Source organism: Centropristis striata, chromosome 8, assembly GCF_030273125.1.
Source record: "Centropristis striata isolate RG_2023a ecotype Rhode Island chromosome 8, C.striata_1.0, whole genome shotgun sequence".
Classification (NCBI taxonomy): Eukaryota; Metazoa; Chordata; class Actinopteri; order Perciformes; family Serranidae; genus Centropristis; species Centropristis striata.
In genome coordinates this window covers 14,567,692-14,711,870 of record NC_081524.1, presented here as the reverse complement: position 1 = coordinate 14,711,870, position 144,179 = coordinate 14,567,692, and the positions used below count along the sequence as shown (strand labels likewise).

Here is a 144,179-nt window from a genome sequence, read left to right as displayed (position 1 = left end):
TTTTTTTTTCACCTTTATTTATTCAGGGAAGGCCAATTGAGAGCAAGCTCTCATTTCCAATGGCGCCATGATTACAGTACAAATACAATTTTAACACATTACACTACATATCCATAATATATAATCAACAGAGGCACAATAAATTCAATGAGTACATACACATTCAGAAATCATAAGAATGAAGAATTGAAGAATTAATAAGAATGTCTTTAAAATGATTAAAAGGAATCAGTGTATCCAACTGAGGCTGTGACAGTAAATTATTCCATTTAAAAGGAGCGAAATAAACAAAAGCGAATTTCCCAACCTCCGTTTTAATAGCAGGGATATTTAGAGCCAGTGGTTATATGAACGAGTTGCAAAGGTAAAAGATCTGAAGCTCACTAGGCTCGATAAGTAGAATGGTAGTTTTTTCAGTAGTGCCTTATAAATAAACAATATACAGTGTTGCTCCCTTCTTAGAGCCAGGGAAGTCCAACCTACATTGTGATAGAGATGCAGTGATGGGTCATGAACCCATCGCCAGTAATAAATCTAATAACAGAATGATAAATTGTATCAAGTGGTTTTAGGAACTGAGACTGACTGAGTCTAACTCTCTTTCTCCACTGCAGGAGTGTCAGGATTCATCGCAGATGAGACAATTTCTAATTTCTAACTGTCAACTTTCTTTGTCTCTGTCCACAGTTATGCTGAAAGTCTGGCCAGCACACGGATCCTGAAACACAGCGTGGAGTCCAGTAGAGGGAGCTGTGGGGAGAACCTGGCGTGGGCCTCCTATGACCAATCAGGTACTGTATGCACATACTTATACTATTAATGAAGCTGAATGATTTTGTGTATATGCCCTCGCTGTGCTCCCCTGAGATACACATCACTCCATACATACAGTAGTTTAGTCTACGAGGCTTAAAGTAGACTGTCCTACACTGAAAATGAACAGCTGGGATCTATTTCCCCTCCACTTTGCACTGTGTTTGAGAGCTCAGACACCATGACTCACTGAAGAAATATGTCAATGCAGGACGGTGTGATTCATAAAACATCTCCTACAGTCAGTGCTGCATCGGGTGACAAAAAGCGCGGCGCTGTAAATAACATGTGCCCCAAACAGATTTGTAGCTCCAGGGAGCATTCTTCTTAAATTGCTGCCATTCTGATCAATATATACCACACAAGACTGATTTGATTGTCCTTGAAGTTGAGGTTGCATTTTTCCTGTGTGTGTGCAGGGAAGGATGTTGCAGACCGCTGGTACGATGAAGTGAAACAGTACAACTTCAACCGTCCTGGATTCTCCTCTGGCACTGGTGAGCTTCACACCTCAGAGTGTCTGTTCATTTCTCACACTTCTTTTTATATATCAGTCGGTGTCAAACCTTCTCTGACCTTCACTACAATAACAACAAATTGGGCAAATTGACTGTTTTCATCCATCCATCCATTTTCCTCCAATTATCCGGGGCCGGGTCACGGGGTCAGCAGGCTAAGCAGGGCAGCTGAGTCTGTGTATCATTTTAAAAAACTTTTAAAAACCCACTTGTACAGGCTGGCATTTGTGCAATGATTTCTAACGTCTTACACATATTTTAATTTTGTATCCTATTATTTTTGCTTGTTCACTGTTTTTGATGATGTTCTGTTATTTTTGTTTTAACTGTTGTATTGCCTCCGTGATAATGTACTTTGTAAAGCACCTTGTAACCCTGGTTTTGAAAGGTGCTATAGAAATATAGTAATAAATAAATTAAATAAATTCCAGACGTCCCTCTCCCCAACCACAACGTCCAGGATAATAAGTAATCATTATAATATGTTTAATGTTAATATACAGTATATAACAATTAAATCCTAATTTAGGAAAACAAAATAGAAAAAAAAGTTGATGCATTGATTATTATTAATTGACTATATGTATAGTTTTTTTATTGAAAGAAGATATATATACACATTGACACTCAAAAAATAAAATAGTCATGGTCATTTTTTTTAAATTAAAAATATATAAATAAATGAATTAAATTAATAATAATAGTATTTGAGGTATCATTCAGGTGCTTGTCAGTTTATTTTTTAATTTCACAAATTAATTTCGGCCTGATCAATTTCCAGGAATTCAATAAATGTGTCCAATATTTCCATGAATTTATTTGAATGTCCTTTAGCCACATATGTTATTTCTCATTTTTGGAAATAAATGCCATGTTATGTAAAAGCTGATGTAAAAAACAGATAAGTAAACATCTTTGGGTTTTGGACTGTTGATTGTTAAAACAAGCCATCTGAATATCTCAACTTGTGATTTGCAATGTGATTTTAAACTTTTTTTTCTGACAGTAAATATCCATGAGATCAATTAGTCAAGGAAGAAATGAGCAACTAAATCAGTACAGTAAAATATAATTTATAGAAGCCCTGGAATAATAAAAACTCTTCTCATCACATTGAACAGAACAGCAAAATGAAATTCCAAAAGTCAACTCCTCAGTTTAACCTGAATGTGCAGACATGAATTTAAAAATCTGTATATGTCAAACTAAAATGTACATGTTAACTCTCAAATCAAATCAAATCAACTTTATTTATAGAGCCCTTTAAGACAGCATTAGCTGATACAAAGTGCTGTACATGGCAGGACAGACCAACAATAAAAACAATAAAAAACAAAGAACAAGCAAAAACAACTAAAACAAAGCGAGTCTCATGCTGGGTAAAACAAAAAACAGTAAATAAAAGTGGATTTTAAAATAAATCTCAATTTTAAAATTAATCTTAATTTTAAAAAGCCACAAAGAACAAATAAAAACCAAAAATAAAACAGAGCAAAGGCTCATGTTGAGTTAAAAGCCTGTGAATAAAAATGGGTTTTAAGATTCCTTTGAACTCGGACACATTGTATCAAACACTTCTCTTCTTGTGTGTGTTTTTATGTCTTCTTGTCTAATTTTATTTTATTAATGCATTCATGTCAATATATAAAAAAAAGTAAAACAAAGCAAGTCTCATGCTGGGTAAAAACAAAAAACAGTAAATAAAAATGGGTTTTAAAATTAATCTTAATTTTAAAAAGCCACAAAGAACAAAAAAAAACAAAAAATAAAACAGAGCAAAGGCTCATGTCGAGTTAAAAGCCAGTGAATAAAAATGGGTTTTAAGATTCCTTTGAACTCTGACACATTGTATCAAACACTTCTCTTCTTGTGTGCTTTTATGTCTTCTTGTCTAATTTTATTTTATTAATGCATTCATGTCAATATATCTATTTCTTGCTGTGTCACTTTCTGTTTCCTCGCTGTCAGTTTCTCTTTCTCAGTGTCATGTTTACCCAGGCATGGCCAAGGTTGTTGCTATTCCCCTGCTGATGTCACACCTCAGTCAGTGTTTGAGTGTCTGAGTCAGAGGCCAGCCATGGGGAAACTGAGGGGGAATCACAGTCCTCTGTATCATTCCTCAGCCCACATGTCATCTCCAGTCTGGCCTAATTCCTCTAGATGGTTTCCCATAGCCTCTGACTTTACTGTGCATGAATCCGTTTCACTTAATCACCTGTAAAGCAGATCACTCCTCGGAGCTTATTACAGTGATTCACACTGATTCACATAAAGTTGTAGCCTGGGTATACCCAGACTACCTTGCGCGTTCGATTTCATTTCGAACTACCAAAGGGTCTGGAAACCAGAGAGGTTTCTTAGCCCTGTCTTAGGGATCCAATCACAGAGCGGGGAGGGACGGCAAGACGATGACGCGTACTACTCGGCAGACGGAAGCTTGTAGTTTTCTTACGGATCCAACATGGCTGCTGCAGACGCGAAACTCTCTTTAGCTGTAGATGGTGTTTTAAATAGTTTAGAGCGAAAGTTGAAAGGCGAAAGGTCTCTCGGCGGCTCCGCTGTCCCCCGGCTCGTAGCCAGATCACCGGCGTTACGGTAGCTGGGCTAATAGCGGTAGCGTTACGCTACCGTCACGGTAGCGGGGCTATTAGCCGCTAGCCGCTAACGGCGGTGATCTGGCTACGAGCCGGGGGACAGCAGAGCCCCCAGAGACCCGCAGCAGCTTGTTTATTGCCCATAAAATCAGTGGATGTGTGTGGCTGAATGACATGAGGGGGAATAAAGCGTGAAAATAAATAATCTTGCAGAAAGCGAGAACTGGAGAAGCAAAGCAGCAGCAACACTCTCTCACAGACACACACACAACAAACATCCATTTCTGTTGCTCTACTACGTCATCTGGTATAACTGATCTGATTGGCTAAGAGCTACCTACAGACGCTTTGATAGACATTCTAAGCGTCCAATAAACAGCTCCGGAGGATCGTAAACCACACCTCCTCTACGGAGAAATGATGAAATGGTTTCCAGACTAGATCTCATTTGAGATTAGTCTGGTGTTAGCCAGGCTATTGACTCACACTGATTCACATAAAGTTGCCCAATAGAGGAGGAAAGGAATAAAGTGTACATGGAGTTCTGGGGCCGATGAGCGAGAGAGGACTTAAGATTCCTTCGTCAGTAAATATTTAGAGGAACTGCACTCAACTTCAGCCATGTCCTAACAGCCCCCCCACCCCCTCCTGCTTTTTCTGCCTTTAATTTCCTGTTTCTCATTTCTCTTAACACCATAGGTCATTTCACAGCAATGGTGTGGAAGAGCAGTAATAAGCTGGGTGTGGGTAAGGCCACTGCATCAGACGGCTCTTCCTTCGTGGTGGCCAGATACTTCCCCGCTGGGAATATCACTAACCAGGGACACTTTGAGAACAACGTCCTCCCAGCCAAAACCTCCACCTAATGATGTCTAGATCCACAACACTTGACTCAAGCCCAAAGGCAGTTATTCCTTGTTTCCAGGAGAGTCTGAAGTGATCTGTCTGCACTGCTATGAAGAATACTCAGGAGAACACCACTCCTTGCCAAGTACAGATACAAATTACTGCGATCTTGTACAGTATGGATTTTAAAAGATGAAATGCACTCTGGTTTACAGTCCTCTGTTTGTCATTTGAAAAGGTACCTGTGTATGATAGAGTTTAGAATGAAAGGAGCACTACTGTTTGACATTGCTAACAAAACATTTAGTGAGCATTTTGCTTTTTTTAATCTTGATTTTCATGTTCATTTGCATTTCCTGTGACAGTATTTCATGAATTAATGCCAATACTATCAAATTTTGACACACTGATATGCATCATAGTTTCACAATTGCATTTGGGTGGTTGACGTGACGCTCAATTTTTGTGTTCCCAGTGACAAATATTACTAAAATTTTATAATATTTCATTAAAATTAATGTTTTAATATGCAGTTCATTCTTCTACATCTAATCCATCTGCAAACAATGAGTATCGTTCTTCAACTATGCAAATATTCTGTTTTGAACATGACATTTGTCCATCGGTGCAACTGTCTTAGGTAGCATTACTTATCTTAAAACAACTGTAATTTAATGAAAAATTCATCTAAATACATTAAAATACTTGAATGCATGTCATACGAGTGTTTACTTAATGAATCTAGAGGATATAAGTGTTAAGGTCCCTATGTAGAGTTATTATGACACATTACATTTTGTCCTCCTGGAGCAACGCCATGATGTAGATATAAAACAGGCATTAATGTGACCACCCCATTACTGAGAGGGGTCCTTCCAGAACCAGGAAGGACAGAAGAATCTCTGGACACAAGATCACTTCTGGCTCAAATATTTTCATAATATTACTATTTCCGTACAGTGTTGGAACTGGTCGTCTTAAGGTAGTCCTTTGGTACAACGCAGTTTAAGTATTGATCTGAATATTTTTGTCAATTTACATTGATTGATCATTGAAAATAATGTAAATTGATAAAAAAAAATATTCATAACTAATATGCCTTGGGCTTATCCATCTTATCTGTCCAACATTCTCTGAATTAAATAATGACATTCTTTATTTTGTTGCACCGGTGGACACATTTTAGGACTACCACACCAAAAGTTAATAATATGCTAAATATATGAAGAATTAGAAATGGACACATTCAGTTTTGAATTATTCACATATAAGGGAATATAATTGTATGTCATTTGACATATATTTTTTAATTATTCGTTTTTTCACTTTGAATTTGAGTTCACGTCAACCACCCATTTGAGTGAGAATGGGAATGAAGTCAGTCAAAGGCTTTATGCATTTACACGTGGAGCCGTTCCTTGTCATTTGAAAGGGGATGACTCAACATGTATGGTATGAGTTGTGTTATTGCCAACACTTGTCAGAGCCGGAGCCTGCAGCCTCGGGTTTGTGTTTTGTACTCTAATCAGTTTTGTACAATAAAGTTGATCGATTGTTAGAAACGCATGTGGCATCTGTCTGTGCATGCTTGTGTCATCTGTATTGTGTGACATTATAAGAGAGTGAGAGACAGAACAAAATGAGAGTTTAATTTCCTCTGTCACTGTGCTGGCAAAGTGTAAATATAAGCATGATTCATATAGGAACATGTTAGACAGTGTAAGCAGTTGTATACATAAAAACTTTTTTTTCCAAAGTTGGTATTAAAGGTCTGAATAATTGTAAGACTTGCATAAATCTTCTGGGACCAAAAACTATTTAGCAGTGCAGTATTCCTTTAATATCTGCAGGCGGCTTATGCAAATATTGAAACAATTAAATGTAATGGTAATATTACAGTGCAGCATATTTGCAATATTTCCTTTAAAAAGCCATTAGTGGAAATTATGTTTTTGTTGTTGTTTTTCCTATTTAACCCAGCCTCTGGCATCTGCTGCCACACATGAACAATGTGATGATATAGCACCAACATTTCAACTTAAAAGCCCAATAAGAAAGTATTTTGACCATATGAAAAATCATTATTTTTTTACATTAACATCTTTTTTTTCAGTTACTCACACTAAAAAAATATAGGGCTGTTACATCAGCATCAAAGACTATGTTGTTGTTACTGTTTCAGGGTTATTATCATAAAGTAATGCAAAAATAATGCCTGAAGAATATTGTTGTGAACTAAAAACAACATCCTGTCAGAAAAATAAAACTAAATATTAAGGATATTACCTGGAGACAAGCTAAATTTATCATGAATCACAGAAACTGCATGGACATTCCAAGAGATGGCGCTATGTTGCAATTGCTTCACAATAATCACTATTGTTTTTCACATGCAATCTTATAGAATTAAATAACAAGACCGTGATTTATATATTGTAGCTGATCAAATGCTATTTAACCAATAGCATTTGATAAATGCTATATAACCAAGCTATCAGCTCAGGGCAATACCAAATTATTATATTATTATTGTACTATAAAAGCTGACCCGCCAGTATTATACAGCGCATTTACCGCTAATACTATTTTTAAATTTATTAACCTGTTGAAAAAGTTTATTTTGATATTTAAATCAGAAGGATGCAAATAGAAAAGAGGCATATGATTTTTATTTAATAAATGAATGACATTGATGTGTTTTTTATTTGAAATTTGATTTTGCATGTCTGCACTATTTAGTTATATATTGTATGTTTATAAGCGTTGCTGGTTCCATATTTAATGTTAAAGCAAAACATGTTTGGTATATATTAAAAGGTTTATTTGTTCAATGTTGGCCCGCGATTTTATTCAAGTTTTACATTTTGGCCCATTGTATATTTGAGTTTGACACCCCTGGCTTACATAGTTCTCCAGCCCTGTATTTGGTATTTTGTAATGTATATTTAGCAACATACTTCTGAACCATTTTACCTAGCATAAAAAAAAAAATACTGTTTAATTTAAACTAAATATATTTTTTAAAAATTGAACAGAAAAAAAATAAAAAATACAAACTAGACTAATATGGTATCAAAAATTCAAAAAATAGGAAAGAAAAGAAGAGGATTTGAAAATTCAAAACTATTGTAACCTTACTGTGTTTTATTGATAGCAGGGTCCAGTTCTGTGCTGAAAGTCGGCTAAGTTGACATTTGGATCACATTTCCCACCTATGAAAAGCACTTTCACATTTCACATCTAGATTTCACATTTATGATTTGATCATTTCTAACTATTTTTGAAAGATTGGCAAAAAAAAAAAAAAAAAAAAGCTGTGGAATTGGTTGGCAAATAGAGTGATTTGAAAATGGAGCAAGGAAAAATGCCTTTGAGAATTTGCAGAATGTGAAGGACTGTGTTCAATCTTCTCAGTAAAATCAATCTGACAGTGCAGTCACAGCCCACGCTGGAACAGACTTTATTTAGCAGATATTGGGGATGCAACATACAGTAGCAGCGATACAGAAGAGTCAGTGGCATTTAGGCTTTATAGGCTGGAGGAGGGGGTCAGGGGTCAAATAGTCCTCACCACTCACATGGTCAGCTCCTATATGGGAGGGAAAGACAGCAAGAAAGAAAGAAAGAAAGAAAGAGAGAGGGAAAGAAAGAGAGAAAGAAAAAAAGAAAGAAAGAAAGAGAAAGAAAGAGACAGAAAGAAAGAAAGAAAGAAAGAGAGATAGAAAGAAAGAAAGAAAGAGAAAGAAAGAAAGAAAGAAAGAAAGAAAGAAAGAAAGAAAGAAAGAAAGAAAGAAAGAAAGAAAGAGAGATAGAAAGAAAGAAAGAAAGAGAAAGAAAGAAAGAAAGAAAGAAAGAGAAAGAGAGAAAGAAAGAAAGAAGGATAGAGAGAAAGAAAGAAAGAAAGAAAGAAAGAAAGAGAAAGAAAGAAAGAAAGAAAGAGAGAAAGAAAGAAAGAGAGATAGAAAGAAAGAAAGAAAGAAAGAAAGAAAGAAAGAAAGAAAGAAAGAAAGAAAGAAAGAAAGAAAGAAATATTATCAATTTATCAATATGCTATAAATAGGGTATACAGTCATGGAAATGATATTGATCATGATAATGATTTTGGTTATTATCAAGAAAACCATGGAAAATGTCTAGATATCAGCTCTTAAATTAAACTCTTATGAGCTATTTTTGTTGTTATCATTATATTTGCCAAACAAATGTGTCTTTAGTCGTACCAGGCATTAAAATGAACAAGAAATTGTATTGTATAATTGTGAACCAAGCAATTATATGTATAACCTCACATTCAGAACCCCCATAGAGCCCCCAAATAGAATTATCCTTTGTTCTGTAACTTCATTTTCTGCCCCTGTGTCAATTCATCTGTGAGATTTACAGTCAGATCAGCCTCCTTAGATCAAAATTGTCAGTCGACTCTTTGGGGTCACTCCTACAAAGCATACATCTGAATATAAATACATCCAGGATGTGATGATCATGTTATGCAACTGCTAAATTAAGGGTACTGGAACCGTTTCAGGCATTGGACATGAGCAACACTGCTAAAACAAATATGAATCTCTGCGGTTATCAGTGTGTGATGCTCTGTTTTGCCTTTGGAAGCAATCTAAAGGCAGCTTCATCTTACTTAAAAAATCAACTGCGTCACTTAAACAACTCAGCTGCATCAGTGTGGGTTGTTGCTGCCACCTAGTGGGCATCACGCTGCACTGATGACCTACAGAATTGTAGAGGTTGCTCAGTTACTGGGGAGAAACTCTACTTGTGATTTGTCCTCTGCTCTTTCTCCTTTACTCCACTCCCCCTTCTCCACTCACTGGCTATGACTCATTATTTTGTTCACCATCTGCCCTCCCTCTACCCTCTCACTCTTCGTCCCTCACTGCCTCCTCCTCCTCCTCCTCTCCCCTCCTTCCTCCTCACCATGATAGCATTCACAATGTCATTCTTGTTGTGTTTCAGTGCGCGGACGGCCTTGGCTCGTGACACGTTGGCCTGAGCCATCACCAGCTCAATGTCCCTCTGCTCAAGACCTCCCTCGTCCACCTGGTGGGAAGAAAGAGAGTAAACACATGTTGTTATAAGTTAACAACAGAATATAAGGTTTTACAGAATGCTACAACATACTGTACTGAATGTAGGATTTCAGAAACAAGACTGAAAGTACCTCTTCTTCCTCCTCTTCACTCTCTTCCTTGATGGTGAGGCTGGGTGGGACAGGGGGGGTCAAGGGGGATGAGGTCACAGGCACCTTGAATTTCTCTGCAGCTGCTTTGTGAGCCTGCTGAGATAGGTCCTCAATCTGAGGAAAGGAAGGAAGGAAGGAAGGAAGGAAGGAAGAAAGGAAGGAAGGAAGGAAGAAAGAAAGAAAGGAAGGAAGGAAGGAAGGAAGGAAGAAAGGAAGAAAGGAAGGAAGGAAGGAAGGAAGGAAGAAAGGAAGGAAGGAAGGAAGGAAGAAAGAAAGGAAGGAAGGAAGGAAGAAAGGAAGGAAGGATGGAAGGAAGAAAGGAAGGAAGAAAGGAAGGAAGGAAGAAAGAAAGGAAGGAAGGAAGGAAGAAAGGAAGGAAGAAAGGAAGATAGGAAGGAAGGAAGGTAGAAAGAAAGGAAGAAAGAAAGGAAGGAAGGAAGAAAGAAAGAAAGAAAGGAAGGAAGGAAATAGAAAGGAAGGAAGGAAGAAAGGAAGGAAGGAAGGCAGGAAGGAAGGAAAAAAGAAAGAAAGGAACGAAGGAAGGAAGAAAGGAAGGAAGGAAGAAAGAAAGAAAGGAACGAAGGAAGGAAGGAAGAAAGGAAGGAAGGAAGGAAGGAAGAAAGGAAGGAAGGAAGGAAGAAAGAAAGAAAGAAAGAAAGAAAGAAAGAAAGAAAGAAAGAAAGAAAGAAAGAAAGAAAGAAAGAAAGAAAGGAAGAAAGAAAGAAATATTATCAAATAGGGTATACAGTCATGGAAATGATTGATCATGATGATGATTTTGGTTATTATCAAGAAAACCATGTTAAATGTCTAGATATCAGCTCTTAAATTAAACTCTTATCAGCTATTTTTGTTGCTATCATTATATTTGTCCAAACAAATGTACCTTTAGTTGTACCAGGCATTACAATAAACAAGAAATTGTAGGAAAACAATGGCTTTACTGGGGGAAACCAAGCAATTATATGTAAAACCTCACATTCAGAACCCCCATAGAGCCCCCAAATAGAATTATCCTTTGTTCTGTAACTTCATTTTCTGCCCCTGTGTCAATTCATCGTCACTCCTACAAAGCACACATCTGAATATAAATACATCCAGGATGTGATGATCATGTTATTTACCTTCGCCTCTCCAAAAACGATGTAAATGTCAGACGCGGGGCTTTTGAACACATCTGGTCTGCTGATGACAAACAAGATACTCTTGGACTTCCTGATGGTGATCCTGGTCACACCATGGACTGGCTTCAGACCCAGTTTAGACATGGCCTGCAGCAGAGAGAGAGAGAAAGAAAGACAATATAACATGAATGAAAGCTTGGTGTCGTACATACTTTCTTGATTTACTCATTTATTTCTGTACAGCCAGTAGTCTGACTCTGACCTTGCGGGCTTTCTTCTCACTGCGGCTCTGTTTTGGTCTGTTTAGCCCTTCATCTGTAAATGAGATAGACTGTAGGGGGAAAAAAAACAAATTTAATTACTTTACTGTAATATTCTATGACATTTTCACACATCAGTTTTGCTCGTGGGCATATTTGCCATATATGTCAATTTTGCTAATATCATCAAAGGTGACTCATCCAGTATTGCTGTTCTCACTGCTATCTAGCTGATGCCAGACAGTTTGTTCTTGCACACACAGGAAGTGATGCATTCTATGTTTATAGCAACAGGAGTAACAACAATCTGCTAAAAGGGGAAATACACGGTCGCCCACAGTGGCGGTGCCTTTGGCCCCTGCTGTGGCCCCTGTGTCAAATTAATAATAAAATGATAATTTTATAAAAATGAACAATGGAACAATTCTAACCTTTTTTTTTCAAACAATATCTCATTGTACACAAAAGGAACCCAGAATGTTACATTGTATCATAGTTTAACTCTCTGGAGTCTTATTGGGCTATTTTGTCCATTTTTCAATCCCTTTCATGTCCTTACGTGTCTTTGTAAGTCATTTTGTGTCTTTTTTGGTCATTTGTGTCTTTTTTTGGTAATTTTGTGTCTGTTGTTGTCTTTTTTAGTAATTTTGTGTCTTTTTTGGTCATTTGTGTCTTTTTTTGGTAATTTTGTGTCTGTTGTTGTCTTTTTTAGTTATTTTGTGTCTTTTTTTTGGTAATTATGTGTCTTTTTTGTGTCTGTTTTAGTTATTTTGTGTCTTTTTTTGTCATGTTTATGTCTTCTGTGGGGTTTTTTTGGTTATTCTGTCTTCTCATTTTGTGTCTTTTTTGGTCATTTTGTGTCTTTTTCAAGACATTCAAAGATTTTGAATGCTTAAATATCATCTTTGCCATTTTTTCATGTGCTAATGTGCCCCTCTGATTAAACACTGGCCCCTCCTTGGCCCCCACAGTAAAACTGGTCTAGAACCGCCACTGGTCGCCCACAAAGTTGGAATAAAATATTTTTACCTCTTTCCATGAAATGATTGTGACAATATGATTTATTATTGACAGATAAAGTGTGTATCTTCTGTACTGTATTAATCAATCTCCTCCAAACATATCACAATGAAAATGAAACCACAATTGACAGAAAATTGGGTAACACTTTACAATAACCATCATTTATAAATGGTAAACAGATAGTTTATTAATGTTTAATCATCATTTATAAACCATTTATAGGCCTTTTAGAATGGTAAATACATAATTTATTAATGTTTAACTAACTACATAATTTATAAATGACAAATAATTGGTATATTAATGTAAGTTTATAGTTACTTTACCATTAACAAACAATTAAATTATAATTAATAGTTTATTAATAGTTTTAGTTGCACTGATTATAACATTTTTAACACCAAATTAAGTATGTTAATGATTATGAAATTATTAATTTACCTTTAAGAAATTGGTTGAAAACATTTAACAATTAAATATGTATAGCACTTTGTAAATGGTTAATAATTGATCTATAAACCATCTATAAACACCACTTAGTTGGTTATTGTAAAGTGTTACCGAAAATTTTGTCAACAAAATTATTCCAACTTTATGGGCGACCATGTTTTAAGAAAAACAAACTTTTTGAACACTTGTGCACATATTTTTGGATGGGGTTTAAAGAGACCTCTATCCCCCTTTCCTGTCTGTCTTTGTCCTATCAAATAAAAGCAAACATGCCAAAAGAAAAAAGCATGTAAACAAGTTCTAAAGAATTTGAAAATACAAGTATGAACCTGAAAATGTGCCTAATTCGTCCCCTTTAAAGTACAAAATGTAATTAGCTTTAGCAACTATGATTAATAAAGAAAAGTTGTTTTATTTCATGGAGTGAGAATATAAAGCAAGTTTGCCTATAGCAGGGTTTCCTGGGGAGTAAAAACAGAAGCTTGAATACCATGACACCTTATTTATAGAAGGCCAAATTATGTTTTGAGTTCTCCTCATCTTTAATTATATTTTATGATGTCAGGATCTCCACAAAACAAGTTTTATAGTTTTCAGGCTGTCAGTGGGTAAGCAAACCTCCTGATAACGAAATCAAATCAGGATCTTGAAAAAGTAATATTCTCAACATCATTTAAAATGTGACCCCAGTATCAAATGTTATAAAGTACACTGAAAAGAGAACCAACTTAATTGAATTGTTTCATTTGGTAACACCTAAATGAATTAAGTTCTTTCAAATTAATTTAATAAGTTAGATAAACACAATTGATTTTAAATTAATTTGAAAGAACTTAATTCATTTAGGTGTTACCAAATGAAACAATTCAATTAAGTTGGTTCAACTATTTCTTTTTTCAGTGTATAACACGTTTTTGGTATTTGAAAATCTGTTTTACTTATGTCCTCTCTGCACTGCATACGTGCTACAAAAGGGGTTAAAAAAGATACAGTACAAGAAAAGATGGTTTCCAATAAAGCAGAATAAATACACTGTAAAAAAAAAATGTTCTTTTTACGGTAAAAAACTGGCAGCTGTGGTTGCCAGAACTTTACCGTAATAAATACAGTGCAACTTTTTGTAATATTGCGGTAAAATGATATTAGCACTGTTGATTTCCCATTTAAGATGGTCATTTTATTCCATATTCTGCTGTAAAAAATAAAAAGTTTTTCCATCAAAAGAAACGCTGTTCTGCCATATAATTGATAAGAAAATATTTTATAAATGATGCATGAATTAAAGATTTTACCATTAAATATTTAATTATATTTCTGTTAGAGATATGGTGTTTAGTACATTTAACAAAAAAGAGAGAAAAAGTATTTTAAAATATAAACGCAAAAATGATGGCTTGTATATATATTACAGTATATTTTTGCTACAAACACGGTGCCAGTGTATGTTTTACAGTGGAGTAATGTATTTTAAAAAAATTTAAAATACTGTTTTGGCTGATATATATATTTACGGTGTTTCATTGGTACTGAAACTGAATTAACCCATTTATCATTTTACAGTCTTTTACTATAATGGTTTAGCAGTTTTTCACCGTAAAATCTACAGACATTTTTTACAGTGTAGACTCACCTGGGGCTCTGATGGTCTCAGTGGCTCCGGCTCCTCCAGCTCCGGCACTGAGCCCTCACTCTCAGACTCATTACAGGAAGCCAATATGGAACCTAAAGAAACACATATACAACACATATCCATGTACATGTACAGTAAGTAAAGGGTATCATCTCCTTATTGCCATAGAAACTAATCATCACAGTAAAATAAATGAGTGCATTTCTCCATCCCATTAGTGCTAAGCTGATGAAAAGTACTCATTCATTTTTTTATTTGAGGAAAAATCATTGAATCAACATCAGCTAATTGAATTAGGCTATGAAAAATACATGTAATGTTCATACTATGCGGTATAAAATGTGTTATTGGCAGCAACAGAGCACTTTCATCCATAACTCAGTGATTTATACAATATGGAGAATTTACATCTCTTGTGCAGAGCCCCTTTAAGCTCTTCTGTCTATCATTAACTTACATTCAAACACATGTACATGTAGCACAGAATAACAGTAGTTGTGGGTTCACTATTGTAGAAACCAGAACAGAGATGTAGAGGCAAAGGGAGGAAAAGAACGAAAGGAAGGAAGGAAGGAAGAAAGGAAGGAAGAAAGAAAGAAAGAAAGAAAGAAAGAAAGAAAGAAAGAAAGAAAGAAAGAAAGAAAGGAAGGAAGAAAGAAAGAAAGAAAGAAAGAAAGAAAGAAATATTATCAATATGCTAAAAATAGGGTATACAGTCATGGAAATTATATTGATCATGATAATGAATTTGGTTATTTTCAAGAAAACCATGGGAAATGGCTAGATATCAGCCAAGAAGTGCAGTGTATTAGGTGATTACTGAGGCTGAATCTAATTTCTAGTTGAAGTTCAGAAATGACTCACAGTTGTTTTTGAAGGAAAGGTCGATCTCCTCTGCAATCTTGTGACTGTGGTTGATTGGACAGCCTGACTGTCTGTCGGATATTTGATGAGCAGAGAAAGGCAGTATTTCCCGTTGATTTGATGGACCAGACTCTCTCTGCACGGCTCCATTTCTGTTTCCTGTGAGCCCTCGGGGCTGGGATCTGTGACCATGTCGAGGCAGTCCACCATCATCATCACTGTCTGTCTCCTCCTCAGCCAAACTGGGACCTTACAGAGCGCACATTAATTGATTAAATCATCGTATTTGTATTAGGAAGCACACATTTGACCTTATTTTAACAAACATTCTGCTTCTTTTTTTATTGCTTAACCCATTGAAGCCTGGAAAGCGGATACGTTGTTTTGTAGTATTTGTATAAGCTCTCAAATACTTTTTGAATTTCATTTCTATGTGCTACAGAGGCTGAAAAATCTATTATTTAGTAGAAGCGTTGACACTTCTGTTGAATTTCCAGAAAAACTTCAGGTTTTAGGGGCTTATTTTAAAATCGCCCAGAGGTTTTACAGGCATTTTAGGCGTCAATGGGTTAAAGCCAAGAGACCAGAAGAATATTTTGGCCTTTTTTATTTGATAATAATCCCAATTTGCAAAGCAGCCTGTCACTGTTGCCAGAACTTACAATAACAGAAAGGATAAGGAACTCTCAGTTTGTATTACACTGTGCTATCAATCTAACAAGCCATCATTTTTATACGTACCTCTGCACCTGTCTTGTGTGCTCCACGTGCAACTTTGCTTGATTTGTTTGTGCGGCTGGATGTTGAGATTAGGCTGAGACTGGGGACGGGAAACAGAGTCTGAAACACATGCTGAATCTACAGCTTCAAGCGCAGGTGAAGATGACTCCTGGGTTGGCTGGGACAGGCTTAGCGGCATGGCAGTGGAGAATGAGGGCGAAGAGACACTTGTGGTGGATGTAGTCGATGCAGAAAGGACAACAGTGACCTCTTTGAGGTTGTTGTTTGGATTAAATTGTGAATCAGGGGCTTGTTGTGTTGTGGGGGAGGTAGAGCAAAGCGTAGGGGCGGTGCGGCATATGGACAATGAAGGCTGCTGCTGGGCTGAGAGGACAGGTTGGGATTCTTGCACAGGTGTGGGAAGATCGTCCTCTGGCTCTGCTGAGGCACATGGTAGAGGGGAGGAAGAGGAAACAGGAGATGGTGAGGAAGACGGAGGAGTCAGGGAGTATGATGTGGCATCATGGGTTGTTGGGTGGTGGCCAGTATCTATGTTGTTGTCATTAATATCCACTGTGATTCCTCTCTGACTATCAGATAATGGTCTATTATCAAGTACTTCCTGTTTCTGATGCAAGTTCTGGTTCGTTGCCAGCACAACATTAAGGTTTTCTGGGTTGTGCGTGGTAGATGTGCGGTATCCATGGCTAGGGTTTTTGACATCAGAACTGGGGGGTTTTTCCCCCTGCATTAGTGCACCATGTTCAGCTTTGTCTGCCCTAGACTTCCTCTGTTGAGAGTCCGACGATGAAGCTTTGTTGTTTACCTTTCGGCCTGTCTTGGTGTTAGAATTGTCTGCAACCCCCTTTGACCACCCATCTGCTGTTGTATTTAATGGGACAGCAGGTTTCTTTGGCTCATCAACAGATTCAGGGCTAGAGTCAGCATGGCTGCCTGTCTGGGATGCCCTGTGTTTGTTCTGCTTCCCTCTCCTCCCTTTCTTAGCAGCAATCGGTTTATCTGTGCAAAGTTCCCCTTTCGGCATGTGACACGCAAAGTGCTCTGCGCCAATATGTGCAGGAGAGGTTTTTCTTTCCTTTTTGTCCTCATCTTTCTCTTCACCTCTCTTCTTTGCTTTCCCTTTAATATCTACTCCTTCATCTTCTTCCCCTGAGTTACAAACGACACGCTGCTGTCCTGTAAAGGCATCTTTAGTCTTTGGTTCATCAACATGTCTGTCAGTCACAGGACTGACAACACCTTTTCTTTGGCCTTCAGTCTGCGGCTCCACCATCTCTGGCTCTAAATGAGAAGCAGCGTTTTCCATCTTGTCTTGACAAGCCCTACTTGTTCTACATTTAGGAGTAAAGGAACCAAAGGACCCGTGCAGCAAAGAAAATGCTGTGTTACTCTCTGGAGTGATTGTCTGACACTCTGGACTAGTATGATGTCTTGACTTGGCTTTATCTGGTGAACTGACATGCTGGGTTGTTCCAGCTTTGTCCACACTACAGACATCTTTCTCTGAGGATGATGCCTGTGTTGTTTCTGACGCCTGGTTTACCGAGCTGTCTTCTTGTTTCCCTTTATCGGGAAATGTGTCAGAAACTTGAGGTGCTATCTCCTCAAGTGGAATATTAGACACAGACTCTCTAACACTAAGACTCACACTCTGGGGTCTCACTTCCTCTGATAGAGCATTCAGACTTCCACACATGGCCACTTCCAATGAGTTAAAGGCAGAGTCATTGTTATTGTTAGAATTCTTCCAAGTGTCTTGTATTAGTGTTTCTGTGTTATCTCCCTCATTGTCTGGATTTAGATTACTGACATCATCCTCTGGGAATCTGGAGCTTCCATCCTCTCCTCCTCCTGCTTCTGAGATCTCCTCAATGGACCTCCAACAAGCCAAGTTGGACTCAGAAGCTCCCTCTCCCACCAGTTCTTCATCCGCCATCCCGTCCCTCTTTCCACACAGACTGTTGTTGTCTTCCTCATCCAGAACAGAGCCCAGAACATTGTCGTAGTTCTCACACACTTCACTGCTCATGTTAGGAACCATGGCTGTCTCTGTGCTCTGCCCTTCTGTGTCACACATGAGCAGACCCTCTGCCTCTAACTCGTACCTCTTCCCCAGAGACAAGGAGAGGGATTCGCCCGCTCCCCAGACACCAAAGTCAGCCCCTGATCCTAATCCTAGACCAAACCCCAGCCCCATTCTGTCATCACACCACGCCCCAGCTCCAGGACGTATCTCCCTGCTCCCTCCCCTGCTGTCTGTTTCTGAGTTTTCTCGTTTGGGTGAGATGGCAAGGGGGGAGTGTGGGGATCCAACAGCTCCCAGGACGCCCTCATCGGTGGTCAGGGTGTTTTCTCTCAGATTCTCTTGGGTTGAGTCACTAGGGCAGTGGTCAGGGGTCAGAGCCAGATTGTCAGCAAGTTCTGAGATGACCTCTGGGGAGGCAGAGACAGGGATATTACTGGGGTTGGGACTAGGGTCTTTGGGGCAGGAGAGAAGAAGAACACCTTTATTCAAGTCATTGGTGGCAGAATCAATGCTTCTACTCTCAGCTGAGGCATTCCCGTTCCTCTTGTCAAGCTCAATGTCAGACTCCCTGCAAATACTGGTCCTACATATGGCCTCTGCCCCTCCTGGCGCATCAGATTTATTATAGAAAGACTTGGATAATACACGTCTACTTGCTCCTACAGTCTTGTGGCTTTCTGGCTGATAATGACGAGGCTTGATGAGCAATTTGAAAGAGTCTCTTTCTGGTTCTTCTGTGGTTTCCTCCCCTGAATAATCATTGCTCTCCTGTAAATCATCATCATTGGTCTGGGGATTGTCTTCAGCCAGTTCTTCTCGAAGAACTGAACTGTTAAGGTCTGTTATCTCCTGTGCAGGAGGATCAGGAGGAGGAGAGGAGTGGAACTCAGCAGCAGGGTCGGGCGGAGCACTAATGACAACAGGAGTGGTGGAGGGGTTCAAATGAGGGCTGTCTTTAGGCTGCTCAAGAGGGTTGGAAGAAGCAGAGATATCCATCATCTCACTCTCACTCCCACTCTCATCCAGGTTGCTGGAGGACTCTGGTTGACAAGGAGTTGCTTCCGAAGAACCAGATGGTTTCTGATGATCCACTGGTTTGTCTGTGCTCACTTGCATGTGCAAAGGTTTTGTCTCACTGGTTCCAGTGGTAGATTTCAGTTCAATGTCTGACTGGTGTTCAGGGGGCGTAGGTTCATCCAGATTTTTGGGCCCTACATCAATGTCTTGTTGGTGGACAGCAATGGCTTCAGAAAGACAGGTGGTTTCTGTTTCATCCACACGTTTTTCTGTGCTTGTTTGTGTGTGCAAAGGTTCGGTTTCACCTGTTCCAATGGTAGCCCCCTGTTCAGGTTCTGTTTGGACTTCAAGAGCATCAAATGGTGTGGGTTCTAGTGATTGTGCATGCCTCTCAGTGCTGTACAGACGTTCATCTTCCTCCCCATTATAGGAGGCAGAATCTAATGAATCATCTGTATCGTCTTGGAAACAGAAGGATTCGTCCAACCCCTCGTTGATAGATGTCTCTGAAAGTGAATGAAGGAAGGATGCTGAGCTGTCCTCCTCTGTAGGATCTTGCACTGCTTTACGATGACACCCCTCATCATCCTCTTCTTGCTCTTCTTCTTCCCCCTCTTCTACCACTTTCACCTCTACCTTAGCTTCCTCACCTGCCTGTTCTTGGTCACCATTTTCATCTTCTTGGTTATTTTCATCACCATCGGCAGCACCAATTGCACCATTAGCATTGCCGTCACCATCATCGTCGTAATCATATTCATCATCATCGTCGTCCTCCTCATCATCGTCATCTTCGACATCTGCCTCCTCCTCTCCAGCTGCATAAGCATTAACATTCTTTTCTTCATTTCTGTCATTATCCTCTCCTATATCATTCTCATCCTCTGTGGGGAAGAGGGTGATTTCCATTGAATCAGCCTTAAAGATGAGGCTGGTGTGGAGGGGAAAGGAGATGAGGGAGGCAGGGATCATCCTTTCCTCCTCAGGTATATCATCAGCACAGGCTGCCTGGGAGAACAAGAAAGAACTGGGGCCGAGCCTACCAAAGGCTCCTGGACAGAAGGCATCCAGGGGGCTGACAGGTGAGTCAGGGCTAAGGCTAGATGAGGCCATGGTCATGCTCTCTGTGTCGGGAGTCAAAGCAGTTGAGGGTAGTTCTGGGTGGTCATCCATCTGTGCATAAAGTTCCTCTGATACACATGCCTCCAGTTGCAGTTTCAGGCCTGTCTGCATGGGTCTAGAGTACTGTGCTCTCCCTGCACCAGCCTCTTCCAGTGGGCAGAGTGAGCTTTCAGACTCTCCACCATCCTCCTGGGAATCACTGCTATGGCTGCTACTGCTCCTTTGGGGGGATGTATCTTCAGTTACCCAGCAAGGACGACAACTTTCTCTGGAAATCTTGATCTCTTCCCCTTTTAGGACCTCATCCTCTTCAAGGATCACTGTCCCTGTTAGACCCATCCGTGAATTTGTGATAAAATCATCAGGACGGTACAGGCAGAAGTCTCCTGGCCTTTCCTCCTCCCGTTCTGGACCTGCTCGTCCCTTTTCCTCCGCAACTTCATCTCCAATCTCTGATAAGGAGCCCACAAAGCAAGCAGGGGCCTCCTGCGCTTCTTCAGTGAGGAGCAGGTTGGGAGACGTTGAAGGGGAGGTTGAAGATGTGTAAGAGGAGGTCCAGCTGCCTCCTTCCGCTGTGATATAAGAGCCAGAAGGAGAGGTGAGAGGGGAACAGAGGTCCTCGCTGTCTGAGGGAGAGCCAGGGGAGAGTGGGCAGGCTGGAGAGCCTGGATATGAGTGATGTTTAAGGTGCGAAGAACGGGAAGCCATCTTGATAGGGGTGGAAGGGGCGGTATAGTACAAGTCAGGGTCAAGAGATGAGGGTACACCCACTCTCAGAGGGTCAACAGCATAGGCTGGTTCAGAGAAGGACAAAGCCACTGGACAGCCCAGCTCAGAAAAAGAAAGGGAAGGCACTTCATCTGGTGAAAGGGTTTGAACCTCTTCCTGGTTGTCTTTCATAGTGTCACCTGTTGTGACTGGCTCTGGGGAGGAGGGGAATTGGGGGTTTTGAAGAGGGGAAGGGAGCGTATTTGGAGGCGGCACAGGGTGTTTTTGCTGATCCTGCTGTTTCTGTGGGCTTTGGGCTTGGTTTTCCTCTTTGCTGGTTTCCAGCTGGGTCTCTTTTGCTTGTGACTGGGGACCTGAAAAGGTCGGAACTGCTGGCAAAGGGATAGCCTGACCACTTATTGGCTCGACCAGGGGTTTCCTTTTCCGTAGCTCCGTTGTTTTGAGCAGCGTCTCTTGACCCATCACCACCCGTGTGTCCATGGTCTGTGGCTCTTGATAGTCACTCTCCACCTCAGAACCAGTCAGGACCTGAGAATCACACATTATACATACATAATGACGTTCATATTAGTATAACTATAAAAAATATATATGCTGTGAAATTTTAAACATGCTTATACACACAGAACACACACCTTGATTCTCTCCATCTTAACAGGGACGTGGCGGCCGCATGGTCCATGACCACCTAACTTTCCAGACAGTCTGGGGGTGTTGATGCGATGGTCAGAGCCTTCAGGTTGAGGTCTTGGATTACCAGAGGAGCTAGGAGTTGCATGAAATAGCCGTGGTCCAAATGGAGAGGTGCATGCTGGGAGTAGCTTCTGAGGTGTACTGGGAGAAGGACTGGAACCACTGTCACTAGGGGAGGAGCCACTGTCACTAGGGGAGGAGCCACTGTCACTAGGGGTGGAGTCAGTAGACGGGTGTCTGGTCATGTCTGAAAAACAGAAAAGCAATACAAAACAGTTTAAATAAAGGAAAGGTACATTAAAATCTTAAATGAAACCAGATTTGGATACATTTTAACTGTAGTAATTAACAGTGAGACCAATTGAGCTGACTGAATTATCTCAGTACCATGATACTAGACATGATGTGGAAGGATACGCCTACTTTATTGTACAATAATAGGCTATTTTCTGTGTTTTTGAAAAGTTTGAAAGTGACTAATATTCCTGGCTGTAGAGTTCTGCCATAAGGCTGGACTCACAGATAGTGGAAAACAATGCTACACTACAGTATTTTACTTTATCTCTCCAAGTTTCTCGTTCTCTTTCTGTATCAACATGCACACTTGCACAATTAGCTAGAGGCAAAAAGAGCTGTCATTGAATTGTGGCGTTCTCTGTCCTCTTGTCTCTCTAGAGCATGCTATCATCTTCATAGCTGTCATCAGGAATGGAGAGATCACTGAGATGAAATGACAGGATGAATCGAAGAAATGGGGTCAGGGGTGAGTGGAGGGAGTGTTGTGCATGAGCAAGAAAGGGAAACCAAATGCAGGGAGAAGTGGAAAAAAGGACTGTATTCTTCACTTGTTCCGGTTCCGCTCCTCATCTTTAAGCATTTTGTGATGTCGGATTGATTACGATAACACAAAAGTATACATTCACTGAAATATAATGAAATGTATGTCTCTTTCTCTATAGCACACATGGTGGAGACCGAACCTTCATTTGCTCTCTTAACTGGGCCATTGCCACGGTGACCTCAATCCACATGCTGATTGGCCATTAAAACACACAAGTGGCACAGCTCGGTGCCAGCCACAAACCCACACACACATACACAAACACCCTTTCTCTGCCAGGAACCTCGATATCACTTACTAATTCACTCTCTGTTCTCCCCTCCTTTGTCTCCTTCCCTCAAAATTCCCTTTCATATCCAATCCTCTCTGCAGCATATTTATATATAAAGCTGCCTCTCCTTGTTTCACTTTTAGTTGTGACTCTTTGCTCCATTCTCTCGCCTCCATGTTCTTTTTTTCTCTGCACATAGCATATCTCCTCCCTCGCTGCTCTCCTGCCCTGCCTGTGGTGGTGGCAGATGCACTCATCAGCACTTAGCTGGCCTGCCTGCCCCAATAATAAACCCTAGATGTGTTTGTGTGTGCTGCTGAGTCATGCATCAGAGACTGAAACCTGCCACTAATCAGAAAGATGCACAGTTAAGCATGCACAGAAGCCAACAATCCTCTATGGGTTGGTATAGAACATGTAATGTGATTGCATGGCTAATAAAAATGCACCTAGGTTCCTGACGATATACCCAGGCAACGAAAGCATTTAATCCATATCGGACTTGTAGAAAAACATGCTAGCAACAATTTGAAGACTATCTTTCTCCTTGCTAGGCAATGGAGTCATGTGTAAGAACTGTTGGATCTATTGTTTTTCTAGGCTGCTAAATGAGCCAGTGACATGAATTATTTCTGCTAGCATAACTGTCTCTGTCTCTTAGCTGCAGACTCACTGCTGCAAATCAAGTCTGTGGATATCTACTTCTCTTCTCCTCCCTGGCCCAGCTTGAGAGTCCCCTCTGGGGGGACGCAGTGAAATCGAGTACCCGGCTTGCTGTACGAGGAGCAGGCCGCAGCAAGCTGGAGCTGCGTCACAGAGGCTGCAGCGCTGGCCTGTGAGCCCCAAGGGGAGCCTCTATTTCATTCACTGCTCAGACTGAGCCTTGAAGATAAGACACCCCAATAGCCTCATAGGCTTCTTTGTCTTTCTACATAGGACCCCCCCCCCCCTTTAATAAATCCTCTCCTTTTTCATCAAGTAGCTATGAGCCAGAATACAAGGTGTAACTAGAGCATCTGACTGTTCTCTCTCCTCCCTCCCTTCCCAAAGATTCAGGCCAAGAAAGCTTAAAATAATTCCCAGCCTAAGAACAGATCAGGGCAATGATGAAGTTAAAGCAGGAATATTTCCAAAATAGCAAACCACTGTACATTACTTCCGGCAGAGTGGAGGCAGAGAGTTTCCGTAATAACCATTAAGGTTCTCAATCATAGCTGTCAGATGTTTACAACAGTAGGCCTATACACTGAACTCATGAAAGCTATATAGTGAGCACTAACTGTAAGAGACACAGTAGTCATAAGACTCTCACAATGACGACATTCTCACTCTTATAATTGTTGCCTGGCTGTTATTAAGGGGACATTAATAAAATCTTGACCCTCCCAATCTCTCATCTGCACCCACACAACAATATCTGCTGTTATCTCTTTCTTCCTATTTTCATTTTTCGTTAAATACTTATTTCATGATTATTTCACAACGTCGAATCCACAGCAGCAACATTAGCAACATTCTGGCAAAAGCTCTTGTGCTTGTGTGTTTGTGTGTGCCTACAGAGTGCTGCCATGCTGCTGTGTCATGTTCCTGCTGAGGATGGGGGAAGGGAGGAGCCACTCCATGCTGCCCTTACAGCTTGCAAAACTGCTAGGGAGATGTGGATGCAGATGGGGTGGCGCCGGGGCTAAAGATGGGGCAGGAGGCCCGGGTTAGAGTGGGGGGAGAAAGGGCTGGGGTTCTGATAAGGATGGGGGCTTGAGGTCTGAAGAGAGGGTAGTTACACAAAGGTTTTAAAAAGCATTTAGATGAGAGATTGTTTGCTAATAGGGATTACGAACAAGGAGTGCATATAAGTGGGCTGGGAGTTGACAGGTCTGGGGTGGAGGCCTTAGGGAGGCTGCTAATAGCTGGGAGATGAAGGGGGAGACAACATGCGGTTTAGTGAGGAGGCTAACATGCATCTGAATCACAACTTACTGCAAATCAATAGACAGAAATGAGCCCACATGTATATCACATGGCTGCTTCAAGCAGATACTGTTTACCTCCATGTCTAACACTCTCACTAGCCTGGTAGTCTCTATATATCTGCCTATCTGCCATGCTTTCTATCCTAACTCTTCACTCCTTAACCCAACATGTTTTACATTATCTACATGCTCTACACCATCCTCATCCTCAGTGATGTCCTTCTCTCTCTCTCTCTCTCTCTCTCTTCGATAACATTTTCCAACATCTCTTTATAATTATGTAATTCTCCCATCTCCATCCCCAGCCCCAGTTGTCCTACCTGGTCCAGGGAGCCCCGTCTCCTCAGCTCCCTGCTCTGGATGTTTGTCGGTGGGGACAGATCTGTGAGAGCTCTCCCCCGGCATGCTTCTCGCTGGCTCTCTTTGGCTCTGACGCAACAATAAACCATACAGCCGGAACCGACAAGGTGAACAGAGAGAGGGAGTGAGAGAGTGAGAGTGTAGAGGGAGAATGAAGAAGAAGAAGAAGAAGAAGAAGAAGAAGGGGAGGGAGGGGGAAATCTGAATGCTCAGCGACCCAACACTCAGATCTTCCCTGCAGCACGTGTCTGTCTATGTGTGTGTGTGTGTGTGTGTGTTTGTGTATCAGGCAGAATGAGACGGACAGAGAGGAAGAGTGAGAGATGGGAGTATACACGGGTCTCTCTCTCTGTGGTGCAGCACAGTGATGCTGCTGCTGTGGGGGTGTGTTTTAGAGCCTCATGATCCAGTTCATCTGAATATGTGTGTGTGTGTGTGTGTGTGTGTGTGTGTGTGTGTGTGTGTGTAGATTGTCAGAGGGAGCTGCAGTATCCTCTCTTAATGCCCAATTGCTGCTTCCCTCCCTCCCATCCTTCCTTCCTGTATTCCTCTCTCTTCTCTGCCCCTCCTTCTCTCTCAGCCAAGCTATGACTGGATCTTTGGGGATGATGTCAGCAGATTTCCACTGCTCTCTCAGTGCTGCCCTCAACCTTGAAGGAAAGGACCAGTACTGCAAAAACAAGCGGATTGAAGAAATCGAGCAAATGAGGGGAATTCAAGGAAAACAAAACAGGAAAGAGAAACAGAAAAGGCACACAATTAAGAGGGCTGAAATGAAAACCTAAAAGTATGCAGGTAATTATACCATCTGCCTCCTGCTCTGATTGCATCCTCAAGGAATCACCAAGGAGACATTTCCCCAGAGGGCAAGCTATAGCATCTGTTTCTGCTCTGCATCTTCTCCACCTCTCCTGCACGTTTGCTTGTTCTCCTGTTTAACAGATAAAAAGTGAGGAGAAAATAAATAGAAAGAGAGAGAGAGGGGGCGACAACACTGAGCCAAATGATCAGCAATGGTAGTTTCCATGGCAACCTAAAACTTCACATTATAGGATTGCCAGCTCAGCAAAAGTGCTGCTTTATTGGATAATGTGTAATAGACTCTGTGCAACCCGGTTGACCTTAACATACAGCCACTGATAGACTAACAGCTATTAAAAAAAATTAAAAAAAGAAGAAGAAGAAGAAAAAGGGTTTTAAGAGTTCTTAACTTGTTTTATTTACTTGACTGTAGGTGGAATCTAACTCAGTACATTTATTCAAGTACTGTACTTAAGTACAATATTGAGGTATTTGTGCTCTACTTGAGTATTTCCACATATGTAATATTGTACTTTTTACTCCAAAACATTTAGCTGCCAGTTTAAGTTACAAGTTGCTTTTCAGGTCAAGATTTAACATGAAAAAACAAACAAAAAAAAAACAGTAAAATGCTGCTTACATAAATGCATCAAACATAATAATATATATAACAATCTGAATGGGGCCATTCTGCATTAGGAGTAATTTGTACTTTCATACATTAATTACATTTTGATGCTGATACTTTTGTACTTTTACAGAAGTAAGTTTTAAATACAGGACATTTAAAGTTAGTGGAGTATTTCTTCAGTGTGGTATTTGTACTTTTAATTTAGTAAAGGATCTGAATATTTCTTCCACCACTGGTTTCCAGTGCACGGCATCACTTTATAGGTAAAAGTCAGAGGCAGGCATATATTATGTACTATGTACTATAATTTATTCCATTTAAATTAGTTTTTATTTCATTTTTCATTTCTTTATTAAAATGGAGAGTTGCCGGATGGTGATTGGGAAACAATATGCACTGGATGTCATAAGGGTATAAATAGTAACATGTGGAAAGAGTTTGACTGGAAAATTAAGACAAGATTCTTTAAGACACCTTTGGTGGTTTCCAAATTTATAGATGAGCCAGCTGCATTATACTGCTGGAGAGAATACGGGATGGTTGGCGACCACTCACACATATTTTGGGATTACCCAAAGCTGCTTCCTTTTTGGAAGGGGGTAAAGACCGAGATCGATACAGTATTGGGGATTGATTTAATGTTTAGCCCAAGTCAGTTTCTCTTTGACCTAACTCCTGACGACACTTACACCAAGGACCAAAAGTACCTGTTACACATACTTTTGATGACTGCTAGAAAAATGGTGACAATAAAATGGAGGAATCCACGGCCACCTACAGTGGCCCAGTGGAAACAGAAGTTGAGGGAGGTTTATGGAATGGAGGCTTTAACTGCTCAGTTACAATTACGGTCAGGTATCTTTAAGAGGACGTGGCTACCTATTGCAAGATATTTCTCTATCTGAAGGGATCTCACAATGTGCTGTACTGTCCATTATTCTTTCATTTATTTATTTAATTATACTGTATTCATTATTATTCAGCTTGCTGTAACCCAGTATGTCTTCTGTCTTTGTTTAGTTTTTTCACACTGCCATATGTACTCTGTGCTGTTGTCAAGGAATGTTTTGTACCATGTTCTTTCTTGTTGAATAAAAATCTTCTCATATCAGCGTTGCCTGAACACAATGGCTGCACCTGCACACTGCTCACACAACAGACAGGAGATACAACAACCAAGGAGTTCAATACTGGAAGTGCTAACTGTGCTCTTTGTCATCAGTCCATCAATCAATCCAATAAATGTCAGGGAGGATGAGGTAGGCTCCATAGCTCCAAAGCAGCTTTTAGTGTATGCCCCAAGAAAGTGGAACGCCCTGCCTGACACAGTCAAACATGCCACATCAGTAGCCATTTATAAAAAAAAATTAAAAACCTATCTTTTTTCAACAGCATTCGGTTGTGTGAGTGGGTGCACATGTGTGAGTAAGTAAGTGTGTATGTGGTGAATATGGAATAGCTTGTCTACCTGCACTCTTCAATTCATTTGTAATTGCTTTTTTCTAATTGTTTGTATTTGCTTGTTTTCTGTTGTTTTTGTTTTGTTTTTTAACTGTAATTATGTATATCCATTGTGAAGCACATTGAGTCTGCCTTGTGCATGAAATGTGCTCTATAAATAAAGTTGAATTGAATTGAATTGAATTGAATTGAATTGAATTGAATCACATGATGGTTTAGCAATTAATTTGTGTTTTTTGTTTATTTGTTTACAGTTATCTCATCTGCTACTCTTAGTCGGCTTAGCATTTTTCTTTGGCTCCCTCTGAGTTCAACTCATTTTCTCTCCTCTGCTCTGGCTTGCACTCGCCAGTCTTCTTCCCTCTGCCATTTAACAGCCTCTGCTGTCAGAGCGCTGCTGCTAGTCTTTGATGTTGTGTAAGCAGTTTCAGGGGTCAGCAAAGTGTTTATCTAGGAGTCCTACCCCGGCTGTTGCTTCAGAATAATGCTGTTGCTCTTTAACAAACACGCACATTAATGCACAAACCTAAATTCACTGTGAAATTTAAAAGACATTGTTCAAATTTAACAGAAAACTCAAAGAAATATAACATGTAAACAATTATCCACGACCTAGATGTGGGACCCATAGTATTATTGGTCATGTTAATGAACAGTTAAAAGAGTACACCCCCCATTATAATGTTAATGTACTATTCTATTCTCTGAATTTAATTCATTTGTTCCTGATTTTATTTTTGTCATATTTAATTTAATTAACTCATGCACTATGTCCTTTCACATTAGAAGCTAGTTTTGATCAGGTAAAGTTAGGGTGTCTATAAATGAAGTTTATACAGGCACTGTGGGCAGCACAGGGGTCCAGGAGAAGAGTCAAGAAGACTGTGCATGTGAGATGAAAATGTAAACAGTTAAGCAGCATCATGCTAATGTGCTTGTGTATACATGCAGAGGAAACCGAACCGAAGTAAACTTTATTTTTTAACTTATGCATGCCTGGAAATCCCTTTTTGTGTCCAAGTGTGCAACATAGACTTGCTATATTTAGTGGTTTTAACCAACTTTGAGCTAATATACAGTAAAAATAATAAATCACCTAAGCACTGGGTGAAAGAAATAATAAATCAGCTGTTTTTTGTTAGCATAAGAAGTGAGAAGACTCCTCATCAGCCCTGCTCTGTGCTGATCCAATAAATGATGCTAATAATACTGAGTCACTCTTACACGTCAGTATGCCAGAGAGGTGTGCCACTAGCTTTTACATGTGAAATGACACACGTTCTATCTGAATATCACACCAAATACACTTGACTGTAACAGGCTGTTGACAGTACGCGTCTGAAGAAAATGCGCACATCACACACATGCCCCAACATCCTGAGTCTGACACCTACAAGGCCAAGGGTCAATCTTCGAAATTCCCCAAAATAACTTTTTTTTTTCATGCACTGGTCAATTTTGGACATGGCTCCTTACAGACTAGTGAAAAGAATGATCCAAAATATGCATTTAGGTGTTTATTTGACTACACTTTGTGTCTGTACACTGCAAAAAAAGAAAAGTTGGGTGAACTCAACATTTCAAGGCAACAAACTTCGATAAAATTTTAAGTTGGACAATTAAACTAAATATTTTAAGTTTTGTTTTTGAGTCTGCTCAACTCTGTAGTTGTACTAACTTATCATTTTAAATTTGTCAGCTAATGTTGCAACCACAATTTTGAGTTAGCTTTGATATGCTAATGGCTACTCTTGTAGCTGTAACAAGCAGCGGCACTAGCATCAGTTAGCCGCTAGCATCAGTTAGCAGCTAGCATCAGTTAGCCGCCAGCATCAGTTAGCCGCGAGCATCAGTTAGCCGCTAGCTTTCGCTAATGAATTTCACCGCTTCCCCGCATTTCACAACAAAGAAATAATAGTTATCAGAACTATTGTCCCTTGTTTTGAACCCCAACTTAAAGATATAAGTAACAACAACTCACCAACTTGTTTTTGAGCAGACAACTGGCTTCCTTTGTTGTGCTAACTTACATTATTGCCCTAAATGTCAATAATTTATATTTCCGAGTTTTACCAACTTAAATCACTGTTTTAGGCCAAAAAACACAAGTTGGCTTTTTTGCAGTGTAGATTTCTCCTAAATTCACCAAGAGATAGCATTACATGATGCTTTATTTGTACATATTTAAACAAAATGTGAACACATTATACATTGTTATCGTCTTAGTGTAAGCAATCAACTGCTGAAGATTCATGGTGATATCTGTTAGTTAAAAATGTTAAGGCCAAAAGTCAAACTTGTGAGAACTGAAAGACAAAACAGGTAAAATGGAAATAATTCAATTTATTCCACCATTAGATGACACACATTCACAGAGATAATTAAGTTATTCACAAGCTGATTTTAAGCTGAACACTTAAAGCCACAAGTTCTGTTTTGCCTAGCGACTTGCAGATGCAGAGACTTCGTCGTTTATCATATCATTTCTACAGCTCGCTGTTGTTGTGTTTATTTCTGTCTCTTTCTGGCTCCAAAATTCTCGCTCGTCATCACCATGGAAACAGGGAAAACCCCACACGTTGCCAAGGGAACCAGAGTAAAAATATGACTTTTTTTTTTTTTTCCTGAAAAAGTATGATAGAGCTTTTTCTGCAATGCTGCTCCACTCTGAGTGTGAACGTGGGCGTGTATTCCCTGCGGTCCTGTTTGGTTGGGAAAGCTCTGATTTGGCTGAGTCTGCAAATTTGCTCAAGACTGATGGGTTCACTTGGCCATGTTCTCCGCCATGGCCTTCCCGATTTTATCCTTCAGGTAGGCCAACTTCTGCACGTCTGTCTTCAGCTCCAGCGAATCATAATACGGCACCTGAAAGAGGACAAAAAGCATTGAAAACATGTTTTTAAGACATTCTGAGCAAGTTCCCTCCCATAATTACTGAGTGCTTATGAGGACGCACTTGTTAAACCAGGGGTGTCAAACTCAAATACACAATGGGCCAAAATTTAAAACTTGAATAAAATCGCGGGCCAACATTGAACAAATAAACCTTTTAATATATCCCAAACATGTTTTGCTTTAACGTTAAATATGGAACCAGCAACGCTTATAAACATACAATATATAACTAAATAGTGCAGACATGCAAAATCAAATTTCATATAAAAAACACATCAGTGTCATTAATTTATTAAATAAAAATTAAATAAAATTCGTATGCCTCTTTTCTATTTGCATCCTTCTGATTTAAATATCAAAATAAAGTTTTTCAACAGGTTAATACATTTAAAAACAAAATAACAATAATAAATCTAGTATTAGCGGTAAATGCGCCGTATAATACCGGGGGGTCAGCTTTTATAGTACAATAATAATATAATAATTTGATATTGGCTCGCGGGCCAAATAAAATTACACTGCGGGCCAAATTTGGCCCGCGGGCCAGAGTTTGACACCCCTGTGTTAAACAATTTATTTTAGTCACATCTTTACAGACACGTCAAAAACAAAGAAACAGTGCTGGTTAACCCTCTATGGTACGGTGTTGCCCCATTTTTGGCCTGTTAAATTTATACAATGCATGTTTTTGAGTGATGCGATACCTTTAAAAAAGAGGGAAGAGTATAGGGAACCAATAGCAATGCTTTAATTTGTCACATGACCTCCAGGAGGCCATATTGAAACCCTATTTTGCAGACTTTTCCAAAGGAAACAGCTTTGCCATTTTGCACCACAAAAAAATCACTCAAAACGTCATTTCCTGGCCCTTTTCCATCTGGAAACAAATATATTCCTACTGATAGGTGAGTAATCCTTCATTTTTGATAGTTTTTATACACTTAGACTGTTCAAGACATTCATTTCAATGGGTCGTTGGTTCAATGGTATAATGTTTCCTGTTGAAATTAATTAAAAAAACGTCCTTTTTCACTTGTGCACCGTTATGGTACTATGTTGCCTATGGACAAAAACTTCCAAGAAAAAAAAAAAGAATTATAAAATTTCTTCAGATTATTTTTATTTAGTCTATCTTAAGACAAAAAAAACACTCCAAATTTTTTTTCCTAACTGGCATCATAATGTGTACCATAGAGGGTTAACAGTCTCAGGTGGATATAAATGCCCAGTTAACACATCCTGCAGCAATGTTCCTATTGGCTCAGGAGAGTGTCCTAGATGAGAGAGTGCTTGGATTGGCCTCGATGAGACAGAGCTGCGGCAGGAGCTCTATTTATACCACAGACTGCAGCTCAACCCACCTGACTTTCAGCTCTACCAAAGTATCAGCTCCATTGTTTGCATGGCCTTAGACTGTCAGATACAGCAGGAGCAGTGCCTCTGTTTACTGACATATTACTCACTATCACAGCAAACACATCACGCCACAACATTCCCTTTGCATTAGTGAGGGGGGTAATGCAAAACTGATCTGGAGAACAATTAGCTCTGTATACCCTATCTGCATGGATAGAGAAAATAATTTGGGTAACTCTTTATAATAACCAACTAAGTTGTGTTTATAGATGGTTTATAAACCAATTATTAACCATTTTTTGTCCATTTTTGAATTATTTTCATGTCTTTGTAAGTCATTTTGTGTCTTTTTTGGTAATTTTGTGTCTTTTTTTGGTAATTTTGTGTCTTTTTTTAGTCCTTTAGTCCAACATAAAATGTGATTTTGAATCTTTTTTTTTTACTTTCAAAACACTATCATGCTCAATAAAGAATTTTAAATGTTGCAAATGTGCATTAATTTCAGAGTTCACTGAGACATTAAACTGCATCATTTTCAATTAAATTCTGGAAAAGTTGGTGTGTTCTAAAACTTTTGACCAGTAGTGTATAAAAATATATTTAAACAAAAACAAAACCTTTAAGCACATATTTAATAAGAGAATGCCTCATTTGGATATTTAGATATAAAATTTAAGAAAACTTTTTATAAAAAAAAACCTATTGTCTCAAGTCTTAGTAATAAACTGGTTATATCTATTGGTTAATTTTTACGCTTTTTATCCGGAGTGTCTCCCCTTTACAGTTTTTACTTTGAGGTACCTAAAAAAAACCATCACAACAATTTTACAAAGATGGGTAATCCCATTCCCCTGCCTCCTGCTACCTCCACTACGATGAAGCCAGCCAACTGGAAATGTCGCTTCATCATGGCAGGCCGTCCCAGAAGGTCTCTATTCTTTGAGGCAAAGTTTTGGAACTCCCAAGCCAAGAATGCAAGCCTAAAAAACAGATGGAGAGGAATGAAACACAAAGCAAAACTAACTTTAGACAGCTAGAGCGAAAGGCAAGCAAATGCAACATTCAGAAGCAAAAGCAAAAATAAATCTTTAACAAGCCAAGCCCGCAGGATTCCCCTCTATGACTCACCGGTGAGTCCCTGCAGGTAAATCCTGGTTTCCTCCCCAACTTGGAATATGAGGAGCTGTCAGCATCGACAGGTCCACTGGTTTGTTGTCACAATCCAAAACCAGCTCACCTTCTGTGATCAGAAGAGCACGTCAGTTGTAAAAAAAACAAAAGCATGCACACACACACACAATACATTAGAACAGCTATTCTCAACCTTGGGGTCGCGAGATGATTTCTGGGGGTCGCCAAATCATTTTGGAAGTCAGCTCTGCCTCCACTGTGTTAAAGTGTTCATGTGTTAATGTGTTTTAATCTTTTTGGTAATTTAATGTCTTTTTTTGGTCATTTTGTGTCTTTTTTTGATCATTTTGTGGTCAATTTGTGTCTTTTTTGGTCATTTTATTTCCTTTTTTGGTAATTTTGTGTCTTTTTTGGTCATTTTGTTTCCTTTTTTTGGTCATTTTGTGTCTTTTTTGGTCATTTTGTGGGATTTTTTTGTCATTTTGTGTTTTTTTTGTCATTTTGTGTCTTTTTTTGGTCAGTTTGTGTCTTTTTTTGGTAATTTTGTGGTCAATTTGTGTCTCTTTTGGTCATTTTATTTCCTTTTCTGGTCATTTTGTGTCATTCTTTGGTCATTTTGTGTCTTTTTTGGTCATTTTGTTTCTATTTTGGGTCATTTTGTGTCTTTTTTTTGTAATTTTGTGTCTTTTTTTGGTCATTTTGTTTCCTTTTTTTGGTCATTTTGTGTCTTTTTTTAGTGATTTTGTGTCTTTTTTAGTCATTTTGTTTCCTTTTTTGGTCATTTTGTGTCTTTTGGTAATTTTGTGTCTTTTTGATCATTTTGTGGTCAATTTGTGTCTTTTTTGGTAATTTTGTGTCTTTTTGTGGTCATTTTGTTTCTTTTTTGGGTGATCTGAACTGTGCGTGTGAGATTGTGTTCAGTGAGTGGGGGTCGCGGACAACATGCATGTTAAATTGGGGGTCGCGACTCAAAAAGGTTGAGAACTACTGCATTAGAATATGATGGAAAAGTCAAATAGCCCCAGCCAAGTATTGAGTGCATTTAGATGGACAGACTTTTCAGAGGCTAACATTTCCATTTTAAACATACTTTTTAAATTTGGTCTTTTGTAATATTAAACATTTTTTGAGACACTGAATTTTAGGTCTTCATTAAATGTAAGCCATAATCATTATAATGAGAAGAAATTAAATAAATTAAGACATGAAATGTTTAATTCTGTGTGTAATGGATCTATATAATGTGTTATTTCTGCTTTTTGATTTGAATTACTGACATAAATAATCCAAAACCAGCTCACCTTCTGTGATCAGAAGGACATGTCAGTTGTAAAAAAAACAAAAGCACGCACACACACAATACATTAGAACAGCTGTTCTTAACCTTGGGGTCGGGACCCCAATTGGGGTCGCGAGATGATTTCTGGGGGTCGCCAAATCATTTTGGAAGTCAGCTCTGTCTCCACTGTGTTAAAGTGTTCATGTGTTAATGTGTTTTAGTCTTTTTGGTCATTTAATGTCTTTTTTTGATCATTTTGTGGTCAATTTGTGTCTTTTTTTTAGTCATTTTGTTTCCTTTTTTGGTCATTTTGTGTCTTTTTTGGTCATTTTGTGTCTTTTGGTCATAATGGATCTACATAATGTGTTATTTCCGCTTTTTGAATTGAATTACTGACATAAATAAACTTTTCTATAATATTCTAATTCATTGAGATGCACCTGTATGGGCTTCCCTTACCAATAGTCCATCCATAAACAGTGTCAACCCCAGTGCGAAGGGCCTCTGTCCTCCCACCCACCAAACTCATCAAAGCCCCTCTGAGGCTGCTCTGCAGAGGGCTGAGCATGTTGCTGTTGGTGGTGAGAGACAGGCCTCCTGGAGGTAACGGAGCATCTGAGGAACCAGGATGCTCTAAGTGGAGAGTCGCAGCGATGTGGAGGAGCTTCAGGTTAAAGCTGTGCTCTCGAGCTGGGCTGCCATCTACACACAGAAAAGACAACAGAAAGAGAATGAGTGCAAGGAATTAAGAGGTTTTTTTAGTAATCAACGATATGCTTCATATCAGTGAGCCAGTGGGATTAATGTGCCTGTCTAAGCAGAAATCTACTGGTGCTGCACTGCCATCTACTGAGCCAGAACTGTATTTTATCAGCTGCCAGAAGACAACTCTAAATAACAAGACAACAAAAATATGTAAACATGTTATTTAATTTCTATGGTCCCAAACAAAATATCACCCGCTCTTTGGCGTAATAACTAACGATGACATGGGAATCATAATGCAAGACAAAAGTGTTGGCTAATTTAATCAAGCATAAGCCCATAAAAAGGGCCCTGAAAGGGGTTATATAGTGGAGAGACGTTAGTTGTTGTTTTTTTTTTTTTTCTAATTAAGTAACTGAGGTGATTGTGAGAGATGATTGTAACCAGAAAAGGATTAGCACTGATGGTGATGGTGTTTGGTTGTTGTTGTTGTTGTTGTTGGGGAGTGGGGGGTGTATATTTTTTATTTTTTTTATTTTATTGTTGTAAAATGAAAATGGAAAATAAAAAATGTTAATCACAAAAATCAAGCATATTAACCCTCCTGTTATGTTGTGGGTCAAATTGACCCATTGTAAAATAAAAAATAAAAAAAGAAAAGTATTTTTTAATAAAGAAATTTAAAAACGTAAATTACATTTTTTTAAATCAATGTCATGTAATTTTGTATTTTATATGTAGGTCAAAAGACCTACATATAAAATACAATGTACACAAAAAAATACAATGTACATAACATGCATTTTTTATGAATTATCCTTTTTCAACCATGATCTCAGGTGGTAAAGAACACCATTGCACTAAATATTGATTGAAATGGTTAGCTGACACTTTTGGAAAATTAAATCCAGGTCAAATTGACCCAGGAACATTATTGCTGTTCCTGAGAAACAAACATAACAGGAGAGTTAAATTGTAAAATATCTGTGGGCTTTATGGCTCAGTCAGATGTAAATTTCTAACGTCTTCAAATGTGGACATTCCTACAACTCAATTATCAATTAATATTGTTTTATTACTACTAATTTAATCACATTTTTCATTTGTTGGTTTTAAACTATATCCAAACCGTATGTTCAGGATAAATAACGCATTTTCTAAAGGCAGAAACTAAAAATGATTTCACCATGACTGAATATATGCATTTTTTTAAACTAATGAATCGTTCAATATACACGCTCAAAAAAAACTACAAGGGCACTCTGTCAGAACTTCAACAGGTCCATTTCTTATCTCGCAATGTTACCAAAAGTGAAAAATAATTTGTGTGTTCGCCCTGAGATTCAGATCCATGACAAAATGTAATGGCTTCTTCCATGGTCTACACACTTCCACTAAGTTTCAGTAGTTTTTCTGTAATCCTGCTGAGAAACAAACCAGCTGTCCTGAAAACATTACCTCCTTGGTGAAGAGAATAGTTAAGATATGCTCATCACATGTCCCCAGAGGCAAAAGTGACCTCTTTAAATAGCTTTTTGTGTCAAACACTGTATAGCAGTAAATGTTAGCCATTTCAGCTTGGCAAATGATGACTGTTTATAAAATAACAAAGTAATTAACTTTTTTTTCAGAACAACATAAACTATTCTTTGGCTCCGTTTGCACGAGGACGGTCTGATCAGAAGACGCAAAAGTGGCGTCGCGTCTTCACTTTTTATTCCTCGTTTAGACGAGCGTTTTCAGGAGGAAATCTGCTGCATACGGTGACGCGAAAGTGTGTGAAATTGGATTGTATGCAGCCAGGCGGCATCACTTAAAGCCATAAGAGCATCTTTGGGCATGCAGAAGTTTTCACGCCACACATTTTCATCAGCTACTCCTTCCACAAAGTTCTCCACCATCACTAGATCTCCCAGGTCTCGTTCACAGCCGTCTGGCTCGCCTCCGACCAATTGCTGCATCCAGAATGTGATGGAGGTAATTCCAGATCCTTCTCTGTTCACTAATACTATCTGTACATATCCTGTACATTTGGTGGAAAGACTCCTGTAAGTTTATTAGAGCTGCCAGAGCAGCTTGAAGGTCCCACCATGGAAATAATCCCACGTTTGTTTATTTCCTGTACTGGAGCATGTATGTGACGTAAACACATACGTGACGTGAGCAGATCAGATCAGAGTTTTGTGTCTTGTCAGTGTAGACGACACGCTACGGAGGAGAGGATTCAACTTTTCCACTTTGGAGGCTGGTTTCAGATTTTTGCGTTTTTGAGCCCCAAAAACGCCGTCACCGTCTAAACGAAAGGCACTTCCCATAAAATATTTTGTCGTTTTCACCCGCAAGCGTCCTCGTGTAAACGGGGCCTTTATTCTGTTTGCTCGAGTAGTGGTGACGTTTAATTTCAGCAGATTAATGCTGCTTTAACCTGATTAGGTGTACTGGCTATTGTACTGGTTATTTCTGTCTCAGGACAAGTTAGGGAAGGCACTTGGGAGCGGGACAGTCTTACCAGGTGCCTGAACCACTTTCACAAGCCTCTCCTAGTTTAGAAGAGCAGGTGCTGACAGGATGTATGTGTGAGCTCCACTGTATTCTAGTGTGTGCTATCTGCATATTTATAAATTCACTTGCATGAATGTGCAGAAGAAGAATTAATGGCCACAGCTATGGCTCTTACTTGACAGTTGTTTAATGTGACTCTGTGTCATGAGGGGGACGAGGTATTGGGGCTTGGCCTGCTGCAGCACACACAGAGACCAGACCACATCTGTCTGCAGGAAGGGCTCCAGGCCGGATAGAGAGTTCCCCAGCATAGAATGAACCTGTACACAAAATGGCACACATTAAGAAAACATTGAAAAGTAAGAAGTAAAAGCACCCATTGCAATCCAAAGATAGCATTTAGTATAATTAGTACCTTGTTGTAGAACTCTTCTGCGTTGCTGGGCTTGAAGTTCAGTCTGGCATAAGTCATGAGCAGGTTACAGAGCTCGGGGGTACTGTAATTATTTTTTGTGAAGTGCTGGTGAAAAAAAAAATGACAAAGTGAGGAAACCCGTTCTAATTAATTAGTGATTAAGCCCTTTTTAAATGAACTAAATTAGTCGAAGGTGTGTGACTGACCTCAGCAAAAGCCTCAAAGAGAGGGACGTGGAGCCATCTGAGGAAGCCCAGTGACTTAGCACAGCCTATGACCTGACGAGGAATGAGCTCAGGGACTCTGGGTATCAACTCTGATGACATTCGCTGAATTAACTCAGTCTGGTTGAATTTCAATTTCCCTAAAGAAAGGCAAAGACAAAGTTATTCATGTTTGCATGCTGCAGTGTGTTACAGAGCAGACAGTGCTTTAATCTGTTCTGGCTTTCACAAGACATTAAGCTGTTCTCCAATAAGCCTTTTGTGGAATTGACAATTAAAAAGATCGTGTTTTGAAATGGACAGCCCACTTACTCGGACATTAAACCTTAAGTTTTCAGTGTTAAATCCAACTAAATAAATTGACAAGAAACCCACAAGACTGATCATTTGTCTCGTGCCTGTGTTACTTTGAATTCTTGAAGAAAACTTTGAATGAAGAATCCAAAAACGGAGTAAATCTTTGATGAATTGATAATGGTAGTGGCAACGTGATTTAAATTGAAAAAAAAATGAAAATTAGCAAGAAATGCATGTGTTTGGGAGGAAGTGAGCATATGACTAGATCAGGGGTGTCAAACTCTGGCCCGCGGGCCAAATTTGGCCCGCAGTGTAATTTTATTTGGCCCGTGAGCCAATATCAAATTATTATATTATTATTGTACTATAAAAGCTGACCCGCCGGTATTATCGGCGCATTTACAGCTAATACTAGATTTATTATTGTTATTTTATCTTTAAATGTATTAACCTGTTGAAAAACTTTATTTTGATATTTAAATCAGAAGGATGCGAATAGAAAAGAAGCATACGATTTTTATTTAATTTTTATTTAATAAATTAATGACATTGATGTGTTTTTTATTTGAAATTTGATTTTGCATGTCTGCACTATTTAGTTATATATTGTATGTTTATAAGCGTTGCTGGTTCCATATTTAATGTTAAAGCAAAACATGTTTGGTATATATTAAAAGGTTTATTTGTTCAATGTTGGCCCGCGATTTTGTTCAAGTTTAAAATTTTGGCCCATTGTGTATTTGAGTTTGACAGCCCTGGACTAGATGAATGATACTTGGATTATAAAACACGGATCATGCGAGGGTTTGTAAATGGATGGTTTGATATAGTCGTTGATGCTATTAAACTAAGCCGCGGTTAACCTAAATTCATCAAGTACTTACTCTTTTTTTTCGGATTCTTCAACCACCATGCAGGCTTAGTTAAAAAAAATGTTCCTAAAATTTCCTTAAAATAATTTCCTTAACCTCCTGAGACCCAAGCTTTTGTTTGGTATTATGTATTCTTAGTTTCTGCTAGATATTTCAGATTAGTAGGGCCTGGTAAGTACAAAGACTAAGCATTGTCTTTGAACAGGAAGTAGTTATTGAAAAAAAGGGGTTATTTTAATGTATAACACAATTAATTCACCAGTGTGTAAAACTTTTTATTTCCTTACATTAATACCCTCTCTTTGGAAGAACAATAGTAAAAGTCTATTTGTTCGCAAATGAGTACTTCCTGATTAGCCGTGTCTTGATTAGCAGTAGCTTGTTGCTATTGATAAGAAATAGTCAAACTCGTACAGAATATCAAACTACAAACATTATGAAGCACAAGCAAATAAGTTTTAACCATAAAATCTGATCAGCTTTTGTACCTGGTCCACTTTCATCTAGAGATAAACTGAATTTTACACTGATTCATGTATTGTGCATTTTCTAGAGCAGTGGTTCTCAACCTTTTTGAGTCGCGACCCCCAATTTAACATGCATGTTGTCCGCGTCCCCCGCTCACTGAATTTCACACTCACAGTTCAGATCACCCAAAAAAGAAACAAAATGACCAAAAAAAGGAAACAAATTGACCAAAAAAGACACAAAATGACAAAAAAGACACAAAACTACCAAAAAAAGGAAACAAAATGACCAAAAAAGACACAAATTGACCACAAAATTATCAAAAAAAGACACAAAATGACCAAAAAAAGACATTAAGTGACCAAAAAGACTAAAAAGACACAGTGGAGACAGAGCTGACTTCCAAAATGATTTGGCGACCCCCAGAAATCATCTAGTGACCCCAATTGGGGTCCCGACCCCAAGGCTGAGAACAGCTGTTCTAGAGTGTGTACTGCTACTAAGTTATAGCTAAGCAGAATGAAGTATTTGGTCCAGCAAACCTACAATAAAATGTCCACATGTGAGGACGCAGGGTCACAGGAGGTTAAAATCTCTTTATATCAGGGTAAGATTAAAGCAAAAGACAAAATGGCTAATGGGACAATCACAATGAGAATAGACACTATTTGACGTATGGGTATGTAACGATGAGTGTAATTACCGCACGCATAAGCCATGTCCACTATCAGCTGAGTCGTGAAGTTTGATGGCGGCTTCTGGAGGAGGTGGTAAGTTAAAGCTCTGAGCAGCGGAACAGTTCTGCGGCTCTGAGCTGCCAAAGCTGTACAGACTTTGCGAATCTCTTCTGCAGAAAAGCTCTCTGCCAGCTCCAAAGCCTGCAATTCAGACAGAAAAATAGAGGTTTTGCATTATGGTTTGGAGTTATGGACTGATTGTACACACTGCCCACAGCTGACCCCCATAGCTTTAGGGTAGATTGATGCAGTGGTCAATGTTTTCACCCTGGTCTACATACATTGGCCTGCATACTCCTCAGTAACTGAGCAAATAGTATTATTAGTCCGGCGGCTTAGGACCAGATTTGGGAAGAAAGGGATCACGTCGGACAAAAGCACCATATTTTTTCCACATTCTCTCTGTCACTATAGGTTTCAATTTTTGATAGTCTTTTCTGGGTCAAAGAATAATTTAAAGCTACTGAGAATATCACTAGATGATCAAATAGATATGTTCATTTTGGCCATGTATTTAGATAATTATTAGATTCCAAACATTTTCAGCTCAGGATTCCCTGCTGCAGCACTTGAAGACCTACCAGTCTGGGTGAAAATGAACATTTCTATTTGATCAAATAATCATCTAGTGATATTCTCAACAGCTTTAAATGATTCTTTGACCCAGAAAATGTAGATTTTGACACCAAGATTGACCTTCTGAGTGGCTTGGAAGATGTATTGGTTCTCATAGACTTTATATGGGTACCATCTCGGATCGGCCATCTTGATGAAGTGGCTCCTACCAAAAATTGAAACCTATGATGATAGAGAGCAAGTGGAAAAAATTTGGTGCTTTTGTCCAGCGTGTCCCCTTTATTTAGCTAAGCCACCTGACTATATGTATTTTACTATGTTATGCTTAGCTTTTATACTATTAAACACATGCATTATTTCTCCTTTCAGTAATCGTATGACATTACATCCAAAATTCCTTTCCTAGGAAAATAGTTTCATGATTTTATAGACAGCAATTAATTCAAACATATGGTGTTTCCTATCAAACTTGCCTATGACTGTGCTCTAGTACTGTGCTGAGCTTAACTGAGAAATTAAAGCTGTGCTAATTGGTGAGGGATGTTTTTAAATCCGGTACCTTGTCTTCAAGTTTGCTTATCAAATTCTGTGACATGTGTTGTCCATTGTACATCAGAGCACTGACAGTTTTCGTATCAGAGATTTCAGTCCACCGCATTTCCAGCTGTTTTAATGCAGCATTCACTATTGTCACATTCTGACGTCCCTTCCTTCCTCCTCCCCAAATTGCCAGTGTGCTCAGCTGCTTGTATGTTAGCTTGCGGATTCGCCACAGCACTTCAGTCTGGACATTTTGGAGTACAAAATTACTAGGAGGCAAATCCATAAACCAGAGAGATTGCTGGACGGAGACTAGATTGGCATTGAAGACTGATGTCACCTGGAAGAAAACCACACATGTAAATGAGAAATTAATGTTAACAGATAAGCGCAAAGACTTGGATAAGACGTTGGTTAATATATACACTACCGGTCAAAAGTTTTAGAACACCCCAATTTTTCCATTTTTTTAATTGAAATCCAAGCAGTTCAAGGTGAGGGAGGTAAATAAAAAAAGGTAAGGTTAACCAAAACTGAAAAATAATGTACATTTCAGAATTATACAAGTAGGCCTTTTTTTCAGGGAACAAGAAATGGGTTAACAACTTAACTCTATGGAGTCTTGGGCTATTTTGTCCATTTTTTTATTCTCTTCATGTCTTTGTAAGTCATTTTGTGTCTTTTTTTTGTCATTTTGTGTCTTTTGGTGTCTTTTTTTGGTCATTTTGTATCTTTTTTTTGTCATTTTGTGTCTTTTTTTAGTCCTTTAGTCCAACATAAAATGTGATTTTGAATCTTTTTTTTTTACTTTCAAAACACTATCATGCTCAATAAAGAATTTTAAATGTTGCAAATGTGCATTAATTTCAGAGTACACTGAGACATTAAACTGCATAATTTCCAATTAAATTCTGGAAAAGTTGGTGTGTTCTAAAACTTTTGACCAGTAGTGTATATTGATACCAGTGCACCTCTGTATGTGGCTACTTTACCTGATTAGACAGGGCATCAAACAAATCCTTTAGCCTTGAATCCTTCATCAGATCTTGTTCCTCAAACTTGCCCTTCGTCCTCATCACAGATTGAGTCCAACTGTACAGGGCCCGAGCAGCATCATTACCATCCTTCCCATGCTCTACCCAGGCTGCCAGGATGTCATCTGGCTCTGTTGCCTTTTCCATAAAGTCATGTAGCGTGATGCGTGGATTCACGTCCGCCTTGACATCATTGGCAATTGCCCTTCCCTCACTCATGAACCTTTCTGTGACCCGTGGCCAGCCATGAGCCTTCTGAACTTCTGCAGGTCCACGCACAAGTGGAGGCAGGCGGGCAGCAGTAGCAGCAATAGCTTGGTTGTGGGAGGAGGCCCTGCAGAGCAGATGGGCATACCTGCCCAAGAGGCGGCTTGCCATTGGGTCTGAGAGATGAGGCAGGAAGGAGAGGAGAGAGAAGGTTTCTCACTGTTGAACAGCTGGCATCACCACTAAAACAATCCCACCAAACCTGAAGAAGAAGCAACAATGAGCTGAGCTGATTCATCATTTACTCAATCTAACATTCACCGACAATTAGATGCTTTCAAATCTACCTTCTTGTCAACCAAATAGTCAGGCAGCTTAGGACCAGATTTGAGAATAAAGGGGACACGTCGGACAAAAGCACCAAAATTTTTTTCCACATGCTCTCTATCACCATAGGTTTCAACTTTTGGTAGGAGCCACTTCATCAAGATTGTGGATCGGAGATGGCAGCCATATAAAGTCTATGAGAAACTCTATATCTTCCAAGCCACTTAGAAGGTCAATGTTGGTGTCAAAATATACATTTTCTGTGTCAAGGAATAATTTAAAGCTATTGAGAACATCACTAGATGACTCACTGTAAATAATGTGTTGATCAAGATCTGACATGAGATGAAAGCTTTCCCTTGATTTTTTTTTTAGCAGTGTACATGGCAGCTAATCCACACTCTCCCGTGAACATAGATTCCAAACAGTTTCAGCTCAGGATTCCCTGCTGCAGTACTTGAAGACCTACCAGTCTGGGTGAAAATTAACATTTGTATTTGATCAAATAATCATCTAGTGATATTCTCAATAGCTTTAAATGATTTCTTGACACCAAGATTGACCTTCTAAGTGGCTTGGAAGATACAGCATTTCTCATAGACTTTATATGGCTGCCATCTCCGATCCGCAATCTTGATGAAGTGGCTCCTACCAATAATTGAAACCTATGGTGATAGAGAGTATGGGGAAAAAAATTGGTGCTTTTGTCCGACGTGTCCCCTTTATTTAGCTAAGCCACCTGACTAAAACTGTATAGCCAGTTTTTAAAGATGTAAAGCTATCATGTATGGGCCCAGCCTGCTGCTGCAGTCTTGCTAGTCACCCATTAATACTACCATCATCATCACCATGGTTTACAGTTGGAGCAGGAGTTTTGCCTTGTCTGCTGCAGTGGTTTTGCTGGACTTTTTAAAAAAAATTTCTATCATGATTACTACTATGATCCTCAACAGACTGTTGCAGAGCCCCCAATCCTATTATCTCATCAGTATTAGTCAAATTTCTTTTTATTATCGCTACAGCTAAATAATCTGCTACTATTACTGTTGTTACTACTATCTCTATTAGTTAGTGCTTTTGAAATATGAGATTTATTTTGTTTTACAATTATTTTTTATTAAGAAGGCCTTTTTTCTCATTTTTAATTCACTTAAACAATTGTATTGATTTGTAAAATGTATTTAACTCTAATAATTTAGCCTAACTACTTAATTTGGAAATTATTTATTTTTTTATTTTCTCTGCTTCTTGGACATGTGGGTGGTTGAAGTAAATGGTCCTCGTGTTTGTTTGTTTTGGGGTTTTTTTACCCACGACTCGATAAGTCCAGCGTTAAACTATTATTGCTATCATTATGCATATTGTACTTATCTGTATCCATCTCCCCCTCTATCCTCCCCTCCTCTCTCACTCTTTCTACTGTGTCTTTTCATCTGTTCTGTAGAAACGACATATACTGCAAGTCGGTATGTCCTGTCCGTGCAGCCCTTTGAGGCTAATGTGTGATTCTGGGCTCTAGAAATAAAGTTGAATTGAAAATTGAACGGGAATGTCACCAACGAGGGAAGTTGTGTAACCCATAAAGCAGCATTTGAATGAGTTACACAACGATGATACTGTAACAAGGTTGACTTTATCTATATAAGTTGGACTGAAACGACACTTCACGTATTATAAAGGAGATGTGAGATCAAGTGAGAGCCAGAGTGGATGTTCCTGTTTCAAAACATTAAACCCTGACCTTGTCGCTAAAAAGGAAGAGACGCTATAAAACGCCGCTGACGCCAGTAACGCTTCCTTTCGTCTCCTCCAACAACTTTACGCTTTATTAGGAACGTCATAATGCAGATATAGCTCATAGCACCACCAGCTATCATAATAATACACGACTTACCGGTTAATAGGGATAACTTTGGCGAAAGCTGTTCACATGGAGCTATCTGTCAGACGCAGTCGCAAGAAAATGACGTAGGACGAGGGTATCATGTGACCCGCGAACACAGCCGTGATTGGTTAGAAATTTAGCCAGCTCACCTGACAATCCTCTGTTACAGCTCTGTTGTGAAACTTAAATGTCGTCCGGGCCCTCAGTGTATTTGTTTGGATATTGCACTCATTTCTAATACAACTCATGCAAACCTAGCTTGCTAAAGAAAGAAATAAAAAGCAATCCGACGTTAATGCAGGTAACGTGTCTAAGTGTCTATGTAATTCAAGCAGTGGCTGTTCTACAGTTTAACTTCACTTTATTACAACAAAGTCTGGACCAAGTCTACTTTCCCTGAACCCGTTTTTATAACCTAACAGGTTTAATAAAAAATGTAGGTTGATTCTTCCAGAAGTCGCCTCCTTTCGAACTGCTGATTTGTCACAAACTTCTGCCTTGATAAACAACCTGTAGAGATATTACGGGAGACACAGATTTTTCAATGTCCATATAAAATATATATCTTTTTAGAATCTTATTTTAAATAGGGCAGAGGAAGTTTAAGCAGATGGAGTGAATGTATTTAGAGTACCAATAGTTTAACAACAATATTAGCACATGAGCATTATAGCAAAGCAGCTTGCATGATTAAATCTATCAATTCACAGATAGTGAATTACGCATGCATAGATAGTGACCCACAGACGTCCACAGAGACAACAGAGACAGAATAACAGATTATTTTAACAAGGGGCCACTGCCCCTGTGAAGAAGCCCTTGGTCCCTGCTGTGGCCCCTGGGTCAAATTAATAATAACATGATCAATTTATAAATATGAACAACGGAACAATTCTTGCCTATTTTTTGTTCAAACAATATCTCATATATATGTATATCTCATATATACATCTCATGTATAAAAAAACATAATTCTCACTGTACTGCACTTTCAAAATAAAAAAATGTAATTGTCCACAAAAATGAAAAATGTCATTGTTGTACAAAAATAATTGTTATTGTTTGCAAGTCTCGTTTCAATCAAAGTATTTGTATCTTCCAACCTAAATGAGATTTTTAAATGAGATCAAATAGGTTTTGAATGCTTAATTGTAATCTTTCCAGTTTTTTTATGTGCCCCTCAGATTAAACACTGTAACCCCCACAGTAAAATTGGTCTAGAACTGCCACTGAATTCAAGTGAACTAATTCAACTACAGAGGCCAGGGATATATATGTTGGTCCTTCTATCTATCTCTCTTGTTACCCCATCATCCCTCGGTTCTCTGCCTCCTCACCAGTCCCTCCAGTTATATAAGACAAGTTATATAATATAATACATATAAAGACAGTTATATCCTGTGGCTATTCCAACATACAAAGTGATTATGTACATTCACTGAGTGAATATTTAGAAAATAAAACATATATTTCTCGCTAGAAATGTGATCAAAATCCATTTTTATGCAGAAACTAAGTCAAAATATAGATTTTTTTCACTAAAAATGAGAGAACTGTCCGCCATGTTTTTTGTTCTGACCGCCGGGACCTTGAAAGTCACGTGACTTGGAACAAACCAATAGCCACGGGATATGACTTAATTATGATTAACTTGCATTGTAGCGAAATCCGTGTCAGTTTCACGGATTTTGAGTTAAGCGAATCCGTGGCTATTTCACAGATTCCTGTGAGACCAGGTTCCTCCAGTAATGTGTAATTACAGCTGATAAAATCCAACTGCAGTATACAGTATAGAACAATATTGACTCTCTTAAACACCACTTATCTTACCTGCATCTTATTTACCCAGCATGCAACTTGTTCTGGGCAGGAACAGTTAAGGGACAGGGTGACCTTAGCTCCATTTTTAACGTATTTCTCTTCAATACAGGATTCTATGATGTTATAGAATTCAAAATCACCCTGTTTTCAATTAGAGGAGTTATGTTCCTGAGTTGTGCAGTCAGTGATTTGCTTTAATAGTCTAGTGTTAAAATTAATTGGCTGGATGTGTGTTGTTGGGTGGGATCGCTTTTACATGGATTATTACCGATTAATTATATTTTATGACAGTCACCATCTGCCATTGTATCTGCAATCGTGTGCCTTTTTTAACCTCTAAGTGTAATGGTCCTTTGTTAGAAGTTCTTGATATTTAGAAAGGCCTGCTGACGCATATCTGATAATGACCCAACCAAGCACGGGTTAGTGCTGGGCCTGAATGTCACTCAACAATTGTGTTCTTGATATACTTGATAAACTATATAGCTCAAACTCAAATTACCTGGGGGCCACTGGAGGCAGAATCAAAATGACAGAAAAAAATACAAAAAATTACTAAAAAAAACAAACACAAAATGACCAAAAAAAGACACTAAATTATGAAAAAAAGACACAAAACGACTGAAAAAAACACTAAATTACTTTAAAAATACATAAAATGACCAACAAATTCACAATTACCAAAAAAAGACACAGAATTATTAAAAAAAGACACAAAATTATTAAAAGACACAATTATCAAAAAAGACACACAATTACTAAAAGACACAAAATTACTAAAAAAAAAAGACAAAATTATTTAAAAAAAAAGACAAAATTATTTAAAAAAAAGACATAATTACCTAAAAAAGGACAGAATTAGGCTACCAAAACAGACACAAAATATATTTTTTAAAAAGACAAAATTACCAAAAAGACACAATTACCAAAAAAAGTAAAGTGCCATTCATATAAAATTCATTCATTCATATATAATATAAAACTAACATTAAACTTTCATATCAAGGTGGGGGCCACAAAATATCTTCACGAGAGCCGCAATTGGCCCGCGGGCCGCGAGTTTGAGACCCCTGATGTAGGTCGTTTTTTCTGGTTTCTGTAATCCAAACCCCCATAAGCAAAATTCTGAATTTAGCAGTAGAACCCTACACTGTAAAAAATAATCTGTTTAATTTACAGTAAAATACCGGCAGCTCCGGTTGCCAGAATTTCACCGTAATAAATAAAGTGAATGGTTTTCTGCTGTAAATTTTAATATCACCAAAACTGTAATCTAGACTGAATATTCCTGCTATTTTTATGGTGATTGTGTTATTCATAAACACATCATGGTATTTCTCTATTAACTTTACATGAAAATGTTATATTTTAACAGCAAAACGGTGTTTCTTCCAGTTTGACAGAAAAAAGGAAAAAAATTTGGTGCTATTCTTTTTAATTAACGGCAATTAAAAGTGTCTAATACAGTGCTTTACAATTTTTCATTTTACACCCCATTTCTGATGTATTTGACAGTGTTTTACTGTTATTTCTACAAACATTTTTACAGTGTATGTCACTATAATCTGTTGACAAAGTGACAAATGAGGTGCACACCCCTGCAGGGAGGAGTGTATTAATCATATATGTCAGACAGGAGGAGTTTGTTGTCATCAGAGTGAACACACAGCCAGCCACTGTACCACTTAACCTGCAAGAGGAGGAGGAAAACCAACCACAGTGGACATGCTGACACCATTAACTTGCCTCTGTGGTTGCTGCTACCTGTTGTAGCACTGCTGTGAGCTGCGATTGACAGCAGGTGTGACTGCTGATTAACTCCAGCTGCAGGCTATTTTCTGCCTGATGCCTTCTCTCTTTGAATTTGGTTTTGTGAGGCTGCAGGGCATCCCTGACTATCAGTGACGCAGCTATCAGGCTGTGAAATGATGAGTTCTTCTCTCATCATAAGAATGTTCAAATGAAAGTATACTAATGCTAAAATACTTGTCTCAAATGTTAGGTATATGTATTAATGTCAATTTGTGAGAGAGATTTTGTTTCCAGAATGAATGTAAATAAATTAACAAGAAAAAACAGCTGCATAAGATTTTCGTTTTTTTGTAATTCCTATTTCCTATTTTTATACATTTATGGCTCTAAAAAAAAACTGCAGGATATTTTGAGGAGAACTTTTAACCTAATGTCCACAATGGCATTGTCTATGCAAAAATGCAAAAAAAGAGTAGTGCCCAGACGTGGGAACGAAAATCACTTTCTAGACACTTTTTCCTGGTTCACCTTATGGCCTATAAGACATAGTTACATATTTGGCAGTAGAAATAATGGCCAAATTCCTCTGGACTGGTAAATCCAGTTATTGTCAGTTAATGCTTGCTGTATCAAGGCACTCAATCCATTTTTCAGCTCCAAAATGACTCGATAGCCAATAGCAGACTGTAATGCAACCAGAGGTGGAATATAACTAAGTACATTTACTCAAGTACTGTACTTAAGTACAATTTTGAGGTATTTGTATTTTACTTGAGTATTTTTATTTTATGTAACTTTATACTTATACTCCACTACATTTTGAGGTAAATATTGTACTTTTTGCTCCACTACATTTAGTTGACAGCTTTAGTTACTTTACAGGTTGAGATATAACATAAAATATAAGATCAATTTAAAGTGATTAGACATATTTTTAATTAAACCTCATAACAGTATTTTAAGTAGATACAATGAGTCCTGTCTTTACTAAATTAAAACACTGGTTACATAAAAGGCACATTACAAATAATGTAATAATATATTTAGAATATATAAAACAATCTGAGTGGGTTCATTCTGCATAATGAGTACTTTTACTTTTGATACTTTAAGTACATTTTGATGCTGATACTTTTGTACTTTTACTTGAGTAAGTTTTGAATGCAGGACTTTTACTGTAGTGGAGTCATTTCACAGTGTGGTATTAGTACTTTTACTTAAGTAAGAGATCTGAATACTTCCCCCAACACTGAATGCAACATGTAATAGTGCAGTGCAAAGTCAGATAGACTGGTAGGAATGACATTGGCTTATTTTAACCTTCACTGTTCCTCTGCTCTTTACTCCAATCAGTTTATCAGGAAAAGAAACGTGCAGAGAGTAGATAAGAGATACCACCTTGGCTGATGATATGAGAGTATTTGTATGTATGTGTGTCTGACCTGCCTAGGGGTGACATTGTTGCTACTTAAGGTACCATTTTACGCAGGTAGTCTCATTAAAGTGCCTGTTCAAACATATATGTGTGTATGTGTCCCAAGGTGTTTGTGCGCATGTGCATATGAAAAGGGGAGTTGTCACGTATAAAAGACTTTTACAGAAAATCTTTCCTGTTTCTGACCATTGTGTGTGTGTGGGAGAGAGAGGGAGAAACAAGGTGTGTGTTTGGGACTGGACCCTAACTGAAAGCCAAAATTTCGGGGACCAAGAAGAAGGATCGAGTGGTCTGGACCTCCATCGATTTAGGAGAGCAGTCCCCCATCACACCTGCAACCATGAGTAAAAAGGTAGGAGACCCTGCAGGTTCACTAATCACCATCATCTTGCTTATCACTGTTTGGGCTTTCAGCTAGACTGGACCTTATAGTCTTAGGCTTAGGACCAGATTTGAGAAGAAAGGGGACACTAGAATTTGTCCACATACTCTCTATCACCATAGGTTTCAATTTTTGGTACACTCAAAAAAATAACTTGTTCCCAGAACGAAATAAAATTATGGAAATAATTTCCACCTAAATAAAATGCTTTAATTTAGCGAGAAACAGTTTTGTTGAGTAAACAAAATGTAAATATGTTGGGTCAACATGATGTATTTGCGTTACTGTTACTTAATTACCAGGGGTCAGTCCAACAAGATTTGTAAGGGTAATTGTAACATACGAACATAATTTTCTTGGGCCATTTAAACGTGTATGACCTTATTAAGAGTTACTTTATTTAATAGGGTTGTTACAACTACTTTTTAAAATAGTGAAGTACATAAATTAATTGTGCTGAGCCAACAAAACAAAGTTAGGTTGAAGTGGTTTAGCCTAAAAGATGACCTTTATCATATGAAAATGAACATAATAGTAATTATTCAGGAAATAAATAATTTTTAAACAGAGTATTATATTCAGCAATTTAATTAGGTTGTTTTAACATAAAGTATTCTAGTAAATTTTAAAGTGTTGCATTTTATGCTAAAACTACATGTTTTAAAACTGTTCAACCACAAAACATAATTTTATTTAGTAGAAGCTGCATGTTAGACTAAGGAGAAGGTAACAGACACCCAGTTTGCTTTTTTTGAGTGTAGGAGCCACTTCATCAAGATTGCGGATCGGAGATGGCACCCATATAAAGTCTATGAGAAACAATAAATCTTCCAAGCCACTTAGAAGGTCAATCTTGGTGTCAAAATATACATTTTCTGGGTCAAGGAATCATTTAAAGCTATTGAGAACATCACTAGATGACTCACTGTAAATAATGTGTTGATCAAGATCTGACATGAGATGAAAGCGTTCCCTTGATATATTTTTTTAGCAGTGTACATGGCAGCTAATCCTCACTCTCCCGTGAACATTGATTCCAAACATTTTCAGCTCAGGATTCCCTGCTGCAGCACTTGAAGACCTACCAGTCTGGGTGAAAATTAACATTTCTATTTGATCAAATAGTCATCTAGTGATATTCTCAATAGCTTTAAATGATTCCTGGACCCAGAAAATGTAGATTTTGACACCAAGATTGACCTTCCAAGTGGCTTGGAAGATATAGCATTTCTCATAGACTTTATATGGCTGCCATCTCCGATCCGCAATCTTGATGAAGTGGCTCCTACCAATAATTGAAACCTATGGTGATAGAGAGTATGGGGAAAAAAATTGGTGCTTTTGTCCGACGTGTCCCCTTTATTTGGCTAAGCCGCCTGACTATTACTATTATATTACTTTTTACTTTTTCTTTCACACAATATCTAATTTATATATATTATATCACATTTTAAGTGTATTAAGTATAGTTTTTGATATAGAGGTTATTATACTTCCAGTTAGTTACTGAAGGTCATTCTGTTATTGTTAGTGAATCATTCAACTTAGTCAGTTAAATTCATTCTTATTAATAAATGTGTCACCATTCGCTTTGTCTCTGGAGATATCATTTTAGTTCAAGTTTTACAAATATCTACTTCAGTGACCAAACCTCTACTTTTTATTGGTGTTATTACCAAGGTTATTATAGTTAATGAAAACTAACGAAAACTAACGAAATAACGAAAACTAGAATTGAAAAAACATTTTTGTTAACTGAAATAAAAATAAAAACTAGATTTTTTTTTAAAACGTGACTAACTGAAACTGTATTGTGTGGTTACAGAACTAACTAAAACTAACTAAAATTATAGTGGAAATGTCCTTAGTTTTCGTCTTTGTCAACTTTTTTCATATGTAAACCTTTTTGGTTGATATGAAATCTATTTCATCTATCTGGTTTTATTACTTAATAAACTTATTGGGGCTGAGATGGATCAGACAAAGGAAATAAAGGAAACATTAATTGTGACCTTCTTGAATCTGGACCCAACAAATACACCATTAAAAAAAAACTAAAACTAACACTAAAACTAATAAAAGCTAAACTAAAACTAAGCATTTTCCAAATAATAAAAACAAATTAAAACAAGCAAACTCACTCTAAAAACTAATTAAAACTCACTGAATTTGAAAACAAAAATTGACAACGAAATTAAAACTAAAACTGATGAAAAATCCAAAACTATTATAACCTTGGTTATTACATGTAAATAAAGGAAATACTGTGGCCTATTATGTACTCCAGGGTATGAAGTGTCTATATGTGTTTATTTACTAAAAAAAACGAATGTGTATGCAAATGTGTTTCTTACAAATATTTTAATTTCATGAGCTGTTAATACCTTTAAAAAGCACACAGCGGACATGGAAACATGCTACATTTGGTTTCCATATCACCAATAATGTCACCTCCCACTGAACAGATTGATTTCCTGCATGAATGTGTGCACATTAATCTTTTAAGCTTTCCACATTTAGGACACGTACGACATGTTTGAGATGGATGGAGAAATGGATAATAAAAAGAAGAAAAAGATGAAGAAGAAGGATAAACTGGAGGGCATGAAGAAAGAAATGGATATAGTAAGTAAAGACAGAAGCTTCAGAGCAGCAAAGTGGTGAAAATATGTCTGTCCACTTATAACCAGCCAGCTATGAATAAATCACCCTGGTTCACTTTGAACTGCCCTTTAAAAGTTTCAGTTATTCTGAATGAATGTTGCGATCTGTCTCCCCCTGCAGGACGACCACGAGATTACAATCGAGGAACTAGAATCGAGGTACAACACTAATGTCACCAAGGTAAGATAGCTCCTCCTTAATGACCTTCTCTCTTTAACCCATAAGAACCCAGACCCATTCATCTAAAAGTAAAAATTATGGGGGATATACCACAGACCAAGTGAACCACATAGAACACATTTATGATGTTTTAATTATTTTTTTTTAAATCTACCCCTAAATGTCAAAGATCTGTGATATGGCATACACTACTGGTCAAAAGTTTTAGAACTCACCAACTTTTCCAGAATTTAATTGAAAATGATGCAGTTTAATGTCTCAGTGTACTCTGAAATTAATGCACATTTGCAACATTTAAAATTCTTTATTGAGCATGATAGTGTTTTGAAAGTAAGAAAAAAGATTCACAATCACATTTTATGTTGGACTAAAGGACTAAAAAAAGACACAAAATGACCAAAAACAGACACAAAATGACAAAAAAAGACACCAAAAGACACAAAATGACTAAAAAAAGAAACAAAATGAGCAAAAAAAGACACAAAATGACTTACAAAGACATGAAAAGAATTCAAAAATGGACAAAATATCCCAAGACTCCATAGAGTTAAGTTGTTAACCCATTTCTTGTTCCCTGAAAAAGGCCTACTTGTATAATTCTGAAATGTACATTATCTTTCAGTTTTGGTTAAGCTTACCTTTTTTTATTTACCTCTGGCAGTTCACCACTTACCTTTGTACCCTTTCAAGCTGTTCATTTGACTTGAACTGCTTGAATTTCAATAAAAACTGGAAAAATTGGGGTATTCTAAAACTTTTGACCGGTAGTGTATATGTTAGATTGGACGTATGATATATCTTATTTTAAAATAAATAAAGGAGACACCTTTTCTGCTCACAGAAACACAAATTTGCCTTTTTCTTTGCATCTCCACAACATATATCGAACTTGTGACAGGATAGGATGGGATTATTTTTTGTTTATATTTGGTCAAATGTACTTAAATTAGAATTAGAATTGTTAAATGGGTTTAAACTTAGCCGAGTAACACAAAAAAGCTTTTTGAAATTAGCTACTACAGTCACACAGTGACACAGTCTTGCTAAGGGATTTAATGAGTTAAGGTGAAGCATAAAGCTGAATATGGGAGATTCTAGAAGATTTAAAGTGTCACTGTGGGTTCTTATGGGTTAAAGACTCTTTTGTTAGTGATTTTTTTCTCTTCATCTACACTACTGGTCAAAAGTTTTAGAACACCCCAATTTTTCCAGTTTTTTATTGAAATTCAAGCAGTTCAAGTCAAATGAACAGCTTGAAAGGGTACAAAGGTAAGTGGTGAACTGCCAGAGGTAAATAAAAAAAGGTAAGCTTAACCAAAACTGGAAAATAATGTACATTTCAGAATTATACAAGTAGGCCTTTTTCAGGGAACAAGAAGTGGGTTAACAACTTAACTCTATGGAGTCTTGGGCTATTTTGTCCATTTTTGAATTATTTTCATGTCTTTGTCATTTTGTGTCTTTTTTTGGTCATTTTGTGTCTTTTTTTGGTCATTTTGTGTCTTTTTTTAGTCATTTTGTGTCTTTTGGTGTCTTTTTTTTTATCATTTTGTGTCTTTTTTTGGTCATTTTGTGTCCTTTTTTTTGTCATTTTATGTCTTTTGGTGTCTTTTTTTGTCATTTTGTGTCTTTTTTTGGTCATTTTGGTGTCTTTTTTTGTCATTTTGTGTCTTTTGGTGTCTTTTTTGTCATTTTGTGTCTTTTTTGGTCATTTTGTGTCTTTTTTTTAGTCCTTTAGTCCAACATAAAATGTGGTTTTGAATCTTTTTTTTACTTTCAAAACACTATCATGCTCAATAAAGAATTTTAAATGTTGCAAATGTGCATTAATTTCAGAGTAGACTGAGACATTAAACTGCATCATTTTCAATTAAATTCTGGAAAAGTTGGTGTGTTCTAAAACTTTTGACCGGTAGTGTATATCCCACACCCTTCCCTTCCTCGTCCCTGTGTGTGGATAGAGACAATGATGTTTCCAAGCTTCTTTTCTTTCCCAGCTGTACTTATTTATTTAAACAGTTTTGCTGTTCTCTATTCACAGGGTATGACCACCACCTTTGCCCGTCAAGTCCTGGAGAGGGACGGTCCTAACGAGCTGAAGCCTCCCAAAGGAACTCCAGAGTATGTGAAGTTTGCCAGGCAGCTGGCTGGAGGGCTGCAGTGTCTGATGTGGGTCGCAGCTTGTATCTGCTTCATCGCCTTCGGTATTGAACTCGCGAGAGGGAACGTCACCTGCTTTGACAATGTGAGTTATATTTCCATTTAGAGTTTTTCTCCTTAAGTGCACTGTGGGGTTATGTTATTTTAGCTTATTTAAAAATCAAATTTATTTGGAAGATACAAATACTTTGATTGAAACAATGAGACTTACCAACAATAACTATTAGATAGATAGACAGATAGATAGATAGATAGATAGATAGATAGATAGATAGATAGATAGATAGATAGATAGATAGATAGATAGATAAAAAGATAGATAGATAGATAGATAGATAGATAGATAGATAGATAGATAGATAGATAGATAGATAGATAGATTATTTTATTCATCCCCGAAGGGAAATTTGGTTGTCACAGCAGTCCGGTATTCAAGTACAATAAAATACAATAGAATAAAATACTGAGGTAGCATAAATAAAAACAATAATAGAACAACAACAATAGAAAAAAACACAGAATAGAACAAGAACAAGGACACTTAAGAAGTTAAAAAAAAGCAGATCAGTTATTTATTATCATTATTATTATTATCATTATTTGTACGACAATGACATTTTTCTTTTTTGTGCACAATTACTTTTTTTATTTTGAAAGTGCAGTACAGTAAGAATGATCTTTTTTTATACACACAAGCTTTTATTGCACAACTCAACTAATATACAACATTCTGGTTCCTTCTGTGTACAATGAGATATTGTTTGAACAAAAAATAGGTAAGAATTGTTCCATCGTTCATAATTATAAATTGATCATTTTATTACTGATTACAGCAGGGGTTAAGGGCTTCTTCACAAGGGCAGTGGCCCCTGTTGGCCCCTGAATAGAACCGCCACTGATCTGTTGCTTATGTAGATTGTTTTGAGCAGGAGTTTATTACCTTATTACTTGTTACCTGTTTTTCTCGTCACATCTTCTTTATCCCTCCAGCTGTACTTGGCCATCACCCTCATTGCTGTTGTCGTGGTAACGGGCTGCTTTGGTTACTACCAAGAATTCAAGAGTACCAACATCATTGCCAGCTTCAAGAATTTGGTGCCGCAGGTAAGTTGCACATAAACACTATAAAAAGTGCAACTCCACTGTGCCTGTGTCTTTCTTTGTGTGCTCATTTTCTTTCTTTTTGGCAATCTCCGAAAACAGCAAGCCATCGTCATCCGTGATGGCCAAAAAAACCAGATCAACGCCTACCAGTTGGTGGTGGGGGATTTGGTGGAAATCAAAGGAGGGGACAGAGTTCCTGCTGACATTCGCATCATCACTAGTCAGGGCTGCAAGGTAAACCACACATATATAATATATACCATACATATATGGAATGATGCTAACCTGATGAAGCCATATGCTCCCGGGTCCAATCCATTATCAGATATCGTCCCTTAGTGCAGCTATTCTCAACCTTGGGGTCGGGACCCCAATTGGGATCGCGAGATGATTTCTGGGGGTCGCCAAATCATTTGTTTTAGTCTTTTTGGTCACTTAATGTATTTTTTTGTTCATTTTGTGTTTTTTTAGGTCATTTTGTGTCTTTTTTATGATTGTTTTGTGGTCAATTTGTGTCTTTTTTGGTAATTTGGTGTCCTTTTTTTGGTCATTTTGTGTCTTTTTTTGGTCATTTTGTGTCTTTTCTGGTCATTTTGTGTCTTTTTTGATCATTTTGTGCTCAATTTGTGTCTTTTTTGGTCATTTAGTTTACTTTTTTTGGTCATTTTGTGTCTTTTTTGATCATTTTGGGGTCAATTTGTGTCTTTTTTGGTAATTTTGTTTACTTTTTTTGGTCATTGTGTGTCTTTTTGGTCATTTTGTGTCTTTTCTGGTCATTTTGTGTCTTTTTTGATCATTTTGTGGTCAATTTGTGTCTTTTGTTTTCTTTTTTGGGTGATCTGAACTGTGAGTGTGAGACTGTGTTCAGTGAGCGGGGGTCGCGGACAACATGCATGTTAAATTGGGGGTCGCAATTCAAAAAGGTTGAGAACTACTGCCTTAGTGCCCCATTTCATCATGCGGACATATAATCAACCTTCTGTGTGTTCAATTTGTGTGCCAGGTGGACAACTCATCACTGACAGGCGAGTCTGAACCACAGACCAGGAGTCCAGAATATACTCATGAGAATCCACTGGAGACCAGAAACATTGCTTTCTTCTCTACAACCTGTCTGGAAGGTACAGCAGAGAACAGTTCATTTGTTTAGAATGTGTTGGTGAACATAAGAATAACCTGTCTTCTCTCATCTCCTCCCAGGTGTAGCTACAGGTGTGATCATTAACACAGGAGATCGTACTATCATTGGTCGGATTGCCAGCTTGGCGAGCGGCGTTGGGAATGAGAAGACACCCATTGCAATAGAAATCGAGCATTTTGTTGACATCATTGCCGGCCTCGCAATCTTTTTTGGATTTACCTTCTTTGTGGTTGCCATGTTCATCGGCTATGCCTTCCTGGAGGCCATGATCTTCTTCATGGCTATCGTGGTGGCTTATGTGCCAGAGGGGCTGCTGGCTACAGTCACTGTGAGTCAAAATGTGCAACAAATGTGCACTTCTTTAACCTCCTGAGACCCAAGCTTTTGTTTTGTATGTATCGTTAGTTTCTCCTACATATTTTGGATCAGTAGGACCTGATAAGTACAAAAAATAAGCATTGTCTTTGAACAGGAAGTAGATTTTTTTTTTTTAAAAAGGGTTAAATTCACTGTACAACACAATTAATTCAAAATTCAGTGTTTAAAACTGTTTATTTCCTTAGATTTACACCCTCTCATTTAAAGAACGATAGTAAAAGTCTATTCGTTCTCAAATGAGTACTTCCTGATTAGCAGTATCGTAGCTTGTTGCTATTGCTAAAAAATAGTCAAACTACAAACATTATTAAGCATAAATAAACAAGTTTTAACCATAAAATCTGATCAGCTTTTGTACCTGGTCCACTTTTTTTCTGGGGATAAGCTGCTGATTGACTTTACCAAGATGCTGCCATCTGATTTTTATACTGATTAATGTATTGACTACTGAGGACAACAGATCATAGTTACGCAAAATTAAGTATAAGGTCCAGCAAGCCTAAAATGAAATGTCCACATATGAGGACGCAGGGTCACAGGAGGATAGTACCACTGTTTTATGCATTTTCATTTAAAGGAGCTGTTTTTAAAATTCAGTCGCATTTAGTGTAAAAATGAGAAAAGCCCTCTCTAGCCGGTCGCAGTAGCCGGTCAGTGGCGACGGCACAAAGTGTCGTACCGAAGACAGGCTTCTGTTGTAGCCATCCAACAGCATCCGGCGTTCGTGTCTGCCCCTCAAAATCACCATCTTGTTTTTGTTGTTTGAATATGCCGGCTTCCCTCCTTTCTCCACTTTATCCCCACCTAGGGCTGGGCGATATGGCCCTAAAAGAATATCACGATATTTCAGGCTATTTTCGCGATAACGATATTCTTGACGATATTACCAAATACTTAAAAATATATAGAAAATATTATTTTTTTTTGTCTGTATAAATAAATAAAAATCTAAAATGTAGTGTGAAGTGCAAAAATCAAAAGTTGCCAAATACAAAAAAAAAAACTCTTGACTCTTGAACATGAGAAAATAATAAAAATTAACCATTTAGGGGTTCCGGGGGCATATTTTAATGACATTTTGTAAAGGAAAATAAAGGTTCTAGTATATTTTATTTAAGGCATCTTATTTTGACAGTCTTCTTGTAGGTTCTGTGGTGGATTCTGTTAACACACTGTGCTCTTATTTTGAAAGCAACATGTGTTTAGCAACAGAGAGTAAGTAGCTTTTTTGATTAAAACAACTTTAATTGTTAGCTAATGTTAGCTTGTGGCTAACGAACGGCATAATGCAGCAGTGTGTTTGGAGGGCAGCTCGGTATATTCAGTTGTGTAAGTGTCAACCTTACGCCACTACATCAAGAATAGGAATGTTGCCAATATCATGATATGCATTTTTTTTAACCATAAAAAAGATATACCGATATTATTGTGAACGATACGATATGGCACACCCCTATCTCCACCCAGTGTTGAGGAGGAGGACACGTTCCCGTCAGTTATTTGATTTTCTCAGTTGCATGTAAACTGGGACAAGGACAGAAGTCAGAGTTAGAGGCCAATATTCATTTTTAAGCGTAGCTCGATTAAACTGCATGTAAACGCACTGTTTGGTTTGTCCATTCAGGGCTACATGGTGGACTCCTTGTAAAGGGACCCGCTCCCTATGCACATGTAAAGAACTCATTCTAAGTGAACAAAAACACAACATTTCTTACTTTTAGGTGTTTATGCACCAATGAAAATACATACTTATCATTATTATATTACATTTATTTCCACCAACCATCATCAACAGCATCAGTTTCCAAATGTGTTCATTTGAATTTATCATAAACTGGAAAATATTTAACTATTCACAGTATTTATTTCCTTACAATTAAACAACTGTCAACGTTTAGGTTAGTGTGGTCACATTAGTTTAGCTATTTAGCCATTACTAATAGCCTTATAGCCATTACTTACAGTAAATACTAATAGTTAGCTTAGTGCTTAAGATGTACGTTCATTATTGAGCTTTTTTTTTATTTTTAACTTTAACTACTTTCCCTGCACTCTTAATTGCAACTTATTAAAACTAATTAAGTCAAATTACAGCTGACTCAACTAATGGATGAATAATAATTTTATTTTGCAATCAAGCTGTCAATTACATTTTCTAAATTTGTTGAGCTACATCACAGTATTTCAAAGTTCCCGCTGGAGTACTGCAAATGCACTAAAACCTACAAACTATTTCTTTTAACTTTTAAAAGTGGACTGTATGAATATTCATTTTGGATGATAGCACCAATGCAAAATCACATCCTGTGTTTAGTATGACTGTGGGGGATTTAGCTCATCATTTGTCCAGCAGGCTCTGTATTAAGCTCCGTGTCTCTGTTAACAGGTGTGTCTGTCTCTGACTGCTAAGCGACTGGCCAGGAAGAACTGCGTTGTGAAGAACCTGGAGGCTGTGGAGACTTTAGGTGAGTCCGGCTGAACATACTGTTCCTGATAGTTTTGTGAAGAAACGAAGATTTTACTTGAAAAGTAAATGGACCTGCACTTATAAAGCACTTTTCTAGTCGCTTTGCAACCACTCAAAGCGCTTTACAGTACAGACTACACTCATTCACCCTTTCACACACACACATTCATACTGGTGGCAGAGGCTACCCTAAACGGTCCCACCTGCCACCATTGGGAATTCATTCACACACCGATGAACACAGCATCGGGAGCAATTTGGGGTTCAGTATCTTGCTCAAGGATACTTCGACATGTAGGCTGCGACAGTCAAGGATCGAACCACCAACCCTTCGGTTGGGTGCCAACCAACTCTACCAACTGAGCCACAGCCACCCCGAAAAGCTTTCTGTGTACTAAGCTTTTCCACCATGTATGTATGTATCTATGTATGCATGCATGTATGTATGTATGTATGTATGTATGTATGTATGTATGTATGTATGTATGCATGTATGTATGTATGTATGTATGTATGTATGTATGTAGGTATGTATGCATGTATGTATGTATGTATGTATGTATGCATGCATGCATGCATACATGCAAATGTATGTATGCATGTATGTATGCATGAATGTATGTATGCATGCATGCATGCATGTATGTATGTATGTATGTATGCATGCATGCATGCAAATGTATGTATGTATGTATGTATGTATGTATGCATGCATGCAAATGTATGTATGTATGCATGCATGTATGTATGCATGTATGTATGTATGTATGTATGTATGCATGAATGCAAATGTATGTATGTATGTATGTATGTATGTATGTATGTGTGCATGCATGCAAAAGTATGTATGTATGCATGCATGTATGTATGTATGTATGTATGTATGTGTGCATGCATGCAAAAGTATGTATGTATGTATGCATGCATGTATGTATGCATGTATGTATGTATGTATGTATGTATGTATGCATGTATGCATGTATGTATGTATGTATGTATGTATGTATGTCTGTACGTATGTATGTATGTATGTATGTATGTATGTATGTATGTACAGTGTATAAAAGTAACCTTTGTGTGTTCAGGCTCCACTTCGGTAATCTGCTCTGATAAGACGGGCACCCTGACCCAGAACAGGATGACTGTAGCTCACCTTTGGTTCGACAACCAGATCCACGCTGCTGATACGACTGAAGATCAGTCAGGTAAACACACAGAATAAATTCCCTTTAGAAAATAAATCAATATTGTGGTCACAAGCAATATTATGATATATATGTTATACAGGCAATAGTAAGCTAACTTGAGGATTGTTATATCAACTGTTATGTGTATTTGACAGATGGTTAAATGGTATTTTACAGTTTTTGTGATCTTGTGATTCTCTTCAGGCAAAAGTTTTGACCAGTCATCAGAAACATGGCGTTCAGTAGCGAGAGTGGCTTCACTGTGTAACAGAGCTACATTCAGACCTGATCAAGAAGGCGTTCCTATTCCTAAGGTACAATTTTTGATTCTATATCATATCGTTAGCCTCATAGCATAATTGCCTAAGTCATTTTTTGGCCAAATTGTGACATCTGTCTAACTTTACTCTCCTACCACTGCTGCATCTTTCTGCCTTATTGCCTATGTTCTCAACCTATCAGAACACTTGTTAGAGTCCAAAATCACTTTCTGCCTTAGTCATCTCTGTGACTTAGACATTTTTGCGGCTACATACAAACCAAACTACATTATTTATATGTAAGAAAAAAATTGCCTTAGTCAGGGCATATTCTGCCTAAGACACTTTTATCTGTTATGAAATCGATGTGTTTAATTTTTTATGCAAACTTGTTCACACTTCTATTTGAACTTACTGTTACAATATCAATTAAAAATACCAATGGGCTTACTAAAAATTGTGTATTTTCTTGTTTCCCGAAAACGTTCAAATATGATTTAGGCAAATATGCTATGAGGCTAACGATATATTATTGCTTTAAATTAATTGTTTCTTTTTTGTTTTGTTCTAAGAAATGATTTTTTGTGTCTTCGTGTCTCATCTCTACCATGTCCCACAGAGGACCGTGGTAGGAGATGCGTCAGAAACAGCTCTGCTGAAGTTCACTGAACTCACTATAGGCAACGTAGTGGACTACCGTAATCGCTTCAAGAAAGTGGTAGAAGTGCCCTTCAACTCCACCAACAAGTTCCAAGTGAGAGCCGTCTTTATATCATTCTCCATCAGTTGTAAACCAAAATGAACTCTATGATTATGAGTTGCTACTGTACGATAATCCTGTGATTCACGGTGGAACTTAAAGCTCTGATTAACTTTATTCAACCTCCCTTCTCTCTCCAGCTGTCTGTCCATGAACTGGATGATCCTCTGGACCTACGCTACCTGTTGGTGATGAAGGGAGCGCCAGAGCGGATCTTAGAGCGCTGCTCCACCATTCTGATAAAAGGCCAAGAACTGCCTCTGGATGAGCAGTGGAGCGAAGCCTTTCAGACAGCATATATGGACCTGGGAGGACTGGGAGAGAGAGTTCTGGGTAAGATCAGACTTCTTATTACCCTGATGGGACCTAATCATCTGGCTTGCTATATTTAGGAATTATTTCCCCTTTTACCTCCAGTATATTATATGTGGCATGTAAAAGTCCAAAGCCTTTACTCTTTACCTTTATTACAAAGTCAATATATGATCAGTAGTATTTGTAGTGGCAAGCGTAAATCTTAATTCTAAAGCCACTCAATTTATTAGCAGTAGGCAGGTACAGCTGGCTTGACTCGTATGTTACTGTTCCTTAATTACTCACAAACCACCACCATCTTTGCAGAATCCAGGTATTCCATTAATACACGTCAATCCAAGCTTCTCTTGGTTTTCCACAATGGTCCACAAACATCAGGAAGTAACTGAAACATCTAAAAGAACGGCAACGTCTGAAATGACGGTCAAAAAAACTTTTTTCTCTGTACCTATTAGCACTCTGCTAATCCACGCTTTTACCTTTTTACCAAAACCTTCAGAACAACAATGCGCATGTGCAGCGCCTACTTCAGGTGCTGTGGTAAATTTCAACTACACAATAAAAGGCAATAAACCAATATAAAACACGCTGTAATCTACAGTAAAAATCTCAACTGTCTTTAACATAATATTGGCTCCTACAGTATTTCTACAATTTATTTTTTAGCTAATTTAGCAAATGTATTAGTAAATAGAGATCTTCTATGATACACAATAGGAATTAACTATCTGTTGTTTCTTTTTTTTCACCCTCCCAGGTTTCTGCCATGTCTATCTGAATGAGAAGGAGTTTCCCCGAGGGTATCGATTCGACTCTGACGAGATGAATTTCACCACAACAGGATTGTGCTTTGCTGGTCTCATCTCAATGATTGACCCCCCGAGAGCCACCGTACCTGATGCAGTGATGAAGTGTCGTACTGCTGGTATCAGGGTGTGTTCACATTGCCCCATATACACCTAAACTACGACTTTTTTGTTTATTTCCCTGTCTCATAACTTTTTAAATTATATCTTTGAACTTCAGGTTGTAATGGTGACTGGGGACCATCCGATTACAGCAAAGGCCATAGCAGCTAATGTGGGTATCATATCAGAAGGCAGCGAAACAGTGGAAGATATTGCTGAGAGGAAGCGCATACCAGTCGAACAAGTCAACAAGAGGTACCGGCATAACTGCTGTCCACACTTTAAACTAGCTCATCAGTACAGAATCCTACATCATTGTCTTATGCTACCTATACACCAGAAGACTTTGAAAAGATTTGGAAAGACTCCTGCAAGACTCTCAACTCACACCTGCTCACATCTAAAGACAAGTGTTGAGAGTTTTTAGTCCCAGCCTAGTCTCACACTGAGATTCTACAAAGACTGTCAATCTTGCAGGATCACTATTTACAAGACTGCAACTAGATTTCCTTTAGCATTTTTTATCTACCATGCAATTTTTGTGTGTACAGTGGTTTGTGTTGAAAAAACAAAAAAAAACAAAAAGAAGAGAAGACGCCACAAAATGTCCCTCACAAAGCTGAAAAAGGATTTCTCTTTTTCTGACATGAAAAGTTGACTATTTTACAGTAAAATAGATATAAGGAAGAATAAAGGAAAGGAAACTGTAGAAAAGAATTCATGATATACATTTATGTCCTATCTAATTATAATTCGTTTAATTGAATAATTATACTTATCAGCTCTATCAACTTTCATTTAGTTAATCACACATTCATCATCAATTATTTATTACTTATTTATTCATACATTTTAACTGGGGCTGCTTACTGTTCTCTGGCGTTCGTGTCTGCCCCTCAAAATCACCATCTTGTTTTTGTTGTTTGAAAATGCCAGCTTCCCTCCTTTCTCCACTTGTATATTATGACGTAATAGGTCAACCGGAAAGGGCGCCGTATTAACCCGCTGAAACGACGCATATCCCCACCTAGGGCTGGGCGATATGGCCCTAAAAGAATATCACGATATTTCAGGCTATTTTTGCGATAACGATATTCTTGACGATATAACCAAATACTACAGTATTTCTACAATTCATTTTTTAGCTAATTTAGCAAATTTATTAGTAAATAGAGATCTTCTATGATACAGAAAGGAATTAACTATCTGTCGTTTCTTTTTTTTTCACCCTGTATTTTAACTGGGTCTGCTTACTGTTCTCTTTACTAAGAAACAGCGCCCCCAAAATTCCGCTTGTGGCCGTAAATATATTACATCTCTATATTTGTATTTAGGATTGAGTTTACTAACATTATTGTGATGTAACTTTTTCCTGTCGAAGTGGTTTTACTGCCGGTCTGGAACGGCTCATCTATTGGTTGTTGATTGTGTTCCGTCACTGCGACTTGCGATAATATCAAACATGTTTGATATGATCGCAAACCCAAGACTAGGAAAAGACTGATAAGAAACAGCACCGATTACTACCTTACACTTAACGATGGGGATGACGGGAGCGCTGTGACTCCAGTAAGACTCCTAGATTTACTAAAGACTTTCAGTTTTTAGTCTGGGACTGTGAAAATAGTTTGGTGTAAGCCCAGCATTATAAAGATTCAAACCAGATTCATGTGTGTATCTTTGTCTAATTATTGTGTCTCTGTCACTGTGTTGGTTGTGTGCAGGGATGCCCGAGCCTGTGTGATCAGTGGTGGTCAGCTGAAAGAGATGAGCAGTGATGAGCTGGACGAAGCCCTGCGAGACCATCCGGAGATGGTGTTTGCAAGAACATCCCCTCAGCAGAAACTGATTATTGTGGAAAGCTGTCAGCGTCTGGTAAATACACAAAAACATGCAGAAAGAAAACACATTTGTCGTGTGCAAAACAAAGAAAAAGTTCAGCCTTTTTGCACGAAATAAACTAGAATTTTTTCTATTCTACAAACACAAGATGCCAATACATATAATTCAAACAATTATCAAAATCAGCACTATAAAATTAATACAATTTTCCAGAGATTTCTCCTGAGATGAGTGTGTATGAAGAACAACAGGAGAAGATGTTTGTTTGGATGTATTCATATTCAGTCGTGTGTATGTTCAGATTATATTTTGAAGCTTGAGTCAGATGTTTGCATCTTTCATTCCCTCCAGGGATCGATCGTGGCCGTGACAGGTGATGGTGTGAACGACTCTCCGGCTCTTAAGAAGGCTGATATCGGTATCGCCATGGGGATCGCTGGGTCAGATGCTGCCAAAAACGCTGCAGACATGATCCTGCTGGACGACAACTTTGCTTCTATTGTCACTGGAGTGGAGCAGGGTGAGAAATTCTTTGTTTTGTCAAAAACAAATTAAGAAAAAAACCTAAGGTTCACAGTCAGAGAGATGGCTCATTGTCTTTATTTGACCAAAAAACTCTCTGTTCATGTGATGGTCATAAATGGGGGGAGACATAACTTCTGTCTCTGTTTTTTGTATGTCTCAGTTCCCCGTATCTCACCTGTGTTATTTTGAATAGTTAAAGTCCTTAACAGTAGAACCTGGTCTCACAGGAATCCGTGAAATAGCCACGGATTCGCTTAACTCAAAATCCGTGGAATAGCCACGGAATCACTCAAATTTCCGTGAAACTGACACGGATTTCTCTACAATGCAAGTTAATGACAGTCATATCCCGTGGCTATTCCATGGATGTTTGTTCCTATTGGTTTGTGTCAAGGTCACGTGACTTTCAAGGTCCCAGCGGTCAGAACAAAAAACATGGAGGACAGTTCTCTCATTTTTAGTGAAAAATCAATATTTTGACTTAGTTTCTGCATAAAAATGGATTTTGATCACATTTCTAGTGAGAAATATATGTTTTATTTTCTAAATCTTCACTCAGTGAATGTACATAATCACTTTGTATGTTGGAATAGCCACGGGATATGACTGTCATTAACTTGCATTGTAGCCAAATCCGTGTCAGTTTCACGGAAATTTGAGTGATTCCGTGGTTATTCCACGGATTTTGAGTTCAGCAAATCCGTGGCTATTTCTCGGACTCCTGTGAGACCAGGTTGTAACAGTAGCAGCCCCTAAAACTCAAGAGCGCTTTATCTAAATATACTAAACAATGAACAGTAAGCTTTTTTATTGAGTTGTGTGTATGTGTTTGTGTGCAGGCCGTCTTATCTTTGACAACTTGAAGAAGTCTATTGCCTACACACTAACCAAGAACATTCCTGAGCTGACTCCATATCTGATCTACATCACCGTCAGCGTGCCTCTTCCTCTGGGCTGCATCACTATCCTCTTCATCGAACTGGCCACTGACATTGTGAGTAATTACGACATTAGTACCATTTCTGCCAGGAAGCTAATTTCTTAACAGCGGCTATTTATTTTCAGCATTGTTGTCTAATAGCTGACCAGCTTCTCCTGAGAGTGCCAAGAGCTCGGCTGAAGCTCAGAGGGATTGATTGATTGATTGATTTTATTTGACCATTCTTGATATAAAAAAAATATGAAACAGCAACCTGTGTCATACGAAATATAAATAGATAAAAAATAGTCAGGGATGACACAATAAAGCCATAAGGCTTATTTCCATTGTGGAACGAGCTTTTGCCATCGCAGCTCCAAAACTGTGGAAGGAATTGCCTCCTCACTGTCTCATTTTAAATCTCTTCTTAAAACCCACCCCTTCTCGTTGGCTTTTAACACCACGTAGAGTGTTGATTTTATGTTGATTTTATGATTTTTATTTTTATTTTTGTTTTTATTTTTATTTTTTTATTTTTTGTTTTTATTGTATTCATGCATATTTTATTTTGTGCGGGCAGTACATTTTACATTTTATTTTATTTATTTTTATCCCATTTTTAATTTATTTTATCTTATTGCATCTTACTGTTCTATTGTTTACTACATCTCTTTGTATTGTGTTATGTATTTATTGTTTGTGCAGCACTTTGCTAAAATTGTGCTATATAAATAAAGGGGATCGGATTGGATTGGATAATATTTGATCACACTTTACCGTTACCTGTACACTTGATTTAGAATCACCACCTTATCCTTCACATTGTACCACATTGTCTGCTGTACAATGATGTATTGTTTGTTATTTCCCGTTCCTCCTGTAGTTCCCCTCTGTCTCTCTGGCTTATGAGAAAGCAGAGAGTGACATCATGCACCTGAAGCCCAGGAACCCTCGTCGTGATCGTCTGGTGAACGAAGCCCTGGCTGTCTACTCTTATTTCCAGATAGGTGAGACTGCACGTGTGTTTGTGTGTGTCTTACACACAAAACTGATAAACCTAAAAGTTAGCTGAAGGTATCTCCAATTCTATGAATGCATGCATAGCTCACTAAGGCTGAGCCACATACAATGCATGTCAGGGGTGTCAAACTCAAATACACAGTGGGCCAAAATTTAAAACTTGGACAAAGTCGCGGGCCAACATTGATATTTATTGAAAAAATGGACCTAAACAAGTTCAAACTAAATGGAACAAGCAAAGCTTGATATAACTTAATATTGCAAACATGCAAAATCGAATATCAAATAAAACAAACAAACACATCAATGGCATTCATTTCTTCAATAAAATTAAAATAAAAATCGTATGTCCCTTTATTTTATATGCGGCCTTCTTTAAATTTAAATTTAACAGTAATCTTTTTCCACAGGCTAAAAATAAATGTAAGAAAAAAATAACAATAATAAACCAAACTAGAAAATTTCCTCTGGGGGAAATTTTGAAAGGGCCACGGGGGCTACTGCCGGTGTGTGTACACTATGATGAGATTCTTCAGAGATTTCAAACAATTAATACTAGTAATGTTATGATACTATTCCTCTTCAAGTATTTATTTATACAGCAACCTATGCCCTTTAACCTTAAAATGTGTGAGTGAAACATTTGTATCTGGAGGAGTGTGCGCGCTTATGCGCGCATATGTGTGTGTGTGTGTGTGTGTGTGTGTGTGTGTGTGTGTGTGCGTGCGTGTATCTTTAACTGTTATTACATTAAATGACCAGTGTGTGTGTGTGCGTGCTTGGAACTTTAACTGTTATTACATTAAATGACCAGTGTGTGTGTGTGTGTGTGTGCGTGTGTGTGTGTGTGTGCGTGCGTGTATCTGTAACTGTAATCACATCAAAACATCAAAGCGGGGGGCGACCAATCAGAGCAGAGCAATCAACGGAATTAACAGCTGTGGAATCTTCTGGCAGAGTGAAAGCAGCCAGAGGTGGGCAGAGTGAAATTTCTGGCCTCGAACAGAAAGCATTTTTGGCAAAACCATAATACCTATCATTGATCCGACTTCACTTTGAGCGTCCTGAGTTCTTCCTGAACCTCTACATATGTTTTTTTTTTTAAGAAAAATGAAAAAATAGCTTTGTTAGAGCGATCTAAAAAAACAGTTAAATCTCACTTTTTCCGAAATCTTCCTGCGTTTTTAATATGGGACCCAATGAGGCTGTTGGTGGTTTTGGTGGCGCATCTTTGCGTCGTACGCCCAAATTATAACTCTGACAGCTTTACCAGAGGATTGTGAGTGAGAAGACAAATTTTCCTACGTTTCTATGTATAAATTATTTCTGTAGAGTGGAATTTGCGGCCTGGAGTGCAGTTTTCAAATTTATTTCTTGACAGTTTTACCTCTCCCTCTACACTCTGAGCGATGACATCACACACTCTGACACGAACATTCCGTGCAATACACACCCATTATAATCTCAGAATTTCTCCAAAAATGATCATGGTCATTGAACAGGGATTGATAAAAAACTATATGACCTATCGAAACGCAAAGTAATACACCAATACACAAGACTTGTGTCTACTGTTTAAAGTTTAAATGGAGTCTCTAGGTGGAATTATGCCGGGGAAGTAGACGTCTGAAAATCTTCAATTAATGTTCTTTTTTGCTCATTTTCTTTTGGCCGTCCCATTCATTTCAATGCAAAATTTTGGGCGTCGCGAAAAATTCATATTCCGTAGAGAAAAGTAATAGCACACCGATCCCGATCAAACCGCACGTTTTGATATATAATTTGTCCTGCAACTCGAAGAGTTGCAGGACTAGTAGCGGGACGAAATTGCGTCCGGAAGAGGAATAAGAAGAAATCCACAGTATAACAGTAGTGCTCGGGGCGAAGCCACTACTGAGCACTGGTCCCTACAGCTATTGCTGTATGGGACCAGTGCTCGGTGCGATTGCCCCGAGGCCCTAATGACTAATAATAATATCCTTCAATGAATGTGCAACCATTCAAGCCTTGGACTAGCAAGAAAAAGTGCATAAAGACAACTTTAACTGTTGCTCAGTTTGCTCCACACTGATCTACTGTGTTCAAGCCAAAACACCAGCAGAGCATTCTGGGATTTGTAGTATCATTTGCGCTGTATAATAATAATTTGGTATTGCCTTTCGGGGCCAAATATAAATATACTGATGCATGTGAAAGGCGTCACACAGCCATCGAGATGGATTCATACACTGCTAAGAAAGTACTGACCCACTTTCACTTGTTTTTTTCTAGGAGCCATCCAGTCTTTTGCAGGTTTTACAGATTATTTCACAGCCATGGCACAGGAGGGCTGGTTCCCACTGATGTGTGTCGGCCTGCGCTCTCAGTGGGAGGATGTTCATCTTCAAGACTTACAGGACAACTATGGACAAGAATGGGTAAGTATACACCTGAGATCCTACCTCTGGGCACATTTTATCATGTGTTTATCATAGAGGAAGCTCACAAATGATGGGTAGAGGAGGTGATGGCACACCTTAAATTAGAACATCTTAGATTTACTTTGAACGTGAGTTTTCATCTGCTCCAACATAATTGGCAGCTTTTGTCACTGGAGTGGAGCAGGGTGAGACCGGGAGGAGAAGAAATTCTTTGTTTTGTCAAAAAAAAGAAGAAAAAAACCTAAGGTTCACAGTCAGGGAGATGGCTCATTGTCTTTATATGACCAAAAAACTTGATTTTTATTATTTTGAACGTGAGTTTTCATCTGCTCCAACATAATTGGCAGCTTTTGACCCCCCCCGTATTTTTTTATTTTTATTTCTTTATTACTACTATTATTTTACTATTTATTATTATTATTATTATTATTTTGGAATTAATGAATATTAAAAACACTTTGATTATTATTATCATAGAGATAGTCATTAGGTCAAAAGAGGATTTGTGTATCAACATGGTAACCAAATACCTTGTCCTTGATGTGTTCTGCTTCCAGACCTTCAGTCAGAGGTTGTACCAGGAGTACACATGCTACACTGTATTTTTCGTCAGCATAGAGATCTGTCAGATCTCAGATGTGCTGATCAGGAAAACTCGACGTCTGTCTGTGTTCCAGCAAGGCTTCTTCAGGTCTGTGAAGACCCATATCTAACACGTGTTATTTGGTGTCAGTACATAAAACTCTGCAAGGTCTTTTACAATTAGTTTCACATGGAAACAGTTAAACTGGAACCAATCTGCTTGTGTTAGACTCCATCTGGGTGTTTGGTTATTTAATATTGTGTTTATTTGTATGCAGGAACCGTGTCCTGGTTTCTGCTATAGTTTTCCAGCTCTGCCTGGGTAATCTGCTGTGTTACTGCCCTGGAATGCCCAATATCTTCAATTTCATGCCCATCAGGTAAAGACACACAGTGGTATCTGAAATCAAAGCTCACACTGGACGAATAGAGAAAGTGGTTTGCATTTTGTGAGTTCTGAGAATATACACTACCGGTCAAAAGTTTTAGAACACCCCAATTTTCCAGTTTTTTATTGAAATTCAAGCATTCACGTCAAAAGAACAGCTTGAAAGGGTACAAAGGTAAGTGGTGAACTGCCAGAGGTAAATAAAAAAAGGTAAGCTTAACCAAAACTGGAAAATAATGTACATTTCAGAATTATACAAGTAGGCCTTTTTCAGGGAACAAGAAATGGGTTAACAACTTAACTCTATGGAGTCTTGGGCTATTTTGTCCATTTTTGAATTATTTTCATGTCTTTGTAAGTCATTTTGTGTCTTTTTTTAGTCCTTTAGTCCAACATAAAAAACGATTTTGAATCTTTTTTTTACCTTCAAAACACTATCATGCTCAATAAAGAATTTTAAATGTTGCAAATGTGCATTCATTTCAGAGTACACTGAGACATTAAACTGCATCATTTCCAATTAAATTCTGGAGAAGTTGGTGTGTTCTAAAACTTTTGACCAGTAGTGTACATTTTAATTAAAACACTAGGTAGAAAGTCATTTTTTCTTCTACTTTTTTCCCATATTTATTTCGGACTGATGTCACATGTTTTCTTTACAGAGTCCAGTGGTGGTTTGTTCCTGTTCCATACGGTATTTTAATCTTTGTCTATGATGAGATCAGGAAGTTGGGAGTCAGAAGATATCCAGGAAGTAAGCAATGACTGTTTATACTTTTTTTTTTTTTTTAACCATCTGTCTATTATCATTAGCACCTCTGCATTTATTCAGCATGCATTAATCTTTGGCTTGTAATCTCTCAGGCTGGTGGGATCAGGAGTTATACTACTGAGACCAGAGAGGCTCATTCATTCATTCATCCATCCTCATGAAAGCATCATTCACGCTGCAGACCCAGAGGATCTTACCCAATTCAACTTACATCTCTATTACTTTGTGATCTATGTATTTATAGCTTCAATTGTCTTTTAATATTAACATCATATTAATATTCTGTCTAAGTCATTAAAAAGAAAATAATTACTGAAAGTCATCAATGGATAATTCACAGATTTGTTGTGTTCCAGCTCTTTGACTGTGTTTGTACTAATAAAGAATTTTAAGACTGATGACCTTAAATCATGACAAAAGTAGCAACTTTTTTGTATTCTTTATTGTTGTTATGTTTTAAAGGTTGTATCTTGTGTTTAATCTTTCTCTCCGGAAATTGGTTTATCCAGTTTAAAGTTGAATTGATGGCACACAACATTGTCTTGTCTATGAATATACAGTGTGTGCAAACAGATTATTCAAAGAGTGATTTGATTTTTCACCAGAATAAATCAATGCATTATTGACGAATTAACATATAATTGTGGTGGAACTAAATGGATTTCAGTCAAAAATTACAGCAAGAAATTATTTATCACGGGAAAATTTGCCTTAAATTACAGTACATAAAGGATAGAAAGCTGAAAAGGAAAATCAACATGTCATAGCAGACAGAAAGTTGACTGTCAACATTTTCAAAAGGGCAATCATTCTTCAGGTGATGTGTTAAACACTTTCTAAAAACTGACTGTGAAACAGAAGGTTGCATCTGTCACTTCATATACACACACAAACAAATACTACATGATACCTAAACGTGTAATTTATTCTCAGTGCTTGATAAAGAAACACAAATAACATTCATTTAAATATCTTACTGCTGTTGACCTAAAAAAATGTAGTTTTTAAAACATACTTAAAGGCACAGACGCAACCTTTTTTCACATCTTATGCATGTAGAAGGTTTCTAATACGAAAAAAAAAAAAAATCAGCATTTGTCAGAAACCAAGTCTTTGTCACGTACAGTATGCATTTGTTCAAGGACTCTTTCTTCCAGAAGAGTCCCAAAATATCATCTTTAACAGCTGCTTTTATCATTAACCCTTGAAATATGGCTACAAAAAGATACTCCAAGTTAGAGAAAAGTACTTAAATCTGCAACTGCATTCATTAATCACTTTTACTCATCATTTCTCCCCCGACAGAATGATCTTGTTTTCACAGTTGATTACTCAAAGGGTTAATATTTATCGCACCTTGTGTTGTGCTCACATGTGCCTTTTTGTTTCTTCTTCTCTTCTCTCTTGTGCTTTCTCCATCTCTGTTCTCTACTCCAGCTATTCTCAACCTTGGGGTCGGGACCCCAATTGGGGTCGCAAGATGATTTCTGGGGGTCGCCAAATCATTTTGGAAGTCAGCTCTGTCTCCACTGTGTTAAAGTGTTCATGTGTTTTAGTCTTTGGTCATTTCATGTCTTTTTTTGGTCATTTTGTGTGTGTTTTTATTGTCATTTTGTGTCTTTTTTGGTCATTTTGAGGTCAATTTGTGTAATTTTGGTCATTTTGTGTCTTTCTTGGTCATTTTGTGTCTTTTTTCGGTCATTTTGTGTCTTTTTTGGTCATTTTGTGTCTTTTTTTTGGGTCATTTTGTGTCTTTTCTGGCCATTTTCTGGCTTTTTTCGGTCATTTAATGTCTTTTTTGATCATTTTGTGGTCAATTTGTGTCTTTTTTGGTCATTTTGGTTCTTTTTTGGGTGATCTGAACTGTGCGTGTGAGATTCTGTTCAGTGAGCGGAGGTCGCGGACAACATGCATGTTAAATTGGGGGTCGCGACTCAAAAAGGTTGAGAACTACTGCTCTACTCGACTTTCCAGATGGCGATCTTTCCATCGCGGCGTGCAGAGCCACTCAGGACGTAGCGGTCCTCAGCAGAGCAGAGCGAATGGATGCTGTCTGAATGTGCCTGCAGCTCCTTGGACACAGTGAAGCTCTCTGCGTCCATCACCAACACCTGACTCCTCAGCTGACCGTCACACTGACCTCCGATACCGCTCCAGCCACGGCAGCCCACCCAGATCTGAGTGCAAGAGAGGGAGTTTTTTTTAAAGTGATACACAAGGGTTTATTTGTTTATTTATTAAGGATCCCCATTAGCAGGTACCTCAGTAACCAGCTAGTCTTCCTAGGGTCCACAGCAACAACACAGAATATACAGAAAAACATATTCTCAACATATCAAACATTTACAGGTAAGGTCAATCACTATAAACCTAAAAAGGTTAAGAAAAGGAAAGAAAAGGTAAGATAATTTAAAAATGTACAGCTTATATAAAATAATAATCTTTTTAAATACCTGTTTACTTTCAGTGCAACAGAGGTAGTGAGGCAGATTATTCCACAGAGTAATTGCTCTATAGATAAAAGATGGCAATAAGGCCTTTGTTCTTGGGTGAGGCACTTCAAGCTGACCGTTACTGGACCCTCTAGTGCAGGGGTGTCAAACTTGGCCCGCAGTGTCATTTTATTTGGCCCGCGAGGCAATACCAAATTATTATATTATTATTGTACTATAAAAGCTGACCCGCCGGTATTATACGGAGCATTTACAGCTAATACTACAAATCCCACAATGCCCTGCTGTTGTTTTGGCGCGTCAATCAGGACAGGACCCAGAAACGCTCCTCTGTGACAGTCGTCATAGCAACATCAAGCTAGAGCTGTCTCCCAGCTACCCCTTCCCAAAAATGGAGAAAAGAAAGGCAGAATTTATTAACCTGTTGAAAAAGTTAATTTTGATATTTAAATCAGAAGGATGCAAATAGAAAAGAGGCATACGATTTTTATTTAATTTTTATTTAATAAATTAATGACATTGATGTGTTTTTTATTTGAAATTTGATTTTGCATGTCTGCACTATTTAGTTATATATTGTATGTTTATAAGCGTTGCTGGTTCCATATTTAATGTTAAAGCAAAACATGTTTGGTATATATTAAAAGGTTTATTTGTTCAATGTTGGCCCGCGATTTTATTCAAGTTTTAAATTTTGGCCCATTGTGTATTTGAGTTTGACACCCCTGGTCTAGTGCTGTAGTTGTGCAAGGAGTTTCTACATACAATTAGATTAATTAAAAAGTCAGGCGCTTCATTAATCAAGACTGACTGAAACATTACAGCAGTGCTTGATGCTAACCTGTTATCTACCATCAGCCATGAGAGGGAACCATGCATGCGGTTAACATTAGACCGGGTGGAGCAGCCCGACACCAACCGTGCAGCCTTGTTTTGGGCAATCTGCAGCTTTTTGAGCTCAGTTTTGGCAGCAGATGCCCAGACCACAGAACAATAATCTAGGTGGCACCAAGGTTATAATAGTTTTGGATTTTTCATTAGTTTTAGTTTTAATTTCGTTGTAAATTTTTGTCTTCAAATTCAGTTAGTTTTAGTTAGTATTTAGAGTGAGTTTTCTAGTTTTAGTTTAGTTTTTAGTTTTTGAAAATGCTTAGTTTTAGTTTAGTTTTTATTAGTTTTAGTGTTAGTTTTAGTTTTTTTGTAATGGGCTATATGTTGGGTGCCAGATTCAAAGAGGTCATAATAAATGTTTCCTTTATTTCCTTTGGTTTATCATCTCAGCCCCAATAAGGTTATTAACTCTTACAGTTCTGGGTGTTTTGAATTTTGGTTCTAGTGTAAACATCCCAGTCTCAGTAAACATATTTACCATGTGTTGCATGTTCAAATAGAAACACTGAATTATGAATGAAAAAAGTTGAAAAAAACGAAAAACTAAGGACATTTTCACTATAATTTCAGGTAGTTTTAGTTAGTTTTGTAACCACACAATACAGTTTTACACTCTAGTTTTTATTTTTATTTCAGTTAACGAAAATCTTTTTTCAATTCTAGTTTTCGTTATTTCGTTAGTTTTCGTTAACTATAATAACCTTGGGTGGCACAACACTAAACTCTGCACTATCTGACACATGAGGGGTCGAGCAACAAAGGAAGCACATTTGACGTTTGACTGAATCACAATTGCACCAAACAAATGAATCATTGCTTATGTAAATCCATGTTACTTCCCCAACAAGCCATGTCTGCTCTCTGCCCCCACGAACCACAAAAAACAAGAAGTGCTCAACACACTTTACACTCTCCACCTGACATGTTGATTCTCACCTGGTCCTTGACTCGGATCATACAGGTGACCCCTGAAGTGCCCGGCAGGGAGATTCTCTTGGAAGGTTGTCGGTGGTTCTTAGTGTTCCAGAGACACAGCTCCCCCAAGTCTGCACAGCCCGTCCACAGCTGGCCTCTCTGGAACAAACACAGCAGTCACATGAACCAGCAGTTTGATCATATCAAACACTGAAAAGCATTTCCTTTGAAGCCAGCATGCAGAGATCTTTGGCAGCCAAAGAAATTACAATTATCTGCATATTCAAGGCCCCGTTTACACGAGGACGCTCGCGGGTAAAAACAACAAAATATTTTATGGGAAGTGCCTTTCGTTTAGACGGTGACGGCGTTTTTGGGGCTTAAAAACGCAAAAATCTGAAACCACCTTCCAAAGTGGAAAAGTTGAATCCTCTCCTCCATAGCGTGTCGTCTACACTGACAAGACACAAAACTCTGATCTGATCTGCTCACGTCACGTATGTGTTTACGTCACATACATGCTCCAGTACAGGAAATAAAGAAACGTGGGATTATTTCCATGGTGGGACCTTCAAGCTGCTCTGGCAGCTCTAATAAACTTACAGGAGTCTTTCCACCAAATGTCCAGGATATGTACAGATAGTATTAGTGAACAGAGAAGGATCTGTAAAAACCTCTATCACATTCTGGATGCAGCAATTGGTCGGAGGCGAGCCAGACGGCTGTGAACGAGACCTGGGAGATCTAGTGATGGTGGAGAACTTTGTGGAAGGAGTAGCTGATGAACATGTGTGGCGTGAAAATTTCTGCATGCCCAAAGATGCTCTTATGGCTTTAAGTGATGCCGCCTGGCTGCATACAATCCAATTTCACACACTTTTGCGTCACCGTGTGCAGCAGATCTCCTCCCGAAAATGCTTGTCTAAACGAGGAATAAAAAGTGAAGACGAGACGACACTTTTGCGTCTTCTGTTGAGACCGTCCTCGTGTGAACGGGGCCCAAGTGTTGGATAAAAGTTGCCAGTATATACCTACCTGAATAACTCAGCTTCAGTGGTTGCACTGACTACAACTGTAGTTGTTCTAGCTACATTATAACTGTCTAGGTGCCAGCATTTCCCCCTTCTATAAACTGTTAAGTGCTGATATGCTTTATTGTTTCATTTCCCAACAGCAGACTGAATGACTGACTAACTGAACCACTATATGTCTGCTCATTTGCATAATTCCTGAGCTTGTTAAATAAGGAAATCAGAGTCACCTCTGGGATGACGACGAAGCTGCTGAAGCTACTGGGGATTGTCTTTATGTCATCAGGAAGTGCCATTCTTCTTTGTGGAGTCCCGCTCTTTTTCAGTTCCACAATGCTGTCACCACAACCTGCACATACACACAAAAACTTTTCAACAATGGTTTCATTTTGAAAAAGAAATGTGGCATCAGTCAGGCTCAGGTATGTTCAGAGAGGGTTGTAAGTGTTATAGCTGCCATGTACGTTACACTATAAAATGAGGAGGACAATCGTTACATTTGGTTGTTTTTGTTTGTTTGTTTGTTTGTTTTCTGTGTTTTGTTTCTCTTTAAGTTATATTACCCAATCCATATCTATCTGGACACATTGGTGCTAACTGTTGTACTCATGTCTAACTCATGTCTTTGTAATTACCATTCAGCATTGCACTTTTGTTATACTGAAAATCCTTCAATAAACAGATTTTGATTTTTTTTTTTTAAATGAGGAGGACTGCTACATAGTGGAGCGGCTAAGTGATATAATCTTTCAGTTTATGATACAAGCGTGAAAATTGGCATGAACACTCTCCATGGGTCACTTGACAAGAAAATTGTCATTGTCACATTTGAAATTTTAAGATGGCGGCCATTTTTCAAGATGGCCGACACCTAAGTGGAGCAGTTAAGTGATATAATGGTTTATTTGGTGATACAAGCATACAAATTGGCATGAGCAGTCTCTGTTGGTCACTTGACAATGACCCACCCACAGTTACTTGAAATTCCAAGATGGCGGCCATTTTTCAAGATGGCTGACACCTTAGTGGAGCAATTGAATGATATAATGGTTTGTTTGGTGATACAAGCATAAAAATTGGCATGAGCAGTCTCCATGGGTCACTTAACAAGAAAATGGTCAGATACATTTGAAATTGTAAGATGGCGGCCATTTTTCAAGATGGCCGACACCTTAGTGGCGCAATTAAATTATATAATGGTTTATTTGGTGATGCAAGCATAAAAATTGGCATGAGCAGTATTTCAAATGTCTCGGACAATTTTCTTGTTAAGTGACCCATGGAGAGTGTGCATGCCAATTTTCACGCTTGTATCATAAACTGAAAGATTCTGGCAAAAATGAGCACTTAGCCGCTCCACTAACAGTAAAGCCACATACCGACATCTGGTATATTCAGCCAGTAAGAAGCTTTCAGTGGAGAGAAATGAATGTGACTGGTGTTTGTGATTTAGTGCGTTTAGAAAATTGCAGAACAGCAACAAACGATGGAAAATATGTGCACTCACAACACCACAGCGTGCCATCAAAGATCTGTATGGAGCAGAGACGGTCACAGCTGAGGTGGAACTGACGCTTCACTTTGAGACTGACAGAGTCCCACTGAAGAATAGTCCCATCAGAGCTGCAGGAGTATGTCTGCTGACTGGGGAAGACAGTTTGAGTGATGCTTTCACATTTACACATTTAAACTCACCTTTTTTTTGTGAACAACTTTTTTATTACTTTTAAAGACAGAACAAGTACAGCAGTCCGATAAAATTAAAAGGTACATTACAATCAGATTGAAAATAATAGTAATAATAATAATAATAATGAAATAAATAGAAAAAAAAAAAAAAAGGAAAAATTAAAATTAAAAATAAAAAGGGGCCAGGCGACGACCCCCCACCCCCCCAACTTGGATCTCTATAAAACTCTTACAGGACATGAGAGACCATGTTCAAGTAATGCAAATAAAAATATTGATTACAGCAATTCCTTGATCTTATCTGCCATTGTTTGCCATGCTAGAATAGTCTCAGCTCCAGCACCGTGCATTCTTGCCACTGAAAGCTCCATATTTATTATGTCAATGCATGCGTTACGTTTAAACTCACCTTCATAAAACCGCTTGTGTTTAACGTGATGAAACTGAAGGAGAAGTGGTCGTGTCTTTACCTGCTGTGTTGATCTCTGGAGTCCACTGTGAGTCCAGTCACTTCATGTCTGTGCTCCGTCAGCTGTTTGTTGCAGGACATGCTGTGAGTGTCAATGATGTAGATCACAGAGTCCTGAGAGCCGACCCAGACCTGCTCCTGCACCAATCCCAGCATGCAGTTCTGCACAGAAGAAGGTGTGAAATGTCCGTTTTACTTACATTTGAAGATGATGGGCTAACAGACTCAAAAACAGCATAATTGATATTATAGTGGATATATTGTACTTCTGGAAAGACACAGTATAGACATGGAGGTGGAACGATACAACTCTTTAAAACCTTAAAACTAGGTTTGCCCAAACAACATTAAGTTTAAATACAACTGTATTAAAGCCATCAAGTGTAATCTCAAACACAGATTCATTTCTGAAATTCATAGATTTCAGAAATCCTTTGTAAGAATTGCCACTAACTCTTCTTATTTAGCCCCAACTAAACCATTATTTAAACGATTGCAAGTACTTACAATTTATGAGGTCAATAAGTATCAAACGGGGGTTCTTATGTATAAAGTAATTTGCCCATAGTTACTTTGAGTTTAATTCTCATTATCATGCACATCTTACAAGAAGAAAGAATGATTTACATATTCCTTTCTGTAGGACCTCTGTTGCCAAATTCTCATTTGTTTATCAAGGTGCTGTGGAATGACATAAAACATCTAACAGAATCATGTTCCTCTTTAAATACTTTTAAGACCAAGCTCAAAAAATCCCTATAGATGTTCTACACCTTTGTATTTGTTTTGTTTAAATTTTGTTTGTGTTTTTTTATTTTCATCTAGCTATGTAATTTAAGTAAAGTATAGTTACTTATAGGTTTAAGAGGGAGGGTCGTGTATATAAGTCCTTTGGGCTTTTTGATCTTTCCTGCATTTTCTTTTACTGTTTCTTCTTGTACTGTTATTTCTTAACGATTGTATGTTTTTTAAGTGCAAACAACAATAAATAAATAAATAAAAAGATGAGGAGCAGACTACAGAGGTCTGATGAACTCTTGATTTATTCATTTATAATTCTGATACTTGTCCTTGGCCACGACCAACTCAAAGCCGACTTTACCCAGCTGTCTCTGATCCCCAAAGTTATAGGTTTTTATCTGTATGCTGAAGTATTCCCAAAGACCTTTAGACAGTTGATGTGTACAGTTGGTGGAGTTCATCTGTAAATCTCACCAGCTGCGACTCTCCGACCTGGATGCAGTCCTGCAGCATGGTCCAGCTAGCAGCATCGAACACAACCACCTTGCCCCCACTGAGAGCCACCCAGAGTTTAGGGTTCATCTCTCCTTCTGAGTCATTGCAAGTCAGCTGACCTGCAGCAAGAGAGAAAGAGACGAAGGGTAAGAATGCATGGACCAGTGAATGGAGAGCTGACTGTATGCAGTAAAAACAAGCTGTGCTGCAGGGTGGTTTAGTGCAGCTATTCTCAACCTTGGGGTCGGGACCCCAATTTTAGTCATTTTGTGTCTTTTTTTTGGTCATTTTGTGTCTTTTCTGGTCATTTTGTGTCTTTTTTGATCATTTTGTGTCTTTTTTTATCATTTTGTGGTCAATTTGTGTCTTTTTTGGTAATTTGGTTTCCTTTTTTCGGTCATTTTGTGTCTTTTCTTTAGTCATTTTGTGTCTTTTTTTGGTCATTTTGTGTCTTTTCTGGTCATTTTGTGTATTTTTTGATCATTTTGTGTCTTTTTTATCATTTTATGGTCAATTTGTGTCTTTTTGGTAATTTGGTGTCCTTTTTTTGGTCATTTTGTGTCTTTTTTGGTAATTTTGTGTCTTTTCTGGTCATTTTGTGTCTTTTTTGATCATTTTGTGTCTTTTCTGGTCATTTTGTGTCTTTTTTGATCATTTTGTGTCTTTATTATCATTTTATGGTCAATTTGTGTCTTTTTTGGTAATTTGGTTTCCTTTTTTTGGTCATTTTGTGTCTTTTTTTGGTCATTTTGTGTCTTTTTTTGGTCATTTTGTGTCTTTTTTGATCATTTTGTGGTCAATTTGTATCTTTTTTGGTCATTTTGTTTCCTTTTTTTGGTCATTTTGTTTCTTTTTTGGGTGATCTGAACTGTGCGTGTGAGATTGTGTTCAGTGAGCGGGGGTCATGGACAACATACATGTTAAATTGGGGGTCGCAACTCAAAAAGGTTGAGAACTACTGGTTTAGTGTGTAGGGACAACACCATAAAAATGAGAATCCTGCTTTTTTTTGTTTTTCAAAGACTAGCCCATAGTGTTATGCTCCTGTGTGTACATCTGCTACCTCCAACACCCGCAAACGGTCCACCTGCTCCCACACACAGCTAATCTCTGTCCCGCAATATTTTGTGTTGTCCTGCAGTGTTGGCTCCCTTACAGCCAAGAGGGCAGCAACAATGGCAAAAACGGGGATTTATTGATCTTGTTGCCTATATTTAGTGGATGAGAACATATCAGGTATGGAATGATTCAAAATCAGACCAAAGTTTTCTACGGATGTCAGATTTTGAGTGACACAAAGGCAAAAATTTTGCCTTTGTGTCTTTGTTTCTTAGCCCTGTTTTAGGGATCCAATCACAGAACAGGGAGGAGAAGACGATGACGCGTACTACTCGGCAGACGGAAGCTTGTAGTTTTGTTACTGATCCAACATGGCTGCTGCAGACGCGAAATTCTCTTTAGCTGTAGACGGTGTTTTAAATAGTTTAGAGCGAAAGTTGAAAGGCGAAAGGTCTCTTGGCTCCGCTGTCCCCCGGCTCGTAGCAAGATCACTGGCGTTACAGTAGCGGGGCTAATAGCCGCTAGCGGCGCTGATCACCAGCGCTACCGCAACGCAGGTGATCTGGCTACGAGCCGGGGGACAGCGGAGCCCCCAGAGACCCGCAGCAGCTTGTTTATTGCCCATAAAATCAGTGGATGTGTGTGGCTGAATGACATGAGGGGGAATAAAGCGTGAAAATAAATAATCTTGCAGAAAGTGAGAACTGGAGAAGCAAAGCAGCAGCAACACTCTCTCACAGACACACACACAACAAACATCCATTTCTGTTGCTCTACTACGTCATCTGGTATAACTGATCTGATTGGCTAAGAGCTACCTACAGACGCTTTGATAGACATTCTAAGCGTCCAATAAACGGCTCTGGAGGATCGTAAACCACGCCTCCTCTACGGAGAAATGAACGGCTGGTTTCCAGACTAGATCTCATTTGAGATTAGTCTGGTGTTAGCCAGGCTACTAGCTGGTTGCCTGAAATTCTTTTCGCTTTGCGGCCCATCAGCCGGTTAAGAGGAGTAAGGAGTCAGCAGACACTGATGGTATAAATCAGTCTATGTCTAAAAAAAACGTTTAAAAAAGTCTAAAAATGTTTTTTTTTTAAAAAGAGGTCCTTGAGCGTAATGTCATAGACGTATGATTGATTAGCCACAGACAGCTGTGGTCAGCTGGACAGATAAATGCACACGACCGAACATATGGAGGACACAATGCACAACACAATACACTTATTATACTGCCTGCTATTACACAGCAAAACAAGACTAATCAGGTTATGTGGGTAGGCGTCACTGGAGCGTCTGTACTCATACAAACTTTAGAAAGTACACAACAATATTTTTACTCAGACAGGGGCTCAGTGTGTGAACACATAAACTGATGATCATAACATAAAAACTCCTTTGTTGCTCTGAACTGTAAGGGACGGTAAATATCAACAACATGACAATGGGACAAACGTGTTGTGTGTTAGTAGGGCACGAAAATAAACAAATAAATCACACAGGCTGTAAACTTCTCCACATAATACCTGGTGTGTACAGCAGCACATGCACAGTCTGAGGTTCAGCCAGGTCCAGCGATGGGTTGATCTTGTGTTTTAAAGTCTCTGAGGTAGTTTTGGGCACCATCATTGGTACTGGTCAGAGACAAACACAATGAATGACTGAATATGACAGAAACATTAATGGAGAAGGAAATAAAGGAAGGAAAAGGAAAGGAATAATGTCAAACATTCTCTAGGTAGTGATGATTTGATTCTTCTCTTGTATAAGGAGAAAGGAAAATGTTCACTGTTGATTGGCAAACAGCAACCTTATATAGAACAAATGATTAACACAAAAATCAATCAATCAGTTAGATTGGATGCAGTTCAGAACTTCATCTAACCAAAAGAATAATGGTAACTCTGAATCACAATGTCTTTCCAATGTCAAATTTTTTCCCCCATTCATTTTGAGAACTGACTTTTGGGCGTGAATTTATCTTTGTGTATGGAAAGAAGAAAAAAAAAGATCAAGAAGCAGAAGAAGCAACACAAGAGTGGACCCCGACCTTCATGTTTTATCTTGTCAAAGTAGACCAGCTTTGAGGCAGCAAGAAAGGACCTCTGTGTCTGCAGGCAGCTCATCACAGCATCCATTAACAGGACGTTGGTCAGAGCCTGAGTCATGTACTGAGGGTCCTGAAGAGCCAATAAATAACCTTTTGTTAACAAAGTCTGAGAATAGTACACTATCATTAGCACAAGGGGGTAAGCAAAATAACTCATGCATTGAAAATAGACTTAGGTAGTCAAAACAGTAACTAAATCACTGCTATAGGTTGTGTAAAATGACAGTAGGTGGTTATTGTTGACGTTTTATTTTTTAAATGTGTTACTATTTTTTCTTTTTTGTGTGTTATTGTTGTTTGTTTGTTCATTGTTGTCTCATTATGACTACATGGTTGTATGTGTACTGATGTGTTTGTAAGTTAATAACAAGTTATGTGTGTTAATAATGGTAATAATGAGTTTATAAACTACATTACTATGTGTTATACATACATACACTACTGGTCAAAAGTTTTAGAACACACCAACTTTTCCAGAATTTAAGTGAAAATGATGCAGTTTAATGTCTCAGTGTACTCTGAAATTAATGCACATTTGCAACATTTAAAATTCTTTGAGCATGATAGTGTTTTGAAAAAAAAAAAAGATTCAAAATCACATTTTATGTTGAACTAAAGGACTTAAAAAATTACACAAAATTACCAAAAAAAAAGACACAAAATGACAAAAAAAGACACCAAAAGACTAAAAAAAGACACAAAATGACCAAAAAAAGACACAAAATGACTTACAAAGACATGAAAAGAATTCAAAAATGGACAAAATAGCCCAAGACTCCATAGAGTTAAGTTGTTAACCCAGTTCTTGTTCCCTAAAAAAGGCCTACTTGTATAATTCTGAAATGTACATTATTTTTCAGTTTTGGTTAAGCTTACCTTTTTTTATTTACCTCTGGCAGTTCACCACTTACCTTTGTACCCTTTCAAGCTGTTCATTTGACTTGAGCTGCTTGAATTTCAGTAAAAACTGGAAAAATTGGGGTGTTCTAAAACTTTTGACCGGTAGTGTATATATAAATATTATTGTTATATAACTGAATATAGTAAATTAACATAGGGAGAAGGGATTTAATAAGCTTTGGCTTCTTCCCACTCCTTTTGAACACAGATAAGTGTTGAGTCTTGTTGTTGTTTCATTTTGTGTTGTTGTCTTGTATTTATTGTTGTTCGTTTGTTTTTAAATGTTCATCTTTTATTTTGTGTTCAAATAAATTCTCATTCAATCAATCAATCAATCAATCAATCAATCAATAGTGGTCATATTAGGTTGTTTGTCCATTTGACCATGTGTCAATTGAAAACCCAGTGTGCCTTAAGCCCTTGTTGTACCTTGTGTTGGTCGGCTATCTTGCGTCCAGCCCACATCTCCTTCACCATCAGGTTCCAGAGCTCAGTCTCTGTCTTCAGATTGGCCTCAAACACCTCCAGCCTGCTGGAGGTCTGGATACGAAGGGAGGGGATACGACCAAGGAGAAAGGGAGCTGAGGCTTTCTTCACCTCCTGCACATTGATAGGTGGAGTCATTTAGTGAAAGAACAATAACAAATAGTCTGGTTCATTACATAACACCATGTGCCCTTTATGTGTTCTTTATGCACACTGTTCATTGCACCTTATTTGTTTCATAGCACCAACATTTTTATACTGCATATTCATATTTATTCTGCACTGGAATTCTATTCTACTCCTTAATACATACTCCTTCTTTAGACACTTTATCTTTTATTGTATTTTATTGTATTTTTATATTTTATTGCTTGAAGTATGCCTAGGTTGTTCTTTTTATTTAATTGTGTTGTCATTGTCTCTGTGTGTAATGCTGCTGCTACACTGTAATTTCCCAGCTTGGGATAAATAAAGTATATCTATCTATCTATCTATCTATCTATCTATCTATCTATCCATCTATCCATCTATCCATCTATCCATCTATCTATCCATCTATCTAACAGCACAGGGTTATAAATAAAGATTTCAAAGATGATGTGATTTGAGAGAGAGACACTTGACCTTTATGTCTCTGAACTTTGTGATATCCAGGAAGCCCTGTCGTCCCACGGTCAGCAGGAACAGACGTTTCTGCGTCATGGCGATTTTACCAACGCCGTGGGAGGTCTTGACACACGACGACAACTTGAAGACGCACTCGCTGTTGTCAAGATGGTCAATGACCTCAGCGGGCAGGTTGACATCTTGTGCCTCGGCCTCCGTCTCCTTCCAGACGGTGTAGAAGACTCTGAAGAGTTCAGGGTCCACATGCTTTGACTGGCCTGGGACAGAGACAAAGACATGTTTAAATGGGGGGAGGTGGGGGGCACGTGCAATTACAGACAGAAAATAATTAACAAACTTGCACAAACAATTTAGTTTCACATTTAGCCTCAGATATCTCAGAATAGAGTGTATTATTGTTCTTCATGTGTTACTAAATGATTTTCTGAGGTCAGTGAAGTGGCTCATTGATCAGAGAACAATGCGAAAAATCCAGTCTGAATCCATTTCAAAACCCATGTCACCTCTTTCTCTCATGTTTTAAACTCTAAGTCTAAACTGAGACTTCACAGCATCTCTAATTTTGCTTTGGACTGGTTCCAAAAAAGTTGGGACACAAATTAATACACAAATAATAAGATTTTCAAATCCTTTGTAACCTAGATTAAATTGAATACAGTACAAAGACATGGTATCCAATCCTCAAATGTTTGGTAAACATATACACTCATTTTGTATTTGATGCAGTCTGTTTTTCTTAACATTTTACACAGTACATTAATTGTTTTTTTTATTCCAAATCAAAACAGTAAATGCAGGGTCAGTCACATACAGTCATGGCCAAAAATATTGGCACCCCTGCACTTCTGTCAGATAATGCACCATTTCTCCCAGAAAATTGTTGCAATTGCAAATGCTTTGTTATTCACATGTTTATTTCTTTTGTTTGCATTGGAACAACACAAGAAAAGCAGAGAAAAAAAAGCCAAATCTGATCATTCCACACAGAACTTCAAAAATGGACTGGACAAAATTATTGGCACCCTCATCTTAATATTTGGTAGCACATCCTTTGGAAAAAATAACTGAAATCAATCATTTCCTGTAACCATCAATGAGTTTCTTACACCTTTCTACTGGAATTTTGGACCACTCTTCTTTTGCCAACTGCTCCAGGTCTCAGATTTGAAGGGTGCCTTCTCCCTCTTCTGCTGTTTTAAGATCTCTCCACAGGTCTTCTATGAGATTTAGATCTGGACTCATTGCTGGACACTTCAGAACCCTCCAGTGCTTATCTTCAACCATTTCTGGGTGCTTTTGAAGTGTGCTTTGTGTCATTGTCCTGCTGGAAGAGCCATGACCACTGATGGAGACCCAGCTTCCTGACACTGGGCCCTACATTGCACCCCAAAATTCTCTGGTAGTCTTCAGATTTCATGATGCCATGCACACAGTCAAGGCATCCAGTGCCAGACGCAGCAAAGCAACCCCAAAACATCTGTGAACCTCCACCATGTTTGACCGTAGGGACCGTGTTCTTTTCTTTGAAGGCCTCATCTTTTCATTTTCTGTAAACAGTACAATGATGTGCTTTACCAAAAAGCTCTACTTTGGTCTTATCTGTCCACAGGACGTTCTCCCAGAATGACAAACAAAAGCAATAAACATGTGAACACCAAAGCATTTGTAATTGCAACAATTGTCTGGGAGAAGCGGTGCATTATCTGGCAGAAGTGCAGGGGTGCCAATATTTTTGGCCATGACTGTATGCAGGCAAGCTACCACAGCCTGCCAAGGAAATAGGGCAGTGCAGCAAACACACAAAAACAGACAGCCAACTGGGTTCACACACTTCTTTAGTATAAGTTGAGGCTGCAACTTTGCCAGTGCAAGTTACAGAATGGAAGTTAACAGGAGGCAAACATCCACCAGTGCCCTAAGAATTTATAGTCTTTGTCTGATCAGGAGACAAAAATATCACACTGTAATAATCTAAACTGCTTATTTGTTCCCTTTGATTCAGTTGGACACAGTTTAGCATGTATGTGTGACAGGGTGTATTTTACAATCTGTGTGTGTGTGTGTGTGTGTTCTTGTACTTCCTACATAGTGAGGACCAGAACATGTTTTTAACCAACAGAATGAGGACATTTTTGCAAAGTGAGGACATTTCGGCCGGTCCTCACTTCTTTAAAGGCTTTTTTGAGAGTTCAGACTTTGTTTTAAGGGTTAAAGGTTACATGATAATGATAATTAACTGAAACTGTATTGTGTGATTATAAAACTAACTAAAATTATAGTGAAAATGTCCTTCGTTTTCATGTTTGTCAGCTTTTTTCATACATAATGAAGATGGATAAGACAAAGGAAATAAAGGCAAAATTTACTGTGAAATCTTTTAATCTCCCACCCAACAAATACCCCATTACAAAAAAACTAAAACTAAAGCATTTCAAAAAAATAAATACTAAACTAAATCTAGCAAACTCACTCTAAAAACTCATTAAAACTAACTGAATTTGAAAACAAAAATTCACAACAAAATTAAAACTAAAACTAATGAAAAATCCCAAACTATTATAACCTTAGCAGGGAATTCACTGTTACAATGAGGGTACTCACAAAGACAGAAGTACAAGAATGTGTGTGTGTGTGTGTGTGTGTGTGTGTGTGTGTTTGTGTATGTAAAAGGGAACATGCTGTACACTGTACTTCACGCTAACAGAGGATTAAAAAATGCAACTGCTGCTCCATTTAACCACGTCTGCAAGTGATGTAATCGATTAAAAGTTCCTTCATATAATGCTGATGGTAAAAATTAATTATTGTATAGTCACTTGTGTGTCCACCATGTCCTTCAAACGCACATCTAATCAAAAGCTATGAATGTAAATGCCAGTTCCATGAATCATTCCTGACTATCAGAGGCGGTGCTGGTCAGGAAATATGAAATAGAGAAGATTAAGAAAATATACCTAAGAAAAAGAATGCCTTCAAGATTTACCAAACAACTTTTCACCACGGATTTGGATTTTGAATCAGCACTAATGATGGTACTCAATTTTCATCACAATGCCTTGACTCACTAGCCTGGGTATACCCAGACTGCCTTGCGCGCTCGATTTCATTTCGAACTGCCAAGGGGTCTGAAAACCAGGGAGGTTTCTTATCCCTGTTTTAGGGATCCAATCACAGAGCGGGGAGGGACGGTGAGACGATGACGCGTACTACTCGGCAGACGGAAGCTTGTAGTTTTCTTATGGATCCAACATGGCTGCTGCAGACGCGAAACTCTCTTTAGCTGTAGATGGTGTTTTAAATAGTTTAGAGCGAAAGTTGAAAGGCGAAAGGTCTCTCGGCGGCTCCGCTGTCCCCGGGCTTGTAGCCAGATCACCGGCGTTACGGTAGTGGGGCTAATAGCGGTAGCGCTACGCTACCGTTACGGCGTTAGCGGTAGCTATTAGCCCCGCTATTGTAACGGTGGTGATCTGGCTACGAGCCGGGGGACAGCGGAGCCGCCAGAGACCCGCAGCAGCTTGTTTATTGCCCATAAAATCAGTGGATGTGTGTGGCTGAATGACATGAGGGGGAATAAAGAGTGAAAATAAATAATCTTGCAGAAAGCGAGAACTGGAGAAGCAAAGCAGCAAACAACACTCTCTCACAGACACACACACAACAAACATCCATTTCTGTTGCTCTACTACATCATCTGGTATAACTGATCTGATTGGCTAAGAGCTACCTACAGACGCTTTGATAGACATTCTAAGCGCCCAATAAACGGCTCCGGAGGATCGTAAACCACACCTCCTCTACGGAGAAATGAACGGCTGGTTCCCAGACTAAATCTCATTTGAGATTAGTCTGGTGTTAGCCAGGCTATTGACTCACACTGTTGGTTGCAAAATACAGCATTAAACAATCTAGGGTTGAATACAAATCATAAAAATACCACATCCCTCCCCATCCTGTCGGTCCTCACTTACCATCAGTGAGAGCGTCGAATAATCGGTGTATGGTTGCTACGTCCTTTACAATCCCAGACTCCTGAACACAACGCACAAACTCTTCCTGATGCAGATGCTTTCGGGGAAGCTCAAACTTCTTGACGTGGTCATCCGGCTGCACCAAAAGCTTCTGATTCTCTGTCTTCACCTAACAGATGAGAAAGTGGACAATATTCCATCCATCATCACAATGTAAACAACAACAAAGGCAGACTTACAGAATCAAGTTGTCCTCCAACCACCAGATAATAACGGTTATGATTATAAACTGACTGACCTTGAGGATGAGTCTCTTGAGATCAGGTCGTCTGTCGGCTTGTCGTCTCTCATCTCGTTGAAGCGAGTCGACCAGCCACATGACCAGCTGTGTGGGGAAGATGGCCGTGTCCGTCTTGTAGAGGTTCTGGAAATCGCTCAGAGCGTCCAGCCGCCGCCAACACAAAGTGTTAATGATACCACGCAAGTAGTAGAACCTGCAGAGGGAAAATCATTGTAATCAAGCCTCAAGTGTTCAGTAGCAAAGTAAAATAAAGAAGATCGATGAAAATTGTTGATACATGCTGACAGACAAAAAGTATAGGTAACACTTTAGAATAACCATCCAAGTAATGTTTATAGATGGTTTATAAACCAATTATCAACCATTTACAAAGTGCTATACATATTTAATCTTTAAATGGTTTCAACCAATTTCTTAAAGGTATAAGAATCATTTCAAAATTATTAACATACTAAATATGGTGTTAAAAATGTAATAATGAGTGAAACTAAAACTATTAATTATAATGTAATTGTTTGTTAATGATAAATTAATTATAAATATACATTAATATACCATCTATTAGCCATTTATACATAATTTAGTTAGTTAAACAGTAATAAATGATGTATTTACCATTCTAAATGGCCTATAAACTGTTTATAAATTATGATTAAACATTAATAAACTATCTGTTTACCATTTATAAATGATGGTTATTGTAAAGTGTTACCAAAGTATAAATTGGTAAAACACGTGATTGTAGAAACTGAAATGAAGGAGACAGGAATGACTCGTTTTAGTGGAAGAATAGAGTTGCAGCTACTCCGCTAACTGACTCTGTACGTCTTACAGTTCAATGTAAGGAGGAATTCAAACAGAATACCTGGCCAGCAGAGTAGAGTTCTCGTTCTGGATAGAGAAGATGGCTTTGCCAAGATGCTGGATCAGCTCACTGTAATAACTTTGGACAGAGTGGAAGGACAGAGAGGCTGGGAAGTCTGGCAGCTCAAAGACCTTTGTCGGTTTAGGAGACGTTCTCAGCACTAGGAGACAGGAGGAGCAGGAAGAGAGAAAATATGGGGAGGAGAAGGAGGCAGAGGCAAGAAGGAGGGGGGAGGGGCAGAGAACATTTAATTTTTGGGAGCTATTTGTGTCTGTCTATAACTCTCTGCTTCTGTTACAGTCTCACCAGGTTCAGACATGATGATCCCGCTCAGCAGCGAGTTTCTGTGGAAGCCGAAGGTTTGGTCATCTCTGAGGTTGGGCAGGCTCATCCCCAGTCTCTTACTCAGATTGTTTTCTATAGAGCTTCTTCTCCGAGCTTGAATCTCCTGCATGGTGGGTCTGCGTGGGACCTCAACCATAGCCTTCATCCTGGACAACACGACAGCAACAATGCATTGCATACATATTGTTTTATTATTAAGTACCCCTGTGATCTTTAACCCATAAGAACCCAGACCCAGTTATCCTTAAAGGATGTGTTCTATAAGTGGACCACATAGAACACATGTCTGATGTTTTAAAAAAAAAATACTACCTCTGATGTGACATATATACGTTACAATGGGCGTATAGGTATTTATAATTATATTTCTTATTTTAAAATAGAAAAAAACCAGACACATTTCCTGCTTACAGAGACACAAATTTGCCTTTTTCTTTTGCATCTCCATAACATATATCAAAATTTTGACTTTAATTTGTTCAAGAAATCTGGTCAGAACAAGTTAAATGCAATACAGGTAACCCTATTAACGGATTAGAATTGTTAAATAGGTTTAAACTTAAAATAAGCTTTTTGAAAAATTTCACATCTCTGTTTCCAGTCACAGCCACATTTTGGAGAAGTCACTTCTTGTCAAAGTCACATGACCACCACACCAGGGTGTTGAGTATGTGTCGCTCAGGGATTTAATGAGTTAATGTGAAGCATAAAGCTGAATATGGGAGATTCTAGGAGATTTAAAGTTTGTTACAAAGGTGTCACCATGGCTTCTTATGGGTTAACATGTTGTCAGTTGTTCAGCATAAAAAGTGTTGGATTGGTAACATCAAACAATAGTCTTGCAACAGCTCTGCAAGCAATCCCACCCCTAAGAAGATCATACAGATCACATTTTGTTGAAACAGTTGTATAGAGGTGATGATTAGTTTTTCTTCAAGGCTGAACTTTATACGACCCTGATTTCAAAACAGGTGGGACACTTTGTAAATTATTTTTTTTAAATTTTAGATCAATTTATGAACTTACTTTTGCATAGCAGAACGAGTGCTGAGTTCCATTCGAGCAAATTTGTCCATCTTCCTGTTGAGACGATCCTTGAGGAAGGAATGGAAGATGTAGGTCTCCAACACCTACAACACAACCATGTGGATCTTAAAATGAGCTCCTGGTTTACAAACCCATATATGCTGAGAGATGTCAACTAATTTATTACCCATTTAGAAAAAAAAAAAGCTTGTTTTATCAAGCGAGTATTTACGTTTTTGTAAAACAGCTGTTCGGCTGGCTCTCTGGTTTTCAGGAACTCTTCACTGTTGAACACTCGATGCTCATAGTTCAGATGACTGCTAACATCCCTGTTTAATAGATGCATGTATATAAATACACTACCGGTCAAAAGTTTTAGAACACCCCAATTTTTCCAGTTTTTTATTGAAATTCAAGCAGTTCAAGTCAAATGAACAGCTTGAAAGGGTACAAAGGTAAGTGGTGAACTGCCAGAGGTAAATAAAAAAAGGTAAGCTTAACCAAAACTGAAAAATAATGTACATTTCAGAATTATACAAGTAGGCCTTTTTCAGGGAACAAGAAATGGGTTAACAACTTAACTCTATGGAGTCTTGGGCTATTTTGTCCATTTTTGAATTCTTTTCATGTCTTTGTAAGTCATTTTGTGTCTTTTTCTGGTCATTTTGTGTCTTTTTTAGTCATTTTGTGTCTTTTGGTGTATTTTTTTGGTTATTTTGTGTCTGTTTTGGTCATTTTGTGTCTTTTTTTTAAGTCCTTTAGTCCAACATAAAATGTGATTTTGAATCTTTTTTTTACTTTCAAAACACTATCATGCTCAATAAAGAATTTTAAATGTTGCAAATGTGCATTAATTTCAAAGTACACTGAGACATTAAACTGCATCATTTTCAATTAAATTCTGGAAAAGTTGGTGTGTTCTAAAACTTTTGACCAGTAGTGTATATTTTAAAAAAATATGGGAACCATACCATTAGATATCAGAACACAAATAACACACACAACCTGAATATGTTGACAATCAGCTCCAGTGTGATCCTCTGGATTTCGTGGTTGAGGTTGTGTTGCCAGGCTCTTCTCTGAGCTCGCTGCTCACTGATGTCAGTGCAGGTTGCACGGTGGCACTGATACAAGTCAAAATGTATCTGCAGGGACTGACACCTGCAAAACACACTCATATTGTATAAACTAATAAAACTCTTTCTATCACTTGCCAAGTTTGAGAAAAGGATGTGCAAATGTGTTCTTCTACAGCAGTAGTTCTCAACCTTTTTGAGTCGCGACCCCCAATTTAACATGCATGTTGTCCGTGACCCCCGCTCACTGAACACAATCTCACACGCACAGTTCAGATCACCCAAAAAAAGAAACGAAATTACCAAAAGGGACACAAAATTACCAAAAAAAAGACACAAAATGACCAAAAAAAGACACAAAATGACAAAAAAACACAAAATGACAAAAAAAAGACACAAAATGACCAAAAAAAGACATAAAATTACCAAAAAAAGACACAAAATGACAAAAAAAACAAAATGACCAAAAAGACATAAAATGACCACAAAATGACCAAACAAGACACAAAATGACAAAAAAAACCCACAAAATGACCAAAAAAAGACATAAAATGACCACAAAATGACCAAACAAGACACAAAATGACCAAAAAAAGACACAAAATGACCCAAAAAAGACACAAAATAACAAAAAAAGACAAAATAACAAAAAAAACCCACAAAATGACCAAAAAAAGACATAAAATGACCACAAAATGACCAAACAAGACACAAAATGACCCAAAAAAGACACAAAATGACCTAAAAAAACACAAAATGACCAAAAAAGACATTAAATGACCAAAAAGACTAAAACACATGGACACTTTAACACAGTGGAGACAGAGCTGACTTCCAAAATGATTTGGCGACCCCCAGAAATCATCTCGCGACCTCAATTGGGGTCGGGACCCCAAGGTTGAGAATAGCTGTTCTACAGCACACTTTTGGGTTTGTTTGTATTTCTGTATATAACTAGAGGAAAAAAGTAGAAGCGGTGTGATTCTTGCCAGTGAGCACCTCTGTGTGAAGCATTCTGCAGCAGCCGGAGGAATCTCTGGGAGGTCAAGAGTCTCAGAACAAGAAGTGGAGACACTTCCGTTATCAATGTTGATTAGGATCAGATCATCTGTTTCCTGGATGGAGGTAGATCAACAATCAAATACATTGTGTACTGTTTGTTTTTCTTTTTTTCTTTTTCTTCTTCTCTTTCTTTTCCTTAATGAAACAATTCATTGAATAAGCAAACAATTAAAAATGAATATCTTATTTACTTATTTATTTATTCTTTTGGCATTGCCTCTTGTAAAAAATGCATAAATGTGGCAGGATGAATTGAATATGTGATGAAGCTGTTAATATTTGTAATTTCATAACCTGCAATAAAGTAATAAAAAAAAAAAGAATCAAATACATCTTTTTTGAGCATTAATTGATAAAATCTGATCAACATTTTTGAACACAAGGAACAAGAAATAAGGATTAAATGTGATGCAAGGTCTGTATCACATCTGTATTAAACCTACTGTATATAACCTTCTTAAGTTTACAGTTTTTTAGATAAATAAGCAGCTTTGAGGCCAAAGACAGGAACAATGACTGCCTCATTCCTTGAATAATCCATCGCAGGCTGAATCATAAGGCTTGACTATGTCTTGTCATCCTCACTCATTCTTATCATCATAATTTCTGAATAAGATATCATTCATTAGTTTATATTTTGGATGAGAAAGCTACCATACAATTAGGCTACGTTTACACGAGGACGGTCTGAACAGAAGACACAAAAGTGGCGTCGCGTCTTCACTTTTTATTCCTCGTTTAGACGAGCGTTTTCAGGAGGAAATCTGCTGCATACGGTGACGCAAAAGTGTGTGAAATTGGATTGTATGCAGCCAGGCGGCATCACTTAAAGCCATAAGAGCATCTTTGGGCATGCAGAAGTTTTCACGCCACACATTTTCATCAGCTACTCCTTCCACAAAGTTCTCCTCCATCACTAGATCTCCCAGGTCTCGTTCACAGCCGTCTGGCTCCTCCCACCAATTGCTGCATCCAGAATGTGATGGAGGTAATTCCAGATCCTTCTCTGTTCACTAATACTATCTGTACATATCCTGGACATTTGGTGGAAAGACTCCTGTAAGTTTATTAGAGCTGCCAGAGCAGCTTGAAGGTTCCACCATGGAAATAATCCCACGTTTCTTTATTTCCTGTCCTGGAGCATGTATGTGACTTTGGAGGGTGGTTTCAGATTTTTGCGTTTTTGAGCCCCAAAAACGCCGTCACCGTCTAAACGAAAGGCACTTCCGATAAAATATTTTGTTGTTTTTACCCGCAAGCGTCCTCGTGTAAACGGGGCCTAAGAATGTATTATCAGTAGGTTTAATGTACATTTACCACGCAGAATTCCTTTTATTCCCTTAATTTGTCCATTACCCCCTTTTCAAAAACGTAGATGGCGAAAGTTGTCCTTTAAAAGAAGTTTTTAGTTATGGAGGGTTGTTGACTTACAATAGCAACCTCTTCAAAATGGCTGAGGTGGCAGCCCATGAGGAACGCCGTAGGAGCCATGAGGAAGTCCAGCATGCCTCTGGCCAGGACAGGAACATACGGCTGCTGCCACAGCAGAGGCTGGAGAAGGTCAGGGAGGCAGAGACGGACAAGTTAATGGATCAAATGATCAAATGATGAATGGCTTGATGAAGAACTATGAAGTATTTAACACCTTTAAATGCTGCAGATATTATCAGTCAGTCAGTTGATCCATTAATCAATTAATTAATTTGTTGCATGAAATCATAAACGATACAATTTCAGTGATATGCAAGAATTATTTTAAATGCACAAGCTTTCTATACAAGACTGCCCTTAAATGTCCTTCAAAATTAATCAGCAAATTAAAAGACAAATAACAGGTTGAGGTAAGGTAGGTTTTCAAACAGAATTTTATGGCTTAAATTGTCATTAAATAATAATTATAAAATGGACTGTATTGTGCTTTAGCTTTTTTCAAAATTTGCATCAGTTTCAGCATCCAAAGATCCAGCGAAAAGGAGCTTTTATTTTCCTGAATATCAACAGGAAGTCCCTGCCCTACTCCAGCTATTCTCAACCTTGGGGTCGGGACCCCAATTGGGGTCGCGAGATGATTTCTGGGGGTCGCCAAATCATTTTGGAAGTCAGCTCTGTCTCCACTGTGTTAAAGTGTTCATGTGTTAATGTGTTTTAGTCTTTTTGGTCACTTAATGTCTTTTTTTGGGGGTCATTTTGTGTCTTTTTTGATCATTTTGTGGTCAATTTATGTCTTTTTTTGATCATTTTGTGGTCAATTTGTGTCTTTTTTGATCATTTTGGTTTTTTTTTTTTATCATTTTGTGGTCAATTTGTGACTTTTTTGGTCATTTTATTTCTTTTTTTGTCATTTTGTGTCTTTTATAGTGATTTTGTGTCTTTTTTTGGTCATTTTGTGTCTTTTTTGGTCATTTTGTGTCTTTTTTGATCATTTTGTGGTCAATTTGTGTCTTTTTTTGGTCATATTGTTTCTGTTTTGGGTGATCTGAACTGTGTGTGTGAGATTCTGTTCAACATGCATGTTAAATTGGGGCTCGCGACTCAAAAAGGTTAAGAACTACTGCTCTACTCAACACTTAACACAAGCCACATAGCCATGTGCTCCCAACAACACTGTACAGTTGTTTTTAAAATCAGTGAGGGAAACTGAACTTGATTTGATCAAAGTAATCATGATATCGTAGTTAGAAGCTATAGGAGTTAAATTAAATAAAAACAGAGTTTCAAATGCACCTTTCACAGACATGCAAACAGATTTTCAACTAACCTGCAGAAAAATCAAGAAGCTCTCTGCCATCAGAGTGAGTCTGGCCCAATCAGCAGAAAATAACACCACCCGCTGCTCCTGCAGGAGACAAGTTAACACCTACAGAGACAGACAGAGGCAGAGTTAATGTGAGCCTCCTCCTCTTTCACTTACACCAACACCACAGGTGTGTTAGGTACCTGTAGTAGCTGTTGAGGCCTGAAGGAGAAGAAAGGCAGATGGAGGTCTAAATCTACAGCTGGGTGGTCTTTGTCTTCTCTGGATGGTAATACGATGGTCAGAGGACGCAAGTTAAACATCTGCAAAATAAACACGGCGTTACAGTTTGTACAGTCCAACCATGCACTCACAATCATCTACTTAGTAAGCAGCTACACTACTGGTCAAAAGTTTTAGAACACCACAATTTTTCTATTTTTTTATTGAAATTCAAGCAGTTCAAGTCAAATGAACAGCTTGAAAGGGTACAAAGGTAAGTGGTGAACTGCCAGAGGTAAATAAAAAAAGGTAAGCTTAACCAAAACTGAAAAATAATGTACATTTCAGAATTATACAAGTAGGCCTTTTTCAGGGAACAAGAAATACACTACACTGTAATTTCCCAGCTTGGGATAAATAAAGTATATCTATCTATCTATCTAAATGGGTTAACAACTTAAAGCAGTTCTGCAGCAACGGAGGTTGATCAAGCCTTGAAAGTTGCTAAGTTGCTACCAATTCCTACAGGTGTCCCAACTTTTCTTGATCACTTACAACCTACAAGTTGCTCCACATTTAAGGGAACTTCTGCAACAGAGTTGGGAAGAACTTTCTGAAGAATATTTGATTTCCATTGAGTGTGTTCAGCTGTTCTATCTGTTAAGGTGCTACTTCCATGAGTCAACAGTTTAGAATACATTTTCCTTTCTAAATTGATTCTACGATTTATTTTTTTTAACTTCAATTGTTTATTTGTTATATGCATTAATTTCAGAGTACACTGAGACATTAAACTGCATCATTTTCAATAAAAATCTGGAAAAGTTGGAGTGTTCTAAAACTTTTGACCAGTAGTGTATATCAGCACTATGAGCCTGAAAACTCCAAGATTATGACGAATTACGATCATATAAACGTTTTTATGAGCACCACAACACACCACATGTAGTTGTCCAGGAGGGGGAATAGGCACTAGAGCCAGTTTGGCTGCAAACTCCTTCACTGTCCCCTCCATGTCCGATAAACAACATGTCCTCAGCTGGATCAACAGACTGACAAAGAACAAACAGAAAGTGACAGAGATATTGGGATTTATTTCATATGGTGACGCTAAATCAGGGGTGTCAAACTCTGGCCCGCGGGCCAAATTTGGCCCGCAGTGTAATTTTATTTGGCCCACGAGGCAATACCAAATTATTATCTTATTATTGTACTATAAAAGCTGACCCGCCGGTATTATACGGCGTGTTTACCGCTAATACTACAAATCCCACAATGCCCTGCTGTTGTTTTGCCGCGTCAATAAGGACAGGACCCAGAAACGCTCCTCTGTGACAGTCGTCATAGCAACCTCAAGCTAGAGCTGTCTCCCAGCTACCCCTTCCCAAAAATGGAGAAAAGAAAGGCAGAATTTATTAACCTGTTGAAAAAGTTTATTTTGATATTTAAATCAGAAGGATGCAAATAGAAAAGAGGCATACGATTTTCATTTAATTTTTATTTAATAAATGAATGACATTGATGTGTTTTTTATTTGAAATTTGATTTTGCATGTCTGCACTATTTAGTTATATATTGTATGTTTAAAAGCGTTGCTGGTTCCATATTTAATGTTAAAGCAAAACATGTTTGGTAAACATTAAAAGGTTTATTTGTTCAATGTTGGCCCGCGATTTTATTCAAGTTTTACATTTTGGCCCATTGTGTATTTGAGTATGACACCCCTGCGCTAAATGGATTAAATTAGCCAAGCATTTTGGTTTAGTACGCCGTCTCTCACCATGACAGACAGTCCTTGAGTGCAGTGAAGTAAGGATACTTAGAAATGACACAGAAACTGTAGGCAGAGAACAGCTGAGACATCTTTGAGGACCCAGCTCCATTCTGGAGGACAGATGTCGCTTCCTGTAAAAACAGTGAACATTAAGTACATTTGTTGAAGTTTTATGAACCTTTCTCAATAAAGATAATGCCATTTATTGATCCATGTTAATTGGTTAAGTTTGTTTTCTCTTCAATAGATTTGTGTCTTCATTAGATTAGAGGTCTGGTTCAAGGTTATTATAGTTAACGAAAACTAACGAAATAACAAAAACTAGAATTGAAAAACATTTTCGTTAACTGAAATAAAAATAAAAACTAGAGTTTTTTAAAAAACGATAACTAACTGAAACTGTATTGTGTGGTTACAAAACTAACTAAAACTAACTAAAATTAAAGTGAAAATGTCCTTAGTTTTTGTTTTTGTCAACTTTTTTCATTCATAATTCAGTGTTTCTATTTGAACATGCAACACATGGTGAATATGTTTACTGAGACTGGGATGTTTACACTAGAACCAAAATACAAAACACCCAGAACTGTAAGAGTTAATAACCTTATTGGGGCTGAGATGATAAACCAAAGGAAATAAAGGCAAAATTTATTATCATCTATTTGAATCACGCACCCAACACATAGGCCATTACAAAAAAAACTAAAACTAACACTAAAACTAATAAAAACTAAACTAAAACTAAGCATTTTCAAAAACTAAAAACTAAACTAAAACTAGAAAACTCACTCTAAAAACTAACTAAAACTAACTGAATTTGAAAACAAAAATTCACAACAAAATTAAAACTAAAACTAATGAAAAATCCAAAACTATTATAACCTTGGTGTGGTTGTAGCAGTAAAACACAGTTGGTATTTAGGTTAACTGCTGAGTGTGAAGTATTACATGTAGTACTGTGTAGTACCAGTATGGGTCGGTAACATTGCATTACTACTCCATGGGTCTTGTTGCCAAAGACATCAGTGAAAACCAGGAAGTGGAATTGTTCTTCTTTCTGTTTACTGGTTATTTGGAGCCCACCTGGTAAAAAGAAGAAAATAATAAAACACATACACACATATGCTAATACACTCAGATACAACGGCAATTTTGCTGCTTAACATGATCGTAAAAAATCAATTATATCAATTTTTTTTAACCAAATATCAGCCAATATAAAATACCTGGGAAGCAGAGTTGAGGTAAAGCCATGAGGTCGATGTCTTGAGGAACATTAACATCTTCACCACCTCCTCTTCCTCCTGCTAAAATAACATAAAAGAAAAATGACTCATTATTAAAAAAAATGGTAACACTTTACAATAACCAACTAAATAATGTTTATAGATGGTTTATAAACCAATTATTAACCATTTACAAAGTGCTTTACATATTTAATCATTAAATGTTTTCAACCAATTTCTTAAAGGTAAAGTAATCATTTCAAAATCATTAACATACTTAATATGGAGTTAAAATATTAAAATGGGTGCAACTAAAACTATTTATAAACAATTAGTTATAATTTAATTGTTTGTTAATGGTAAAGTAACTATAAACTTACATTAATAGACATGTTTATAAATGAATATGCATCAATTTGCCATTTATACATGATTAAGTTAGTTAAACATGAATAAATTATGTATTTACCATTCTAAATGGTCTATAAACAGTTTATAAATGATGATTAACCCATAAGAAGGATGTGTTCTATAGGTGGACCACATGAACACATTTCTGATAAAAAAAAAAAAATACAACCCCTAAATATCTGTGATGTCACATATATGTTACATTGAGCGTTTATGGTATTTATGTTTGTGATATTTCTTATTTTAAAATAGCAAAAAAATAGACACATTTTCTGCTGACAGACACAAATTTGCCTTTTTCTTTTGCATCTCCAAAACTTGTAGGCCTATCAAATGTGTGACTTTAATTTGCTCAAGAAATGTGGTCAGAACAAGTTAAATGTAATACAGGACACCCTGTTAAAGTATTAGAATTGTTAAATGGATTTAAACTTAGCCTAGTAACAAATTTAAGCTTTTTAAAATCAGCTACTTTTTCACATTTCTGTTTCCAGTCACACACACATTTTGGTCACTTCTTGTCAAAGTCACATGACCACCACACCAGGGTGTTGAGTATACGTCGCTTAGGGACTTAATGAGTTAATGTGAAGCATAAAGCTGAATATGGGAGATTATAGAAGATTTAAAGCAGGGATCTCAAACTCAAATTACCTGGGGGCCGCTGAAAATGACAGAAAAAAAAATGTAATTACTTAAAAAGACACAAAATGACCAAAAAAAAAAAAAAGACTAAAAAGGACCAAAAAAGACACAAAATTACTGAAAAAACAATAAATTACTTTAAAAAAGACAGAAAATGACCCAAAAAATACACAGAATTACCAAAGAAGACACAAAATTATTAAAAAAGAAACCAAATTATTTTAAAAAGACGCAAAATTACCAAAAAAAGTAATTAAAGGGACCTTCCACACACAACACGGTAAAGTGCCATTCATATAAATTCACAACTCACATTAAACTTTCATATCAAGGTGGGGGCCACAAAATATCGCCACGAGGGCCGCAATTGGCCCGCGGGCCGTGAGTTTGAGACCCATGATTTAAAGTGTTTGTTACACAAGTGTCACCATGGGTTCTTATGGGTTAAACATTAATCAACTATCTGTTTACCGTTTATAAATGATGGTTATTGTAAAGTGTTGGGTAGAAATAGAGACCTTGGCTGGGAGATGCTGCTGATGAAGCAGGTTGTTCCCTTTTCCTCCGGAGAAAGGAGCGCCTCCTCTTCCCGTGTGGCCTCGCTGCTTCAGTCTCAGCTTGTGGTCTGCTGACAAAGGGAGGCGCCAGGAGGTGCAGAACCTCCGGCTCCAGCAGGAGGTGCTCTGGAGTTGCATTATTGTTAATAGCCTGAGTAAGAGCAGTGGTGGAAGAAGTATTCAGATCCTTTACTTAAGTAAAAGTACTAATACCACACTGTGAAATTACTCCACTACAAGTAAAAGTCCTGCATTCAAAACTTACTGAAGTAAAAGTACAAAAGTATCAGCATCAAAATGTACTTAAAGTATCAAAAGTAAAAGTACTCGTTATGCAGAATGGACCCACTCAGATTGTTTTATATTGTACTAAACATATTAGATTATTTGTATTGATGCATTTATGTAAGAAGTGCTTTAATTTTGTAAAAAAAAAAATAGGGCTAATTTTCACTACAAAATATTATGAGGTTTATTATGAGGTTTAATTAAAAAAATGTCAAATCACATTAAATGTATCATGTTTTATGTTAAATCTCGACTTGAAAAGTAAATAAAGCTGTCAGCTAAATGTAGTGGAGTAAAAAGTACAATATTTGCCTCCAAATTTAGTGGAGTAGAAGTATAAAGTTACATAAAATGGAAATACTCGAGTACAAGAACCTCAAAATTATACTTAAGTACAGTACTTGAGTAAATGTACTTAGTTACATTTCACCACTGAGTAAGAGATAGGCAATGACCGTTTGGGGGACCTCTTTTCTTTTAAAAATGAGCTTTAATACAGGCTTTATAATCTATGTTACACATATTCTACATTAGAGTTGTCAAAAGTATCGATACTCAAAAAAGTATCGATACTAAAACGTTGTATCCGGATACAATACTCATTTTCAAAAGTATCGAGTATCTGAAGCTTGTTATCATAGTTGCAGTTTCTTTTTGCACAACTGTTTTTTATTATAAATATTTAACCTGTGGTTCTGTTATTTTTTACATGTTGCATTTTTCTTGTTAATAAAAATATTTATGTTAAATTTTGGGGTCTTTGTTTTTATCCTTGTGGTATCGAAAATGGTATCGAGTATCGAATACTTTCCTGAGTATCGGTATCGAGTTGAAAATTTTAGTATCGTGACAACCCTAATTTCTACTTGTTTAAATTGTACATTGTTAATACATTTTGAATATTTGACTTGTTTATTTGCTAATATCTTTCTTATATTTCTAGTTTATACTGCTGTTTACTATTTATTGTTATTTTGCTATCCACTTTGCTGCTGTAACTCTGGAAATGATCTTAATCTTAATATAAATTTGTATTTTAGCAGCTTTGAGACAAAACACACAAAATAAAAACAGAAACTTTGAAGTTTGATAACTTATTACCAACGGACTTCCGGTCTGTGCGGAGCCATGTAAAGACGTGTTTGAGTCGAGCTCTTCGGTACACTATTAACATTTCAAGAACAAAGCTTTAACTTCAGGGCACATTTGACCTGGACTTTCTGTCTCTATTCGACTGAGAGAGTAAATAGCTGTGTATCAGTGAACTACTTTCAAGAATGCCTAAACATAAGAATGTCGAAGCCCAAGAAGCTAACGAAAATGCTAATGCTAGCGCGCGACAAGCAATATTAGCGGCTATCAGTGAACTCCGAGAAGAAGTAATGGGAAAAATTTCAAGTACTGCATCTGCCCACTCGGACCAACTTCGCGGGCTACAGGACACCGTGGAAAGGTTGGGTACCACGGTGGAGGCTACAGCGAGCCGGGTAACAGAGTTGGAGTCTGCGATGAGCGGCCATTCTGATGCTACTAGCACCCTGGAGGCAGAGATGCAGGCAGTGAGGAGAGAGATGTCTACTCTAAAGCAGCCATTCTCAACCTTGGGGTCGGGACCCCAATTGGGGTCGCGAGATGATTTCTGGGGGTCGCCAAATCATTTTGGAAGTCAGCTCTGTCTTCTTTGGTCATTTAATGTCTTTTTTTGGTCATTTTGTGGGTTTTTTTAGTCATTTTGTGTCTTTTTTGGTTATTATGTGTCTTTTTTTGATAATTTTGTGGTCAATTTGTGTCTTTTTTTTGGACATTTTGTTTCCTTTTTGGGGCCTTTTTGTGTCTTTTTTGGTAATTCTGTGTCTTTTTTAAATAATTTAGTGTCTTTTTTAGTAATTTAGTGTCATTTTTTTGGTAATTCTGTGTCTTTTTTGTTCATTTTGTTTCTTTTTTAAGTATTTTAGTTTTCTTCTATCATTTTGTGTCTTTTTTTGGTAATTCTGTTTATTTTTTTGGTTGAGCGGGGGTCGTGGACAACATGCATGTTAAATTGGGGGTCGCGACTCAAAAAGGTTGAGAACTACTGCTCTAAAGGAGAAGTGCGAGGACCTGGAGGCTAGGTCTCGCCGCTGCAATGTCCGAATAGAGGGACAGGAGGACGGCGAAAGGATGTCAAACTTTGTAGCACGTCTGCTGAAAGAGGCGCTGGCCCTCGACAAGCCACCGCTCTTGGACCGAGCGCACCGCAGTCTCCGCAGCAAACCCACGGCCGGTAACGCACCACCCCGGGCGGTAATCGTCCGATGGCATTACTACGAGGAAAAAGAAGCTATTCTACGCAAGGCAGCGGAGCTCCGTCCGATTACAACAGCGGCAGGTGACAAGATCTCGGTCCTCCCGGACTATACGCAGGCAGTGAGCAGGCAGTGAGCGGCTTTTACTCAGGCGGCAACCTCCGTGCCTGAGCATGGAAGCCACCAGGAAGTGCATAAAGCCTGCAATTCACCGAAAATTCCAGCAGGGGGCGCTAAGTTTGGCTGCAAAAGAAATCTGCCGATTCATTTCAGTGCTAAATTTGAAAACTTCTGACTTGATTTATTACCTCAGAAAAAATTTTCAGGACAACATTATGGTCTCAATCGCTAGTAAAAAATCAAGACAATTTGATGTCAATAGTTCTAATAATGGCCCCATTTAGAAGAAAATAGAAGATAAAGAATCACATGATTTGGGGGCGGGGCTACCTTTGATTGACAGGTCACTGACAAGGCGAGCCGTCACCAGGAGAGAAGCAGAACAATGCGTATCCATGGCAACGTGTCAATAAAGTTATATATAACGTTATATAGATAGAAAAGAGGACGTTTAGCGGTTTGGTCTCATAACTTTGACCCTTTCACACTATATTTTCACTTAATGACAGTTTATTTGAACGTTTTGTTCAGTAAATGTCTTGTTCAGTGTTAGGTTGGACTAACAGACACTCCAAGGAGTCGCTGATCAGTTTTCTGAGGTCAGAAAGATACATTTTGTTTTTGTTTTTTTGCTAGCCAAAACTAACATCCCAGTTAATGCTCCAGTTAATGCTAACATGAATTAGCAGCAGCTTCTCTCAGTCGGGTTGCCAGTGTAGAGATGCGTGTAGTCAGTGTCGTCAGATCCCTCGCGCTCCGCCACAGTCCAGATATGGTCTGCTCCGCGTATCGGAAACATGATGGCGACGCAAGATGGCGACGAGTGTAACGCTGAACTCGAGGCTTCCAACGGGCCACAAACCAATGGGTGACGTCACTGTGACTACGTCCATTATTTATATACAGTCTATATGGGCTACGAGCGAATCCGCTATGGTCCTCTTTTCCCGGCTACGCTGAGGATTACCACCCCGAACGGGAAAGAGATCCGCTTCAAAGATCCGGGACAGGCTAAAGACTTCATAGAGAAAAACCTGACGCCAAAAGTGGACTAAACATAAAAGATGGTGAGAGGCACTCTCTTTTCTCCTTCTCTCATCCTCAGTTTTGGGTCAAATTGTCAACAATCAAACTGCATTATCAGGTGTTAACATAAAGGTATCATACCCCGTTTGAGCTGGGCTGTCATGGTAAGCTCGGTCACTTTATATTTTGAGGCAATTGAGCCGGATTTAGACTAGGATCAATCTTGGTCTTTCTTGGATCTTTTTTTTCTTTCTTGGTGCTGTTCCGTTTGTTTGGTAATGTATCTGAGGCCACTGTTTGTGGCATGTGAGGTTTTGAATATGTTGTCCGAAGTCAATGTTAGAAGAATGTATTGCACACCTTTTTATGTTTTGCTTTTCCTTTACACTTTCTTCACTGGGTCATGTATATTGTGCTGGGGTCTTTACTTCTCTCAAGTATATGTTACAGTAGGACGGCTAGTGTCTGAACATCGAACAGTTCATTCTTACTATGACTACGTGCAGTAATATGGTATCTGGGGGAGGAATCAGGGTTGTGAGCTGGAATGTGCGAGGGCTTAATCATCCAATTAAACGTAATAAGGTGTTTCTTTATTTAGATAAATGAAAGGGCGACATAGTGTTCCTGCAGGAAACACACTTATTGAAAAAGGATCAGAACAGAATTAAAAGAGCAGGCTTTACACAAATATTTCATTCCCCCTTCAACTGTAAAGCTAGGGGTGCGGCAATCATTTTAAACAGGTCGATACAATTTAAGGAATTTAATACAATACAAGACAAAGACGGACGTTATATAATTGTACAAGGAACTCTAGGTAACACGCCTGTAATATTAGCAAATATTTATGCTCCAAATTGGGATAACAGAGAATTCGTTTTGAAAGAATTCTCTGTTATCCCAATTTGGAGCGTTAACAAGAGGCTCTTGTTAACGAGCCGGCCGACCTCGTTAGCGCTCGTTAAGACAGAGTCGCTGGATTTGATATTGATAGATATTGATTTCTTACGGCACACTTGTGTGCTGCGGAACAGCGGTTGGGAATCACTGCCATAGGGAACCGGGTTACTGCTCCCATATTATTGGGCTATACCTTGTGTCAGAGTTGCATGTACCCCATGCACACCGTTTGACCATTTTGAACTTAAAATCTCAACAAAAAACACATAAAAACGATTGAAAACGGACTAACTCCAATGCATTTCAATGGATGTGGAAGCAGAGAATGTCCGAGTGTATTGAGTTAGCTATGCGCACTGTGATTGGCTCATCGCGTTTGGGGGTGTGGCTTAGCCATAGGTCAATTGCGTTCTGCATCCAACACTAGACCGCTCTCATCCGGGTCGCAACACTGGTACTTCATTAAATAACTCTGCTCAATGTATTAACGCATTTCTGCTGTATGGGATGGTGGATCCTTGGAGGTTTAAACACCCAGCATCAAAACAGTTTTCTTTTTTTCTTTTTAAATCTCAGATTCCCAGACGTAGTACCTCCTAGGCCACTATGGCGGGTCAATACAAGACTTTTGGCAGATGAAGAATTTGTGCAGTTCATCAACACACAAATTGATTTTTTACTTGAGACAAACAGTTCACCAGATATAAGTTACACCCTCCTATGGGAGTCATTTAAGGCCTTTTATAAGGGGGCAAATAATTTCCTATAACGCAAGTCGCTCTAAAAGAAAACTGAAACGCTTGTCAGACATTAGTGACAGACTGAAATCTATTGATCTCAATCACTCAGTCTCACCATCTGCAGATCATCTGAGGGAAAGATCATTACTTCAAGCTGAGTATGACCTCTTGATGAATGAAAGGGCCATAGATATGCATTTGAAGTCGCGACAGCAATATTTTGAGCATGGAGAAAGGGCTGGTAAGATGTTAAGCCATCAGCTAAAACAAATGGCTGCAGCAAATTACATATCAGCAGTTAAGGATAAGGACGGTAACATAGTCACAGATCAACTGGGAATTAACAACCAATTTAAAACATTTTATGAGGAGTTATACACCTCTGAACAATGTGAAGAATGACTAGTGGAAGATTTCTTTAAGAGGATCAAGGTACCTACAGTTGAAACCAGAAGTTTACATACACTATATAAAAAGACACATATGCTTTTTTTCCCACTGTCTGACATGAAATCAGACAATCACTTTTCCTGTTTTGGGTCCGTTAGGATTACCAAAATTATTTCTATTTGCTAAATGCCAGAATAATGAGAGAAGGATTTTTTTAGACAATTTTTTATGACTTTCTTCAAAGTCAGAAGTTTACATACACTAACATTATTATGCCTTGAAACAATTTGGGAAAGCCCAGATGATGCTGTCATGTCTTTGGAAGCTTCTGATAGGTTTATTGACAACATTAGAGTTAATTGGAGACACACCTGTGGATGTATTTTAAGGCACACCTGAAACACACTGCTTCTTTGTGTAACATCATGGGAAAGTCAAAAGAAATCAGCCAAGATACCAGGAAGAGAATTGTGGACTTGCACAAGTTTGGTTTATCCTTGGGTGCAATTTCTGACTTTGAAGAAAGTAATAAAAAATTGTCTAAAAAAATCCTTCTCTCATTATTCTGGCATTTAGTAAATATAAATAATTTTGGTAATCCTAACGGACCTAAAACAGGAAAAGTGATTCTCTGATTTCATGTCAGACAGTGAGAAAAAAAGCATATGTGTCTTTTTATATAGTGTCTGTAAACTTCTGGTTTCAACTGTATGTTAGAAGATGCAGACAGAGACAGTATAGAGGGTGGGGTACAACTAATGGAAATAGAACAGGCAGTTGAAAAATGAAGTCGGGGAAAACCCCAGGGCCGGATGGCTTCCCAATAGAATTCTATCTAACTTTTTCTCAGAAACTCCTCCCTTTCTTATGTAAAGTTTATGACGAAGCCTTCAGGGTCCAATCACTTCCTCCAACAATGACACAGGCGTCCATCTCAGTGCTTCTCAAGAAGGATAAAGACCCAATGCAATGTTAATCTTATCGTCCAGTAAGCTTGCTTTGCTGTGACTATAAAATATTAACTAGAGTATTAGCAGACAGATTAGAGCGAGTGCTAGACAAAATCATTCACTGCGATCAAACAGGGTTTATAAGGGGTAGACAGCTATACAGCAACCTTCGCAGAATATACAATGTAATGTATCTTCCAGGTAATGATAATGTTCCTGAGGTTATTATTGCATTGGACGCTTATAAAGCGTTCGACCGGATAGAGCACAGATATTTGCTGTCGGCCCTCAAAAAATTGGGATTTGGACCTTCTTTTTGCTCTTGGGTGAATATGTTGTACACCTGCCCACAGGCTGCAGTTAGGACTAACAACAATATGTCGAAATATTTCTCCTTATTTAGAGCAGCTATTCTCAACCTTGGGGTCGGGACCCCAATTGGGGTCGCGAGATGATTTTCTGGGGGTCGCCAAATCATTTTGGCGAAGTCAGCTCTGTCTCCACTGTGTTAAAGTGTTCATGTGTTAATGTGTTTTAGTCTTTTTGGTCACTTAATGTCTTTTTTTTTTGGTAATTCTGTGGGGTTTTTTTTGTCATTTTGTGTGTTATTTGGTCATTATGTGTCTTTTTTGATCATTTTGTGGTCAATTTGTGTCTTTTTGTATTGTTGTTTTTGTAATTTTGTGTCTTTTTGGTAATTTTGTTTCTTTTTTGGGTCATTTTGTGTCTTTTATCATTTTGTGGTCAATTTGTGTCTTTTTTTGGTCATTTTGTTTCCTTTTTTTGGTCTTTTTTTGTTGTTGTTTTTGTCATTTTGTGTCTTTTTGGTAATTTTGTTTTTTTTTTGGGTAATTTTGTGTCTTTTTTGATCATTTTGTGGTCAATTTGTGTCTTTTTTGGTCATTTTGTGTCTTGTTTTTATCATTTTGTGGTCAATTTGTGTCTTTTTTGGTCATTTTGTTTCCTTTTTTTGGTCTTTTTGTGTTGTTGTTTTTGTCATTTTGTGTCATTTTGGTCATTTTGTTTCCTTTTTTTGGTCATTTTGTTTCTTTTTTGGGTGATCTGAACTGTGCATGTAAGATTCTGTTCAGTGAGCGGGGGTCGCGGACAACATGCATGTTAAATTGGGGGTCGCGACTCAAAGGTTGAGAACTACTGATTTAGAGGAACTAGACAGGGGTGTCCCCTATCCCCTCTACTCTTTGATGTTGCCATTGAGCCCTTGGCTGTTTCACTGAGATGCAGCAACACTTTGACAGGAATTAGCAGAGGAGGACACATACACAAACTATCATTATATGCCGATGATCTCCTTCTTTTTTTGTCTGACCCCAGGAATGCCATCCCAAGTGCTCTGAAAATCATCAATGATTTTGGATTCATTTCAGGATACAAAATAAACATGGCAAAAAGCCTAATCTTCCCAGTCAATGATAAAGCTAGCCAAATGAATTTGGAGACTTATCCATTCAAGTTAACTAAAGATAAATTTACCTATTTGGGAGTGTCGGTGACCAAACATTATAGTGACTTGTTCAAACAAAATTTCAAACCAGCTCTAATACAGGCAAAAAAAAGACATGGAACGATGGTCAACACTTCCTCTGTCAATGGCAGGACGCATAAATTCAGTAAAAGATGGTAATACTGCCAAAATTTTTATTTCTCTTCCAAACTATTCTGTTATTCATAGGAAAATCATTTTTTAAAGAACTGGATAGGGCTACTTCGTTGTATATATCGTTAGCCTCATAGCATAATTGCCTAAGTCATTTTTGGGCCAAATTGTGGTATCTGCCTAACTTTACTCTCCTACCACTGCTGCATCTTTCTGCCTTACTGCCTATGTTCTCCCTATCAGAACACTTGTTAGAGTCCAAAATCACTTTCTGCCTTAGTCATCTCTTTGACATAGGCATTTTTGCCACTACATACAAACCAAACTACTACTATTATTTCTATGCAAGAGAAAAATTGCCTTAGTCAGGGCATATTCTGCCTAAGTCACTTTTATCTGTTATGAAAACGATGTGTTTAATTTTTTATGCAAACTTGTTCACACTTCTATTTGAACTTACTGTTACAATATCAATTAAAAATACCAATGGGCTTACTAAAAATTGTGTTTTTTCAATTATGACTTAGGCAAATATGCAATGAGGCTAACGATACGGAATAAGAAAATACCACGTATCAGAAAAGAGTGCTTGGAAAGGCGGAAGGAAGAAGGAGGGTTAGCCATGCCTAATTACATGCATTATTACTGGGCAGCTAATATGTCTAAGTTGAACATTCTGATGTAGCCTGCTGAAAGAGAACAAATGCCCCTTTGGGCACTTATGGAACAGCGCTCTTACAGCCCAATAGCACTGAGCTCCTTAATTTGTGCTCCACTGCTAATGAGTAAAAGTCCGCAAGGGCACAACCCAGTGACACAAGGATCGCTTAAGGCCCCTTTTACACGAGGACGCTCGCGGGTAAAAACAACAAAATATTTTATCGGAAGTGCCTTTCATTTAGACGGTGACGGCGTTTTGGGGGCTTGAAGACGCAAAAATCTGAAACCACCTTCCAAAGTGTAAAAGTTGAATCCTCTCCTCCGTAGCGTGTCGTCTACACTGACAAGACACAAAACTCTGATCTGATCTGCTCACGTCACGTATGTGTTTACGTCACATACATGCTCCAGTACAGGAAATAAACAAACGTGGGATTATTTCCATGGTGGGACCTTCAAGCTGCTCTGGCAGCTCTAATAAACTTACTGGAGTCTTTCCACCAAATGTACAGGATATGTACAGATAGTATTAGTGAACAGAGAAGGATCTGGAATTACCTCCATCACATTCTGGATGCAGCAATTTTTCGGAGGCGAGCCAGACGGCTGTGAACGAGACCTGGGAGATCTAGTGATGGTGGAGAACTTTGTGGAAGGAGTAGCTGATGAAAATGTGTGGCGTGAAAACTTCTACATGCCCAAAGATGCTCTTATGGCTTTAAGTGATGCCGCCTGGCTGCATACAATCCAATTTCACACACTTTTGCGTCACCGTATCAGCAGATTTCCTCCTGAAAACGCTCGTCTAAACGAGGAATAAAAAGTGAAGACGCGACGCCACTTTTACGTCTTCTGTTCAGACCGTCCTCGTGTGAACGGGGCCTAAGATATGGAAACAGTTAAGAATCTATTTTGGGTGCAAACGAGGCCTCCCTCTGGCTCCCATCTCGGCAAACGCCCTCTTCCCACCATCTCTGATTGACACAACTTTTCAGCTCTGGACAAGAAAAGGTGTAGGCTTGGTCAAGGATCTCTTTAAAGAAGGCAATTTCATGTCATTTCAGCAATTAAAAACAAAAGTTAATATTCCACAATCACATTTTTTCAGATATCTGCAGGTCTGAAGTTTTATCAAAAAACACTTTTCTCCTTCTCTTCAAAATCTACAGAGTAGCTGGTTGGAAGAATGTTTGAGAGCTGATCCTTTGCAAAGAGGATGTGTGTCTGCTATATATGAGCTTTTGCAGGGGGCAGCAACTCCTTCTTTAGACTATTAAACAGCAGTGGGAGACTGAACTAGGCTTTGGTCTTTCTGCAACAGAATGGAAGAGGGCAGTTGGCTGGGTGCATAATTCATCTATTTGTATCAGACATGGACTCCTCCAATTTAAAGTCCTGCACAGACTCCACTTATCAAATAGCAAGCTTGCCAAAATGTTTCCAGGAACCAGTGACAGCTGTAATTGTGACCCTGGCACCCTTAGCCATATGTTCTGGGGCTGTCCAAGGCTGAAAGACTTTTGGGAGGGTGTTTTCGACACAATCAATGCAGTGTGGGAAATAACAATTAAACCGAACCCTGTCACAGCCTTATTTGGTGTGGTGCCACTACACAGCAAAATCTGTAGTGTTGTTTTTTCAGTGTTAATAATTTTGAGTATGTGAGTGTTGATTTTGGAGTTGTTTTAACACTTGTAGTGATCAAAAAGCTTCTGCCAGCGTTGTTACATGTTAACACCTGAGTTAGATTCACTTCAGTTGGATTTGATTTTCAGATTTTGTGACTTGTATGTTCGGCTAAAGACAGAATGCACTTTTAATGTATCGTAAAACAAAACAACAAATGTTAATTATCACATTAGTGAAAGGAAATAACATGATTTTAGTGTTGAAAAAACACTTTAATGTGTCATAAAATAACACGATGAATGTTAAAAATGAATATTTGACACCCTTGGTGGTGTTTTATGACACCACATAAGTGCACTTTTAACTCGAAATTGTGTTATTCCTTTTCACTTGAGTGTTCAACACTATTAAAGAGTTAAAATATTAACACTTTTCATAGTGTAATTGTAACTCAGAATCCGTGACAACTATATAAACTCAAAAAAAGTGTTAAATTTAACACTCTGTGAGTTGAATTTAACACTCCCGATTTTGCTGTGTAGACTGTAGGATTTCTACCGCCCCTGCCACAGCAGTGGCCTTCGCCCAACTTCTGGCACGGCAGACGATCCTCTTTAAGTGGAAAATGTTGGTACCCCCTTCTCATGGGCGGTGGGTGATGGACGTAGTGGCTCATCTTAAAGTGGAACAACTACCGCATTTTCCGGACTATAAGTCGCTCCGGAGTACAAGTCGCACCAGCCATAAAATGCATAATAAAGAAGGAAAAAACATATATAAGTCGCACTGGAGTATAAGTCGCATTTTTGGGGGAAATTTATTTGATAAAATCCAACACCAAGAACAGACATGTCATCTTGAAAGGCAATTTAAAATAAAAATAGAATAGAGGCAACAACAGGCTGAATAATTGTACGGTATGCTTACGTTACATGACACAACTGAGAACGTGCCTGGTATGTTAACATAACATATTAAGAGTTATTCAGATAACTATAGCATAAATAACATGCTAAGAAGTTTACCAAACCATCCGTGTCACTCCAAATAACTAAAATCCAATGAAATCCTCATCCTCGGTGTCACTTTTAAACAACTCCGCTAACTCCGGAGGTAGAAGATGCGGCGCTTCTTCTTCTACGTCGCTTACGTCAGACTCATCCTCATACTCGGCCTAGAGCGCCCTCTTGCGGTTTAGTGTGAAAATAACATGTGAAATGATATACCGGTAATAATGTGTTAATAATTTCACACATTAGTCGCTCCAGAGTATAAGTCGCACCCCCGGCCAAACTATGAAAAAAACTGCAACTTATAGTCCGGAAAATACGGTAAGATATACGACTCAAGGCTCAGAAAGTAAATTCAAAAAGCTGTGGCAACCGTTCCTACTATATGTTGAGAAGCTCCCCATAGACTAAACGATTTCAAGGGCCCTGTGAATTTATTTATTTACTTATTTATTTGACTGTTTTTTGTTTTTACTTCTCTGTTCACCTCTGTCGGTTTTGTATAGCTGATTTGCATCATTTGTGAAGTTTTACCATTATTGCTCTTCTTTGTGTCAGAATGTCTGTTTATTTTTCTTATTGTCATTAACGCTTATATATTTGGGACATTCTAAATCATGTTTATTTTTATTATTATTATTTCTTATTGATTTTATGGTGTGCGCACAATACATTTGAATTTCTGGATGTGTTAAAGTTCATGGATGTTCTTGTGCTGTATGTATTATAAAACCCAATAAAAAATATTCACATAAAAAAAAAAAAAAAACGTATTACCAACACTAGTCTTCAAACTGGCCACAGTTTTAGTATTAGTATTAGTTACAGCCACCCACCAACATGTAATGGAATAAAACCCTTTTCTACATACATTCATGTGACTTAATAAGGGTTTTATAGCTTTTTGGCATCATGGCATAATTTGGGCAATATTTATGAGGATAACACCACTTTTAACTAACATGTCCCGGTCTGTTTGGGGGCAAATACCTGGTAGAGCTCCCTGAGTTTGTCGCTAGATGCTCCTACAACCACACAGGCTTCCAGCAGAGCAGGAGGCAGATGGTCCGCCATCACTGACACCAGCCCAGGACCAGTTGGACCAGTAGAACCGGGCCAAGGTGCTGACTCAGACCTGCTGGATCACAACCACTGAGAGTAACAGAGAAGAGACAGAGAATCAGCCCAAAGACAAGTCAAAGAAAGGCATACATGAAAAGATACAGGGGTGGTTGACGTGACGCTCAATTTTTGTGTTCCCAGTGACAAATATTACTAAAATTTGATAATATTTCATTAAAATTGTTTTAATATGCAGTTCATTCTTCTACATCTAATCCATCTGCAAACAATGAGTATCGTTCTTCAACTATGCAAATATTCTGTTTTGAACATGACATTTGTCCATCGGTGCAACTGTCCTAGGTAGCATTACTTATCTTAAAACAACTGTCATTTAATGAAAAATTCATCTAAATACATTAATATACTTGAATGCATGTCATACGAGTGTTTACTTAATGAATCTAGACCAGCTATTCTCAACCTTGGGGTCGGGACCCCAATTGGGGTCGCGAGATGATTTCTGGGGGTCGCCAAATCATTTTGGAAGTCAGCTCTGTCTCCACTGTGTTAAAGTGTTCATGTGTTAATGTGTTTTAGTCTTTTTGGTCACTTAATGTCTTTTTTTGGTCATTTTGTGTGTTTTTTGATCATTTTGTCTTTTTTTGATCATTTTGTGGTCAATTTGTGTCTTTTTTGGTCATTTTGTTTCCTTTTTTGGTACTTTTGTGTCTTTTTTGAGTAATTTTGTGGCTTTTTTTGGTAATTTTGTGTCTTTTCTGGTCATTTTGTGTCTTTTTTGGTCATTCTGTGTCTTTTTTGATCATTTTGTGGTCATTCTGTGTCTTTTTTGATCATTTTGTGGTCAATTTGTGTGTTTTTTGGTCATTTTGTTTCCTTTTTTTGGTCATTTTGTTTCTTTTTTGGGTGATCTGAACTGTGCGTGTGAGATTGTGTTCAGTGAGCGGGGGTCGTGGACAACATGCATGTTAAATAGGGGGTCACGACTCAAAAAGGTTGACAACTACTGATCTAGAGGATATAAGTGTTAAGGTCCCTATGTAGAGTTATTATGACACATTACATTTTGTCCTCCTGGAGTAACGCCATGATGTCGATATAAAACAGGCATTAATGTGACCACCCCATTACTGAGAGGGGTCCTTCCAGAATCAGGAAGGACAGAAGACATCTCTGGACACAAGATCACTTCTGGCTCAAATATTTTCATAATATTACTATTTCCGTGCAGTGTTGGAACTGGTCGTCTTAAGGTAGTCCTTTGGTACAACGCAGTTTAAGTATTGATCTGAATATTTTTTATCAACTTGCATTGATTGATCATTGAAAATAATGTAAATTGATAAAAAATATTCATAACTAATATGCCTTGGGCTTATCTATCTTATCTGTCCAACATTCTCTGAATTAAATAATGACATTCTTTATTTTGTTGCACCGGTGGACACATTTTAGGACTACCACACCAAAAGTTAATAATTACTAAATATATGAAGAATTAGAAATGGACACATTCAGTTTTGAATTATTCACATATAAGGGAATATAATTGTATGTCATTTGACATATATTTTTGAATTATTTTTTTTTTTTCACTTTGAATTTGAGTTCACGTCAACCACCCACAGATAAGAGAAAATACATTTGTGTTAATAAGGCACTAAGACACTTGGTACAGTTCTCCCACCTTCCTCTTCCTGCATGAGAACATTTCTCTGATAAATAAAGTCACAACACATGACATATAATTGGCTGTTCCAGCTCATTATCATCGCCGCTGTTCTCATCAACAACTTCTAAAGACCCAGAGAGCTTTTCATCCAGAGTGGAACTGCTCAGCTCAGAAAAGGCTCCTCTGCAATCCTCCAAGTTGCATTATAATATTTAGTTTTGTTTTTGTTTTTTGTGGGGTATTTATTTTTTTATTTTATTGCTTTTATTTTTCTACTATCATTCTGCTCTTTCGTGTTGATTTTAAGCATGGATGAACATGTACATTCTTCATTTTTGTATGTGAACGAAAGAAAAAAAAAACAATAAAGAGAAGTTTGGGAAAAAAAGCAAAGGCTCCTCTGCAATTATTACAGCTACAAGAATCAGAGTTTGATTTCATTACATTACTTCAGAGATTACAGGTGTTTTTACAGATTGTTTTTTACAGAACACTGTGTTTTTCAAGATGCATTGCATACTTCTGCAATGCACTGCTGTATACACTTCTCTGCAGGGCTCCAGTATTTTGTTCGTCTAAATATATATATAAAAAATGTGTTTCTCAAAAATTAGAAGAAAAAGTAAGTCCATGGGTCAATCTACAATCCACAGATATATTCTATCTGCAACTGAATTATAAGATTCACATCTAAAAGCCTGATAAAAACAAAAAAAATGCAAATGATCTCCATGGCTTAATATGACCGAGAATGGCAACACTTTACCAATTACTGCTGTCCAAATGATCATTAGGCAGCTGTTCTCAACCTTGGGGTCGGGACCCCAATTGGGGTCGCGAGATGATTTCTGGGGGTCGCCAAATCATTTTGGAAGTCAGCTCTGTCTCCACTGTGTTAAAGTGTTCATGTGTTTTAGTCTTTTTGGTCACTTAATGTCTTTTTTGGGTCATTTTGTGTCTTTTTTTGGTCATTTTGTGTCTTTTTTGGTCATTTTGTTTCTTTTTTGGTCATTTTGTGTCTTTTTAGGCCATTTTGTGTCTTTTTTTAATCATTTTGTGTCTTTTTTGGTCATTTTGTGTCTTTTTAGGCCATTTTGTGTCTTTTTTTTATCATTTTGTATCTTTGTTTTATTATTTTGTGGTCAATTTGTGTCTCTTTTGGTCATTTTGTTTCTTTTTTGGTCACTTTGTGTCTTTTTAGGCCATTTTGTGTCTTTTTTTAATCATTTTGTGTCTTTGTTTTATTATTTTGTGGTCGATTTGTGTCTTTTTTGGTCATTTTGATTCTTTTTTGGGTGATCTGAACTGTGCGTGTGAGATTGTGTTCAGTGAGTGGGGGTCACGGACAACGTGCATTTTAAATTGGAGGTCGCGACTCAAAATGGTTGAGAACTACTGGTCTAAGGGCAATCAATGACAAAGTTGTACAGCGTTACTGTGTTACTGTGAGTGTGTGCAGCCTAGACAGCACATTTAAATCTGCTTCCTGACTTTTACTCTACTACAATGATACACTGTAAAATTGATTACCGCAATGCCAATCAGTCTCTGGAACACAATTCTTGGCATTCTTGGCAGCAGATCATCAGCTTGTCTTTTTTAGTTTGTGGGATCAGTGGCACCCATGAAGTTCCCAGAAATCCATATGACAACTCAGGAAATAACTGAATTAGCTAAACTGAATGATGCTAACAGGACCAAACAGCATGTCTTTCATCATCCAATTAGTATTATTCACTGCACATAAGTTGATAAAGCACAGACACATTATCCTGCATTCAATCTTTTCTGTATATAGTGTATAGAGCTGCAAGAAATCATTCAAGATTTTTTTTTAAGCAAAAAAGATCTTTATGCTTCCTAAATGTGACAAACATGGGAATAAACTGAATAGCTTTGGATTATGGAACTTTTACCATTTAAAGAAATACCACGGGCCCTGGGGAATTAGACAGAGCATGTTTCACTGTTTTCTGACATTTAATTGGCTAGAAGTATTCAAGATAATAATGGGTAAATGAATCAATAAAATGTTCTTTACTTGTAGTCTCAGAGTTACACTGCTTTTTTTCTTTTTCTTTTATGAAACAACAACAAATGCGTCACCATAGTTAAGAACAAATTATTTTAAATCACATTTTCTCTGTTTCTTGGTCTAGTCTCTTCTTTTCTTCTTGGAAAAATTAGGCTCATGAATGCAGAGAAGATGAACCCATGAACTGATAAATGACTTGTAACTGGGCCACACTGAATGAGCTGCATGGATGAAATGTTTAAAGTACAACTTTATGAAATCCTGCACATTTGACAGAGGATCAGGAAACAATGCTGGAGACTTTAGACAATAAAAGCACTTTCATTCGAAGGCTGAGCTGCACAAAATATTTCTCTCTTTTTTTTAAAAAGACTACTGCAAAAAACACTTCAACACAGTAGCAATGTTCACTTGTTTGAAATGTAATTATAAATTATCCTCAGCAGCAGGAATGTCTAGTATAACGTCACTAATTACCCATTAAGAGCATGCCACATGACATGCTGCTGTCCCTCGATTATGAGTGCAGGAATATGACATATGATGATCATAATCATACAGTGCAATCATATGATCCTTGACAAACGGGGCACATTCCCCATCAAACCATAACAGAACTGATCTTCTGTTAGATGTTCTGATTTGTGACATCAGCACAAACAAATGTGACATCTCTGTCTTCCAGGCGTGAGGCAGTGAAGCTTGCAAAAGGACTGAAATTCTGCATAGTCTGAATCAAATGTGCCCTTAAGACACAGGGGAAAAGTGTGAAGGGACAGAAAACTAATACAGATAGAATGTGCACATATACTATGAGCACATGAGTAGAGTAAGGGTCATTTCTTGCTCATGGAAGCAGACAGAATCATGACCTAAAAATATATCTGACCGTCAAAATCAACTAGAAATAGTGAAAAGCATGTCACGTCTCCAACTTTACAGGTCACTCCTTTGAACTGCTCCCATGCAGAAGACTGTACAGGGGATTTTCCCAATTTTCAGTTCTACAGTCATGGAAAAAATTATTTCACCACCCTTGTTTTCTCCTTGCTTTCTTGTTTATTTTTACGCCTGGTACAACTAAAGGTCCATTTGTTTGGACAAATATATTGATAACAAAAATAGCTCATAAAAGTTTAATTGAAGAGCTGACATTTAGCCATTTTCCATGGTTTTCTTGACAATGATTTTAGTTATTACCAAGAAAACCATGGAAAATGGCTAGATTCTCAGCTCTTAAATTAAACTCTTATGAGCTATTGTTGTTGTTATCATTATATTTGTCAAAACAAATGTACCTTTTGTTGTACCAGGCATTAAAATGAACAAGACATTGAAGAAATCAAGGGTCTAATTTTTTTTTTTTTTACATGACTGTAGTTATTTATATCTTGAGCAAAGAAACGTGACTTTCTTTCACTTTCTTCTAAATAATCTGAATCTCATCAATAGAGGAAATGCCAGAAACTGACTGTTCCAGTTGTTATGTTAGGACAGTGAAAAATGGGTCACTGGCTCACAACAAACCAAGAAAATCATCGTATGCTTTATATTTATTAGCCTACTGAAAGCCAATTTAACCCCTTTAGCAAGAATGTGTCAAGCTGCTGCAATGTTATGATAAAAAGTACAACTTTTTGCATATTAATGTTACTAAATATCATTTTGTAGTCACATTCTACGCATGCCTACAGACCATAGGCATGCAATTCAGCCCATGTATGCAGGATAAAAGTTTGGCAAAGTATGCAACGTTAGAAAGTTGAAAGTTTTTACAAATTAAAGTTCAGTTTGAATTGTTTTATTGCATCTGCGACATGTGATACTGAGTCACAAGCTGCACAGGTGAGGAGAAGATATAATCAATCACTGGAGCTCACGTGCGACACGATAAACTGCTAAAAGTCGTAAATAAGCTGTTGTTAAAAGTAACTTTTAAGGTAACTTACCTCCTCGCAGCTAACCGTGCGGCTCCTCACTCATCTCCCCTTCACATTCATAACAGCAGTCCCGAGATAAAGTCAGTCCAGCTGCGCAGCACAAGACTGAATGGATCGATCTCATCATGTTTACCGTCTGTCACTCCGCTTCCTGTTTGTGGAAGCAAACATGCGCATTGGTGATTTAATCCAGCTATTCTCAACCTTGGGGTCGGGACCCCAATTGGGTTCGCGAGATGGTTTCTGGGGGTCGCCAAATCATTTTGGAAGTCAGTTCTGTCTCCACTGTGTTAAAGTGTTCATGTGTATTAGTCTTTTTGGTCATTTAATGTCTTTTTTGTGGGGTTTTTTAGTCATTTTGTGTCTTTTTTTTGGTCATTTTGTGTTTTTTTTGGTCAGTTTGTGTCTTTTTTTGGTCGTTTTGTGTCTTGTTTGGTCATTTTGTGGTCATTTTGTGTCTTTTTTTGGTCATTGTGTGGGTTTTTTTGTCATTTTGTGTCTTTTTTTTGTCATTTTGTGTTTTTTTGTCATTTTGTGTCTTTATTTTGTCATTTTGTGTTTTTTTGTCATTTTGTGTCTTTTTTTGGTTATTTTGTGTCTTGTTTGGTCATTTTGTGGTCATTTTGTGTCTTTTTTGGTCATTTTGTGTTTTTTTTGTCATTTTGTGTCTTTTTTTGGTCATTTTGTGGGTTTTTTTTGTCATTTTGTGTCTTTTTTTGTCATTTTGTGTTTTTTTTGTCATTTTGTGTCTTTTTTTGGTCATTTTGTGTCTTGTTTGGTCATTTTGTGGTTATTTTGTGTCTTTTTTGTCATTTTGTGTCTTTTTTTGGTCATTTTGTGTCTTGTTTGGTCATTTTGTGGTCATTTTGTGTCTTTTTTTGTCATTTTGTGTCTTTTTTTGGTCATTTTGTGTCTTGTTTGGTCATTTTGTGGTCATTTTGTGTCTTTTTTTGGTCATTTTGTGTCTTGTTTGGTCATTTTGTGGTCATTTTGTGTCTTTTTTTGGTCATTTTGTGTTTTTTTGTCATTTTGTGTCTTTTTTTTGGTCATTTTGTGGTCATTTTGTGTCTTTTTTTGTCATTTTGTGTCTTGTTTGGTCATTTTGTGGTCATTTTGTGGTCATTTTGTGTCTCTTTTGGTCATTTTGTGTCTTTTTTGGGTGATCTGAACTGTGCGTGTGAGATTGTGTTCAGTGAGCAGGGGTTGCGGACAACATGCATGTTAAATTGGGGGTCGCAACTCAAAAAGGTTGAGAACTACTGATTTAAGGAGTCACATCGTCACACTGTTAAAATAATCGCCTCGTCATTTTTTGTCAAAATTGTTTGTTTTTTTGCCTAAATCATCGCCTCCATCCTCAGTTGATCAGATCATGATTTTACCCCTTTAAGATCATCTCTTCTTTGACAATTTGCCACATTCATAGGAATCAGATAAGAACCCAGCAAAGAAGAGCTAGAGGGAGATTGTTTAGTTATCAGTTTAGTTTATCAGTGTTTTATTGCTGACACTAATATTGGTAACACTTTACTCTAAGACATGGGTGTCAAACTTGTGGCCCGTGGGCCAATTGCGGCCCTCGTGACGATATTTTGTGGCCCCCACCTTGATATGAAAGTTTAATGTGAGTTTTATATGAATGGCACTTTACCGTGTTGTTTGTTGAAGGTCCCTTTAATTACTTTCTTTTGATAATTTTGTGTCTCTTTTTAAATAATTGTGTGTCTTTTTTAATCATTTTGTGTCTTTTTTTGGTCATGTTGTGTCTTTTTCTGTCATTTTGTGTGTTTTTTAGTAATTTTGTGTCATTTTTGTGTCATTTTGATACTGCCTCCAGCGGCCCCTGCTCTAAGGTGTCTACATAAGAGTGACATGAGCGTGTCATAAACATGACATGGGATGTGTCATGAACATTAATGACACTTTGAAGTAACATTAATGCTCATGATACTTGTCATGTCATGTTTCTGACAGGCTTGTGTCACTCTTATGTAGACACCTTCAAAATAAAGTGTTACCATATCTTGCTTAAGTCACAAAGGCATGTTGAAAAAAATAGCCGAAGTCATTTATTTCTCTTAAGTTACATAATTTACACACAGTGTTATTACTATGCCAATAGCAATCCTTTGTTACATCCTTTTTGAGTTAAATGATCAATAAATGTCATATGTTACACTTTTGGTGAAGTTTTTTGTGTTTCCTGCAAAACTTGAAAAAAAGAGTTAGGCGATTATTTTAACAGGGTGACGAACTTTATTTAGATAAATAGGAAGATTAGATATGGAGGAAAAAAAGGGTAGTAATGTGGTGTACGGGTTAATGTATTTATTTGATAAAAATGTCATATTTTGTGTTTTATGGGTTGCTTTGCAATATTAATATTATTACTCCAAACTCTGTTTTCAACACTTAATTATTGAACTTAAGCAATGTGGCACCTTATTCGAACATGTAAAAAAAAAAAAAGCTATAAAGACTTCCAATATTTTAAAGGACAGACATTGTCTTTGACTCTGCAGGGAGTTAAAATGAATGGACTTGTGTTAAGTTGCTTTTTATTGCTTTGTTATCGCTCTTAATTTTAAGTAAGACTTAAGACTTAATATTATAAAGCACATCATTTACAGAATTGTGAAATACCTTGTAGCCTCCAAGATATTTGTATTCATTATATTTAATCATAATTAGGCTTTATAATGTCTTGCATAATTTATGAAAGTAAGTCAGTTGAAACCCATTTAAAACTTAATTGCCCAAAATATAATCAAATTATTAAAATAAGTTGAATATACATTAGCAGCTGTGAACCCTCCATTGAAACACATGCATATGAATCTAATAACAAAATGATTTTAATGTCACATTTACTAGTTGACCTTCACTTCATAATGATGTCATCTGATAAAAAACATTTAAATCCTGATTATCTGAGTTAATTCACAGCTTATGGAGACATTTATATGAGCAAAACAGTGTAAATAACTTTGTTCTTTATTATTGAGGAATTTCCCTTTACAATATGTTTGAGTCTGTTGTAATAACTCATTTTGGCCTGTAGATGGTGGTGGTTAATCTGCGGACAATGGAAAATCATATTCATTGCATGCGTACATGCACTTGTCTAGTTATAACATAATCTAAGGCAATGTTTACAATAAGTCATTAAAAAACAGACACAAGTGAAGGTGCATTTTTTACTTTTTCAAATAACTGGTACAAAAATACCTTCCTTACATTGTACAAAAGTCTGTGCAGCAGCAAAAAGAACCAAAAGTCACTTGGGAAAACACACCAGTGATTGACTTTCAAACCAAAACATAGAATATCATCCTAAAAGTTCTAACATTTGTATAAAATCAAAAACAATTTCAATAAGCCTGTTCCATAAAACTCTTATTAATATTCAGTACAGTAACTTTGCACTAATAATGGAGTGTTGCCGCAAGAAAAGCTTCTTGCTAACATGGAGATATCTCTGAAACATTTAGACCAGCTGAACTTAAAGTGTATGCAATTATAAGTGTAATGTCACAGGAATGAAATCTGTAAAGAAAACGAGAGACTTTGCTTCACTTTTTTAGCTTTTCTGTATAAGCACCTAATGCTGTTTGGAAAACAGAATATAGGTTTAAAAAACCCTCATAAAACAATTGTATGTACTCTTAACTTCTTGTCTACTGGGCCTTTTAAAACAGAACAATTCCCAAAGAACACAATGGCAAACACTGCATGTCACACACACACACACACACACACACACAGAAGCAGATTATTTACAAGAAAATGACTGAATAATTCTCCTACCACGTTCCCTTTAATACATGATGCAAAAAGGCTGTTCCCTTTGTTTGGCTCTTACACCTTAAGGCTTAAGAGCTTCTTCAGGTCTTCAGTGACAGTGATAGCAGACAGGCAAAGCAATGGCATAGCTAGCAGGATACAAGGTGCCAAAATCTGTTGGTAATGCCCGTAATCAGAGAGAAAAATCACAAGGGCCCAATAATAAAAGACATCTTGCCTTCAGTCAAGTCATAATAGTAGACACCTTCTTTGCTGTGAAACACAAATATGTGCAATGTTTTCACATTTTCAGAGGAAAGATACAAGGAGGAAAGATAACACCGCGAGGGTCCTGTGCTCATTATTCATCATCATTGTCAGGTTGTATGTGCTACTTATTCATAGTCAGTGTACTGCATGCAGCAAGGTTATAATAGTTTTGGATTTTTCATTAGTTTTAGTTTTTTGTTTTCAAATTCAGTTAGTTTTTAGAGTGAGTTTGCTAGTTTAAGTTTAGTTTTTATTTTTTGAAAATGCTTAGTTTTAGTTTAGTTTTTATTAGTTTTAGTTTTTTTGTAATGGGCTATGTGTTGGGTGCCAGATTGAAAGAGGTCATAATAAATGTTCCTTTATTTCCTTTGGTTTATCATCTCAGCCCCAATAAGGTTATTAACTCTTACAGTTCTGGGTGTTTTGTATTTTGGTTCTAGTGTAAACATCCCAGTCTCAGTAAACATATTCACCATGTGTTGCATGTTCAAATAGAAACACTGAATTATGAATGAAAAAAGTTGACAAAAACGAAAACTAAGGACATTTTCACTATGATTTTTGTTAGTTTTAGTTAGTTTTGTAACCACACAATACAGTTTCAGTTAGTTATCGTTTTTTTTAAAAACTCTAGTTTTTATTTTTATTTCAGTTAACGAAAATGTTTTTTCAATTCTAGTTTGCATTATTTCGTTAGTTTTCGTTAACTATAATAACCTTGGCCTGCAGTAGATGGCTGTACTTTAAAAACAGGTGAGAGAACCCTTGAAAACACGAAAGTCCTGGAGCTAGCAACTGATTTTCTTTTTTGTTTTGCAGCTTAGGCTGTGTTGGTGCTCCAGGCTACTTCTCCAAACTGGAGGTAATATACTGACTATAAATATGTACCTCATACAACCCCACTTAAAAAAACAAACTACCCTTTTATGGTTCATTTGGTCATAACACCCAGCCGAGGGAATTTCAAGTCTGCATAGATCAGTAGTTAGCCTTGCATAGAAGTGGTCCTCTCTACCGTTCAATATGCAGCATTACAGGTTTCTGGAACAGTTTCAGACCATGTAACATTACACGTCCCTAATTAAAGAATAATTCTCTTATTAGTAAACATAAGGTTGCTCTGGCCTTCAGAATGGAGACTGTGCTGTTCTATTAGGAATGTACAAAAGTCTGTAGCTTATTACACTGTGTAATAATAATAATTACTTCTAATACAAAGCACAAACGGAAGCTGCAATCGCTTTAATGACAGATCATTCCAATAGAAGTGTATGTTTGATTGACTGGATATGACAAATGTGCCTTACAGAAGATATTACCCATTTCAATTGGAAGCTCAATACCACCTGAGGTCATATTGAGAGGCATAGATACATTACCTTTTACAGTGTAAACTCACAGTAATTGCAATGCAAAATCTGTCTTCATAAATACGTTCCCTCATGATAAATATGAATAAAAAAAAGTGTATGAAATTGTTACATCTGCAACATATGTAGAGGGCTTTACCTGTAATCTGGGGTCATTTTTTTTGCATTTCTCAAATAACAATACAATATTAAGGTTCCACAGAGACTGGAACAAGTATCTACACTTGTATTCAGTCCACATGTAATGCAGAGGTATACACTTTTACAGCACTATGATTGTCTATTAAGCAGTTATGGAGCAGCTTCTGTAAAGTTAAATATCACACCCATTCTGCAGCATCAGTGTGACAATACTGTTTAGGACTGGGACAGAAAGTGCTCTTTGTGCTGTGCATTCATGTTTTCACAATAAAGGCTTACATTTGTTTCAGTAGTCTGAGCTAAGTTAGCTTTAGCAGTCTCACCAAGTCAGTGTCACGTGGCTCTTTGTGTTTTTAATGGCTTACTTCTGTCTATCTAGCCATCTAAACATGTATTTGTTTTGGGTTTGAGGTAGTAATAAGACAAGCATAGCTGCCCAACACTGAGATTTTTTCTTCTTTTCCATCCTCAGCGCCAAATGACAAGTCAGCTTTCTAACATTTTTTCCCTCTTTCCTACTTGAGTAAAGGCACAGATATTTGGTATGATCCTCACATGCTGTGGTTTGTGAGGAGAAACCGAAACAATGCTCAGACGACAGAGTGATTCTCTGTCTTCTTCAAACTGTCTCCATCTGTGAGGTTGAGCAGAGCTAACCTCGGGTCACTCGCCCTTCCTCCATTTGGGTCTGAATCTCCAGGTAGAACCACAAAGCCCCGGTCCTGCTCTGAGCTGCTGGGCTCCACATCAGGGTAAATAACCAGGAAACAGGCAGTAAGGAAGCCAAGGAAGGCGCCCCCAGAGGCCACTGCAGGAATGACACGCACACTGTCGACTGCGTCTACCACTGCTCCCAGGGCCGATGCAACCAGGATCTGGCTGATATAGACCTGGAATTAAAAAAAGATTTTTTATTTTTTTATCTAACCTTTGTTTAACCTTTATCTAACCAGGGAATATCCCATTGAGATTAAGAACTTCTTTTTCTTTAAGGGAGCCCTGGCCAAGAGGCAGCAAACACAGAATACAGTTACATATTTACATAACATACAGACCTTAACCCCTTAATGCCTGAATTTATATAGCTGCATATAAAAAAAGTTTTATGTGTGTTTTTGCCTTTAAGTAGATGGTAAATAATGTTGAGATTATTAATTTCACTTTTGCACAAAAAATAAATAGAAATTTTGGTATGTTGCAAATTTGCGACAACAGGCATAATGGTCAATTTGGGGTCAATTTGGTATGTTGCAAATTTGCTACAGCAGGCATAATGGTCAATAATAGGATAACAATAACACAGTAATATAACAGTGAAAAAACAATGTTTTATTTATTCACCCTCGTTTATTTATATAAACCTGCAACAGCAGGTATTCAACCGGCATTGGGGGAATGCAGATGCTATCTCGGCTGGTTGACTGAGTCAAACGGTTTGTCGCATATTTGCGACAGCAGGCGTTAAGGGGTTAAACACGTCATGAGAAACAAGTGCATGTTATGGAATTGGCCTCAATAACTCTTAGTTTGGATTTAAAAGTGCTCAAAGAAACAAATTCAGTTAATTTCCATTCTTTCTGGCGCATATTCCAGCATAAGGTGCAGAGTAAACAAATGCCCTTTTACCCAACTCTGTAGAGCAGAAGGGACAGAAAGCAACAACTGATCTAGTGAACGAAGAGAATAAGATCCTGCATTTCTCACAGTAATTAAGCTGCAAATGTACAAAGGCAGCAGTCCCAATATTGCCTTATAAAGTAAAGTAAACCAATGACTAGCCTTGGAGTGGCCAGAGCAGGCCATCCTACCCAGAGTATAATTCACAATGGTGAGTGGACATCTTACAGTTAGTAATGAAGCTCAAAGAAGCTGATAAACAGGATGAATCATTCTAAGACATTTAGCAGCAGCAAGATAGAATGACATTCTAGCATTGTAAACATGGCGATGACACTCAAGCTCTCAAAAGATTCTTATCAGCCCCTTTAGAGCAGAAAGCACCTAATGTGCCATACATTTGGAAAAATGCATTATACATTATATTAGAATGCTGTGTCTTTTTCAGTCATTTTGTGTCTTTTTTGTAATTTTGTGTCTTTTTTGGTCATTTTGTGTCTTTTTTTTAGTAAATTGTGTCCTTTTTGGGTCATTTTGATACTGCCTCCAGCGGCCCCTGCTCTAAGGTGTTTGCATAAGAGTGACATGAGCGTGTCATAATCATGACATGGGATGTGTCATGAACATTAATGTCACTTTGAAGTAACATTAATGCTCATGATACTTGTCATGTCATGTTTCTGACAGGCTTGTTTGACTCTTATGTAGACACCTTCAAAACAAAGTGTTACCATATCTTGCTTAAGTCACATTTGGAAAAATACATTATGTTATTTTAGTTCAGTTAAAAAAAAAATCAAAGAATCACTGTGTCATGTTTGGGTGTTGCTCTTTTCAATAGCAATATCTTTTGGATTGGATGACGCTGGATCAGATTTAGTCTAGAGCTGATGTGGAAAAAAATATAAATGCTCACCTGGCAGGTCAAGATAGCGCAGTCTATACCAAAGCCTCTTCTAGTGTTTGCTGGACTGTGGTGAATGTACTGAGAAGAGGAACAATAGAGGAGACACTTTAAACACATATCCCATTTATGGTCACTTAATGACTAACCAAACTAATGGCAAAGCATGTACTTGGGTCAGTGACAAATAAGGGTTGGCAATATGTCAAATGGTGTAACCATAAAATAATTTTTAAACAAATTTAAAAAAAAAAAAGAATATTAAACTTTTTCCACCTACAGTGTATTTAAGTGGACTTATACATATAATTACTTCATTTAAAAAAAAACCTATTTCTGAGTATTTCTACATTTACACATTTCGTCAATATTGAGCAGAACATATTCTTAAAAAAAACATTTTTTTCTAAAGTGTTGACAAATTATGTAAAATTTGTTATATACCATAATGTTGAAATGTAAACATGGATTGTATTTTTTTTTCTCATTTTAGTTTACTTTTGTTTTCCTGTATATATATTTAGATATTGGTTATACCAACTGACAATGGATTAGATCACGTCATTGACCCACTTGTGTACCAAGGCTCAAATGATACACAAAAACTATAAAGCATGGATGCTTTTGTTTGTACTGTGTAAAGTACATGCTCTTATTGGTTGTGTGTGTGTGTGTGTGTGTATGTGTACTGTCTGTTTGTGTATATACCTCTTTGATTTCATGGTACTGCCCGAGTAATGCATAGGGACAGTAGGAGATACTCATGGAGATGATGCCCATACTACTGATCATCACCATAGCAACGTAAACATTAGGGAAGATCGCCATGACAGCCGTTCCTAGCGTTAGAGGAATGAAAGCTGTTTTAGTACATTACTTTATTCTTATTTCACTTTATTCTCTATACTCATTATGACAAAATGCATTTTCTGTCAAATACACTGCACAGCCCTCTGTTACTGTCAGCTTTTTGTTTATTCTTTTGTGGCGACTGACCTATTGAGAATCCCAGAGTTCCAACAATGTAGACAATCTTAATGCTCAGATCAAAGTTATCCAGGTATTTCTGAAGGATTGCTGAGTGGAGAAATGGGAAGACAGAGACAGAGAAACATCAAATATTGAATACATTTAGTTGTGTCTATGACCACTTATTTTGTATACGGTAGTAATTTCAATTTAAATCTAAAAACTGAACCAGTGTTTGTGTCGTACCAGAGCAGACAGCAGCAGTGGCAGCATAGACCACCAGGCCCCAGCAGCCCATCTGCACCCCTCTGTTATAGTTTAGTAGCTCTGTGGAATTGGCTGGTGCCTGAAAAAGAATCAGCAATGTTATCATATATTGGACAAATAGACTAGATAAATGGCATACTGAAATGCACTAAATCTATGCACTAAACATTGCTATGTTATTAATATTATTACTATTATTATTGTTATTATTATTATTATTATATATACTGTTGCTGCCATTACTATTATTACTATATACTGTAATATACTACTATTATTATTATACCGGCCTTACCAGCCTTATTTATTATTATTATTACTATTATTATATATTACAGATCATATTATTTTATTTTATAATTAGATTATTTTACTTATAATTACTTTATTTATATTTTTCATTTTATTTTATATTATTATCTATTATTACATATTATATTATATATTATATACTGTATTATTATTATTATATACCGTCTAGTCACTATAGCATTGTTGCCATCATGTCATCAGTATAATTACCTTCATCTTGTCTATCTATCTATCTATCTATCTATCTATCTATCTATCTATCTATCTATCTATCTATCTATCTATCTATATTATTGTTTATATTTAGCATATATTACTCTATCTAGTATGCTAGGTTTTTTCATCTATGTCACTTGACTGGATAAATGATGCATACAATTAAGTCAGTTAGCACAATTTCCTTTAAATAATGAGGCACACAAGGACACAGGGTGTGTGGGTCTGAGTGCATGTTTTTTGTACCTTGGGGTCTCCATGGTAGATGACTTGCCCCATGAAATCAGTGTAAAACACAGCTTCAGCTATAATAGAGAACCAGGTGAGGAGGTGACAGATACAGAGTCTCCACAGCTGCCTCGGCATCTACACAGGACAGAAAAGAAACAAGCGATCAAGACAAGCAGGTGAACATGAAGAAGGAATTATAGAAAAAAGAAGAAGTTTGGTTTGTAATCTGCCACAGCAGACCATAGGATGTTGTGAATACAGAGCCGGCCCAAGCCTCCATGGGGCCCTAAGCAAAATTCAATTTCGGGGCCCTCTATTTCTGCCAATATTATTGATTGTTGATCATTCACACACCTACTATAAACTCATTGTGGCTCTGGCAGTGTTGTTTACATTATGCTATAGTCAGCCTGGTATGTCTTCACACATTTAAGGGGCTGGTCCAGTTAATAACATAAATAATACCAATGAAATAATGATACAAATGATACCAATGAATGAATGATGTCCAGGGTGTTTTTTAATCTAAAAATGTATCACATTCAACTATATTGTGACTTGGGGTTAAAGCATTATTTTTACTGTAAAAGTGTCATCTGGTTTATTATTTTTGAAAAACGTGAAAACATTCCTTTATCTTGGCGTTGTTGACATAAAATTGTATTTTTGTACAATAATATATCTTTGATCATATAGAAAGTGTCACTCATGCATGCAAAATATTAAACAAAATATGTACATATTTTTTGTTAATTGCTCTTGGGGGCCCCCTAGTGGCCACGGGGCCCTAAGCAGTCGCTTAGTTCGCTTATGCCTTGGGCGGGCTATGTGTAAATATGATGCAGTACAACAGAAAAATAGGAGAAAATACCTTTAAAGACATAAATATTAAAGATATTTGTTATTAACTTTACCTTCAACATGGATAACCAGAGCAGTCGAACAGTTGTCCCCTCGTCTGGTCCTCCCTCGCTGCTGGAGCCTTCAGATGACAAGCTGCTGACTGACAGCTGTAACTCCCTCCTGTCTGCTTCACGCTGGAGATCAGTGAGGTCGTTCAGACTGCGGGACGTGGTGATTGGCCGAGGGCTTAGCAGCGCTGTCCTACGTAGTCGATAGCGCTGTGATCCCACTCGTCCATAGTATGAGAAAGTGAAGGAGGGCTAAAGAGAAAAAAGACCAACACCAGCTTTATTTTTTTACATTTACAAAATGACTATTACAGAAAGTTATTAAAAATTTGAAAATGCAATTGTACCTGTCGGTAGAAGGTGTGTGGGTGTGGTCGTGATGAAACGGAGGTATTGGAGGGGCGGTTGGACAGCCTAGTGGACGCATGGCCTTTTGTTGCATTGGAGTGGTCAGTTGAAGACAAGACAGCATTGACACCATTGACAGCCTTGACCTGATGGGACAGGAAACCATAAAGGGAAACTTAAGACATGGGAAACATATCTCAAACACAGTGCAGAAGTCTTCCATACTGTATATTGCCCATTGAAAAATAGGTACAATAATCACATATCAGGACCTGGGCACAATAATGTCCTGCCACTAGCATGGTGTGTGTTCCCGAGGGTGTAAAACAGGGGTGGGCAATTAATTTTCCCAAGGGGCCACATGACCAATACCACGAAGGTTGCAGGGGCCGGACCAAAACTCTGAACTAAATTCTGCTCAATAATAATGTAATCGCTTTATAAAATATAGTAAATTATCTGGTTTTGAGCTGCTACTGATAGGAACACATGTTATGATGAGACTGTTAATGTGGAGTAAATCCAGTATAGCAGTAAAAAATAGTAAATACTCCAATCACTATATCACTTTAACATTTATTTTAAACACAACTGTAAATGACCTTTTAGCAAGGTTCCTATTTGTGTTTTTGTGTTATATAGCTTGTTTTTCATGTTTGTACATTTTCAAGGTGTTTTACAATGTTGTGATGCTTTTATTTTGAAAAGGTGTCGTCCAGTGTAAAACTGGTGCTTTCATTTTGAAAGGTAGTGACAGGAAATAACCGGTAGAACGGTTAAATGAAAAAACAAACAGTAAATAATAACGAGTGCGTAGTAATTCATATAAAGTTGATATAAAGTATCAAAAAGACTTCTATAGTGGCTGACTGACAGGACACAAGGTTTGTTAAAGTTTATTTTCTTCTGTCATATATATTAGTGGCTATATTTGTTGTCTTAACTATAGTAAAAGTGCTCGTTAGCTCTAGTGCTAATGATAATGTTTGCTATTTTTTTCAAAATAAAAGCACTGCGGTTATATTTATTTTTAATTTCTGGGTAACCTCATGCGGGCCGGACAAAGACAGCCAACGGGCCGGATGTGGCCCGCGGGCCGCCCAATGCCCAGGTCTGGTGTAAGGGATGGGTTAAATGTACATTTCCCCATTGTTGAACTAATAAGGGAATATCTTAATCTTAATCTACCACCATAGCAGCTGACCTCACCTGTGTTTTCAGATGTGAGTCCTTTGGGCTCAAGCTGATCTGAAGGAATGAAGGAGAACCATTTGTTGGACCATTAAGCTCTGGACAAGCTGGATCTGTAGAGTCCAAGACCACATTCCCATCACCAAGGACGGACTGGTCCCCAGAAGGAGATGTGGACCCAATACTGTGGTCTGTTGGCTTAAAAACATCTTCTGGCTCTCCCTGTTTCTCCGGTAGGAAGAGTTGTGCATCTGGCCTGAGGTCAGAATCCAACACGATTGTAGCGTCTGGCATCGCTAAGACCGAATCGCTTTTACTCCGCACTCGATCCACAGCAAGATAATCCATTTCGTCTTCCTCAGGATCGGATTCGTTATCCTGTCGGGACGGGGCTCGAGCTGAACCGTCCTCCTCTACAATCACATCCAGTAAGGGTGGTGTGCAGCCGACTGGCCTGAAAGAAAACTGACTAGAAGACTCCCCACTTCCTGTGACTCTAAGCTTGTTGGAGGGAGCCAACGGTTGCTCAGGGATACTGAGCATGTGCAGAGTGACAGAGATGATGAAGATGATGCCTGCGAACAGGAAGAGGACCTGTTCCTGGGCTTTAAACGCTCGGCCCAGAGCTGTGCCAGTCCAGTCTAGACCGCCCAGCATGTATCCCACTGCTCCGCCAAGCCCTGGAGACACAAGTATTGAAAAAGATACAGATGTCTAATATTATGCAAAGTCTACGAACCAAGCAGCTTCTCATAGAGAATGGTTTTTGTTGTCATTCATGAAAAGTACAATACAATCGAAAACTATTTAACTAATTTAATTAAAGTTGAACTCAACGACATTGATCATTTTTACATTTCTGTTTGAAGGGTTTACAATTATGTCAGCTTATGACAGGGGTGTCAAACTCTGGCCCGCGGGTCAAATTTGGCCTGCAGTATAATTTTATCTGGCCCGCGAGGCAATACCAAATTATTATATTATTATTGTACTATAAAAGCTGACCTGCCAGTATTATACAGCGCATTTACCACTAATACTATTTTTAAATTTATTAACCTGTTGAAAAAGTTTATTTTGATATTTAAATCAGAAGGATGCAAATAGAAAAGAGGCATACGATTTTTGTTTAATAAATTAATGACATTGATGGGTTTTTTATTTGAAATTTGATTTTGCATGTCTGCATAAGTGTTGCTGGTTCCATATTTAATGTTAAAGCAATACATGTTTGGTATATATTAAAAGGTTTATTTGTTCAATGTTGGCCCGCGATTTTATTCAAGTTTTAAATTTTGGCCCATTGTGTATTTGAGTTTGACACCCCTGGCTTATGATATGGTTTTAGGTCTGTTTCTCTTTGCATATGACATGGTGAATACAGCTTGAGTAAATAACCACTTTATTTCTATTTTATTCCCGTTATTCACCGTTAATTTCCACAAAGTCCATGGAAACTTTACCTTCAATATTATAAGAATGTTGCAACCCTAGTTTTGAGGATTTATATATGTGTACTACTTACACAGTAGATGTGTCTTTGAACAGATAATATTTATACATGCGTGTTGTCTTACCAGCAGAGAAGGCATGAATATTCAGTGCCATATCTTGCTCATCAGTGTCAGCAACATCAAGAAGGTAAGATCTGATTGGTCCCTCAGAGGCGTCAGCAGCAAAGTCCAGCACCACCACACCTAACACAGTGAGGACAATGCCAATTGGCTGGCTGCCGGGACTATCACCAACGGCAAGGCCTAACAGAACATAAAGATGAGGTTAAACAGTGATTATTATCATTTGTAAGTGATTCTTTGAAACCGTCTCCTCACCTATTAAGGATCCATTTAGGAACAGTGCCACTCCCAGCAGCACACCTACACACAGGGCCAGAATGAATGGTCTCCTCCGGCCCCATCGCAGAGTACACCTGTCACTGGCTGAGCCAATCAGCGGTGTGAGGACCAGGCCCATGATTGGACTGAGGAACCAGGTTAAACTGTAGTATTGCTCAGGAAGACCTGGAAAGTATGCACAAACAAAATAGTAGATTCAAGACTAAGAAACCAGTCAAAGTATACTAGTGATGGACTAGGTCAGGGGTGGTCAACCTGTGGCTCCAGAGCCTCATGTGGCTCTTTAGGCCGCCTGCAGGGGCTCTCCATGGCTGAGACAAAAAAATTACACATATTTTTTTACATTAAAAGTTTCATTTATCAATGGTGTAGACCAGGGATTCCCAAAGTGTGGTGCATGCACCCCTGGGGGTGCACCAGCTGCTGCTAGGGGGTGCGCAAGACGAAAAATGTAATGGCGATCTGATAATTAACACAATTACATTTTTTCCCCCACACAATAAAGAAGTGTAAATAAACATTTCCTTTGTAAAATGTAAAATCAAAAACTGTAATAGTAATTAATTAATAAATGCAGGATATTCAAAATGCACTTCATCTCAAATTAAAGCGTCTTCCATTTTTCCAGCCTGTGTTATGATGACGGGGTTGTGTTTGTTAGCTCCACGCTCATTTAAAATTGCTGCATTTTTTGTTCAATGTGGCTCAAAATATTATAAACTTTTTTCCCCAACTGATCTGCTTTCTGTCTCTGATCCTGAGCCTGTCATCATCCTCTTTGCTCTTAAAACTGGAAGCTTCAACATAACTTTGTTGCATTATATTGAAACTGTGTTTCAGATTAATTCAAATACGAGAGCTCATTGTTGTTATGATGATTATCTAATTATATGTGTGTTCTGGTCATTTGAGCATGATTAAACATGCCGCCTTTAATATGGCCGGTTGGGACATAGAAGGGGGTGCGCGGCTAAAAAAGTTTGGGAACCACTGGTGTAGACCAAAAACTATTTGTATTCTTCAATTGTAAAATTGTATAGCCTTTTTACAGCATGTTGAAAAGGTTTTGACATTTAAGTCAACTAAAATGTGCTTAATAGCTTACAAAGTCTCCGGCCCGGCGCTATAACCTTTAAGTTTTGCCAACTTTGAGTTTAGTTTTGAGTTCCCCGAGATAGACTAGCTTTCAAAATATTAATAAATGCTCAATATGACTATTAATAATGTTGGTTGGCTAATTTAGACTTATTAGGCTGTTTAATTTTCATTTTAGGCTCAATATAAGGTTTGCGGCTCCATTCCGTGATTTTCTCTTCTTTTTTTTTGCCAACAGTGGCTCTTTAGTTAGTAAAGGTTACCCACCCCTAGACTAGGTGAACCCAGATTTTTTAAATGCTGTTGACAGAAAAGATTCAATAAGAAACAATGTTAAAACAACAAGTTACATCATTACAGCAGCATACTGTATTTTGCTGTCTATGCTTCACAATATTATGGCCTTGGAGTCGGGCCAGTGAAATTAAATAAAAGACACTGAAGGGCACTTAATGAAACAGGAAAAATGTTTCATGCAGAAAAGGTTAAACACTCCACTACTAGTGTTTTTGTTCAGGCAGCATCGATCATACAACATGCTTTGCTGCAGCTATTAAAGTTTGGACTTTTATGTTCATTTTGCAGCTGAGGCTCTATCTCAGGCCAGAAACATGTTATTTTACACTTATCTTTTAATAAATAGTATACATTATGCTTTTTAAGTTGATTTCATTGAGATTCGTTTAATTCACTTGTGTTTTATTCTAAACCCTGTCTCGGTCAGGTATCAATCATATCTGTGGAAACATTGGTATGGGTGCCTTTTAAAACTCTCATGAATAAGAGTATGTTTGAATGTGTTTATGCATCTGTTGTTTTTTGTATGTTGTATGTCTTGCTATTGGGTCTAGAGCCTGTAATAAAGTTTATATATTTAAGTCTGACTACTAAACTACTGTCAGAATAACTAGTCTTGGTACAAAACTCACCAAAAAGCCAACCTATTCATATGTCTGTCAACATGTAGTGACTTGCCATAATAACTTAAGCATTGAAACTCTGAGCAGAGAATGTTTTTCTATTTTTTTTCTTCATTTTTCCAACACAAAAGGTAAATGTTTTCCTATGTTCCATTGTTTGTACAAGCATAGCACATGACAGCTTTTGCATACCAATAGCCTGTTACAACAGCACAAACAGGAATATGCACCAACCAGCCAGGAAAATGGTGAAATCTCCTCTAGTTGACTGTTTCAATATTGTGGTGATTTGATCATTTTCAATGTACTGATTTAGCCTCAATATATATGAAATTTAAGGGAAATGTACTCGTATCAGCTGTCAGTTATAATACAAATCTGTCTCTGGTAGATGACAGTATCCTGATTTTCCAGCCCTTATAAAGAAATGGTTTCAATGTAAAAATTTGATGTACTCAAATTCAGTCAGCTGGCTGGGGGAGCTGGCTGGTTCTCACGGGAACAAAATGTTACCCACGCTGCCTTGCTCTACTCCGGTCTTCCCTCTCCCTTAAGTCAACAAAACCGCAGATGACTTTCTCGCAGTAGGAAAAATATCTTGCTTTCTGTCTATCTTTCCCATCGCCACTCACTGTGTGTGCTTTTCCTCTTATAGCACGGATGAGGATGCACAATGACAGACTCATTATGCAGGTTTGTGGTTAAACTGAGCATAGATCCTGCTTGAGTTCAGTGTTGTAAAGCTCCAGTTGCAGAGGCTGACAGCTCAGTCTCATTGAAGGTCACCTATTGTTGGCAATAAGTTCCATTCTAACTGATCCATGCTTATGATTAACAGTGTACGGAAGAGCAAAAAGAGCTTTGGATAAGTGTACAACTAATATGAAATCTTACCAAAGAAGTTCTATTGTATACAGGACTTTTTTTCGGTGCCTGTAACAAGAGCCATAAAAAGGTACGCCTCGCCTTGGTTATCTCCACAAAGAGATAATAAACAATATAACTTTCCCAATGGATTTTGGAGGATTGCAGAAAAAAAGATCTTTGGCAAACAAAATTATTTTTGTAGCATAAATACAAATTACAGAAGTAAAAAGATTTTTAGACAATAGTTTGACGATAAACAAGCTACGACACCGATGTAGTCTCTTTTTAGCAACCAGCCTTTTTCAAGACAACATGTATGTCATGTACTGTATATGTCTTTAAACAGTGTTGACTATACCAGAGACAACCCCATAAAAACGCGCAGCTAATCCAACTGTTCAAACTAGACCTGCTTCCTCCAGGCTTAACAAGTTAATGTTTCGGCACTGTAAAAAAAATCTGTTTAATTTATGGTAAAATACCGGCAGCTGTGGTTGCCAGAACTTCACTGTAAAAATGACAGTGGGTGTGTTTTCTACTGTAAATTTTTAAATGTAAATATCAGCAAAAACTGTAATTTAGACTGAAAAGTCCCTTTATTTTTTAGGGTAAATGAGTCCTTGTGACAATATGGTATTTCTCATTTAATTTTACATGAAAATGTCATATTTTTACAGTAAAACTGTGTATTTCCTACAGTTTTTCAAAAGTTCTATACTATTCCTTGATTTACGGTAATTAAAAGTGTCTACTATGGTGATATGCAATTTCTAATTTTACACCTTATTTCTCATGCAATTTGACAGTGATTTACTGTAATTTCTACCAACATTTTTTACAGTGTGAAGGTGGTACAGTCAGAAACTGTTGCAACACTGCAACACTGTAAAGAGCCATCAAGCAGAGAAACATTTTCAGACCTCTTACTATGATGGTCTGGCCTTGGCTAGAAAAGAAGACATACTGTAAATGATGAATTAAACTACACATTTTACTGACTGTGCATTTTTCACAGAGCTTATTGGAATACTACCAAAGCAAAACTGGATGCCTAGAAAGTGCTTTCAAAACATGGAACATGCTCGAATTTCTTTAAAAACATAATCTTTCTTACAATATTGTGAATAGGGAGGAAAACAGAAAGAGTAAAATGCGCTGAGTTACACATTCTTATCATACCTAGCCAGGGGAAAATGCCTTTGTTCCATTTCTGCTATGGTGGCAAACCTGACATCTAACGACATAGCCCCCGGCTGGCTACTGCTGGGCAGACCGGTTACATGATGTGGTGCAGCCAGGGGAATCAACAGACCCAGTCTAGCTAATGAAACAACAGTCAAATTCCACAGTATAGACGCTGTTGCCTGACTACTGTTAAAGCTGGAATATAGACTGGTGGGCATCTCTTTTTAATAGCTACAGTACAGGCCAAAAGTTTGGACACACCCATCTCATTCAATGCGTTTTTCTTTATTTTCATGACTATTTACATTGTAGATTCTCACTGAAGGCATCAAAACTATGAATGAACACATATGGAATTATGTACTTAACAAGTACTTAACAATAACTTTCAGTTATTTCACACTTTTTTGTTAAGTACATAATTCCACATGTGTTCATTAATAGTTTTGATGAATTTACAATGTAAATAGTCATGAAAATAAAGGAAAAACATTGAATGAGAAGGTGTGTCCAAACCTGTACTGTATACTATTCTTATATATAGAAAATGTACAAAAGAAAAGACACACACAGCTGAATGAGCTGAAAAGTCTGTGTCGGTCTGCCAATTTCCTGACACTAATGAGGAGAACACTCCCACAAATAAATTATTAAGATACCTGACCGGGTAAACACAAAATGCGACACATTATCTCCAGTGTAACAGCAGTTTTGAAACATCATATGGCAACACTGACACACTTTTACCCTGAACTATGTATGCGGTAGGGATCTGATAACTCTACTACCTGATAATAAAATAAAATTAATGTATAATTAGACAAGTGTGTGTGCTTGCTGGTGGCACTTACCTATCCGTTATGTACAAGTTGTTCTGATAACGTATGTGTCCAGGTGCACACAGTGTGCTACTAACACTTTTTGCAAATTCTAGTGCTGCTGCTACGCTGAATTTTAATGTGTAAACATGCATGACAGAGTGACGTTATTAGAACATTTGTTTAAAGGGATAGTTCACCTTAAAATAGAACATATAATCTGGAATACTGGCCTTAATACTTACTATACGTAATACACTTGGATTTAATAGAACTAAATGGTGCTCAGCCTGTGGTGCTCAAGGTTAAAAAAACAAAACAACGTCAATTTTTCTTTCCAGAAATCGCGACCTGGTTTTTTAAGATAATCCACTGACGTTGTTGTGAGCAGTTTCATGTAGGAATTATACAAGAAAACAATAGTTCCCAAATTAGCCTGCTTTCATGGAATTTAGTTCCATATATGTGAAAGACAAAACATATCTCTTTAGGCAAGCCTTCCCCTGATGTTGATGTTTCCTGGCCATATGTGAAGTTACATGTTCTTGTGCTATTGTGTGTTTTTTTTCCATCAACTCTATATTTTACTGCATTTTATCCCTGTTGTAAATCACTTTGTGATTGTATCTATGAAAAGTGCTCTATAAATAAACTTTACTTACTTTACTTTACTTACTTAAAGAAGGCAGACATCTCTATGGCACTAACACCAACACTTGGCAACAAAGGTAGTATAAGATAAAACTTTATTAATCTTGCTGTGGGGACATTCAGAAACTCACACCAAAACAATCTAGATTGATTAAGAACATGACAGGTGAGAGGGAAAATGTGTATTTTTGATTTTGGGGTGGATTTTCGCTTTCAGTGAGAGAAAAGCAAGAATGTTTCTGTCTGTATGAGACTGTATTGAATGCCCTTACCTATCTGCAGCAGCACCGGTGTCACAAGGGCTGTTTCCATGGCGTAGCAGAATTCACGTCCAAACATCACTGCCCCATGCATTACCCAGCGATGCCGAGGGATCTGCCTCCGTCTGCCCTCTTCCTCCACCTCCTTCTCATTCTCACCCTCTTCTTCTTCTTTAGACTTCCTCCTCTCTAGAAGGCCAGAAGCCACCCTCTCCTCTGCTTCTTCATCCATTATAGTCATCTAATGGGCTTAATTTGCCTGATGGCTGGTCTATATCACTTATTGCTACTTTTTCTGTATGTGCAAGTAAAACTGTATTCTGCTATTATAAGCTAAAAGAATGTGTAATGTCCAGGGTCTTCATTGCGATCGCTCCCTGTGTAAGAGAAGTCAAAGATATCCAGAAAGATTAATCAGAGAGCATCTCAGCTGGTCAGCACCTTCTGGATTCAAAGCCAAAGACTTGTAAATAACTGAGGTGGAGTCTGGAGTCGCCTCACTATAATGGGATCAAAGTGTCCAAAAAATTGGATGTGGTAAAAATATATTCCATACTTTTTATTCCATCGCAGTGATGCTCATATGTGACCAGTTGCACGGCTCAGGAGCCCAGTCAGAGAGTGATGGCGTCTCTCGCTGTGGCTTGCAGTTTCAAAACTAAAGAAGAGTGAGAGAAGTTGTGTGTTGCCCCAGAGGTATGTAGAGGGGAGGAGCACAGAAGAGCAGAAGAGGTGGGAGAAGCGGTCTGGTGATATGTGTTGTGGTTTCCAGTAGTTGTGTTTGTGGTAAGCTGTGAGAAGGGTTACAATGTGTCTTGTGAGTGTGTTTGCTGTGGTTAGTCAGTCAGTGTGTTAGGGATTGTGTGCATGCAGTGTTTGGATTGTGTAAGATTTGAGAGTGGCTCAGCAAAAGTCTACGTGTGTGCATGTAAGCGTACTTCCTGGCAAGTCAGGGTCAAATCATGTGGAAACTTCTTGGCAAAGACCCACTGAGTGACACAGCAACCTGCAGAAAAACAGACACCAGTTAGATAGTAAGCTAAAGCGCTAAAAAGATTCTTTGAACATCTTCTTTGTGTTAACATTCCCTGTCTTCAATTTTATGAATTTGTTTTCATACTCTACATATATTTAAAGAAAAGACTAACAAAACACATTGGCTAACTCCTAGAATGTTGAAATGAAAGTTGTAGTACAATCAAAGTACGCAGTATTGAGTCAAATCAATATTCTGTTATACGCAACTGACATTTTGTAATATGATGAAATAATGAATAGACATCATAAAACAGACTACAGGAACAAAGGATGAAGCAACTTTGCCACACCTCAACTCTCTGAGATTACTATAAAGGTTTTCATTCATGTACCTTCTTGAGTCTGTTAAATTCCACTCACCTATAACAATAACCTTTAAACTGTAACACTGGCAGGCTATAAAGACATAAGAGGTATGAACAAAAGCTAAATAAGGAAATCATCCCTGGTTACAACACCATAGCTGTTGCATAAATGTTAACAGTTAAAGCAGGTACATTTTTGTTACGATTTGGAGGGGAAAAGTTAAGCCCAATTTCTCTTTCATCTTTAATAAATAACTTTTAGTCAGCCTTAAGGTTAGGTCGTGCATAAGTTAATGTTTAAACTAAATAAACTGAGCGTTAAAACACTTCCCACAGAGGAGAGACAGCCCTGGGAAACTCTCGTTGGTGAAGGTTTCACAGAGTGACAGAGTAACCTGTTCCTGTGTATTTACCAGTCTATCCAGCTCTTGAACTGCCCCTATGTATTATTGAAAAGCCGTGTTTTCCTCAAGAATGTGATGGGTGTGTGTGTGTGTGTCCGGGGGCTTGTTAAACCAGTCAGGGCTTGTTTTGTTCGGGGGAAACTCTGCTAACGGTAACGCTGATTTACCTGAGCCACCTAGCGACCTGCTGCTCTACTCTCAGTAATAAATAACGAGGCTTTGTCAGTGATACTAAGCGTGTGAAGATGGTGCACATGGAGACAGAAAACTACCTGACGCCTAACTTCTTAGTGTTAACTTTACAGTGACTGAGGTTTGACTTGTGGCTAACGTTACCTTAGCGAGCTAGGTTGGCTATTTTGTGACTTAGGCAGCTAACGTTAGCGAGTTAAAATGAGAGATGACTACTTATTATTATATTAAAGACAGAAACATAGAACATACCTGAGATTTTACTCCACTCCTCGTGGTAAAGGAAAAATCAGTTCTGCGTTATGTCACTTTTTGATAACGTGACAGCGAAACTCTTGATTTAGGTTAGCAATTTGGCTAACTGAGTGACCATCTGCTTCACTACACACTCATCAGTCTCAGTGGTTTCCACAGTAACAAAGCGAGGCGTGGTCGTAAGGGGACGCAAATGACGTCACCGAGCTACTCACCTACGGAGGGCGGGGAATCATAATAATAATTTATTAAACTTTTATGGAACTTTATGTTCTCTGAAACCGCTATTTATATATGTTTAAGCTTGCATTTAATTGTAGACTGTTCATTTGTATTTTTTATTTATTTATTTATCTATATAGTAATTGTCCTAAATATTCTCATTCTGTCTTTTATACTTTTTTATGATTTTATGATGACTCTATATGTGCTTTCATTGTTTACCCGAGTTTTTGTAAATAATACAATAAAATAAAAAGGGGTTAGTAGTTTACTTACTTTTATGTATTATTATTATTAATCGTGAATAAACCTTTGCTACTCATCAGTTATTATGCCTTAAGCA

The 144,179-nt window shown here is 37.8% G+C and overlaps 6 protein-coding genes across 12 annotated transcripts in view; 2 read left to right on the top strand and 4 right to left on the bottom strand.

Moving 5' to 3' along the window:
* The window catches only part of glipr2l (GLI pathogenesis-related 2, like), a 9,042-nt gene extending 3,237 nt beyond the window's left edge, over nt 1-5,805 (top strand). Inside the window, exons 3-5 of the mRNA XM_059339099.1 lie at nt 688-791; nt 1,233-1,310; nt 4,625-5,805. Of these exons, the coding sequence (XP_059195082.1) occupies nt 688-791; nt 1,233-1,310; nt 4,625-4,791 (349 nt within the window). The 3' untranslated portion in view covers nt 4,792-5,805. The remainder of the gene's footprint in view (nt 1-687; nt 792-1,232; nt 1,311-4,624) is intronic.
* Nucleotides 5,806-8,215: 2,410 nt separating this feature from the next.
* Nucleotides 8,216-25,263, bottom strand: nacad (NAC alpha domain containing). Its single transcript, XM_059339136.1, has 10 exons — nt 25,047-25,263; nt 21,587-21,891; nt 16,058-21,479; nt 15,317-15,565; nt 14,453-14,544; nt 11,352-11,420; nt 11,090-11,236; nt 9,945-10,079; nt 9,701-9,823; nt 8,216-8,360 (listed from the first exon to the last, which is right to left on the bottom strand). Exons 1-10 carry the CDS (start codon nt 25,129-25,131, stop codon nt 8,346-8,348), a joined length of 6,642 nt encoding a protein of 2,213 aa, XP_059195119.1. The 5' UTR covers nt 25,132-25,263; the 3' UTR covers nt 8,216-8,345.
* A 5,039-nt stretch (nt 25,264-30,302) lies between these two features.
* Nucleotides 30,303-45,559, bottom strand: tbrg4 (transforming growth factor beta regulator 4). Of its 3 annotated transcripts, none has more exons than XM_059339636.1 (11): nt 45,439-45,559; nt 42,969-43,479; nt 41,996-42,316; nt 40,827-41,001; nt 38,469-38,626; nt 38,263-38,367; nt 38,023-38,167; nt 35,100-35,342; nt 33,359-33,470; nt 33,096-33,210; nt 30,303-30,844 (listed from the first exon to the last, which is right to left on the bottom strand). In XM_059339636.1, exons 2-11 carry the CDS (start codon nt 43,386-43,388, stop codon nt 30,743-30,745), a joined length of 1,896 nt encoding a protein of 631 aa, XP_059195619.1. In that variant the 5' UTR covers nt 43,389-43,479; nt 45,439-45,559; the 3' UTR covers nt 30,303-30,742. The 3 variants fall into 3 exon arrangements, with proteins under 3 accessions (XP_059195619.1, XP_059195620.1, XP_059195621.1); XM_059339637.1 differs by having other exon boundaries at nt 42,969-43,393; nt 45,439-45,504; XM_059339638.1 differs by lacking the exons at nt 30,303-30,844; nt 33,096-33,210; nt 33,359-33,470 and adding an exon at nt 34,616-34,665.
* Nucleotides 45,560-53,423: 7,864 nt separating this feature from the next.
* LOC131977003 (potassium-transporting ATPase alpha chain 1) lies at nt 53,424-72,918 on the top strand. Its single transcript, XM_059340250.1, has 22 exons — nt 53,424-53,444; nt 53,604-53,663; nt 55,705-55,908; nt 56,814-56,927; nt 57,027-57,161; nt 57,931-58,048; nt 58,128-58,396; nt 60,833-60,911; nt 61,999-62,118; nt 62,305-62,414; nt 62,980-63,114; nt 63,261-63,453; nt 64,193-64,368; nt 64,462-64,598; nt 66,068-66,218; nt 66,537-66,705; nt 67,550-67,704; nt 68,513-68,636; nt 70,921-71,066; nt 71,627-71,760; nt 71,930-72,031; nt 72,702-72,918. The coding sequence occupies exons 1-22, from the start codon at nt 53,424-53,426 to the stop codon at nt 72,802-72,804; spliced, it is 2,955 nt and encodes a 984-aa protein (XP_059196233.1). The 3' UTR covers nt 72,805-72,918.
* A 317-nt stretch (nt 72,919-73,235) lies between these two features.
* LOC131977002 (DENN domain-containing protein 3-like) lies at nt 73,236-121,263 on the bottom strand. 3 transcript variants are annotated; one of them, XM_059340248.1, is made up of 28 exons: nt 121,248-121,263; nt 115,499-115,660; nt 102,851-103,040; nt 101,277-101,357; nt 101,018-101,133; nt 100,057-100,181; nt 99,217-99,328; nt 98,258-98,377; nt 98,079-98,177; nt 96,752-96,871; nt 95,258-95,373; nt 94,188-94,343; nt 93,415-93,511; nt 93,183-93,286; nt 92,118-92,302; nt 91,812-91,971; nt 90,944-91,139; nt 90,646-90,814; nt 86,675-86,934; nt 85,994-86,164; nt 84,605-84,734; nt 84,081-84,188; nt 81,475-81,614; nt 80,261-80,421; nt 79,609-79,745; nt 78,332-78,450; nt 77,092-77,229; nt 73,236-74,988 (listed from the first exon to the last, which is right to left on the bottom strand). In XM_059340248.1, the coding sequence occupies exons 2-28, from the start codon at nt 115,580-115,582 to the stop codon at nt 74,770-74,772; spliced, it is 3,813 nt and encodes a 1,270-aa protein (XP_059196231.1). In that variant the 5' UTR covers nt 115,583-115,660; nt 121,248-121,263; the 3' UTR covers nt 73,236-74,769. The 3 variants fall into 3 exon arrangements, with proteins under 3 accessions (XP_059196231.1, XP_059196230.1, XP_059196232.1); XM_059340247.1 differs by lacking the exon at nt 121,248-121,263 and having other exon boundaries at nt 115,499-116,273; XM_059340249.1 differs by lacking the exon at nt 121,248-121,263 and having other exon boundaries at nt 101,277-101,354; nt 115,499-116,273.
* A 3,158-nt stretch (nt 121,264-124,421) lies between these two features.
* slc45a4b (solute carrier family 45 member 4b) lies at nt 124,422-143,774 on the bottom strand. Of its 3 annotated transcripts, XM_059338584.1 has the most exons (15): nt 143,612-143,774; nt 142,359-142,426; nt 141,977-142,078; nt 141,433-141,797; nt 135,601-135,789; nt 135,346-135,525; nt 133,787-134,448; nt 132,577-132,723; nt 132,233-132,481; nt 131,334-131,453; nt 130,539-130,638; nt 130,320-130,400; nt 130,032-130,162; nt 129,336-129,404; nt 124,422-127,692 (listed from the first exon to the last, which is right to left on the bottom strand). In XM_059338584.1, exons 4-15 carry the CDS (start codon nt 141,659-141,661, stop codon nt 127,393-127,395), a joined length of 2,457 nt encoding a protein of 818 aa, XP_059194567.1. In that variant the 5' UTR covers nt 141,662-141,797; nt 141,977-142,078; nt 142,359-142,426; nt 143,612-143,774; the 3' UTR covers nt 124,422-127,392. The 3 variants fall into 3 exon arrangements, with proteins under 3 accessions (XP_059194567.1, XP_059194565.1, XP_059194566.1); XM_059338582.1 differs by having other exon boundaries at nt 141,977-142,426; XM_059338583.1 differs by having other exon boundaries at nt 141,433-142,078.
* Between the last annotated feature and the right edge of the window lie 405 nt (nt 143,775-144,179).

Coding starts and splice junctions, on each gene's coding strand:
- nacad (XM_059339136.1), bottom strand. CDS start 25,131: ATGCCGGGGGAGAGCTCTCACAGATCTGTCCCCACCGACAAACATCCA. Junction 21,892..25,046: donor GACGGGGCTCCCTGGACCAG/GTAGGACAACTG, acceptor TCTGTTTTTCAG/ACATGACCAGACACCCGTCT. Junction 11,421..14,452: donor TGAGACCATCAGAGCCCCAG/GTGAGTCTACAC, acceptor TTCCCCCTACAG/TCTATCTCATTTACAGATGA.
- tbrg4 (XM_059339636.1), bottom strand. CDS start 43,388: ATGGCAAGCCGCCTCTTGGGCAGGTATGCCCATCTGCTCTGCAGGGCC. Junction 41,002..41,995: donor TAAGCAAACTTGAAGACAAG/GTACCGGATTTA, acceptor TCTGAATTGCAG/GCTTTGGAGCTGGCAGAGAG. Junction 38,168..38,262: donor CAGAAGAGTTCTACAACAAG/GTACTAATTATA, acceptor TTTTGTGTACAG/GTTCATTCTATGCTGGGGAA.
- LOC131977003 (XM_059340250.1), top strand. CDS start 53,424: ATGAAGAAAGAAATGGATATA. Junction 58,397..60,832: donor GGCTGCTGGCTACAGTCACT/GTGAGTCAAAAT, acceptor CTCTGTTAACAG/GTGTGTCTGTCTCTGACTGC. Junction 64,599..66,067: donor GTCGAACAAGTCAACAAGAG/GTACCGGCATAA, acceptor GGTTGTGTGCAG/GGATGCCCGAGCCTGTGTGA.
- LOC131977002 (XM_059340248.1), bottom strand. CDS start 115,582: ATGGCGGACCATCTGCCTCCTGCTCTGCTGGAAGCCTGTGTGGTTGTA. Junction 94,344..95,257: donor GCAGAATGCTTCACACAGAG/GTGCTCACTGGC, acceptor TGTGTTTTGCAG/GTGTCAGTCCCTGCAGATAC. Junction 79,746..80,260: donor TCCAGAGATCAACACAGCAG/GTAAAGACACGA, acceptor TGTCTTCCCCAG/TCAGCAGACATACTCCTGCA.
- slc45a4b (XM_059338582.1), bottom strand. CDS start 141,661: ATGACTATAATGGATGAAGAAGCAGAGGAGAGGGTGGCTTCTGGCCTT. Junction 132,724..133,786: donor ACTCACATCTGAAAACACAG/GTGAGGTCAGCT, acceptor CTGTCCCATCAG/GTCAAGGCTGTCAATGGTGT. Junction 130,163..130,319: donor AACTCTGGGATTCTCAATAG/GTCAGTCGCCAC, acceptor CTCTAACGCTAG/GAACGGCTGTCATGGCGATC.